The sequence below is a fragment of the Lissotriton helveticus genome, chromosome 2_2 (genome assembly GCF_964261635.1).
Source record: "Lissotriton helveticus chromosome 2_2, aLisHel1.1, whole genome shotgun sequence".
In the NCBI taxonomy this organism is placed as follows: domain Eukaryota; kingdom Metazoa; phylum Chordata; class Amphibia; order Caudata; family Salamandridae; genus Lissotriton; species Lissotriton helveticus.
The window spans coordinates 99965150-100109328 of NC_136060.1; positions in this window are offsets into that span (position 1 = coordinate 99965150).

The window sequence follows — 144179 nt, forward strand, 5'->3', positions numbered from 1 at the left end:
TATGTAGCGCCAACTAATGAACACAAGGGCTCTTTTTAGAGACCCCCCCCTATAACTTACAACTTAGGCCCGCTATTTTAGGGCTAGGTAGGTAACTGCATCTCTCGGACCCTCACCTAAATGTATTGTCCACACAGCTGTGGCGCAGCAGCCAGACCATCTAACTTTGCAACACAGAGCTCTCGCTTTGATCACCGACTCTACTCACCCATAGAGGTGAGTAGTTTGCTCTTTACAAATACCGGATTGATTTACCTTCGCACTCCCTGTACAACACCATCTAAGCACCATATACAAGTTGGCCAGGTGTGGCACAGCACCCAGCGCACATGACTTCACAGCATAGCACTCAAAGTTTGGGCTCACAGTTTCATCCCTGAGTCCAGCAGCAGCTCAATTTAGCAGCATTACACTCTAGGCAATACCTCACTTAATTTCCGTACCCAGCACTTTCAGACCGGTAGGGGTCAGTAGTTCAGTGACTTTACCCTGACTCCGGCAGCAGCTCAGCTTACGCCCCCAGCGCCATCAGACCCATAGGAGTGAGTAGTTTGCACGACACAAATACCGAATTGATTTGATACGCACAAATTTACCTTCGCACTCCCTGTATAACACCCCCTAAGCACCATACACAAGTTACCATGTTCAAAACAAAAGTTTCTCCGAGTAGGTATAACTACATGCTCACACTACTTGGACAGATTTGGCACAGCGGCCAGAGCACATGACTTAACAGCATATGACACACAGTTTGGGCTCACGCTTTCATCCCCGAGTCCGGCAGCAGCTCAGCTTAGCACCATGAGACTCTAGACAATACCTCACATATTTTCCGTACCCCAGGACTTTCAAACCAGAATGGGTCAGTAGTTCATCCTAGTAGGTAAAAACACATGCTGACACTACTTCCACAGGTGTAGTGCAGCGGACACGGCACATGACTTCACAGCATAAGACACACTATTTGGGCTCACACTTTAATCCCCGAGTCCCGCACCAGCTCACCTTAGTCACCTTAGCAGCATCAGACTCTAGGCAATACCTCATTTAATTTCCATAGCCCACCACTTTCACACTGGTAGGGGTGAATACTTCGCTTCGCACCATCTTTATAGCACACCCTAAACACCCCACAAAAGTTATAGTGCTCCTAGCCTTCTCTTTCCCTCTTTTTTGCTCTTTTTTCCTTTCGCTTCAACACAATCACAAAATGGGGGCCAACACTTCCTAGTTGCAACCACTAGCAACCAATAAGCAGCAAGCTCTTGCTTGTAATACGTCAGCCAATCAGATGGCAGAATTCCCAAATATCAATATCTGTAAAAATAGTTTTTTCTCCAAAACTACTGAACGAATTTACATCAAATAAACAAAAGTGTGCTTTCTCGACCAAGACCCTTCTCCCTGCCAAATTTGGGGTAATTCCGTTCACCCGTTCGACCTGTAGCCTTGTCTAAATTTCCTATGAAAATTGCATTAGGAAAACATGTTTTGGGACCTCCGTTTTTCTCGCCCCCCCTTGATGAATCACCCCCAAACTTTCCACATAGGAGCTGATATGAACAAAGAATTAGTTGTAGTTGTAGTATCTTTGCAGCACTCTAATCAACCAGTCACTAACCATGTGTTTATCCAATGACCCAGGCACTAACAGATGTAGTGCTACAATCCCTTGAGGACAACCTATGCAGTCCAGTAATCAGTGTGTCACTACCTATGCACTCCTCCAGTGACCCAGTCAGCACACTGTACTTATCCAATCAGTCAACCAAAACACAAGCACTTATAAATTCACCATGTACTCTCCTTACAGTACCGTAATCATCCAGTCATTACCCATGTACTGATGCAATGCCCAGGCACTAACACATGCACTGCTACAATCCCCTGAGCACCTCTCATGTATATCACTAACCACCTACACACTACTGATTCACTCCTCCATTTACCCAGGTAGTACCGATGCATTCCAGAAATCCCTCTGTCACTACCCATGTTGTCCTCCAATCACCCAGCCAGCACTATTTACTTATCCAATCACTAAGCCAAAGCCCAAGCAGTTATACAATTACCATGCACTGTCCTTGCAGTACTCTAATCATCCAGTCACCACCCATGTAGTCATGCAATGATCCAGGCACTAACACATGCACTGCTACAATCCCTGTATACTACTTATGGAGTCCTCTAACCACCTACACACTTCTCATTTGCTCCTTCAATTCCCCTGGTAGTACCTATGCCATCCAGCAATCACCCTGTCACTCCCCGTGCACTCAGCCACTACCATGTACTAATCCAAACACAATCTGCCAATACCCAAGCACTTATACATTCACTCAGGCACTCTCCTTGCAGTATTCTAATGTTTCAGTCCGTAGCTATGCACTCATGCAATGATCCAGGCACTAACTGATCACTGCTACAATCCCCTATGCACTACATCTCTTTGTGCTGAGTAGTAATATTTAGTTTAGGATCAGGGACTGATTCCATGACAGAGGGTGTGTGGTGGCTGTTCCCTCATACTCATGCACCCACTTTCTCTTAAGTGTTCTCTGGTGATTTAATGACATTTGTCGACAGTGCTAGGTGTGGGTTTTTTTTGCCTTTCCCCTGCCATCTCTTGTAAATCTTTTACTAGCTAAGTAGAACTGGATTTCTGTCCCATGCCAGCTCACTGTTAGCAGACTTGGAGAAGATCAATTTCATCAGCCCCACCTCCTCCCCCCACCGACCTGCAAGCTGCAGCAGGGCTACAGGGCTTTCACCTAGAGAACAACAACGATGCCAACTCTGCCACCCTGATCGACAACCTCACCAACCTCGGCCTCAGACAACTCATCACCGCACCCACCCACGCCACCGGCCCCACCCTGGACCCCGTCTTCTCCACAGGCTCTCACGTTGCCTTTGAACACACCACCGAACTCCACTGGACCGACCACCGCTGCATCCATTTCACCTTCAAGAAACCAACTATGCACCACCGCACCCAACAGCTGCCTCGCCGCTGCTGGAGCAATGTCACCGAAGACCAGCTGATCACTACCCTTGCCCAGAACCCACCCACCAACCCCACCAACCCAGACGCCGCAGCCCGCAACATCAGACAGTGGATCGACGACTGCACCAACACCCTCGCCCCGCTCAAGAAACCCTCCAACAGCCACGCCAGCAAGAGAGCCACCTGGCTCACCGATGAGCTCCAGACCTCCACACGCACATGCCGGAAACTGGAGAAGATATTGTTCCACGAACGCATATCGAACAACCACACAGCCCACAAGGACGCCACCCGCAGACATCACCACCTCATCAGATTAGCCAAGAGATCCTCCTTCAAAGACCGCTTGGATAACAACGCACACAACAGCAAAGACCTCTTCAGCATCGTAAAGGAACTCTCCAACCCCAGCGCCAATGCCAACGACATCCCGCCCTCACATGAACTGTGCGACTCACTTGGCATCTTTTTTCACCGCAAGATCGCTGACATCCACGACAGCTTCAACACCACGACCCCCCCGACTACGCCAGACTCCACCTCCCCTGTGAACACCAACAGCGTCAACCGCCTGACCTCCTGGTTCATCATCAACAATGACGAGACACGCAAGGTCATGAACTTCGTCCAGTCAGGATCTCCATCAGACCCGTGCCCTCAATACGTATTCAACAAAGCAGACGCTGTCATCGCACCCCAACTATGGAAGGTCATCAACATCTCCTTCGAAACAGCGACATTCCCGGAAAGCTGGAAGCACGCCGAAATCAACACCCTCCTCAAGAAGCCCAAAGCAAACCCCAAGGACCTCAAGAATTTCTGGCCCATCTCCCTGCTACGTTTCCCGGCAAAGGTCATCGAGAAAATTATCAACATGCAATTGACCCGCCACCTGGAAGACAGCAACATCTTGGAGCCGTCCCAGTCCGGATTCAGATGAAACCGCAGCACAGAGAAAGCCCTCATCGCTGCCACAGATGACATCAGGCGCCAACTAGACAACGGCGAAACATCAGCTCTCATCCTCCTGGACCTGTCAGCCGCCTTTGACACTGTCTGCCATCACACTCTAAAGACACGCCTCCTAGAAGCCAGAATCCAAGAGAAGGCCCTTGACTGGACCAGGTCTTTCCTCTCCGGCAGAACCCAGAGCGTCCGCCTCTCACCCTTCCGATCCGAAGCCACCGACATCATCTGCGGTGTCCCCCAGGGCTCATCCCTCAGCCCGATGCTGACCAACATAGACGTGGCCCCCCTCGCACAAGTGGCCCGCCATCACGACCTCAACATCATCTCCTACGCTGACGACACCCAGCTCATCCTCACCAAGGCCCCACACACCACCAAAACCAACCTCCACGAGGGAATGAAGGCCGTCGCCAACTGGATGAGGAGCAGCCGTCTGAAGCTGAACTCGGACAAGACGGAGGTCCTCATCCTCGGACCCACCCCCTCAGCCTGGGACGACTCCTAGTGTTGTGAACCATTTTAGGACACTATTGTAAATTTCCCGATTCATGCCCTTATATAGGTATAAATCAATATGTCCTTATATAGGTATGAGAATCATAACCATATTTAGTCATAGCTCATGCAGTCCAAATACAGCAGGGCTACTTCCACTAGTTCCGAAAATCTACAACGATTTCTTGGGAAACTCGACTTCAGCAGCAGCTACGGATTTTCCCTTGCTCGAGAACTGACTTGTCCAAGAACTCATGGAGTTTTCAAAGAACTGAGAGTCTTTATTGGTATAAATATACCCACACTTGCCTTAGCAAACACACGGTGGTTTGCAGCAGTTCGACTATCTACTTGCCTGACGCATCCTGCTACAGCACGTGCCGAAGGAAGCCGACCCTCCAACAGACGCACTGAGAACGACGCTGTCTTTTCTCCTGCTGAGAAATCCAGCTCCAGTGTTTCCAAGCTACCCTTGCGGATTGCTGGGAAATCGATTCCTGAGCCTGACCTTCTTCATTCCAAACTAAGGTATAGAGCTGATTAGACCCTATTAGAAATCTTGGACAGATTCTTGACAAAAGAATACTACATTTATGTTACACCTCACTTACGTCTTCGCACGAACTAAGCTTGGTTAGGTACATCGGGGTAGGCGTATTTTAGAAGCACCAGTTGAGTACTTTTAACCTCTGTTATTTATGTATGTAGTTATCTATGGTTTAGGAACCATACAATGCTCTTACAGTATTATTTTATTCTAGTCTTTATACTGTATGCATTATATTTTACAACCAGTTTTACAATTGTAGCAGTTCATTTCTTATGCTTGAGAAAGAAGACTGCTCAATAAAACCTTTTTATTGAAAACGCCCGTCTATCTATTTCTCTGCACCTCTGGTGAAACGAAGCATGAACGATTGACTGAGTGAAATATCTATCTATTGTTTCCACGACTCTGATGATCAGTTTTATCTTAGGGAAACAAAGTTGTCATGTTTATGCGGTTGTCAGAAATGAATCCCTTCTTGTGAATTCGAGAAAGTTTCTAGTGACCTCTGAGCTATCTGGCTTTCACAATGAAGTCTAATATAATCGATAGAGACCTAGTAAACCTCAGTCCTACGTCTAACCTATAGGATATATTATTCCAATGCGCAGAGCCTATTGGGAATATAGGAACTACACTACACTGGTGGCCGACCACACTGGGAACAGCATCAACACCCGTCGACCATGCACGCAACCTAGGATTCATCCTCGACTCCTCCCTCTCCATGTCTAAACAGGTCAAGACCGTCTCCTCCTCCTGCTACAACACCCTCCGCATGCTCCGCTGGATCTACAAGTGGATCCCGACTGAAACAAAAAGAACGGTGACACAGGCCCTCGTCAGCAGCAGACTGGACTACGGCAACACACTCTTCGCAGGAATCCCAGCCAAAGACCTATGACGACTACAACGCACCCAAAACGCCTCCGCCTGACTGAGCATCAACGTCCCCCGCCGAATCCACATCACCCCCTACCTGAGAGACCTACACTGGATCCCCGTCGATAAGAGGATCACCTTCAAGCTTCTCACCCACGCATACAAAGCACTCCACAATGGCGGACCAGCCTTCCTGAACAGCAGACTCAGCTTCCACACACCCCCGCCAGCTCCGCTCCACCAGCCTCGCCCTCGCCGCTGTCCCCCACATCCAACGAACGATCTCCTGCGGCAGATCCTTCTCCTACCTCGCCGCCAAGACCTGGAACACCCTCCCTACCCCATTACGGAAGACCCAAGACCTACTCCCCTTCAGAAGACTCCTCAAGACCTGCCTCTTAGCAGTAGCAGCGCCCCCCACCCCTCAGCGCCTTGAGACCCTCACGGGTAAGTAGCGCGCTTTACAAGTACTCTGATTGATTGATTGAATGGAGCCATTGAAATTCCCTGCACTTCCCAGCACACTCTGCTTCAGCACATCACCTAAGTGGCTACACTTTTAGGGGCACGTACTGACCCTTAACAATCCCCTTTGTTGTCAGGTGGAGGACCCCCTCCAGGCTGGTGGTGGGGGTGAGTGTCAAGAGCTGTCAAACACAATTAACACTTCAAAACCAATAGTCATCATAGGCAAAATTAACAGCCTGAGCTAGTCTGATTATTGGCTTAGAAAATAAACAGTTCTCAGGCCACGATTATTACACATCACCAAACTTGATCAATATTGTCTTCATATTTACATAACTTGGCAAAAAACATTGTGACATATTCTGTTTTCAACAATGATTTAGTCATGGAAACTTTAACCAACACATCCTTACTGTCATGGTTGACCACCTAGCTGGCCCTTAAAGCATCATTTTGATTGATTTTGGGGGCCTGTGATCCCCCTGCACCCTCAGATATATCATTTTGCAGGACAAACTCACCCACTTCCTCATGCCATAGGATCCCCAGGCCAACTTGTAAACTGAGCCCCTAACCAGCCATGCCAGAGGCAAACCAAAAGAGGGGTAACTCATCTGGCACCTTTTGGTATATGTGCCAGGGCAACCAGGGACAAACATCAACTTCCTGACATCACCAGTTCTATGCTACAGAGTATTCTGAAGTGCTAGGCATAATTGCTGTAGCGAGCACCCCTCCACCCACCCTAAATGCTGCAGTATCACTGCCCTTGCTTGGGATAAGATTTAAAAGCAAATCAACCCAACATTCATATTGCTTATGCCGTTGCCAAGGTGTCCAACTTCAATGAGTTCAACCATGAGTCTAGCTCGCCAGAGGCCTGGATGATTAACTGGCCTTCTATACCCCCTTCACAAGGTGGTTTTCCTAAGTTGCTTAAAAAATGGAACCATAAAAGCCAGCATAAACTCGAAAAGCAGCTAATTGCCCTGTGTGGATATGAGGTTACCAAGTTTGTTGAAATACACTTCGCCCCTGAGGCAGCCATGGGGAATTGTCTTCAGAAGGGTTGTGTTAACCAAGTTTCTATTAATGGACAGCAGGCACACTTTACAGCAGGGAGATGAGGGGCATCATGGCTCACTTGAGGCTTCGCCTATCATGAGCCATGTCCCCTCACTCACTCATCTATATTACCTACTGGTAGTCACCAGCAGGTAGTTATAGTTAGGACTTAGTTTCCATAGAAAAAGCGTTTTTTGTTTTCCCAATACCTTTGGCACCAGATGACGAATCTTCGTGACATTTTTAAAACTAGTGGGGTGCTCTAGTCAGCTCCTGTCTTGAAAGTTTCAGGGCGATTCATGAAGCGGGGGTTGAGAAAAAAGGGGGGTCTCAAACTCATTTTCCCCATGTTATTTCCCAAAGAAAACTTTAGACAAAGATACACACGGGATCAAAACGCGTCATGCGGATGGTGGACTGTGGCTGAAAATAAATCTATTTTCGCACCTACCTGGGTCCTGGCACCTCTGTTTCCTGCAGCAGCGTGTGGACTAACTGAAGGGACGAAGGGAGTACGCGAATATTTACAACTGGTTTGGACTCCTCAGGTTGAACCAGGGACCCCCTCCTAACAGGGCAATGCTTACCAAAGGAGTTACTGGTTGGTAACGAGCTTCTAACAGAATCGGAAAGATTTAGAGTGGCAAGCCCCCCTGCACGCGCAACAACGTCAGTAGCATCCCCACAGACACAGACAAGGTAGGCGTATTCTCGGGTCGGAGGACGCAAAGCGCAACCTGCGTGGTGGAGTGTCAGGGGATAGCTAGTGAAGCAAGTACCGCTGGGTTGGAGGTGTGCGCGGCACAAAGCGAGCGGATAACTCACACCAATTCAGCCTGCCTTGCTAGTGCCTTTACAACAAATCAGAATAAGTCAGCCTGAAAGTTTACACCATGTCAGCGGACATGCTACTAGAAAGAGAAGCAGTGGCTGAAATGTTTATTGACAATCGAGCTCATGGTGTGCACTTGCCTGCCCGGAATGCATCAGTGGCAAAACGAAATCCCGGAGTAAAAGACAAATTAAAAGTCCTGGAGAAACTGAGCAAGGCAGAGCAGAGTAAGTGGTGGGAATCGAAATCGCTACAGAAATACTTAGATGTCATTAGAGTGCTGCATTGTTTAAGGATTCTCCTAGCACCCAGCTATGAGAATTCTGACAAAAACACGATGCGCGAATGGGCAGAGACCAATTTGGAATCCTTACGTAAACTAATTACTATTTTAGTAAAATATGCGGAGTCTGACCGGGAAAAACTACAGAAAGAAATTTAACAAATCAACCAAGAACTCTCAGTTATGGGGTACAATGAGGAACTACTGAAATTAAAAGAAGTAATGACTAAAAGAAAATAAGAGAACGACAAACCTACAAATTCAATCGGGACCGTATGGATTATGAATGTGGCAGAATATTCACATTTGCTAAAAAAAATGACATACTTAAGTTCTCAAAATATGGAGAGGCGCAGGAAACCCACAGGGAAAATCAATTGGCTCCAAACGCATATCCAGATGGAGCCTCCAGTTCTGACTTCAGTACGGCATTGGAGAGTGAGACTGAAATGGAATCTCGCCAACAAAAAATGAAACAAGTTCCAGCTAAAATATCTCTAGAAGATGAAGTGGATTTTTTTATGCAGGGAACGCAGGGATACCCTGCGGCCGAGAAAGCCAACAAACAAAATGTCCGAAACAGAACAGTCAAACGCAGACAAAGGAGGCAGGCAAAACGAAAAAGAACAACCAAAACAGTTCCTGAAAAAACAACAGAAACACAATTGGAGACGCTACCTCAGACAGAATGTGACAACAAACAAACTATTATCAATTTCATGATTGTAGACCTGAACAAAGCTGAACTCCAGTTATTACAACTCGGGCTATCATACTGTCCTGAGAGTTCCTTTGGATACGCTGCAACAAGATGTGACATATTCAAAAGCATTAGGAAATTAAAACTAAAGAAACACTTTCTCCAACAAAAACAAAATTCTGACAAAACTGAAATAGAGGCAATACTTGGCCAAGTAAATAGTCCTATAGAAACAAACTTTGATGTCAATGACTTAACACTGGACACTTAGGGCCAGATGTAGGAGCCCAAATACCGGTCGGTAACGGCCGATTTCGGCCGTTACCGACTGGTATTTAACTAAACATAACATGAGTATTTGTAAAGCGCACGTTCACCACTACGGGCATCTTGGCGCTGAAATAACAGATGTTTGTTGTTACCCAACTCAATGGTACTCATTTTATCGACCCCAAATGGATGAAAGGCTGAGTGGACCCACCGGGATTTGAACCTGTGACCATGAGGTCGAACACAGGCCCCTGCAGTAGTCCACTGAGCCACCAGACCCGGCATTAGGATTTGGCATGTAGGGGGCATCTCATTTACAGAATCTGTAAATTTACAGATTCTGTAAATATACAGAATTGGTAAAATACTGAATCGGTAAATTTACCGATTCTGTAAATGAGATGTAGGTGGCACTTCACAGAGTGCCACAGGCCCTTAAGAGTCGGTATTTTACCACCCAATCCTATTGTGTGGTAAAATACCGAATACAGGTGTGCATGCACATCTGTGCATGCACACCTGTGCAATGTGACACACAGACATGCCCTTAGGGCATGTATGTGTGCCACATGTTACACGTGCCTGTATTTGGGGTGCTAGAGGGTGTCAAAGTGACACCCCCTGCACCCTTGCAGAAATCGGTATTAGGTATTGCCCATTGATTCCTATGGGCTTCAAGGCCCATAGGAATCAATGGGCAATACCGAATCGGTATTTACCAATTCGGTAAATACCGATTTTTACAGATTCGGTAATTCAAAAAAATAATTTTCCTACATCTCCCTCCTTCTAATTTACCGATTCATAAATACCGAATCGGTAAAATTCGGTATTTATGAGTCGGTAAATTGAAGTTACCTACATCTAGCCCTAAGTTGGAACTTGCCCAAGAAAGTAACAGGAGCAACTTCAACAGAGGTAATACAGACATAACGGTGATTTTAAAAAGACCATCTACACCGTTTAAATCTCCCTCAACTTTTAACTCCATCACTATCAGAGACTCTATAGAAGTGTTTAATGAACAAGTTACATCCAGCCTCAAAAAACGAAATTACAAAACCTGTACCTCAACCAAACAGAAAGACAACAAAAGAGACATCCAATATTACAACCTTATGACCAAGCTCAAGAACAAGAAGAATATCATTATCCGCAACTTGGATAAAGGGGACAATTTAGTCCTCTGGAACAGAACTGACTATATTGATGAAGCAATGAATCAGTTGAAAGACAAGGGATGTTATCATCGAAGTGACCAACACACGCTAAGAGTCATGTACAACGATTTCAGAATGAAATTGGTAGCCTGGAAGAATGGGGGGTTACTGTCACTGGATGAATTTAAATTCCTAAAAAATGACAACCCGGTAACCCCCATCATCTACTTCATACCTAAAGTACACAAGAATCCAACAAAACCACCCGGCAGGCCCAATATTTCGGCTCGAAATAGCCTGAAAAACCATCATAATATATGGATTTTTTTTTACAAGACCTTGTGCAGCAGCTACCATGGTACATTAGAGATACGAGGGACTTTTTGGCAAAAATACAAACCAATGATTGGCAAGAGAACTTTTTAATGATAACACTAGATGTTACATCCCTGTATACATTGATTCAACATCAGGAAGGTCTCAGAGCTATCAGGCATTACCTATCAAAGAGATCATATGAATTTGAACTGCACAATTCAATGCTCCTCAATATGATTGATTTCATCTTAAAAAACAACTTTTTTATGTTTCAAAATGTCATCTACCAATAGCAACGAGTGGTTGCTATGGGGGCCAGCTTCTCCCTCAGTTATGCCTGTGTTGGTGGGAGTAGCTGGTCCTTTGCAAGCAATACTAAAAAATGTATGTAAATAGCAACATCATAACATGGCTAAGGTTCATAGATGACCTTTTTATCATTTGGCACGGCACTAAAGATGAGGCATTGAAATTCATAGAGGAATTGAATATCAACAAATTGAACTTAAACTTTACGGCTTCTATTAGTTCAGAAACTGTGAACTTTCTAGATATTCAAGTGTATGTAAAAGAAAGCCAGATTCAAACCAAAATGCATAGAAAAATTACTGCGGGGAACTCAGTACTACATGCCAGCAGCGCTTATACTCAACATCTCATACAAAGCATCCCCTATGGGGAGATGCTGAGACTAAAGCGCATATACAGTGAGGCTGAGGACCTAAGGGAGGCCCAACTAGCTAGTAAAATAGATTTTTAGCTAGGGGATACTCCACCCAGTGTATTGACAAAGCAATTGTGAGAAGCAATAAGGTTAATCAGGACACTTTGTTAAATAGAAGGCCTAATACAGCATTAGCATCAGACAAACAGACGGACACCTTCAGATTTATTCTGAGTTACAACAAACAGAGTAAAGCCATCAAAAAGATAATTGACAGAAATTGGCCTATAATTTTAGGGGATCCTATAATAGGCCATTTACATCCCAGGAAAGCAGCTATTACATATAGCAGGGCTCCCTCTACGAGGGATTTATTAGTTCATAATGATCCCAGAACCAACACCAACAATACTTGGTTGAGTCAACGTAAGGGATTTTTCAAATGTAGGTCCTGCAAGGCCTGTACACATGGAGTCAACACCGCCAAATACAAAACACCATTTAGAGAAAGGAACACCTTATCACCAAGGCGCTTACTTGTAAGACGGACCACGTGGTTTATGTGCTGGAGTGCCCTTGCAATCTCAAATATGTCAGCAGCACTACACTGCAGGGACATAAGAGGGTGCTCCAGCACATAAGGGCCATCAACAAACAAGATCCCCTATACCCAGTATCCCGCCATTTTGGTGAGAAGCACAAATCAGACCCTCAATACTTACGTTACTTTCTAATTGACAGTGTACCGTTGCACAAAAGAGGAACAGCCAGGGTAAAAGCGCTAAGACTACTAGAAATGAAATACATTCTAGTACTTGATTCCAGATTCCCCATGGTTCTCAACATTACTGAAGACCTCTACACTTGCCTTTAAATCAATCAACTTTGAAAAAACACAGTATTAACCCGTTTGTTGCTTCGAACGTTCTGCACCAGTGCTGAACCGAAGAAACGGGTGCGGCCGCGTCGGCCAAAGGACGTGCGCAGCACTGGCAAGGTAGTGCTCGTGACGACCGTTGGCAGACGGCAGCACTAATGCCCTTGGGCTAAGTTGCGCAGTAAAAGACTCCCTTCATTCACTCATTCATTCACTAAAGGGGTTAAACCAATATTAGAAAGATAGTATCAAAAAGTGAGCTGTTTACAAGATTATATCCTAAACATTTGTTTTTTAACCGACCACCACCAATTCACTCTTCCAATATTTTACACATGGTTTTTTAAGGTATTTCTATACATAGAGAGGCACTTGGCACTTTTCAGCAATTTATGCACATATCAATCAATCAATCAATGACATTTATATAGCGCACTACTTACCCGGAGGGTCTCAAGGCGCTAGGGGGGGGGAGTGCTGCTACTGCTCGAACAGCCAGGTCTTGAGCTTCTTCCTGAAGGAGACGTGGTCTTGGGTCAGGCGCAGGTCGGTCGGAAGGGAGTTCCAGGTCTTGGCGGCCAGGTAGGAGAAGGACCTTCCTCCTGCTGTCGTTCTCCGGATGCGGGGGACGGCGGCGAGGGCGTGGCTGGCTGAACGGAGCTGTCGTTTGGGAACGTGGAAGTTGATGCGGTTGTTGAGGTAGCTGGGGCCTTGGTCGTGTAGGGCTTTGTGTGCGTGGGTGAGGAGGCGGAAGGTGATTCTTTTGTTGACGGGGAGCCAATGCAGGTCTCTCAGATGTCCGGAGATGTGGCTGTGTCGTGGGATGTCGAGGATGAGTCTGGCTGAGGCGTTCTGGATCCGCTGGAGTCTCTTCTGGAGCTTGGCGGTGGTTCCGGCGTAGAGTGCGTTGCCGTAGTCCAGTCAGCTGGTGACGAGGGCCTGGGTGACTGTCTTCCTTGTCTCGGTGGGGATCCACCGGAAGATCTTCCGTAGCATGCGCAGGATGTTGAAACATGACGAGGAGACGGCGTTTACTTGTCTGGTCATGGTGAGGGAGGAGTCCAAGATGAAGCCCAGGTTGCGTGCGTGGTCTGTCGGTTTAGGTGCGCTGCCCAGGGCGGGGGGCCACCAGGAGTCGTCCCAGGCGGAGGGCGAGGAACCCAGGATGAGGACTTCCGTCTTGTCTGAGTTCAGTTTCAGGCGGCTGGTCGTCATCCACTCGGCTACGTCTTTCATCCCTTCGTGAAGGCTGGCTCTGGCGGTGGTGGGGTCGCTGGTCAGGGAGAGGATCAGTTGGGTGTCGTCGGCGTAGGAGATGATGTTGAGGTTGTGTTGGCATGCGATGGCTGCGAGGGGGCTCATGTAGACGTTGAAGAGGGTGGGGCTCAGCGAGGATCCTTGAGGGACGCCGCAGATCACTCCGGTGGCCTCTGACTTGTACGGTGGTAGGCGGACTCTCTGTGTTCTTCCATCGAGGAAGGAGATGATCCATTCCAGTGCCTTCTCCTGGATTCCGACGTTGCTGAGGCACTGCACTAGGGTGCGGTGGCAGACAGTGTCGAAAGCCGCGGAGAGGTCTAGGAGGATGAGGGCCGCTGTTTCCCCGTTGTCCATCAGGGCTCGGATGTCATCGGTGGCAGCGATGAGGGCGGTCTCGGTGCTGTGGTTGGCTCGGAAGCCAGACTGTGAGGGGTCGAGGGATCCATTTGTCTCGAGGAAGGCGGCCAGCTGCTTGTTGACGGTCTTCTCGATGACTTTGGCTGGGAACGGGAGGAGCGAGATGGGGCGGTAATTCTTGAGTTCGGTGGGGTCCGCTGTAGGTTTCTTTAGTAGGGCGCTGAGTTCGGCGTGCTTCCAGCTCTCCGGGAAGGTGGCGGTGTCGAAGGAGGTGTTGATGATGTCCCGCAGGTGGGGTGCGATGACTGCGTCGGCCTTGTTGAAGACGTGGTGGGGGCAGGGGTCGGTCGGAGATCCGGAGTGGATGGAGTTCATCATGTGGATGGTGTCTTCGGTGCTGATCGGAGTCCAGGTGCGGAGGGTGGTGGTGGGGGGCGGTGGTTCGGTTGTGGCGTGCGTCGGGTGAGTGCTGAAGCTGTTGTGTATGTCCGCGATCTTGTTGTGGAAGTAGGCGGCGAGGGAGTTGCAGAGGTCTTGCGATGGGGTGATGTAGTTGTTTCCGGCGTTGGGGTTGGAGAGCTCTTTCACGATGTTGAAGAGTTCCTTGCTGTTGTGTGCGTTGTTGTCCAGCCGGTCCTTGAATGCATTTTTCTTAGTGGCGCGGATGAGTTGATGGTGTTTCCGGGTGGCAAGCTTGAGGGCGGTCATGTTGTCCGGTGTTGGTTCCCTTCTCCAGGCTTTCTCGTGGGCTCGGCATTTCTTCTTGGAGCTCTGGAGTTCGTCGGTGAACCAAGGGGCCTTCTTACTGCCGGGTCTGCTGGTCGGGGTCCTCAGTGGGGCGAATTCGTCCGCGCAGTTGATGATCCACTTCGAGAGGTTGTCGGTGGCCTGGCTGGGGTTCGCTGAGCTGGCGGGGGGGTGCTGGCTCAGGGAAGCGGCGAGCTGGACGGCTGTGATCTTGTTCCAGCTTCTTCAAGCAACCGGTTGCTGGTGGTGGTGGATCGTCGTTCTTCTGAAGGTGAAGTGGACGCAGCTGTGGTCCGTCCAGTTGACTCCAGTGGCGTGGCTGAAGGCGATGTGTTTGCTGGATGAGAAGATGGCGTCGAGTGTGTGTCCGGCGAGGTGGGTGGGGGTGGATACCAGTTGCTTGAGTCCGAGGTTGGCGAGGTTGTCGAGCAGGGTGATGGTGTTGCGGTCGTTGTTGTTCTCCAGGTGGAAGTTGAGGTCCCCCAGGAGGATGTAGTCGGCGGAGGGGAGGGCATGCGGGCTGACGAAGTCGGCGATGTCCTCGCTGAATTGTGTGCGTGGTCCCGGGGGTCAGTAGATCAGGGTGCCTCTGAGGGTGGTCCTCGGGTCGGTGCGGATCTGGAAGTGTAGGTGTTCGGCGGTTTTCAGGGTGTCGTCGGTGTTAGTTGTGATGTGGATGGTGTCCCTGTGGATGATGGCGATGCCTCCTCCTGTCTGGTTGACGCGGTCCCTCCGGATGATCTTGTAGCCGTCCGGGATGGCGATGGCGATGTCGGGCGCTGAGGAGTCGTTCATCCAGATTTCCGTGAGGAAGGCGACGTCTGGAGCTGTGGTGTCGAGGAGGTTCCAGAGTTCAATGGCGTGCCTGTGGACGGAGCGGGTGTTGATCAGGATGCACTTGAGGTCAGGATGCACTTGAGGTGGTTGCCGCTGGTGATCGGCTTGGCAGCTGCTGGTGTGGGGCAGGTCCGGATGCATGTGAACTTGCAGGCGTTACAGCTGAAGGGTCCGTGGGTGTGCTTCGGGGTTGCTCGGTAGCATCCAGGGATCCCGCCGGTGTTGAGTGCGATGAGTTCGGTGGCGTTGTAGGACAGTCGGGTCGTCATCCGTCGGTGGGGGCCAGGGGTCCTGGCACTGGGCGCGGTCCAGGCGCGGACGGGCGCAGACGGGCTTACCTTTGGCGCACAATCGGCGCTCCCGCTACGCGTGACCGCTGCGCGTTCGCACGGTCGCCATATATGGCGAAGTGCGAGGGAGGGCGGGGCAGCTGGGAGGCGGGAGCGGGGAGGGTACAGAAGAGAAAGGGGGCGTGGTCAGCGGCGGTGGCGGGAAGCGTGAGGCGGGTAGGGAGGAGACGGGGGCAAAACAGGCAAGAATTACAACAGAGAAATAGTAAATACAAGAAATACAAACAGTGCAAAGGGGCTCCGCACTACGGGGGCAGAACAGGCAAACAGGCAGGATTTACAACAAAAATACAGTAAATACAATAAAAGAAGCTACAGACAGTGTCGAGGGGCAGCGCCGTGGGAGACTACGCCGCTCGGTGGCAGGGGGCGTGGTCGCACCGCGGCGGCCGGGGCAGCGAGGCAGGCGGCGGGAGGCACACGCAGCAGCTGGTGGCCGTGCGGCGCGGGGGGTGTCCTAACTAGGTCACATATTTTTGTTTACAAAACTTTAACCCGCACTGTATTGTCCATAGTACTGTATTCATCTAATTATTATGCAAATTCCAGAAGTTTGGCCATATATACCACTCAGGATTTAAATAAGTTATTTTTGATTTTAATGATCATTAATGACAAGAAAAAACATTTGGCCAACAAGCATGATTTTAAGGAGGTCTTTTAGATATAACTGCATTTTATTGATCAATAAGTTTTAATCTTGTTTTTCCTAAATAATGTGTTCGCCCCCTGTATCTACTCATGTATTTATTCATCATGCCACGTTTGCACACATGTACTATGCTCTGTAAATGTTTGCTATATATAAATCAGAGTACTGAAAGCAAGTAATGCTATGCACTATTTGGGGAGGGGGGGAACCCTACCCCATGGTATTTATACCTGAATTTTAAAAAATGTGTTAAATCAAATTGTGCATGAACCAGATAAAAATCTCAATGACACATAATCAGAGTATGAGATGCGCCATACACATGAAATATGAACTATTTCTGGTGTAAACAATATCATGTACTGTGATGTATGAGTACTCAAGAAGCGGAGAACAAAAACATTTTGGAGACATAATTGTATTTTACACAGTATTTGTACACTTTGATATGGGTGTGTATCACTTTAAAATAACAAGAAAATGGCCTATAAAACAGGAACTAGCACCAGGTAGCGCGTCATGTGATCAAGATCCCACGGGATCGAAACGCGTCATGCTGATGGTGAACTGTGGCATAAAATAAATCTACTTTTGCACCTACCTGGGTCATGCTCCTCTGTTTCCTGCATCAACGTGCGGACTAACTGAAGGGATGAAGGGAGTACGCGTAATGCCCGAAACGCGTAAGGCCACTGATGTTTCCTGGCCTCATCCCTGTAACGCTGCAACCTTCAATAAAGATGTGGTAACCTACCTAATGTGCGGCTCCATTCGAGGGCAACCTTTTCTTTCGATATTTTGCGGAGCGTCTAGTCCCCGAGCCACACTGCCATGAGGAGCGGTTCCAGGACGACACAACGTGTTGTCTGCATTGGACAGTTAGACCTCTTTGTGAAGGGCAGTACACGGCAGCGGTCATGAGGAGGTGGTTTGTGAGGCATAACCCACTTGGGTGTAATTGTGTGGTCGCCAGTAGGTAGTTAGAGTTAGGACCTATTATCTATAGGAAAACCGCAACATTCTATTGGCAATAACTTTGACGTCGATTGATGAATCTTCTTGAAATTTTCCAGCTCAGTTCCGCTCCTTCCCTGAAAGTTTGGGGGTGATTGGTCAAGAAAAAGGGGGGCCCAAAACGTGTTTTCCCCATGCAATTTCCCATAGGACCTTTAGCCACGGCTAGAGCCCGAACGGCCTAACGGAATTGCACCAAATTTGGCAGAGAGGTAGTCCTCAGTTCAGACTTGTGCCTTTTGCTTATATGGTGTCAATCGGTTCAGTAGTTCCTGAGAAAATTACGGTTAAAGTCATTTACATATCTATGGGCGCGGTGGATCCGCGGATTGTGCGAGGACTGGCATCGTAGCATAAGTGCAACGTCTCGATCACACGCTCAAAGCTAATTGGCTGTCAAGTGGTTGTAAACATTCAAAACCAGGAACTGTTGGCAGCCATTTTGTGCCTCGGTAGAAGCGAGGCTGAGGAAGTCAGTGGAAATAATTTTACCCTGTAGACCTGCTGAGGGGGTCTTAGAAGGACCCAAAGGGCCCACAATTTTTTTAAACCGGGATGCGTGTAGGGTGTGTGGACTGTGCCGTAAAATCGAATAAAATAAAAATGAGTTTTTTTTTTAAATAGTTCGTGTCCGGGGGGTTAAATTCCGGGGGCAAAATTATTTAATTTTATGTGGGGTCCAGAGGGGAGCCCCAGCCTCGGGATCGTCAGCGCCCGGGACTACAAAGAAAAAAAATGGTGGGGGAGTTGTCGAAGGTCCTGAAAGCCGCAGGGACAATCACCCATCGGGGGTTTATGTATTGTGGGAGGGGGACTACATGGCTCCCCTACTGGAGCACTCGAGGGCCCTGTTACCCGGCAGGTGCGTGTAGGGTGCGCGGACACTGACGTAAAAGAAATAACATCAAATGGAGCTTTTTTTATAATTATCCCCCAGGAGGTAAATACCGAGGGCAACATTATTACATTTTATTGGGGGCCAGAGGAGTCCCCCAGCTCCGGGGATCGTCACCCTCTGGGGCTAAAAAGAAAAAAATGATGAGGGGAGGGGGGCTGCAAGGTCTCCAAAGCCCCTGGGACCATCACTCCCCGGGGCTTTATGTATTGTGGGAGGGCCAGTTACTGCAGTGTTCCGGGTTGTCCATCCCGCCCTTCCATGGCAAGGAAATCTGTTCTCTCTTTCAAAATCAAAATCAGATTGCTTTTCCACATGGGGAGTTGTATGTTAGTAGCTTGTGATGTGGAAAAGTAATGCAGAGTCCCAAATGTATAGAAGTTGTGCATCGAAGGCGCTGGAGTCTCGCACCCTACAGATTATGAGTCGTGCATCCAGCACGTGCACACCAGGGGGCCGCACTGAGCTTTGCGCTGGGTGCGCGACTTGTAATTTTACTGTAAAAAAAGCCCCTAACAGTAATTTCTAATATCTCCGGGGACCCTATCCCCCGGGTCTTATAAAAAATGTTTGGGACCGTGAGGGGAACTACAATGCCCCCGCGGTCCCACCGGATTCCCGAGTTCTTCAGGAGTCGGCATTGCTTTTCCGCAAGGGGAGATGCTAACTTATATGTGGAAATGCAATCTGCTTTTTATTTTGAAAGTGAGAACAGATTTCTCTGCTCTGTCTTTCAAAATGCAAACTAAGTCTGCTATGGGAGGTCGGGAGCCGTAGGAGACTCCCGCCTTCTCAAAGCAAACAGCAGTGTCCCGGGGGTATGCACCCCAGGACCCTGCATGAGCCAGCCCCCGCTTACCCCCCCAAAAAAAAGAGGTATATACTTTTTTTTAATTAACTTTTATTAAAACAATAAATAACTGGAAATGTAACTTAAAGATAACAATACAATAAATAACTAGAAACATAACTTTAACAAAACAATATAATAAACAAAATGTGATATAGAGTCCAATAGAAGTACAGTAGGTAATCTGCAGACCAAAAATGAAAATTAGTGTTTAAAATTAGATTGATGTGACTAAATGAGGTCAAACATTACAAGTCAAATTAACAGTTGAAGTTATTTCCTTCTTTTAACATGTGCAGTGTGCCTGATACATTTCACTTGTCTTATAGGCTTGCGTTCATGCTGTGTCTGTATGGAAGAGCCTACTGCGTCAGATTTACATTACAGATCAACAGGTCTTTAACATGATTCAGAGAGGAGACAGAAGTAGGTGAGAGATCAAGTCATTATGCAGGACAATATTCTTTAGGGCTTATTTATAAGACTCTTGCACCCGTTTTGTGTTACTTTTCTCATGTTGAAAGTGACGCAAAAGTGGTGCGGGGGATTGTAAATAAGTTCTTTCATTTCTAATGCATTTAATCGGAGGCATTGTATATCTAGGTCACTCTGCTTACCTTGTGTAAACACTGTGGCCAACAGAGTTCACAACTTGAACTCAGCTTTGGTTGGTCACGGCAGAGTGGACAACAGCATCCATAACTTTAAAAGAGAAAGAGAAATGATATGAGAGGGAGACAGAGAAAGAGAGAGAAAACAACATTAAAACTGTAAGAGAGAGTGAAAGTTATAGATGGAGCAGTTAATAGTGGAGAAAATACTCGCAGCTCACATTTTGCCTTGGTTGTGTGTCAAAGTATGTGCTGGTTCATAGTACACCCTCCAGTTTAGTGATCTAAAATATAGTATATAGAGTTAGTCATAGTATAGTACATACAAAAGTGGCGTAAGTGGCTTGTATATTTGCCTCTCAGATTGTTGTAATCTATCTATTGTCCCTGCTCGGAGGTAATTGTACATTCCTACGCAGTAAAGCTGCTGCACACTACCCACTCTCTCCTTTCACAGATGACTTGACGCTGTTTCGGAAAGAAGCTTTTTTTCTCACCTTGGCCATTGGCGTGATTCAAAGAGGGTGCACCACGTGTTGAGGCAGCCTTCTCAAACGTTGATACAATGGCCACGCATCATCGCAGAATCCTCGAACGTTGAATTTTAGAGGTGTTGGGGAGGTGTTGCCGATTTGTGAAACACAACCTGTAAGATAAAAAAGAAGTTAACATTGTGTGTAATTTTTTTATCAAAGGAGAGAGGAAGTGAGAGAGTGACTGCAAAGAATATTCGCAGCTCAACTTTCTGTCACCACTGTGTTTTTCACCACGTGCTGGGACATAATGCACCTTGAAGTTCTACATCTAAAAGATAGTAAGAGAAAGATGTTATGTTTGGTAATTGTTACTATCTTAATGTGGAGTTTAATAACATCGGCCTTTCACACATGTTCCCTCTCACATTTAAAAGAACTATTTGTATAGTTTATATGCCGGACGTTGAGCGATTATAAAAACGTTCCTGCTATTGGAAAAAAATGTACATGTAATTTGATACACTAAATAGGACTGCGTTTGTCTAAATCGCTGTGTTGCTTTTTTGTATCCAGTCTGCTGCAGCCCATCGACTCCCTATGATGCGCACCCAGGCCTCACTACTCACCTTTTCGTGGACAGGACACCTTCTGCATCATGTAGTCCCGATCTGCCACTAAGAAGTCTCATATATGGTGCTGAGTCTTGATCTCGGTATGGGTAACGACATACTCGTGCTCCCATCATCATCACAGGCTCCTCACCCGCTCAGTGCGTCTGATACCACTAACTCAGTGACCAAAGAGACCACACACGTAGTGGTGGGCCCCCCTACTCGATGGTTCGGGCCTACATGAGGCGTTTGAATCACTAGGATGGGCAATCACAGTGCTTGGGATGGGAGCAACTCTAAAATGGCGTAGAGCACGTGTGCCCCGTCTTTTGTATTGGCAGGGTCACGTGTGTTGTGACGCAGGTGCTGGATGGGTGTGGTGTGGGTGTATACCAGCCATGAAGGAGTGTGTGTGTACCGTTCTGACAACTAGACCTGGAAGTAAGCAATCACTACAAATAAATCTGGGCAATGTTTAGTTGTTATGTTTTCCTGGAAGCTTAAGTGGAGTGGGCTGGCCTGTCGTATGCCAGTGCTGTGCGAGGCTCTGAACCATGATTCCGGAACTATGGGAGTGGTTCCGTCGTGAGCTATATGAGAAATCAAGTGATTCGGGTGTCCGTTTTGTGGTGCTGACGTCACTCGGGTCTTTGTGTCATTATATCCCACAACTTGGCCAACATAGAAGGTACGGGGTATCACTGACTCTATATTCGTTCATAGTTGCATACATAAAAGATGGTGGACATGACGCATTTCTGCAATTATGAATCTTTGTTCTACATTCAGTGGAGTGTTGTAGCTGTAGTAATATAAGGCTGTGAAAGGTTTAAGTTGCAGTTTTTGGCACATGAAGGGCAGCTAATATATATATACATATGTGGTTATTCAGGTACACTGTAGAACTTGGTGCTGGAAATCAGTGTTCGAGCCTCGGAGTTGCGTCCACATCCTGTTATTGTAGAGTAATGACGTAATGTACGTGTGTCTGAAAATGTATTGGGTTGATTTTGCGCTACATAAATATGCTAAAAAAGGAGGAATAGCCCACACTTACTGTCACAGGTAAGATGGTTGCATACGCTATTTATAGCACAATATAATTTGGTAGGGCGGAGGAGCAGCATTTTACAAACACAATAAATACACAGACACAGGTAGATAGTTGAAGTGGGTACGGACACGTGTGCTCGACTCCATTTTATTACGTTGTTGGTAAGAAATAGAATAGTAATCATGATATCATATACAGATATTTAATCATAAACGGTTTATGGCTTCTGCTGTACAAAGGTAGGAGCACTGTATGTCAAATAATACACAGAAGATTCTATCATAAAGAATTCATGAGTTGTGGTGGACTGAGGTAGGGATGGTTTGTGTGGAGCCTGCGATGATGCATGGCCCCGGCAGACCGCACTGGTAAAAATGTGTTTTGACTATTGAATTTTGCCTTAACAAGGGCACGTGGTGATTATTTACGGTGTACTGAGTTAGGGGTACGTCTGGTGTTTATCGAGTGCTCACCCTGCGGTGATGCGTGGTCTGAACGGGCTGCACTGAAATCATTCTCTGTTCCATACTGGAGTATATGAACTTTGAGGGGGGAAAAAAAACTAGCATCAATGGTTATCAATTGCTGTGAAAACTAGGTGTACCGATTGCTCCTCATAATAAATTACACAATTCCTCTTCACGCAGTGCATTGTAACTTTCACAAACTGGGGATATATGTCCGGTGGCGATGTTGAAGGTGATACCCCAGATGTATTTGGTATTGCTGGTGGTGGAGGTACATTTTGGTGCAATCTTGTACATTGTTTGTTAACATAGTTCACATGATGCAGCTATTGAAGGTGCTTGCACATACTAGCAGTGCAACAGCACTATTTTTTTCTCTGTTTTAAATAAATCGAGGCTGAATTTAATGCTGTCTGTAGTGTAGATGAAAAAGTAAATTCAAGTTGAGAACCCTACTGTGCACAGTGTACATCGAAGCTAGTAGTCAGTATAGTTATAGAACAATGTTATTTTCACTTATTTGAACAAAATCCGAATACATACAGTATAATTGTCTCTGCATTAAATAAATCAAGGTTAAATTTCCTACTGTCTATAGCGTAGATGCAAAGATGAATTCAAGTTGTATACCCGCCTGTCTGCAGTTTAGATCTTAGGGTGGAGTGCATCATCAGCAATCATAGTGGAAGTGGAAGATCAAACATGTATGCAGCGTGCATTTTATTATTCAACTAAATGTGTAAGTGATATAAAGTAAGTTTTTCAAGGAAGCATAATAAAGAGGTATTGTGTAGGGTTTGATAGGTTTCTACTGAGTTAGTGGTATTTAAAACAAGAAGGTTCTGTGGAGCCTGCGATGATGCGTGGTCCGGGCAGGCTGTACTGATAGTAATGTTTTTTGTGTTGTGAATGGTGCCTTAGTAAGGCCACGTGATAATCATTTTTGGTGCACTGAGTTACTAGTATCTTTGGTGCTTAGCGTGTACATATTCTGCAATGATCCGTGGTCTTGGGGGGAGGGGGGCACAGTAATTGGAGTAATGTTTTTTGTCGATTGGATTCTGAATGAATTCCAATTAAAAGTGATAATATGCCTCATGCTGACATAAAACTGTTCACTCTTCTTTCCGATGATGTATGGTGCACTGAGTTAGTAGTATCTTTGACGCTGAGCGTTTACGTACCCTGCGATAATGCATAATGCAGGGGGGCTGTACTGGGAGCAATGTTTTTTGTCTAGTGAATTCTGCTTTAATAAGGCTACAGGGAAATGACTTGTGGGGCAGTGATTTAGTGGTACAGAAAGAAGTCTGCGTGTGTGTACCCTGTGATGATTCGTGGTTCGGGGGGGTCGCAGTGGTATAATGTCTCTTGTCTACTGGAATGCGTGATGTACATCAGTGATGTCATCAGTGATGTCATCAGTGATGTCACTGACCATGTCATGAATGATGTAATATGTGACATCATCACCAGTGGATTGCGGGCGCGAGAGTTACAGTTAGTACACCTAACTATAACAGAGGAATTTCAATGGTTTTGTATGAGTGAAATGTCCTCTGGTTCGCCCTCCACGAGCCCATATTGTGAAGTGTGCTTGTCCTGTCCCTCTACCGCTCCAGCTGCTAAACTCCACTGGATGTGCAATAAACATCCAGTGATACACTGCTGTGTTATCTCTTACCTAATTTATTTATGAATATGTGGACTTGAGTTACACAGGGTTAGTGCCACCCAAACATGATGTGACCATCAGAGGCCTACTACCACGTGGCACGGACTTGAGTTGCACTGGTTAGTGCCACATGATGTGGCTATCAGGGGCCTACTATCAGGTGGGGCAGATTTGAGGTGCACAGTGTTAGTGTCACCCAAAGCTGATGTGGCTGTCAGGGGCCTACCACCACATGGCATGGACTTGAGTTGCACAGGGTTAGTTGCACCCTAAGTTGTATGGCCATCAGCAGACCATGTGGCACTGACTTCCCTTACACAGGGTTAGCGGCTCCAGAAGCTAATGTGGTCTCCGCCATTGATGACTCAGGACTTAGTGACATATGTGGGTTCTACAGGACCGTGGAGCATGTCCACATAATGTGCACCAACCCTTGGTGGTGGGACTGGGTCCCGGAGCTTTCACAGGCACGTGGAGTGACGACTGCTAGACACTCTGGCGGCAGCAGGTAAATATTTAGTCATGGATGCGCAGGGGCGGCGGTGTCTCTCTCTCTCTCTCTCTCTCTCTCTCTCTCTCACTTGCCTCACTCCACTCTCTCTCTCACTCTCTTCCTTACTTTCCTTCTATCTCACTCACTCTCTCTCCCTTCTCCCTTTCTACCTCCCTTCCTTTCCTTCCCCCTGGATTTTTTTTCTTTCTCTCTTTCTCTTTGTCTCACTCCTTTCATATGCGCATTACTCACGTCCCTATTTTGTGCTTTATTTTCCAGGCTGTGTCGTCGACATTGATGGACCCAACAGGAGTCTTCCACCTTGTTGTTTCGTGTTGAGTTTGTTAAATTTCAAATAAGTGCTGTGTAACTCTTTCTCATTCTTATTACTGTTATTTGGTGGTGTCCACCATGGTGTAACATTTTGGGGCAGTTATCGTGGGAATACTGGTGATGTCTGCAGTTTGCACCAGCTTCTGAATAATGTTTTAGATTTATCTTAACTTTATTTGCATTAAACAGCTGATAATGAGATGGAGAGTAGGCGTTCTGTGCAAAAACACTTTAAATTACTCCAGTGGTTCGCTGTGTCGTCCTCTTTACACTCAGCAAACACCTTACGTCCAGCATTCCAAGCACCATTCCCGTTCATGAGCCTACGCCGCCGGGCATACTCTGGCGCCGCTTTCAGCAGCGGTGCTTCCTCCACGCCTGGGTCAGACATATAAATCCAGAAAAAATGGACTCATCATTGCAAACATTGTCCAAGTCTGATGCATTTCGTGTTGTTCACACTTTATCAAAGGCATTACGTGGACGGAGAAAACCTGACAATAGCGTACCATTTTAAAGCCTGAGATCCCACTGCAGTGGGCGTGGCAGCTTGCGCTGTACTGTGGACTCTGTAGTATCACTTAATTATACTCAAGTAAGGTATCAGGAAGTCCATGCATAAAACACTTTGAATTACACTCAGAAAACACCTTACTGCCAGCATTCCCAGCACCTGTCCCGTTCACAAGCCTACTCCACCTGCCATGCTCCTGAGCCACTGTCCGCAGCGGGGCTTCCTCCACGCCTGGGTCAGACGTATAAATCCAGAAAAAAGAGTGTAAAGAGTGTAAAGAGAGTATCATCTTGTATACGGGGTGTGATGGTGGCTATATTTGGTGTGGAAGCTGGGGTAAGCCAGGTTTTGGTGATGAACATCACTTCGAGGGCGAGGGTGGTTATGGTGTCCCTGATTTCCATTTTGCCTTTGTAAAGGAACCTGATGTTGAGTAGTGTGCAATAGAGCTGTGGTCTGTGGTGGGGTGCATGTTGCAGGTTAGAGGTTCTGAGGGTTTTTACATCACAGAAGAAGCGGCAGTGGTGGCAGTTGAAAAGTCCTTCCATGGAGCATGGCGAGGCACTGCTGCAGTTATCTTATGTCTTGGGCTCGAGGTTTTGGATTTCATCTGAGGAGTTTTGTGGTGGGCTGAAGGACCCGGGGTCCTCGCACTGGGCATGGTCTTGGTGCGAATGGGTGCAGATGGGCTTGCCTTTGTTCCGCTTCTGGTGTGCCAGCAGTGCTGCCGCACAGTGGCCCATATTAAGTAGCCCTGGGAGGTGAGATGTAGTGTTAGAGGCAGACGAGCAGGGGGCTGGGTAAGAAGATGGCACAGGGAAAAACTGGAGTGAGCGGGTATATATCACCAAGGACGCGCAAACAAGAAAGAAAACAACACAGGTGAGAAAACAACAAAAGTGATCCACAGGCAACACTGACACAATGAAAAGTGAAGGACTCACTAATGCTAAAACTTAAACACAAGGAATAATTCCAACTTCGGCTAATCAAAATTGAACACAGGAAAAATGATAAATTAAGGCAGAACACAATTAAAAACTGCCATTAATTGCAATTGAATGGTGGAAGGAACTCGCCATGTGTGAAGGTGGGAGAACACCAGCAGGACCGTGGCTCAAACCGGTGAAAACACAGAGCAGGAGGACTGGGCATTTTTCTCTCTGCTGGGAGGCTGCACAAGGGGAGTAGCGACCAGGCCATATGGTCACGGCTATTCACTGGAGCGACGTATCGGCCTCCATTAATTAGACCTGGTAGGTGTGATGGGCAGGTTAGGAGGCAGGAGGGCAGAAAGCTTTGCATGAGGACGGCATGGGGAAAAACCAGAGCAAACCAGTATGTAACAATAAGGAGGTGGTGACAAGAAACAAAATGCAGGCCATAAAACAACAAAAGTGATCTACAGGCAAAACTGACAAATTAACATTGAAGGACTCGCTAAGGCTAAAACTTAAACACAGGCAATAATTCCAAATTAAGGCTAAGCATAATTAAACACAGGCAATATGACAAATTAAGGCAGAACAAAATATAACACAGGCAATAATTACGATTAAATGGTGAAAAGAACTCACCACCTGAGATGACATGAGAACAGCACTGGGGCAGGAGCTCGAAAAAGTGACAACAGAGAGCAGGAGGACTGGGCACTGCCTCTCTGCTAGGAAGCCGCACAGGGGGAGTGGCAACCAGAGCAGAAGGTTCAGGGCTACTTCCCCTTTGGGTTCTAAGCACAATATTTGTAGGGCAAAAGATAAACAAACGTTTTGCCCAGCCATCAATCTCAACACATTAAAAAATTCTGCAATATATCATCATTCCAAAATGGAGACAATTTTTACTCTCAGAGACTGACTTCTGAAGGGTGGCTGGATGGATTTCTTAGATCATCAAGAAGCTTATTTCACAGTATCAGTTTATTCTTCCTACAGAAAATATGTCCAGTTTCAATAGGAAGGATTGTTGTCCTTTTTGAAAACTCTACCGTTCGGTCTCTATTCTGCACCACTGTACTTCAAAAAAGTCATGGAACCAATGAAGAGCTCAGGGAATAAGGGTGATCATTTATTTACACGATTTTCTCCTCACAGGCAAGGAAAAAGATCAATTGCAATCTCAATTGTCAGTCTGTCTCTAACTGTTGCAAAATATAGGTACCTTGATAAACATGGGAAAATAATTTTTAATACCTTCTAACCAGATGGAATTCTTGGATTTCCTTATCAATGGAAATATATCCACAGAAATTGTATTATTAAAAAAGGAAATTCAACCGATTCTGAAATAGTCCGATTTAACTCTCAGCTCCCTGGCACGATTAGTAGGCCTGCTGGCTTTATGCATACATGCAATTTTCAGCGACTCGAAATTCAACATCTCTCCAAGGGTCTTTCTCATGCAAATAGAATAAATTATGAATCCTGGTCAGAAGTTTAGTTGTGCTTGGACCATCTATATGCATGGAATGGACGAACAACTGCCTCTTCTACCCCAGATTTTGTATTAGAGTCCAATGCTAGTTGGACAGGTTGAGGCGCATGATGTGGCCAATACTTGACTACCTTAAGGTCAGTGCAGGAGTACTGTCTGCACATACATTATTTAGAGAGGCTTGTTTCCAGAGGGTACAGTTTGTGCTGTGGCACAACTTTGAAACTTACCCCTCTTGATTGTTGTTAGCAGAGTTTGGAGCAGAGAGCAGAGCAGCATCAGAGAGGAGAGCTGCCGCGAGCTGGATTTGAACCGCGGGAGCCACGAGAGCCACAATAGCGGAGTGGAGCATGGAGCAGAGCGGCAGTGGTAGCGGAGTGAATGAGAGCTGATGTGAGCTGGGACTGAGCCACAGGAGCGTGTGTCTTTGCCAACAAACACCAGCAACTACACCTGGCACCACTGTCCGTGTTTTTGCACCGTCCGCACCGTTTGACTGAGCCCACAACGAGGAAGATGCGAGGAAGACGCCAAACTGCTACTCCCCTCTTCGAGCCAGCTCCCAGCCCCCGGCTCACGCCTCGCCTCGCAGCTCTTGCCCCACGGACTAATCAGTAAAGCTGTTTGAACCTTCCAAGGTCCTCCAGCACTCTTGCCTCACAGACCTACTCCTCAACTGCTGGAAACGTGGAGCACAGCGGAGTGCAGCTGCAAGAGCAGCATGAGAGAGGCTCCAGAGCAAGGTGATCGAGCTCGCAGCAAGCGGAGAGACGCTGAGCGTGGTGAGGTGACCTACCACTTGTGTACATTTCCCATACCTTGATTCCATTTCTGCATTACGGTACTGCAAGCCATGCCAGCAGAGAGCAGCAGAGAGCAAAGTTCTGAGTTCCAAGCACACAGCAGCCCGGCAGTGAGGTGTGTGAGGTGTGTGCTCCAGCGGACGCCACAAAGAGGAAAAGAACGCCGGGCGCCTGGAAGCTGAACGGTGCCAGTGGCGCGGCAGCGTCTTAAAAGCCAGCGTTCAGCGTTTGGCGGCGACGTTTGGCAGCGAAGTGAAGCGGGAAGCGGGAAGTGAATCGAAGCGAAGCGGGAAGCGGGGGGCCAACAGTGTATCACGGTCGTTTGATGCCCGGCAGCTGTGGTACCCACTGGTCCCCGAGCCCCGTGATCCCGTGATCAGCAGAAAGCGGGACCAGTGACCCCCGCAGTGGTGTGTGCTGAGCTCGTCATGAATAATGGGAAACAAGGGTCTGCAGCACAGCAGGAGAATCTCCCTAGCAGCCAAGGTGTTAAGACCAGAAAAAAAAGAAGAAGGCCACACTACAAATTGAGAGACTAGTGTCTGCACCCGAACTGTCGACAACTAGTCCGAAAAAAATCATTGGGATTCAAAAATTCTTCTTTTTAAAGGACCCAATGGCGGCCATTTATGGCCAAACGCAGGAACAAGCCCACCTGCCAAGTCCAATCACACCTGCATCAAGGGTAAATAACAGTGAACAGCTGCAAGCAAACAAAAAGAAGGAGGAAAAGGACGCACAAAAAATTATTATTGAGAATAATTCCCCAATTAAACCAACAGTACAGTTACAAATTTCCCAAACTTTTACAAAATTAAAATGCAATAATGAAGATTGCAAGTCAGTTGTGGCATTAGCCCAAATACACAATCACAGTTCCCCAGAGCTGGAAAAAGTCATGAAAATAGAGAACAGGAAAAAAGTCAAGGATAAAAGTCCTACAGTAAAGGAAAATAAAACTGGGGTTGAACATATTACCGCACAAGATGACATATGGTCAACCTCCTTTTCCTTACCCAATGAGACAAGTCTGAACAGATTATTGTGTAGTGTAGTTCCTATTATCCCAATAGGCTCTGCGCATTGGAATAATACCTCCAATAGTATAGACCTAGACCAGACGTTAACTAGGTCTTCTACTGTCGATATTAGACTTAAAGTTTTGGGTTTGCCAGCTAGCTCAGAGTTCACTAGAAACTTTCTCGAATAGGCAAGGAGGAGTTGAACCTCCCTGGATAGACAAGAAGGGATTTAGTTTCTGACAACCATAGAACATGACAACTTTGCTCTCCCCTAATCAAGAGTGTATCTCTAGAGTCGTGTGAAAACAAAAGACAACTTATTTTACTCAGTCAGTACGTGCATTCTTAGTTTCACCAGATTGTAGAGAAAAGGAAGAGACGGGCGTGTTCAATAAAAGATGTCATTTATTGATCAGTCTCTTTTCTCGTACAAGAGAAATGAATCGATATTATTGCAATACTTATGGTTAAGTAAAGTGCATACAATAAAAGCAGAAGTATAAAATAATACTGTAAAAACATTGATATGGTTTCTAAGCCATACGTTATTTAAAATGGACAGAATAGATACATACATATAAACATTTGACTAATCGTACTCAACTGGTGCTTCTAACTACGCCTACCCCAGTGTACCTGACCTAAGCCTAATACGTGGGCGGGGATAGAAAGTAGCAGTTTAAGTTAAGTTTGTTTTGCCAAGTGACTGATTCAGGAATTCTCTGCAAGGGGTTATTCAGTTCCGTACCTTGAATCTAGGATGATTGAGGGATGGTATCTCTCATCTTTGGTCTCGATATTCCAGGCTGCCTGCAAGGGCTGCTCGGAAGCGCCGGAGCTGGATTTCTCGGCAGGAGAAAGGCAGCGTCTCGTTCTCAGCACGTCAGGAAGGCGGGGCAGCTAGTGGGCTTCGCTCTCTGCTGGGCTTCGGCAAGTCTCGCTGCTCCGATCTCGTCACCACCGCGTGTGTTTGCTTAAGGCAATATCGGTAATATTTATACCTGTAAGGTGCCGAGATTGACGTAAGGATGGACATAGATACGTCAATAAGGATGTCATACGAGCTGGTCGTTAGCACATTCTTTTACTGAAGTTCTCGGTGAAATCAAAACAATGGCCGCAGGGTTTTTCCCAGGTTGTCATAGGTTTGATTTGTTTTGAGAACTCCGTATGCCTTATCAGGGGCTGGAGGAATATTGCTTGCCTAATTAGATGGCAAGCGTTATGACCTAATCAGATAACGCGCTCCTGTGCCGTGGTCTGGCGTAATCAGATAACGGTTTCTGCATCATGGGATGGCTGCTAGTTAACTCGTTAACCAGAATAGGGTCAGGAATAGGGGGATCGATACAGAACCTATAGGAATACATCACACCCACTCCACGCTAACTATGGCCATATTTACGAATCTAGGCATAGTAAAACATACTGTAGAGTATCGTGTATACCTTACCACCCCAAAATACACATAATGCATTTTGAAATTATGTAACATACGGGAAAAAAATAGTCATATGTACTATATGCACTCAAGCAATAGAATAATGCTAAAATAATCACGCATATGTATACATTATTAGTAATTGAATATTAGAATTACACATGAAATGGCTCTTAATACAGAAGAAAAGTTCGAGACCACTTCATCACAGTTCAAAACAAATATTTATAAACATACCAGCGGGCAGCTAATGTCTATGAAGTTTCTAAAAATAGAAATTAGTTCTCTAAGAATAGTTCTTACTTTAAGCAGAAGAAAAGTGTCCCGTAAAATGTAACAAAAATATTTTGGGGCTGCTAAAAAATTGCTGTCCGTGAACTGGAGGAAAAGTTGATCTTGCTACTTTATTATTAAAGTTGAAGGCCAAATTCAAGGTGTCGGGAACGCCGTGTGCTAGCTTGTTCAAGAGTCATTATTTCTGCTCTGGTGAGAACATCATATCGTTGAGACTGCTGAAAAAGCTGTCAACAGCTTCCTGTGAGAGTTCCACTAACTCGGAAAAGGATGTAACCATGCATTCATGTGCATGATTGTCTCCATTGACGTTTTGAGTAGTATTGCTGACAGAAGGTTGTACCTGATCGATGCTGCTTTCATCTTGGTCTTCACTACCCCTTAATCGTAGTGGTGAAGTTTCCACGAATGCCGTCATCAGGATTGGCAGCTGTTGAGGGCAGCACAATGCATGAGCCTTTACCGGACCCAACAATGTTTCTGCATCCATTGGCGCATCCGATTGTAGCGTCAGACAGGTGTCCAACACGCATTCTTCTCCGCACAGCATGCACCTTAATACAGGTAAAACACATCTTTGCCATATCGGCCGAAATGAAAGAAACCAAGTCATGTTCAGGTCTCTAAGCCGGGTTAGTCCCAGGATTTTTGATATCCGGTCCCGGTATCCAATGGCTCGGATTGTTTCTTCCCTTGTCGCAGGTGTTTTGTCTGTGACATGGTTTGCCATAACGAAATATAAGGACTAAGAATAGGATTCCTGCAATTAGTCCCAGAATGAGGGGAACTCCTCCAAAAATCGAATGGACGAAGTCTGGAAAAATACCCAGTATGGCTTTGAATGGTGTTAATGCCATTGAAAATACTGTCTTAAATACATTTGAGACTCCACTGGTATCAGAAATATTTAAGATTTCATTCAGGATTTCTGCAAAATGTATGGGGGAATTAGTTGATAACAATGAGTGAATCTCTGCAGTCGTCCTTGCGACTAGGAGATCATACGTTTCTTTTGATGACGTGAGCCTGGTCGGCGTCTGAAGAAGCACTGTTTTCATTCTGCTTAAAGTATCAACTCGAATAGAAGTAATTTTCAAGTTAGGCCATGCCCTTGCCTCCCTGTCTGGAAATGAGCTGGGGAACAATAAGCGTCCACAGCACATGACCTTCGCAGTCGTACTAACGAGATAAGGAACCCCGGGCAGTAGAATACAACATCTGCGATCCACAATTAGAATGTAACTCCCGTTATAGAGTCTTTTAAAGAATGGTTCTATCTCTGTTGCAGGTGTGCCTAGCTGGTGACATGAAAGGTTATTTGAGTTTCCTTCACAGGCTCCATGCAAACTAATTCCATTACACAGAAGTGTACCGCTTAGTGACATCGCACAATTATTGCCACTAAGAAACACTTTCTGTCATTTATTACTGACACATGCATGTGAATAGGGCAAGTTCCATGTTGTCTTAATGTACCCTTTTTCCCAATTTTTCGTACATGCCAGCCTGTATATATTTTTGGCAGTATTGAAACCTGAAAGTAGATATCGGAATATTAATTATCCCATGTATTATCCATTCAATGACAGGTCGTTCTGACATTGTCAATGGCAATCTCTCGAGTTTCTCAATGCTCAGGATTGTATAATCAGCACCCTTCTGTGCCATACTGATATGTTTATCAGTAAGGTTAAAGATATTGAATAGTGACGTTGTGTTGATTAAACGCCAAGGCACATAGCCTGATCGCAGATTTTGTAACGTCCAGCCAAGCTGTACAATAGAACGCAATTGAGACTGACCGTGTTGTAACAACAGTAAGTCTTGCGATATTATGTCGATTGTTGATGACACAATGCTGTCCAATGAAAAAATTCTGGAGGACAGAGTCATTAACCCATTGTCCACTACAGAAAGAGATTTTTCCAAATTAATACTGTCAATTTCCCGTATACTTTCTGCTGTCTCAATTTGAGTTATCTTCCAGGCCTCGTTGTAAGCTGCATATATAGAGGCTGCTATGAAGCGTTTTTGACGCTGTTTGCGTGTTCCCATAATGAAATCACGCAAGTCAGCACCATCAGTAAGTAAAGTTAGGTGTTGCTTAATTTCTGTCAGTGTGGAAGTTTTTAGCCATTGAAGGCAGAGTTTGCCCACACTGTAGGTGGTGATTATCCCTGGGTGTTGTCTTTGGGAATATCTAGGGTCTGGCCTGGTCAATTTGAACCCCTGTGTTTTGTTCAGGAATCTGTCTTGACAGTTATTAGTATCTGTGGGCCAGATCAAACATTGTTTCCAATCAGGATTTGTTCTGTTTTGGTTTAATACATAGTTTACGTCTATCTCTTCATCTGCAGAGTTATTGCTGTTTATTGTTGGTTTTGGAATAGACGGTTTATTTAAGTCTTTGATTTTGGCTAATCCAAGACAGGTAGTTTGTTGAATAGTTTCATTCAAGAATATAATTTGTTCTGGGATCATGCAGGCTCTAAACAATGATTCTATACCTTGTACTTGCCATTCTTTTGTACCCCAAACACTTTTCACTTCAACATTTTTGTCCCAATAATCAAAACCAAATGTATTCATTTGTTCAAAAAATTAGTCCGAATATATCAATTTCGTGTTTGTAAGCATGGTTTTTGTTCCTGTCTTATTTGACAATTTGAAATAAAATGTTGCAGCATTACTTGTGTTGAACCCTGAAAAGTATGAATATTTGTCATAAAAGGTTCTTGAGCTTCCTTTTGGAGGGGTTGCACAATGTTCCCATTGATTATAATTTAAAACATTTCTAGGTTGTGCTGATTTATGTAAAAAATGGTTACCATAGTGGTTGTAGCAGTACATACTATCATAATTAGATGAACCCTGCAAATAATCATGTTTGGTAAATTTAGCAGACATCACTAGATCAGACATCATGTTATTAATACTTTCAAAGTCCCAATCATCAGCAAATGAGTTTTACAAAGTCACTCAACGAGATCTTGATTTGGTGTGGATATTTGAGGATTTCGACCGGACCATAAATTTCATAGTCAGTATTGTCCCATGCTACCCCACCCGGTATAGGATTGGCTGTGAAATTGACTGAAGAAAGTTCTCTTTTCTTGACGTGTGAAGATGTGTGTGGCTTGAGGATCAAGTTGATTTTCTGGCTTGCTGTGTCCATTTTAGCATATTTTCCCTCAATGAAGCGTCCCAAACATAGTATCATGATGAGCCAAAGTATCAGGATAAATACACCAAAGGACACCCAAAATTCAATCCATGGAGAAATCAGATAGGTTTCTTTCAGCTGTTTCCATATTTCCTTAGCTTTATCTTTAAAAGTTTTTGTTGATGGCTGTGTCTTTGATTCACTTAGATCTTCAGAAGAATCTTCAAAGTTGATGAAGTAGCTGGATGCCGTTCTGTCTATTGTTCCAATTGCTTCAGGATTACTGTTTCTTGCAGCTTCAGCATATTCATTTGTTACTTCATTGTAGGTTGGTGTGTCTCTACTAAATGTTTTTATTTGGGTTTTCAGAGGTGTGAGTTCCATTGCATTGTTGCATAGTCCTTGTTGTTGTTCTGTAGGCGTTTCGAATGTGATTAGCCTTTTAGTTAGCACCTCTGTACTTGTAGCAAACCTCGGTGTTCTACTACTTATCGGGAGTCCACTTGGCCTACTGTTTGTTATCGGCCACATGATTGTGGTTTTACCAGGTCAATGGATACAACTCGGTTCTCCTTTTTACCAGCAAGCAGCGGTAGTACAACTGATCTTGTCCCGTTGATGGACAAGACAGGAACTGCTTTTCTGTAAGAAGGCCCAAATTCCTTCTTTACCGCGATCTTTTCTCTGACTAGATCCCCGACTTTTGGAATCCAGACAGATCTTGCTGGGACAGGTGGTGGTTCTTCAGTGGTTGTTGGCTGCTGTTTCAACTTTATGTTGCTCAGGTCTTTTCTTGTTTCGTTTAAGTCCTGTAAAATAGCCAAACGATCTTTGATATCAAAGCTTTTTTCTTTTACCTCTGAAGTCTGACTGTCAAGATCTAAGACTAGCATCCTAGTTCCAAACAGTAATTCGTACGGACTGAATCCCCTCAGAGAATTTCTTGGCAAGTTGTTTAGACTACGTTGGACACTTATTAGATGTTTGACCCACCCAGCTACCGAACCTAATACCTTTGCTGTTATAGATTGCTTTATAGGTTAATCAAACAGGGCCACCTCACATTGGGTGGATGTGTATCCAGATGTCAATTGGAATACACCATCTTTGTTAAAATACCCCTCACACACCAAAAGGGCCCTTGGTGTCATGCTTCATCATCGGGGTCTTCCCGTCCCGCTGCGGGGCGGGGCAGTGCTGCGACAAGCGGATACGCTGGAGCACCTTTAGATGGAGGTGCTATGTGTTGGGAGTGAGTGTCAGTGGGGTCAGGAGTGATATAAGTGTGGGTTGTTAAAAAATACCTGGCCTAGTGGCAACATTTTTTTTTATTAAACACTGGCTGGTATTATTAAAAGAAAAGTGAAGCGGAGAGATGGAGCAGGTTAATGGGCTCTCTCTCCTAAGTGGGTCAACATGTTTCGAGGCACAGGGCCTCTTCGTCAGGACCTAGGGGAGATCCCCCTGTCACTCACTAGTGTTTCTCCACAGAGGTAGAAAAAGTGTATATACAAAAAGTGAAAGGCAGAGAAATTGTCCGTACGGAAGGTTCTCACGCAAGTGGCGCGGGTGGAAGCTACTGTACAGGAGCAGACTGTTCTTGGCTGTGGGTTTGAAGTGAGTGCTAGTTGCAAGTTTACCTTCTTTGGGGAAGATGTTTAGATCTAGAAACACCAGATTTTCGTTGGAAGCAGTGTGGGTAAATTTTAGGAACTGATCTTGTTGGTTCAGCCAGTTCATGAAACGGGTAACGGAGTCTAGGTCGCCCCTCCAGATGACAAATATGTCATCTATGTACCTTTTCCATCTAAAGGTGCTCCAGCGTATCCGCTTGTCTCAGCACTGCCCCGCCCCGCAGCGGGACGGGAAGACCCCGATGATGAAGCATGACACCAAGGGCCCTTTTGGTGTGTGAGGGGTATTTTAACAAAGATGGTGTATTCCAATTGACATCTGGATACACATCCACCCAATGTGAGGTGGCCCTGTTTGATTAACCTATATCCCTGATAAGAGGAGGACGTGCCCACCTCGGTGCCCATCGGCACCACCTCTTCACTCCCCCTTTTGATTTCCTTAATAGATTGCTTTATGCCTTGGTTTTTTCTTTACACCGTCCCGTATCCCTCAGGAAGGAAGTGAGAAGAATCCCGCTTCGCTATGCTCATTTGGCCGTGCTTTCCCACAAGCTTGAGGGCTAAAGTGAAAACATTGGTCAAACGTAGCATGCTCCTAGCGTATATGCCATTTAGACTCGCAAATCTTTGTATAACAGTCCCGACGTCAGCCGAGTGCTGGGGTCTACATTTATAAGTGGAAACTAGTCTTTATTTGTTAATGGGAGGCATTATTTACACTTGTTTCACTGATTATTGTTTAGCCCTTATTGAGTGAAACGCCATGGTATTACCCCGTTCCTCTCGCCGCTGCGATCTCTGTTGCAGCCCGGGCATTTTTTTACAAAGATGTGATGATGCAGGCTCATGCCTGGACACCAGTACACTGATTGTAGTTTTTCCAGAGAATCTTTTAGTTTGAGGTGTCTGAGACCCTCGCCCATATGTGCGTCTGCTATTAACAAAGTTCTCCTGTCCTTGTTTGGAATTACTCTATCCCCCACTCCAGGGATTCGAGCAAAAGGAACGGAGTTCGCATCGATTATGTATGTATATTTGAGTGGGTAACTGATCGGTAACGCTGAGCAGTCGCCTTTTGATGACGTTTTCACCGCCAGCATTGTTTCACCGTCAATGTATTTTACTGCACGCTTTTTTCTAGCTACGGAAGCCGATTCAGTTGCTACCGCTGTGGCTTTCTCAGCCAATGAATTCCCTGCAACGTGAACGCCATCACGCTGATGACTCAGTGAGTGTATCACGTGAGTTTTTTGGTAGTTCTTTTTTTAACAGAACTATTTGTTCCCAAAGCAGTTTTTGTTTTATTGTTGCACCTGTGTCATCTTTGTAACCGTTTTGAATCCATTTCTGTAAATCGCTGTTATATGATTTGACGCAGTAATACGAATCGGACACTATGAGTGTCGGGAATTCGCGATCTGCATTATCTAGCGCCATTTTCAATGCTATTATTTCAGTCTGTTGTTCTGAATTAGTTTCTACTGAGTGTGTTTTTGTTAATAGAGGTCTGAGTATACCTCCGCGCCACACTTCTTTTGTAATCTCACATGTGGGGTTGTATGCTTGTTCCCCCCAAACGGATGGTTGAGCATGTCCGTCTGTATAGATTACACAAGCGTACTGTCGTAATGGCAGAATGTCGATTGGCAGAGGGAATATTCTTTCATATTCTAGATATTTTAGTTCCTCTAGTTCTGGATCAAAGTAGTATTTTACTTTGTCCATTGTAATGGAATTCACCCATTGTATCCATTCCGGATTCAATGCTGTTGTTGGTAAATTACACGGGGTTGTTAATGCCTCAAAGGCTGATTCTGCTGTTCTGACTGTGATGTGTCTACCGTCAGCTTTATCTTTTTCTCTAGCTATTGCGGTTTGAACTGCATGAACAATGTTTTCTTTAATGCTGAATTTCTTTTCAGCTTCTGTGTACAAGTGTGATTTGAATGCAATTGGTACCTTTTCTCCCTCATTAGAGGTCAGGTATGTGAATCCACATCTTCCTGGGATGACTCGAATCACAAGGTTGCGTGCGTTATCACGTGTTTCTAATTTTGTTTTAATTAACATATCTGTTTGTAAGGATCTCAGAATTTCTGTGTGTTTTTGAGTCCAATTTGATTTTTTAAAATCTGGTTTTATTAGATCATAAAGGGGTTTGACCCTTTCTGCGTAATTTGCAATGTATGTTCTTCCGAAATTTAGGAAGCCTAGAATTGACTGTAGGTTTTTTAGTGTTCTAGGTGCTTGGTGTACGGCACATTTCTCTAGGAAATTGTCAGCCAGGCTTTTGCCTTCACTTGATAATTCATATCCTAAGAACAGGACTGTTAGATGGGCAATTTTAGATTTTTTAAAGTTGAATTTGTAACCCTCTGCTGCGAACCCAAGTATTATGGTGTTCACTCTCTTCAAGTGAGTATCCAAGTCATCGTCTGTTAGGAATATGTCGTCGACATACGATAATGCTTCGTCATCATATGTTTGTAGTAACTCTGTTACTCTCGCTGAGAATAATCCTGGGCTGTTCTTGTACCCCTGGGGTAACCGACAGAATTCTTTTTGAGCGCCATTTATTGAGAACGCTGATAAGTATCTGCTCTCTGGTGCTATATTTTGACAAAAGAATCCATTAGAGATGTCTAATGTTGTTTTATATTTTTTGCGCACTATGTTATTCATTAGTGCAGCACTATGCGAGTTTTGTACTGCAAAAGTTTTGCAACACGAGTTAAGGTGTCTGTAATCCAAAACTAGACGATATGAATTGTCTGGTTTGGAGACAGGAAACAAAGGGTTGTTCATTTGTGAGGTGCAAGTTTCAATCACCCCCTGGTATTCTAGTTGATCTAGAATTTCTTTTACCTGTTTTTTAGCTTCTTGCTTGATTGGATACTGCCTTTGTGCAGTAGGTTGTGATTTTAACTGGATTTTGTGAGGAGGAGAGTCCTCATCCCATCCTACATGATTTTTATATAAAGCAGGAGCTTGAGCTACTGCCCACTTTCTTGCAAGTGTATATTTTTTATGAATTGGAATATGATTTGAGAAGGCAGGCATAATTATTTCTTCGCCATGTGGGCACTCCCTGACGAACTCTGGTGGCCAATCTTTTTCAGCTAGAAGGATGTCATAGCCCTTGGAGAGATCATCCCAAAAAAGGCCCCTTATTTTTCTAGTCTTATCCCCTTCTATACGTAAAGTTATTTCATATATTTTGTGAGGTTTGCTAACTCTGGTGTCTGCAGTTTCCACCTGAATGTATTCATTCGTGTCCACTATCTCCAGATGATTCATAAGGACTTTGCATGCTATGCTCACTTCTGCTGCGCTGTCTAGCATTGTCTGAGCCCACTCTCCGTTTTTCAGCTGTGTCCTCAGTATTCTCGGCATTGTTGAATAATACTGGCTACCTTCTTTTTTGGAAACTGTAATTTTTTATTTGGATGAGCAGGTTCCTTGTCTTTGGACTTGACGTGCCCTTCCCTGGGTTCCGATCGTCCTCTTCTTTCCGATTTCTGCGAGGAAGTCTGAAAAGATTGAGAGGGACGTGTATCAAAGTCTTGATATCTATCAGGTTTCTTTATGTTATCCCTATTTCTAAGGTTGTATTTTTTCACAGAGGGCTCCCTTTGGGGAGACTTGGGTCCTTGGTCCGGAGATCTTTCTCTCCGCCGAGGAGACCTTCCTCTGGACTGGAATCTCTTTTCTTTTGGATTGGATTGTTTGTTTCCATCCCAGTTCTTCTTTTGACTGTTTAGATTATTTTTAATAAATATTTTTTCAGGACTTTCAATTAGTTGGGGCTTTACTGGTATTCCACCCAAACTATCTCTACCTAGTTCTTCATAGGATTTTTCTATAATTCTGGCAATTTCAGCTGGTTGGTCTGCTATATCTGTCTCTTTTAACCTCTGGCGGATCGCCACATTCGCTGCTTCTCCTTTTATGTTGGCTAGTAATATTGCCGAGACCTGCTTGAAGTCTTTTAGTAATTTCATACCAAGAGTTAAAGCGGGTTCTGGACCGTATTCGTCTTGAATTTGTTTTAGCACATCTGGTATTACTGACATGGATGGAACTCCATGTGTTTTTGTGTAAATGGAAGCAAAGACTGTACCCCAAGTGTCACAGTCCTCCACGTGTGGTGCGATTCCCATTGGAAGACAGATAGTCAGAATCCTGTGTTTATCCACAGGGGTGGTGTCTGGAAACACCGCCTCTATTTGGGTGATTTTTTGTGCTAACCAGAATGGTATTTGTTCCCGTTTAGCTCGTACTTTACCTAGGCAGGACTGTATGTTCTGTGGTGTAATTTTATTTGTGTTCCCCTGATGAGGGGTCAGCTGTGGGATTTTAACTACAGGTTGGATGGTTGAAGTCCGCATTACATATTGGACTAGTTGTCTATATATTTTAATTAATTGTTTTAGTTGTACTAAAACATCTGCTGCAGACATTCTTTCGATGTCTGGATGTGGTGTGTATCCGGCTAGGACCGGCCACGTTGCTCCTGGTCTACCTAGTGGACCGAGCCTGGTGATGTGATTATTATGTTTTAGGGCGCCATTAAACAAGAGCAGATGCTCTTGGAATTTGAGTGGTACTTCCACTTCCTCGAAAGGAGTGTAGGTATCCGGAGGTTTCTCTATTTTATAACAGTGGAACTCCTTTGTTACAGCATTTGCTGCTGGAAAGTTTATCCATGAATAGAATAGCTCTGTCTGCCGATATTCGTGGGCCTCAATTACGAATATGACTGCACCACCTCTTGGTGTCAGTCCATTGTCTATAAGTTGTAACGTTATAGATCTTCTTATGTTGACCGGGATGAGTTTTATATCCGGGTCTGCTTCTTGCATAGTATTATCAGCTTCTATTACTTCAGCTGCTACTCTAGCTATCTCTCTTTCATAATCACTTTCTGGCATTTTACTGTCAGGATGGTTATTCTGTTTGTTTGCAGATCAGGTTTCTTGTGGAAACAAAGATGAGATGCACAATATTTTGGAACAGTGTATCCTTCAACGTTGATTGAACCCAGAACCATACATAGGAGTTCCCTCCTGCGAGGTTTGGCGGATTTTACCTCTCACCCACTCCAGACGTCTTTGGAGTATTATGGGAAAAAAGGGGTCTGAGTGAAAAAGCACGACTGAGTTACTCTAAAGTCTTGCGTTAGTTTTATCGCCTATCCAAACACGTTGGGCGCCATGTAGTGTAGTTCCTATTATCCCAATAGGCTCTGCGCATTGGAATAATACCTCCAATAGTATAGACCTAGACCAGACGTTAACTAGGTCTTCTACTGTCGATATTAGACTTAAAGTTTTGGGTTTGCCAGCTAGCTCAGAGTTCACTAGAAACTTTCTCGAATAGGCAAGGAGGAGTTGAACCTCCCTGGATAGACATGAAGGGATTTAGTTTCTGACAACCATAGAACATGACAACTTTGCTCTCCCCTGATCAAGAGTGTATCTCTAGAGTCGTGTGAAAACAAAAGACAACTTATTTTACTCAGTCAGTACGTGCATTCTTAGTTTCACCAGATTGTAGAGAAAAGGAAGAGACGGGCGTGTTCAATAAAAGTTGTTATTTATTGATCAGTCTCTTTTCTCGTACAAGAGAAATGAATCGATATTATTGCAATACTTATGGTTAAGTAAAGTGCATACAATAAAAGCAGAAGTATAAAATAATACTGTAAAAACATTGATATGGTTTCTAAGCCATACGTTATTTAAAATGGACAGAATAGATACATACATATAAACATTTGACTAATCGTACTCAACTGGTGCTTCTAACTACGCCTACCCCAGTGTACCTGACCTAAGCCTAATACGTGGGCGGGGATAGAAAGTAGCAGTTTAAGTTAAGTTTGTTTTGCCAAGTGACTGATTCAAGAATTCTCTGCAAGGGGTTATTCAGTTCCGTACCTTGAATCTAGGATGATTGAGGGATGGTATCTCTCATCTTTGGTCTCGATATTCCAGGCTGCCTGCAAGGGCTGCTCGGAAGCGCCGGAGCTGGATTTCTCGGCAGGAGAAAGGCAGCGTCTCGTTCTCAGCGCGTCAGGAAGGCGGGGCAGCTAGTGGGCTTCGCTCTCTGCTGGGCTTCGGCAAGTCTCGCTGCTCCGATCTCGTCACCACCGCGTGTGTTTGCTTAAGGCAATATCGGTAATATTTATACCTGTAAGGTGCCGAGATTGACGTAAGGATGGACATAGATATGTCAATAAGGATGTCATACGAGCTGGTCGTTAGCACATTCTTTTACTGAAGTTCTCGGTGAAATCAAAACAATGGCCGCAGGGTTTTTCCCAGGTTGTCATAGGTTTGATTTGTTTTGAGAACTCCGTATGCCTTATCAGGGGCTGGAGGAATATTGCTTGCCTAATTAGATGGCAAGCGTTATGACCTAATCAGATAACGCGCTCCTGTACCGTGGTCTGGCGTAATCAGATAACGGTTTCTGCATCATGGGATGGCTGCTAGTTAACTCGTTAACCAGAATAGGGTCAGGACTAGGGGGATCGATACAGAACCTATAGGAATACATCACAATTGGAATCCAACATTCAAAAAGAAAAGCACACCCAATCTCAAATACAAGAAGATCTCAAGAATAAACAAACTACGCAAGGCAGACACAGACCAGCACAAAAGCAGGAAATGGGACTGGGTGGAGAAGAAAGGTTGGAATCTACACCACTATGTCCAGACAAAAATCTCGACAAATTGGATGAGAAGTACGAAAACAATAAAGGATGGCCATAAAAACTAAACCTGACGTCCCCAATCACGATTTCCTCCGTGAGCGGGCTAGAAGAAGTGTCAGAGGTCCTGGAAATACAGGCTAGAGAGATTCATAAGGCTCCATGGAGTGAAGAATTATTAAACACCTTGGATCAGGCAATTAGGGCCCTGAATTTCCAGTCGGACAAAATGGACGTACAAATCGATCTAATAAACCTCATCGCTGGACACATTTCAGGCATAAATACCAAGCTGGACCACATGGCAGCCCTTATACCCAGGAGGATAGATATGGCACAACATATAGACACCTTCCAGCCAAGCTGTGTATGTGGTAAATTGGTGGATAAATTGTCAAAACTACCCGACATCCTAAAAGATATTCTAGTGGCAGTACAGTCATCAATAGGGAACATTAAAAACATGAGCCCCAGAGGGGCAAAGGAGGCCGAAGAGGAAAATGAGAGTCTAAATGAAGTCAAGGAAAAAATATAAACTATGACCCGGAACAAGAGGAAAAAAAGACAAACGAGGAATACTTAGACCAGAGACTTCGCCAAATTGATGACACACAAAGCGCAACTTAAACATAAAGTTAACAAAAAGACAAAGAAAACGCACAAGAAAGGGTAGGGCTCAGCCCAAGGAGTCACTTCCGATAAATGATCATACTTATCCTATCTTCAACCAAACAACTTCAAAGAAAAAGAAACGATCAATGGAAAAAAATTCATTAAACCTTACAGATAAGGCCCTGGATCACTCAAACCAGTCAAGAGCAGAGAATGGACGCAACTCGCTTAACAAATCATTTACCTCCTCCATGCTCATAAAGTCAAACCACATACAAGGAATAAAAAATCCAAACACACAAAAACACAAAATCTCACAGTTACAAGGCAAAGATCGGACTCAAGTTGAAGGTGAGAAAAAGCCACCTGACCAAGAGGATTTTGTAGATCGGGTAGTAATGACACAGCGGGCAGACGAAAGCCCAATACCCGAAGTCAAAAGAGTAAAACGAGATATGTGGACCCAAAACTCTCCAAAGAATGAGGAAAAACAACCAACTGAAGGCGATAAAATCACCCCAAGACAAACCACAAACCACAAAAAAAGACAGCGAAGATCGAAGTGCAATAACGCCGATAAAAATAAAGATACATGGAAATGGGAGATCATGCAAGTTGCCACAAAAAGAACAGCACTTAAAGTATACACAAGCACCCAAATATACAAAGAATGACAAACTTGAAGTTGAAAAAAACGAAGGGAATAATTTGAATACAGGAAGGCCTATTGCACCCATTTCTCAGCCAAACAGAACAACTAATTCAACTGGACAAATAACAAAAAGCAACCAAGGGCTAAGCAGAACCATCAAAACTGAAAATCCGGGAATGGAAGTCGGAAATAATCAGAAATCATGCACACTGGTTACTACAGAAAAAATGGACTTGTCCAAACTACACCCATCTTTTAAATGTGAGGAAATCACAGACCTTACCCACCTTGTCATACGCATTGGTCACCTGGTGTGGCAAAGAGGCAGGGTTGTTAAATAACCTACAAACAAAGGTATACAAAACGGCTCTAAAGCTTCCAAAATCAGCCTCACCAGCACAGGTTCGTCTAGAATTTGGCCTGCTGAATCAGAAGTTTCGCAGCATGGGCACCTTCGTGAAACTTTGCCACAAAATACGTCTGTCAGAGGAGGGCTCACTGGACAGCCTGTGTTGGAAAGAAATTGAAAACCAGCAGAAACAGCCCACGTCAGGCAGTTGCGGAGATTTCTTGACGCAAACCTTGAGGGATTAAGGAATTCAATCGTCATGGGATTCTAACACAGATAGAACCAGCTTTGATAAAACAACAAATAATGCTGTCAAATGTAAATCCTTTCTGGAAGATAAATCAACATTCTCGAAACGACGACACAGGTGGACAGTGATAAATTCATACTCCGGGATAAAGCCACGGCCTTATTTAGAAAGTCACTTTTCGTGACACTAAAACAGAGATATATAGAACATCGGCTGGGCTTACAGCTTTCGAAGGACTTGTTGCCATCCTGGAAAGGTAGTTATACAGACCTTCATTGTCGCCCATGCGGTTACCGAAATGATACATTACCTCACCTGCTATGCGTTTGTCCAGCACTCTTGGACCTAAGGAGACGACTCTTAAAAAATATTTTAAATAAATTGAACATTCATACATGCAGGCAAGCTGTAATTCGATGGTTGGAGGGATCGTCTCCCATTTTGGCCTGTAGGGGGGTTAAATACATGTGAAAAGTACAATCCCTCCTACGACAAACAGAACTTGGAGAGACAATAGTAGTTGAGAATGGTAAACCCAACGCTTGACAGACAAAGCTCAGCATGGCCGTAACAAAGTGCAGAGAAATGGACTGATTTGAGCTGACCAAAAAAGAAGAACATAACAGAAAATAATAAAAAAATAATAAATAAATAAACAGATAATTTTATGGACCAGTCAAATCCAATGTTGTATTAAACAAGCACATTTTTAATGAATGATTGTTAGAACCGGCTGTCTCTAGTTGGCAGAGGTATACACTTCTGACAAATAGGGGCACACCTTTTCTTGTCAGGGCAAGGGGATCACACACTTAGATAACCCCTGCTCACCCCCGTGGTAGCTTGGCAAAGCAGACAGGCTTATCTCAGAAGCAGTGCGTTAAGCATTTATGACCACATACAGTAATAAAGTGAATACACTACAAATGGACACGACACAGTGGTATTATAAAAATAAGGATGTTTATATAAGGCTTAGCACAAGACCAAACAACGACAAAAATATACCACAATATTACTAAATACTCTTGGAAGGAAAAATAATAGTTCAAGTGCAGTTTCTTCTTAGCACAAAGTCTTTAGTACCAAAAGCAACTCTTCTTCTTTAAATCACAGTTCTTGGCAACAATATAACCCCCACAGGAGTCACACGACGTTGAGGCAAAGTTAATCCAAAGGTTCGGCGTCGACCGCGAGGAGTGCTACGTTGAGCCCGGAGTCGAAACGGACCCCCACAACACAGTACCTTGGAAAAGTGAAGCACACGATGATCAGCGGCGTCGAGATGTCCGGCGTCGCGTATTCGGCGTCGATCGGGCCTCGGAGTCGGGGCGATCTGCAGCGGCGTCGACAGATGTCAGGCAGGAGCAGCGCTCACGAGGTGAAGCAGGATACGGCGGCGTCGTCGATGTCGATGGTGATGTTGCAAGAGTGAGCAGCGCTCACGGCGTCGAGAGGGCTCGGTGTCGAGGCGTCAGTAGCGGCTTCGCTACTAGCATCGATCGGGCCCGGCGGCCGGCGTCGAAGGTGCGGGACACTGGAGCTGCACTCACGATGTCGAGCTGGATTCGGCGGCGTCCGTCGGCGTCGAGATTGCTGGATTCTTCGGAGGTGCTGGACTTTCAGGTTCCAGCAACAGGCACTTTTAGCAATGATGAAGTCCTTTAACCCTGTGACTTCAACAGGAGGCTGGCACTCTTCCAACCCTTGGAGATTTCCTTGGCAAAGCTTGAGAGTACACACTCAGTTCCTCTCTCCTGGTTCCTTGGCAAAAATAAAGAAGTAACTGCAGGATTCCCCCAACAAACAGCACACTGGCAGAAGGGGTAGGCAAGTCCTTGGATCAGCAGGCTTCTTGTCCTTGGTTCAGGTTACCTTGTCAGAAGTGATCTAAATCTTTGGTTCAGGGGTCCTTCTCTTATACCCCTTTTCTGCTTTGATCCCTTTGTCCATGCAGGGGAATTTCCTCCCATCCTGGGTTTGTTGTGGGTGTTGCCAGTCCGAGGCACCTGGCCTATTCACTGTGCAGGGCAAGGTCTTCAGCCGCCCAGCAGGAGGTGGAGCCAGCATTGTCACTGGCAGGGGCAGGGCAATCAGTCGCCCGGCAGGAGGTGGAGCCAGGATTGTCCCTGCCAGGCACAGAGCCATCAGTTGCCTGGCAGGAGGTGGAGCCAGCATTGTGTCAGGCAGGGCAGGCTATCAGGAGCTACTCTTCCCCTACTCTCAATGCAAATGCCTCACTCACCCCACACTGTCTCATTCAGACCTCTGGAGCCACCCAGCTCCTGTCACACGCACACCAAACCAGCAGAGACCAGTAGACAGTCAGACAAGAAAATAGCCACTTTCTAAAAGTGCTATTTTCAAACACAGAGTCTAAAAACCATCCACCCAAACCGATGCGTTATTAAATTCTGAGTATAGGCATACCAAACTCGACATAGCACCATGCTCCCCGAGCCCGCTAGGATTATAGCGTTTAATAATCCTGGCAGCCCACTCTAACTTATGGAGAGCAGGTAACCTTACGATAGTGAAAAACGAAGATGGCTGTAATTCACTATTAGGACATGCCACACACATCAGGGCTTGTCCTACCTTATGCTTACAATGCACCCTGCCCTTGGGCCTACCATAGGGGTGACTAACATGAAGTTAAGGGAAGGTTTAGGGACTGGCAAGTAGGTGTACTTGCGCAGCCTGCGTGACAGTACCAGACTGCACGTAGGTCTAGCAATGGCAGACCTTTAGACGGATGTTTGACATTACAACGCATGCTTTTACATCGCATGCCTTTACAACGCAAGTATTACAACGCAGTCCATTACAACGCATAGTGCTTTGGGGTGCTGGATAGTGAATAGTTTAATTTACTATTCCAACTCCAGTCCCCGTGGACACTAGGGAAGGTTATTGGATAGTAAATTAACCTATTCCCTATCCTAGAGCGCCCCCCAGAGCAATGCGTTGTAATAGTTTGCGTTGTAATGGTTGCGTTGTAAAGGCTCTGCGATGTAAAAGTTGCGTTGTAAAGGTTGTTTACCCTTTAGACATATTTTACCAGGCTGCTTCTGTGGGTGGCACAACACGTGCTGCAAGCCCACTAGCAGCATTTGTATTTACAAGCCCTGGCACTCCTGGTGCACTCTACTAGGGACTGACAGTAAACTAAATAAGCCAAACATGGAATCCAATCAATATCAATTTCACATAGGGAGCACTTGCACTGTGGCATTGATCAGCAGTGGCACAGTGCCCAAAGCAATATTCCAGCAAAAACATCATAAACAGAAGAGGCAAACAGAAAAAATGGAGGAGAGACTCATGCCAATGATGCCAGGTCTAACAATGATTTTCTAATGTATTTTTGTAATAATTTAATAATTGGAAACAATAAATATTTTGACTTTGACTTGACTAGAGAGGCTTGGCTTGCCTTTGCAAAACACAAGACAATATGTTATATCCTCCTGAGAATTGACATCTGCTCAGAAAAATCCAAATTGCTGGAAGTGATAGCCAAATATTTCTGCAAGTTTTGTTAAAAGCTAAAATGATTAGTACAGATTAAATATCTCGCAGACAACTTAAACATGATTGTGGAATGATGCTCCAGACATCTTTAAAACTCCAGCGATTGATGTCCGCAATCTTAAATATTTATAAAAAACATTTTTTCAAAATGTGGACCTTTGGCGATAGATCTATTTGACTCCTGTTCAAATGCTCAACTCTCCTTCTTCATCAGTTAGAGGCTGGATACTAAAGCTTTGGCAACAAGATCCAGCTCTGGCAAAACTGGTCCCAAAACCTCATATATGCCTTTCCCCTATTTATTATGATTTCTAAATTTCTGGCCCAGAAAAATCTTGTCTGGCAAGCTCGACCATGGGTCAGTATGGTTCTGGAAATGTTAATAGGTCATCCACGTCTAATGCCAGTCTTTCTGAGCTTTCCTTAAAGCCCACCAGGATAATACTACATAATGACACTGAATCAATACCAAATATTAGTGATGAGGAAGGTTTTGGTTCAGCATCGACAATCTCAAGGAATTTCAATGGAAGCTACTTAACCCATCCACCAGTCTTGAGAAGTAGGAACAACCACATTTTAAAACTCCACTCAGATGATATGGAATAGCTGGTGTCTGGACAGGGATTCAGACCCCTTTCGGCAGATGTGATTTTGATGGTAGATATCTTGCCTTCTCTATCTTCTCAGGAGTAATACTATTGAAGTGCAGAATCCTAAAGATTAGCAATGTCTGTAGCACATGAAAGAGTGGAAGTTAGACTAGCATGTGAACAGCCATTAACCTGCTGACTTTTGAAGAGAGCAATATTTTCTAATCCTCTATTGCTAAAATATATATTCAGATGTGGGATGTTAATTTCATTGTGAATTTATTGATAAACTGGCCTGAAAAAAACAATCTGTCTTTGAAATTCTGATCAACAAAACTGACCATTTTAATATGCCTAGCTTGTATACAACGTCTATCAGTTGTTAAAACTTTGAATCTTTCTTTAGTTCAGTACTTTCCTTCAGGTGTTTCCATCCAGCTCCAGAGAAGAACGAAAACAAATTTGCTTCCTGCCCATTATCCATATTTTCCTTCTCAACCTAAACTTTGTGTAGGAAATTGCTTAAAAAAGCACATTAAGGGTCTCAATACGATACCAGTCGGAAAGCATTCACAACAACTGAGCCTTGGAAGGGTGTCTGACCAAATCAGATTCGGGGAGTCTGACCGATTACGATGTTTGCGAACACCATTTGGTCCAACTCGCATTTACTTCAATGGAAGCCTGTGTTCCGACCGACTACACAGCCTCCCATTGAAGAAAGGGGTGGTTGCGGAAAACCTTGCATCCTGTGGTGGGCATCCCATGGTGCCTGCCACACTGTGCATGGCTGCAAAGAGGGGACCCATGGGTAGCTCCACAGGCCCCAACCGGAGTCGGAAGGACCGACCGGGTACCTAACATCGTAATCCGTTGTTCGGAAATGTTTCCGAGTCAGTCGGAAATGCGGGTTCCGAATCGGATTCAGACAAACCAAATTCTGTTCAGCCTTTAAGAGTGCTGCAAACCAGAGAAAGTCCTCATAAGCAGGTGTCTTCTCCACCTTAGCTTGCTGGGTTTGATGGGTCATGATTTTAGCAGGGATAGATACCAGTGCTTTTAGATTACTCTCCACTAGATGGGCAATGACTTCAAAAGCCTTTTGGGCAGGAGCAGGCTTAGAGGACATTCTTAGATCAGGGGATTGGTCTAATGTTTAAACTTTTGTTTTTTTATTGTAAATCTATTATTCACTTAGACAACTCTGTTGCATATATGCTTTGAACAAGCATAATAGGAGCTTTCCATCTTGAAATAATATGGAGATTTTCCTAGCTTGAGTGAAGGAAAATCTTGATTTTATTAAAGACTTGGAGGTGAGTAGTATCTCACCATTATTTCTGATTGTTAATCAACCCTTTTTTTCTGTAGTGCTGTTTGGATCCTCAATGCCTTTGACCTAAGTGAGGAGTACAACTCTAACAGGTTGAACAGCAAACCTGTTTAGATCATAATAAATGTTCCCTAGGAATATATCATTGTGACATCATCCTGTAGTTGTTTACCCAATGGTTCATGGGGAGTGTAGTTCTACTTTACCTTGCCATCTACTTACCTAAGGCAAAACGAGTATGCATAATTCTCAATTCACTAAAGGTCGGAAAATCATCATTTTATCAACAATGTTTGGTATTAGTTCCCATCTTAAAAACACTTCAGGCTCACATTATGGTTTGACCATCTACATTTTCGCAGTGTCCAATGAGGGAGAAAATTGTAAGGTACTCCCTGTTATAAAATGAGCACAGCCATGGTGAGGAACATCCTTGTATTGCAATTACCCATTTAACATTGGCATTCTTGTGACATTCGCTTTGACCATCGAATAAGTGCAAAATATGAGCAAATACAACCATTGATTGACACTCCTTTATGGTCACTGGTGATCTATATCATCTGAATTTACAAAGACAAACTGGAAAGTTTGAAATCCATGTATTGTAGAATGCTTTGGGTAATTTGCCCAGACGCTATACTTTCTGGGATGCATAAATATGTTGTACAAATTGTAATTTGCAAAATCTAGGGCTTTTATGTGTATTCCTTCTTGTTTACCTTACTCTTCAAGTTTACCATTAAGGTGGACAATCAGGATCGGACCGGCCAAAGTGGGCATTAGGCATTTCCCCAGGAGGCTGGATGGGACTAGGCGTTTTTGCAGCAGTGGGAGCCGTTTTGCTACTGGTGGCGGTTTTGCAGCGAGGCTCCAATATTGGCCCCCAGTAACAAAAGCAACAGTGATTCACACTTGCACCCCTCCGACCCCCCTGGGAGCTGGTCCAACAAAATTGCCAGGGCTGATTTGGGGTCCCCATGAGAGTAAACGTTGTTCATTAACACATTCAAAATTTCCTTTTTCTCTCCTCATGAAAATATTTTTGCAAGTGGTTAAGAAACACATTCCCCTACCCAGTGACGGCTCCTACGCTAAGTTGGCAGAGCGTTGCCCCACTGCTTTGCCGCAGTGAAAATGTAAAAATAAAATGATAATAACGAGGTTATTATTGTTATATTTTTTCCTTACTGCTGCAGCTTTGCACGTTTTGCGGACTGCTCTGCTGACAGAGCAGGGGAGGAGTGGTTTGGGCTCCCTAAGTTAGATTAAATGTTTGGAGGGCCGGCCAATCAGTCATGTGTACTTTGCATGTTCTCCATCCAGGCTGCATGGAAAACATGCCCAGACTTCCATTCCCTGGCTAATACACCGAACCACGGTGTTCATACTAATCACAGCGCTGCATTGTAGCATTGTGATTGGCTCAGGGGAGCCACGGCCTGGGTGCTTCCTGTTCCTGGAACACGGATCGGGAGAGAAAACAGAAGTACAAAGGGGGAGAGGTGCGGGAGCGAGTATGTTTTTATTCTTTTTTTACACCCCCATACCCTCCGTCCGCGTTCCCTGCCTTACCACCCCAAACATGCCCAGGCTCCCATTCCCTGGCTGAGCGACAAACCACTGCTTTCAGACCAATCAAAAACGCTGCATTGCAATATTGTGATTGGCTCAGGGGAGCCTCTGCCTGGCTGCTTACTGTTCCTGGAACACTGGCGAGGAGAGAAGATGGCGGGACGATGAAGAAGAGGCGCAGTGAGGGGCTACATTTTATTTCTTTTATTTACAGCCCCCACCTCGCGCCCTCCTGTCTCGTCACCCCCAGTCTGTGCCGGCCACTCCTCCCCTACCCTCCTGGACATTTGTGGATGTTTGGTATATTCTTCAAACTCGTTTCAAGATGATGCCAACCTTTTTGTTGTATGTGTGTAAATCTGACAGCTAAACTACTGTAAATAGTTGTTATTAGCCACAGTTACTGCTTTGTATGTGTACATCATGTATTGAAATGGCCACAAATTGCTCGTTCCCTTGGACCATTAATGTCTTTTCGACATGGTTACTTTGATTTTCTATAGTAAGTTTTTCACTCTGGATTGCTGACATTTTTTATAATGGACAGGTTGGATCCGTCAACAGCTCCTAACTGCATGTGGGTTTCCCTAAAAATTAAAACTGTTTTCAAGGTCATAGATATATGAGATCTTTCGATTTTAACCACACGTGCTAAGGGAATCAGCACCATTTTAGTATTTAATTCAAAATCTTAAGCAAAGCAATGCAGTATCTTCGCAAATAATTTTTTTAGGGAAAAAGGAGGGACGCCTTTAGTAAGGGCTGCATGGACCAGCAGATGGAATGTCGGCCCTCGGTAGGCAGCCCTTGCATGTCAACTTCCCCTGCCATTTGCATGACTCCCTGTCTTTCTTACCCACTCCATTCATGCAAAAAATATTTTTCTATGCTTCATGAAGCACTATCCCCCGAATTCAAGAGACCTGCTCATGCCACAGACCCTGCATCTATAAACTGCCACAACCTCATAATTCCATGATGCCAGAGTTATTTGTAAAACACAGGAAGCCCCACCAAAAGTAATTTCCAGTATATCGAATGAAGCACATTTTTAAGCAGGATATCCTGTAGTTGGAAAAAATACTATTTTATTAGGTGCAAGCATCGAGTTTCAAACTTTTCCATTTTCCGGGGTAAAGATTTTACCCCTGCCTGCACCTGAAATTCATGTACAGTAACCTAAATAAAATACTTGAAAGTGTTAATAATGAATTAACAAACTAAATAACAAATCCACATAAACACAAAGGATATTTGCGCATCCCACTGTAAAATGCTTTTTTTTTATTGCTGTCTTGTAATGCTGATGGCTCATAAATGCCACTTTTTAGGCACACTGTAAACAGAAGAACTCGCAGTAATTGGATTGGTAAGATATAAGGAGAAAGTTTGCAGGCAAATTAGTGCCTAATTTGAGCTGGTGGTTGCCGCTGGGGTCCACGAGCACTCATTTTTGGGGACACAGTCACTCGTTTTTCTGCAGCAGACATTTACCGAGCGCAAAAGAGAGAAAAACAAACAAACCAGAAAGACAAGGAAGAGAAAGATGGAAAACCCACCAAAGAGGGAGAAAGCAGGAACCTGCAATAGTGATATAAAGGGGCAGCGAGTGTCTTACAGTGGATTAAAAAGGGATGAGGTGGGGGGCGTGGCTTGGATGCCGCGCAAGATGGCCGGCTAGGTGCTGAGCTCCGCCGCACCGTTTCACCTCAAAGCCTTTTTCCCAATGTGAACGGGACGCTACCTACGCCTCTTTCCCGAATTCTTATATCGGAGCATCGGGGGAACGAGCGGAGTGGCTTTGCGGCTTTTAGAGTGCCGCTCTTCATCTGTTCCGCGATGTTTCTGACGCTCCTCACGGAGCCGCCATCTTAGCTGTTCAGCGAGCTGACGGACCTCTGCTCTCACCACCCGCCAAGACGACCTCTACTGCCATGTCTCATTCGGCATCGACGGCCTTGGGGGTGAGCAAGTGCAATATTCGGTGACTGTTTTCCTACGTTGTTTTTATTTTTGCACTCTCTCTTCTGAGGAGCGTCTGCTCAGGCTCTACGCCATGGTGCTTCCTCTGTGAGACCCGCTTCCCTCAGACGCTTTGCCACTTCAGCGTTCATCACTGACAGTGTACCACGGCTGGTCTTCATAACTGTCTACTGACTTTCTGCCTCACTGTTTATTTCGCTACACTTTTCCTCAATGCCATGTTCAGCGCCCTTTTTATCCAATATTACCAGCGTACGCACCATTCAACTCACTGGCGCTTTCTAATGCAACTTACCAGCGCTTCCTCAGGCAGATAATTTCATGTTATTTACCTAATGTTTTGACACCTTTCGCTCATATACTCCTATTATTTATGTACTAGTTTCTCATGCCAAGTATATGCTTTGGACTCGATAAAGGTGTTTTGGTGCAATCCTGTCATGTTCAGCTAAAGTCTTCAAAGATACTACTTCTCTCTTGTCGGCAATATTCACAGTGATATGTATTTGGAACATCTTGTGTATATATAGTGCCTGGCTTACCTTATACTAAGATGACCTTCTGAATCACTACTGCCGCACTTCTCTCTACTTCTAAGCGCATTGAGTTCAATTGTTGTCTGAAGGAGGAACTCCCTATGGTGACATTACGTAAGCCTAAATTTCTCTTTGATTCCTCTGTGAGTACTCCGGTGAGTTCTTCAACTGCTGCGTCTACATTGATTCACTCTGCTAGAATGTCGACTTCTTCCTCTCAGCGTGCCCCTTCGGGTCACTCAGCTTCCAGTAGAACCTCTCCACCGGCTCCAGCTGGCAAACGTCTTCAACAAAATTCTCCCACGCCGGAAGATCCCTCTTCCTCATCTCCTATTGATCAAATTTTGGAAGAACTTCGTGCAATGCGTCCTTTTATCGAAGAGACGAGCAAGGATATGCAGCTTCTGAAGGACAAATGGGAGTCCATGGATGCTCGCCTTTCTTCTGTTGAACTACATATTCCTGAGGTTCAATCCAACACGCAACGCATTGTAACATTAGAAAAGACTGTCCTCTCTCTACAGAAACATACGGAGGATTTGGAAAATCGCAACAGAAGAAACAACCTTCGTATTTACAATCTGCCAGAAAATCTTGAGGGTGACAATCCAGTGTCATTCTTTACCTCCTTCCTTCTGAAACTTTTGGACATGCCCACCTCTATGTCCATCAGTATTCAAAGAGCGCATAGACTAGGCGCCAGACAATCTTCATCTACTAAACCTCGTGGGGTTATTATCCTATTTTTGAAGTTCACAGATCTTCTTTCGATCCTTTCAGCAGCAAGAAGCAGAAAACAATTGACTTTTCAAGGTCAGCGAATTTACTTATCTCAAGATGTATCTAATGCTACTGCCTCCAAACGTAAGGAATTTCTAGCAATGCGTCCCTCTTTGCGATCTCTTGGAGCACGATATGGCTTGTTTCACCCTTGTACCTTCAGAGTTACTCATCGGAATAAGACTTGGACATTTCAGGATCCTGGTGAACTACGCAACTTTCTCCTTTTGCAGAATGAAGATGGGATGGAAGCTTCTTCCTCTCCTTCGAACAGTGGCTGAAATATTTCTGTTGTATCCATGTTTTGCTCTCTAGCTCTTTTTCTCTGGTTCCATGTACTCTTCTCTGCTCCTTCTCTTGATCTTCTCAATCTTCTCATCTTGACTATCTTCTTTTTCTTGGGTCTCCTTGAGTATGCTCTACATAACTCTTATTTCTAATTTCTGGTTATATATTTTGTGTCACATGTTCCGTATGTTATTAATTATTTCCTTTTTCCCTATGCAGATATGTATCGGATGCTCCCTTCACCATCTTGTTCCGTCCTTTGTTCCCTTTTTGTGAGGTCTCGGTGTGGTTCTGCTCCTGTTCCTGGTCTCCCGTCTTGTAACGCATCACCACCTCCCCACCTCCCCCTTGTGTATTTTCCCCTTTCAGGTATGTTTATTACAGTCATCCTTTTGGATTTGTACTGTCTTCTATGCCTTCTCTCTTTTCCTTCTTATCCATCCTTTGCTGACCTTCTTTCCTTTCCCCTCACCTTCTCCCTTTCCCCTTCTCTTCTTCCTCTTCCTCCTATTCTTCCTTCTACTTTTTTAATGGTTTACATATTTCTCACTCTCTTACAGTTTGAATTATTGCTTGTACAGTATGTTTATCCATTTTTCCATTTCCTAGTTATAATGGCTCTTATCTTCTCTACTTTGCCTTATTGCATGTACAGTATATTTTTGCACCTGTTATCTCTGAATAGTTTTATGCGTTCTCATGTTTAACGTTATTTCATGGAATGTGAAAGGATTTAATCATCCTATTAAGCGACAGAGAGTACTTTCCCACCTCTCCTCTTATAATCCTGATATTGCTCTTATCCAAGAAACCCACCTCTCTGACGCTGAATCTTTGAAACTCAAAAGACTTTGGGTGGGCAATGTTTTCTTATCACCTGCCTCTCATAAAAAGAATGGTGTTGCTATCCTAGTTCACAAACGTCTCAAATGTAAACTACTCCTTGAGGAGAGGGATGAAGAGGGTCGGTGGATTTTGGTTAAATTACTTATCAATGCTATCCCGATCACTTTACTGAATGTTTATGGTCCTACATGCTCTGACTCTTCCTTTTGGCCCTCGATCACAGCAAAATGTATCCAATACAAAGACGATTCCTTTCTATTAGGTGGAGACTGTAACCAGATTGTCGACCCCTTTTTAGACCGTAAATCTTCTGTTCGTTTCATTCCTCATAAACCTCACAAGCAGTTCCTTGACACTATCTCTCAGGTTCATCTCATAGACTCCTGGAGGATCACACACCCTGAAACCATAGATTTTTCCTTTTTCTCTCCCCCACATTCTTCCTTCTCCCGCCTGGATTACATTTTCCTCTCTTCCTCCTTATCTCAAAACCTTCTTTCCTCTTCTATTGAACCTATTGTAATTTCTGATCATGCCCCTATTATTACTGTCTTTGATCTTCTTCCCCCTGCTCCTAAATCCTCTCGCTGGCGTTTTAACTCCTCTCTTCTCACTGATCCCCTTTTCTCTTCCGCCTTTCGCTCTTTCACCTCAGAATTTTTCCAACTCAACTCTACCCCTGCCACCCCTCTGCACATCCTCTGGGATTCTTTTAAAGCCACGGCCCGCGGCTTCATTATCGACTTTGTCTAAAAAAAAAAGAAAGCGTTCCTTCAAAAACGCAAGGTCGCCCTAACACATATCATGTCACTAGAACACCAATTTTATACCTCCTCTCCAAATCAGATGTCTCCTGAACTTCTTCGATCTAAAATTGCCTTTAACAAACTCACCACAGATTCAGCCTCTTCCTATCTTCTACGCAGTAGTGCTCGATACTACGGTGGTCGTAACAAATCGGGTAAACTGCTTGCTAATTATCTAAAATCACGAAAAGAACGGACTATTATTGATTCTATTTATTCCCCTTCCAATACTCTCCTACATACAGATAAAGACATTTTGGAGCAATTTCACTCTTTCTATGAATCTTTATATACACCTGAAAATCCCCCTACTCCAGATCTTCTTCAATCATATTTTGATCGTGTGCCTACACCTGATACCTCCCAGCTCAACTTTTCTACTCTAGATTCTGACATTAGCCTCTCTGAATTGTCCACTGCGTTAACGTCTCTCACCAAAGGCAAGACCCCCGGTCCCGATGGCTTCCCGGTTGAATTTTATCTGCATTTTTCCGACATTCTTTTACCTCATCTTCTTCTCCTTTTTCAGTCCTTTTGTTCCGACGGCCTGGCTCAAGGTTCCTTCCAAGATGCTATTATATGCCTCATCCCTAAAGAAGGTCGGGATCCTAAATTTTGCAAAAACTATCGGCCAATATCTTTAGTCAACGTGGATTATAAACTGTTTGCTAAACTTCTAGCTCTTCGCCTTGATCCCCTTCTGCCACACCTCATAGGGAAAGAGCAATGTGGCTTTGTTAAAGGTCGCCTCACTTCGGACAACTCCAGACTATTCCTCAATGTCCTTAGTAAAGCCCCCTCCTTATCTATCCCTCTTGCGGCCATCTCAGTGGATGCTGAAAAGGCTTTCGACCGAGTTGATTGGTCCTTTCTGATGGCTTCCCTGAAGTGGCATGGTTTTGGCCCGAAATTCATTTCCTATATTTCCTTAATCTATTCTATGCCCAAAGCATCTGTTCTAGTCAATGGTAAACTTTCCTCACCCTTTACACTTAAACGCGGTGTCCGCCAGGGTTGTCCTCTTTCCCCCCTTTTGTTCATCCTAGCTCTTGAACCCTTTTTGACCTCCATTCGTAATAATCCTTCCATCTCTGGCTTTCCGTACGGACCCAACCACCTTAAATTATCCGCATATGCTGATGACATACTTCTATTTATTTCTGACCCTACTACCTCGGTCCCTTCCTTATTGGTTGAATTTGAGAATTTTTCTTTGGTCTCCGGTTATAAAATAAACTCGGATAAGACGGAGATTCTTCCCCTCACTAAATTCTGCCTTCCACACTTCTTTTCTTCCACTGGCTTTGCTTGGAATAGTAAGAAAATTAAATATCTTGCTGTCCTTTTTTCCAACTCTATTTCATCTTCTATTCAGCTCAACATGAACGCAGTTATTTCTAGGATAGATGTCCTACTCTCCTCCTGGAATCCCCTTTTCCTCTCTTGGTGGGGGCGTCTCGATTCCATTAAAATGATGATTGCCCCAATCTTAATTTATTTATTTTCCATGCTCCCGATCCATATTCCGGCTCTTTACTTTCGTCGAATTGACTCTGTCTTGTCCAAATTCCTCTGGAAACAGAAAAAAGCACGAATATCACTCTCATCCCTTCGTAAACCCAAAGTTAATGGTGGCACTAATTTTCCGGATTTCCGTCTTTACCACAAATCCTTTTCCCTACGTCAAGCTTCTCGCTGGTTGTCACAGGATATTTCCCTTTTGTCGCCACTTTGGCTTTCTGTTGAACGTGACCTGTTACTCCCATATTCATTTAAGGAAGTTCTCCATTTTACCGCTAAAGCTCCGTGTCTTATCCCCCCTTTATTTCGACATACTTCATCTCTTTTGCGTCCCTTGACTTCATCTGCCCCTCCCCTCCGATTCCTGCCGTTACAAGCCGCCCGCTGATTGGACCATCCCCAGAGGGAGAAAGAGCGCGAGTAAGGTACTCTACTAAAAGAATAGAGCCCGTCTACAAGTGAACGCGCATTATCATTATCTATTGGTCCCCGCAGTGAAAAGGGAACAAACGAGGAGACCCGCTTTTCAGGCAGCGCTGTCTTTAACAGCGGGAACCCCTAACGGTCCGTTCGTTGGAAACAAGATTCTTTTAAGTTGCCGCTCTACGCAGGGAGCTTGACTTTCTTAAAGGCACTACGGATTTGGGCTGAAAATTATCAAGTCACTGCCCGATGGGTTTTTAAACTGCACATTTGATGTTTCCATTTCTCTAATAAGTTGGTTTTATCCATAGCTTAGAAGAAACTCGTTTTATTGAAGAAAACCACAGTATAGTGGAAATACAGCCTGATTGAGATGGGAGCAGTGAACCCTTAAGATTAAGGTTTCACATGCCGGTTTTTAGGGAACGAAAATAACGGTGCCTCAATCACTCTGGTTTTAATTGAAGGTTTTGACTGACAAATCTTGAAGAAAGATCGTAGTCAGACATATTGGCTGAACGTATAACTGTCCTGAGGAAGACACCACGACGTGTCGAAACGCGTTGACTCAAACCCAACAGCCACAGTAACTGTAGAAAGGACATGTATCACTGTCCGTCTAACATGTTTTAAATTTATGTTTTCTTTAATTAGGAAATTCATCACTTTTGTATCAACAATCCATTATAACTGTATATTCACATTGTATAGATTTATCTTTGTTTTTATTAAAAAATACTATTTTTGATATCATCATGTTTGTCTGTGTTATGGTTTAAGTTTCTAATATTGGGAATTATGCAGTTGAGTACATAGCTGGTTTTTGTTTAACTGATAGCCTGGGTGTTTACCTTCATATTGCCTATTTCTCGTGAATCCTTTCTGTTATTACCCATCTGGTATAATTCACTTATTCTCATACGAAACAGACCCATTGCCTGGCCTACCTGGAGATCTAGGGGTATTATCTGGGTCCATCATCTTTTCGATGGTTTATCTCCTCGCTCCTTTCCTCAATTTCAGTCCTCCTTCCACTGTCCTTCCTCCTTTGCAAAGAAATACTTCATTCTTATGGAAACTGTTCTTGACCGGTACTACACTCTTGAATCGGACGTCTCACCCCCATCATCCTCTTCTTTACTTACACTTCTCTCCACTGTTCCTAAGGCCTCTCTTATCTACAGGTTTTTCTCTGCTTCTGACCCTGATCGCCCCAAATCTAAACTGGAACTCTCTTGGGAAAAAGATCTCGATTCCATATGGCCGATTTGTCTTTGGGATAAAGTCTGGGCTAAATCTCTGAAAACTTCCCGCAATGCCTCTCTTACTCAATCCCTATTTTTCTTCTATCATAGACTCTACTTTTCTCCACTTTCCCTGTCTCGCTTTCTCTCCTCTTCTAGTGCTAATTGCTGGACCTGCAATGCTACCAATGCGGACTCCTTTCATCTTTTCTTTCTCTGTCCTTCAGTTCGTCTTTTCTGGACACAGGTGTGGACTCGTATTTCTCATATCTTTCACTTCTCTCTCCCTTTCTCAGCCTCTTTGGTATTTCTAGGTAGTCTGTCAGATTCCCTTGACCTCCCTCCACACTTAAGAGGTCTCCTTGACCTCATGCTTGCCCTTGCCCTCCAACACATTTCTTCTAATTGGAAGTCTCTGCACAAACTTTCCATAGTCTGTTGGTGGAACTTACTTTGTCATTCCCATAGGCTCGACGTTGCCTTTGCAGCCTTGTGCAAACCTTCTCGTAATGTTGATTTATACTGGTTACCCCTAACTCTCCATTTGGACCAATCTACCAAGAAGAAACCCTCTACATTTTCCTCTGCCAATTTTAAACCTCCCTGAATATTTGTACTCCTGCTTATAACTACATTCCTTAATCTTTCACTTATGCTGTTTTATTGCTTCATGCTATTTTCTGTACTGCCTTTTAGGCCATATATTTATCGTTATTGGTGCTTTTACTGTACTTTCTTGTGATTGTTGTTTATAATTATTGCAATTTTCCATTTATGCCTTATTACTAGGTTTTCTTATTCCCCCTCCCCCCTTCCCCCCTCTTCCCCCCCCTCTTAAAACACTCAAAATGCTTTGTTCCTCATTTGTACCATCGGCTTTATTGTAATTATCTCCCCATATTTCCTCTTCCTCATTTATTTATGCTGATGTTACCTTGTTGTATTGATTATTTACTTTAATAAAGCTTTCAAACATAAAAAAAAGGGATGAGGTGGTTTTGAGCTCATAGACATTTTATTGCACCATCTACAGGCTTCCAAGCAAAACAACGGACACTGAACACATTCTGGAGCTGTGTCGCAACCACGATGCAACTTCAACAATGCATGGGGAGGCCTATTTCTAATACACTGCGTCACTCCTTACACCTGCTCCATGCAGGCATATGGTTACGACGCAGAGGCGTCCTAGAAGAGGCGCAGTGAAATCCTGTAGATTTCACTGCATCACTTCTACTAGGGTTTCCTGCATGGGAACACCCACCCTGCATACATTATACCTGACGCATACATAATGTGATGCAGCACTTTACAATGTGACGCATCACCCTAGATGCATCACATTGTAAATGAGCCTCAATGTGGCGCATTGGTTATGCTTGTATATATGCCCCTTAGGACTCTTCTCAGCATCATGAGTTGGGAGTAAGTGTACATTTTCACTGTAGGGTTTTATTAAATGATTGAGAGCTCATAGTTGATCCAAATTCTCTTTATACTGGTGCTAGTGAACTCCCAATTATTTGAGCCAAACAAATGATTTGCAAGAGAAAGTTGTGGTAATCCAAACTTTGGAAACTTTCAGAAATGGGACGTTTTCTCTCATTCACAAATCAATAGCAAAAAAGCAATAACGTAGATTGTAAAGTACTAGAATATATATAGTATATTCGAGTTAGTCAAATGAGTTGTAACAACTTAAATAGTGAGGTTCTTAGGTACTCTCCCCCATATTAGGAAAATAGTTTTTTACATGGTGATAGTTTGATAATTTCCAAAACATGAATCTGTTTTGTCATGATTGATTGCCCTTTTATGCAAAAATAGTTTGTTAAAGTCTTCTCTGCTCAGCATTTCTAAAGTACTTTTTTTCATGACAGGTTGCTTTTGTTTTGTTTGTGCCTAACCCACAACATTTAAACCCAGTATTGTTACTGCAGATGTATTCAAACTTTCCAATTCGCCTCCCTAGGAGGCTGGAGGTTCACAGTATAAAAACTATGCTGCATACTGTGCAGAACTTGGGGGCATATTAGCAAAAACTTGTGTTAAATATCGCAAACCGCGCTTAGCACAATTTTCTTATTGCCTCCTATCGCTTGATTTTATTGCGGAGATAATGCAGTATTACCAACGTTTATCTCCACGGCGATAAAAAATCCAGCCATAGCGGCAAATCCAATCTGTAACGTGAGATTTCCAGTGACAAAAATCCTATCGCTAAGGAAAATCTCGCTAATAGGCAGGTGGGGACTTAGCCGTTGAATCCACCTCCACATTGACTATTATGGCTAAGTCAGGTTTTTATCAGGTGTAAAATCCTGGCGCTAGTCACACCTTTTTTTATCGCGTCGCGGGTATTGCTAATAGGCGATAGCTGTGTTAGCGACTACTTTCAGTCACTACCAGTTTGGGTATGCCCACTTTGCATGTCATTAGCGATAAATATCCTTGACATGCAAAGTGAGCCCCAAACCGGTCGCTATCGCCTGGAAGCTGTCGCTAACTGCTGTTAGCGACAGCTTGGTAATTGGTCAAAAAAAAATGTGCGCTTTATCGGCAAAAAGTGCCATAACGCCCTTGCTGATATGCCACTTGTTTCCTTAGCAAAGTTCACCTTAGAACCGTAAATTAGTAAAACATAACACAGAACCCCCAACCACATCTTTCATAACAGTCTGTGACTGCTTTTTGAAAGAGTTTGTCTCATACACACATGTCAAAAGCTGCCCAGCTGTGTGCTTTACAGCGGGGCATCACGTTTGGCACCCCATCCTGGATACCCTACATGTCTTTTTTAACTGACCAAGAGATTTAGCTTTTAATCAGTTAAATTAGACATGCAGGACATCCAGATATGAACATGGCCTATTTTAGGCTTCTTAAACAGAAAAGTTACTCGAAAGATAATGAAGAACTGTGTTGTGTTAATAGTAGAAGAAAGCGCCTAAAAGGGAGATATGTTTCATCCTGCCGTCCGTATAGATTTGAGAACTCACATGTCCATTCAGCAGAGGTGGCTCCCTCGCTATGGCGGAGGAGCGTTGCCCCACTGCTTTTAAGCAGTGCCAAGTAGAAACATAAAATGATAATAACTTAGAGTTGTTATCATTTTATGCTTTGTGTCCATCTGCTTTGCGGGCAGGCGGGTGGGCAGGGCTGCTCTGCTCTCTGAGGTTTGCCCCCCTACGTGCACAATGAATGTTTGGGCCGCCCTCTCGGGCCGCCCAAAGCTGTCATGTGCACTTCCCTGTTGTCCTTGCAGGCTGCATTACAGAGAACATTGCCCTGGCTAAGTGCTTTGTCACTGCGCTCTAACCAATCACAACGCTGCATTGTAGCATTGTGATTGGCTTAAGGGAGAAAGCCTGGCTTCCTGTTTCCTGTTCCTGGAGTTGGACCCAGGAGAGCAGGAGCAGAGACGCAGGACCCGGCCTCAAAGTAAGTTTATACATTTTTTTGTATTCCGCATGCGTGACCCCCCGAAACCCCTGCCCCCGCAACACCCCTCCCCCGCATCCACCCCCGCCACTGCCATTCAGTAGAATATAATGTATCACATATGCAGGGGCATGTGTATTCCTAAACTAAAAACGATTTTTACACCACAGAAAATAATCTGAATTGTTTTATGCCCAATTTAAATGCAATGTTATCAAAGTTCAAAAGTTTAGATTTGAAGCCAAAGTTTTAATTTTAAGCTAGGTGTCCAATGTTTCAAACTTATTCCAAGCATGTTATATGATTGCAACAGGCACAGAGCCCACTGAACTATCTGTCAAGCAAGCATCTCCAGAACAACCCCAAGAATCCTATGAGCTATCTTGCTAAACAGAGATCAGCAGGTTTACACAGTGTACTGTTTAAAAGACACATTCTCCCGTTTTTGTTTTGTTTTAAAATTAGTCTTTAGCATTTGGAAAGCTCTCTGACTTCTGAAATTGCTTGGTTCATGCAATATGAAACTGATAAATAAATAACATCACACTGGATGCAGAAGTGTGGGACACTTTTGGCTGAAGAGTCACAGGCTGGTAGGCTAGGAGGGAGTCCTGTGGGTTGTGAAGGCCAGAAACGGAACTTACAGAGCTGATGGAGAGCCCACAACCTCCAACGCCCCAGCGGCATCAGATGAGGGGCTGAGTGTAGCTCAGGAAATATTTGCGAATCTGTATGCTTAAACATGTGCTTTGAAGATATGTGAGGGTAAGCAGATAGGGTCTGGCGGCAAGCCAATATGATCTTCAGGGCTTTGTGAGGACTTTAAGAGCTATTGCATGTCTACCTTTCGACACACTGACAGGGGGAGGGGGAGGAGGGGTCGAGGGGGAGGGAAAGTGAGAAGGTTTTTTTTGTCCTTTTCATCATGTTTGTCCTGTTTTGTCAAGTTTCCCCGGTATGTCACGTCCTTGTCATGAACATACACTCAGATAGAATATACGGTACGGCGCACAGTCCATTACCTACAAACACCACACACTTAGGAAGCACAAAGGTAACCCAAAAACTCAGTAAAGACTTGCTAGAAAGACCGCGATCGGAATGCAAACACAATGAATAACAACAATGCTCTGCTGTCTGATCTAAAGGTTATCTCGCTCAATGTAAAAGGCGTAAACCACCCAATTAGGAGAAAACAAATACTAGACTACCTGGCAAAGACTAAGGGAGATATTATTCTCCTACAAGAAACCAAACTCTCCTCGGAGGATGCAAGTAGACATAGCGCAAGATGGATTGGCCAGCTAGCCTGCTTGCTAGCAGTTGGCAAAAAACGAGGTGTAATCACCATAGTTAACACTAAATCAAAGCTAACCATTGTGAAAGAGCAGCACGACAACAAAGGTTGACTTTTGATCACCCAACTTAAAAGAGGAGAAGATACCATACTAGTAACGAAAATATACGCACCAAACACGACATTCTGGGAGGGGGTGACAAGGGAGATAGAAGCAAACCAGACAAGCAACATGAACATCGTGGCTGGAGACTTCAACTTAGTCCTAGATCACACCCTAGACAGACAATCTAGCTCCCAAACACGGCCCACAGCATCCCACAATATCCTGAAAAACATATGCAACAGATTCGACCTGCATAACCCATGGCGACTACCACACACAGACACTAGAGACTACACCTTCTATTCCAACTCACACAACTCCTACAGCAGAATAGACTACATCCTCATCTCAAGCACACACACACATCTGATAGAACACACAGATATTGCTGCAAGGACGATCTCAGATCACTCGTGCATTAGTCTACAGCTAACAGGCCGACATAACGAGCACATAACTCGCAGATGGCGGTTCAACAACATAATACTAGCTAAACAGGAGGACAAAAACAAAATTGAGAATGCCATTAAGGACTACATAAAAGAAAATGACACACCTGACATACATCCTAAGATTCGATGGGACGCCCTTAAGGCGACCATCAGGGGAACGCTGATAGAAATTAAGGCCAGAAGAGACAGGGAAGCAAAAAGGCAGATTGACCAGCTAGAAATAGACATTAATCACCTGGAAACATATCAGGGACACCTCAAACACAGATGTCCTTTTTGAACTCACAGTAAAAAAAATACGAATTTAACAGGATTCTAAGCGAAAGAGCAGATCTGTGGATAAGAAAATACAAACAAATCAACCTATGCGAAGCTAATAAGGCAGGGAAAATACTAGCATCATATCTCAAACGCAAACAAAGGCAACACTGTATCTCCACAATCACAGACTCGAACAATAGGACACACACCCGACACAAAGAAATCCTACACACGTTTAAGGAATTCTACAAAGACCTCTACACAAAAGATGATAACATTGACCAAGAGGGCAGCGCAGCCTACCTAGTCAGACTAAACCTGCCCAAGATAACGGAGAGGAAGCCAAAACCCTAGGCAAAGACATACAACTGAGTGAGATCGCTACAGCGATAAAGTCACTAAAGGACAATAAAGCTCCAGGCCCGGACGGTTACACAGCACCCTTCTACAAAATGTTCCAAGATCACCTTCTCCCAGTCCTGACTAAAACCTTCAACCACTGCACTAAGGAAGGGACAGTATCGGAAACCATGTCACAGGCCAACATACCCATCATACTCAAAGAAGGCAAAGACCCACAATGGCCCAAAAACTACCGTCCCAGCTCGTTAATCAATATAGACTGCAAACTATACGCCAAAGTGCTAGCCACAAGACTAAGCAAAATACTACCACATCTGATTGGAAACACACAGGTAGGCTACATGAAAACACGCATGTCTCACGATAATACTAGACTACTCTGTCAAGTCATAGAACACTCCTCAAAGTCACTCAACCCTGTAGTAGTAATCACGCTAGATGCAGAAAAGGCCTTCGACAGAGTATCCTGGCACTTCCTAGAGAAGTGCATGCAGACATACAACCTAGGAGACGGATACACGAATAAAGTCATGGCACTGTACAAAAATCCTAAAGCAAAGAAAACTATTAACGGTAGCTCTTCTGCCCAATTTACTCTTGAGAGAGGGACAAGACAGGGCTGTCCGCTATCCCCGCTTCTATTCCTATTAGCGCTTGAACCCCTGATTAGAGACTCCCTGGAGAACAGTGACACAGCTGGCGTAACAATCAACAATATCACAGCCAAACTCGCTGTCTATGCGGATGACTTACTCATAATAACGGAGGAACCGGACCAGTCCATACCAGCACTCATGCAAACAATCGAAACATACGCTAACCACTCAGAATACAAACTCAACAGAGACAAATCAGAATGCATGCCCCTCAACATACACACAACTAGAGATGTAATGGGGACCTCGGGACTGACATGGCAACCGGGATTTGTCAAATACCTAGGTATTCAATTTGGGAAAAGCCTAAGAAGCACCTTAGAGCAGAATGAGAAAACAACCCTAGCAAAAGTTAAGGGACTACTGGAAACCTGGTCACCCAGATTCATCACCTGGTGGGGCAGAATTGACACAGTCAAGATGGTGATCACTCCCATAGTTAACTATCTGGCATGTATGCTACCGTTGGCTCTTACAGACGATTTCCAAAGAAAATAAGACCAAATGCTAAACACATTTATATGGAGGGATAAGAAACCCAGAATAAGCCTCCTAAAACTGAGACTCAACAAAAAACTAGGAGGGCTGAACGTGACTGACCTGACAACGTTCCAACTAGCCTACATAGCCAAAGAGGGGATGCACTGGGTGCTCCCGAAACAGCAATACACCCCAACATGGCTCTCCATAGAGGAGGCCATTCTAAATAACACAAACCCACTAACACTCCTCACTTCCAACAAACAAGCACTTGAGAACAACCCGATCTTCAGGATTACAAGGCAGGTGCTACTGAAAGTAGATCAGAAGCTAGAAAACAGCATAAAGAACTCGCACTGGGAAACACTCTGGGCAAACCCCAAGATCAAATATAGAGGTAAACCACTCGACATAGAATCATGGAGGAAAATAGGAATCTCATTCCCAGCTCAACTAGAAGCAGTAGGAAAACCGTTCACTAGTATCAACCTGAAAACAAGACAAGACCTCCCTGAAATAGAGCTATACAATTTCCTGGCAATAAAAACAGCCTTAACAAAGTCAAAACTAGCCAAACATAAACCATCAATCTTTCAATATATGGAAACCATAAACATGACAGGGCACCAGATCTCACTCCTTTATAAACTCCTCCGTCCTGACTCCACCAAGCTCAACGCTAAAAACACCAAGTACTGGGAAACCCAAATAGGCACCAATTTCACGGAGCAGGACCAACAATCCTTTTGGGCTTCCCCATCAAAAAATATGATATCCCCAGTGCTGGGACAAACTAAATTCTGGTTACTCCACCAGGCACACTGGATACCAGCCCGCCTCCCCTCGTTAGGCCTAAGAGACAATGACTCCTGCTGGAACTGCGGCACAGAAAGGGGAGACCGAGCGCACCTGATCTATCACTGCACTAAGGTAAAACATTTCTGGAAGAAGGTGCTCGACTTCATAAACCCCTAGAATGCAACCTAAAACAAACATTTGCCACAACAATCACAGCACGCACTACACCAGACATCGCCACAAAAGAGGACAGAAACTTACTGGACTTCCTCCTCACCACAGCAGTCAAAATAGTATTAACCAAATGGAAGGACACATCCAAAGCCACTTTCAAAGTGTGGCTGAACTGGGTGACATTCCTCAGAGGAGCCGATAACACTACTCTCAGGCACACACCTTGGAGACACCCTAATAGAGGGATGTGGTTGAAGCTGGACGAATTCCTAAACACCTAAAACCCCCATAGATAACGCTTGCAGGCCTAACAAACCAATCCAGGCCTAACAAACCAATCCAGGCCAAGGTTATCCTGCGCACTGTAACCAAATAGCCACCATTACCTTCTATGTTTTATGTACCAACTAGGCACGCGCCCTATCGCAACATACTAAGTGTTTAATGTAATATGTGAGCCAGACCACGTGGGGCGGACAAGCAGAGAGTAAAAAACCTAACAACCACCGCTACCTTTTAGGTTTTAGATAACGACCAGGAAAGCGCCCCATCGCAACGAACTGAGGGGCATATTATCAAGGGATTTATCTCTGCTTTTTTGGCTTTAAAAGCCAAGAAAGCGGAGATAAAATTATCCCCCTATCAGCAACAGCGTGCTAACACGCAAATTCGCATGTTAGCACCCTTTTTCTCTATGCTTCCCCTTGCATCTCTAATGAGATGCAAAGGGGGCGTTCCAGAAAAAAATAATACGAGAAATGTTGTTAAGCGACATTTCTCCTCTTATCAAGGATTTCGCTAACCCTGTTAGTGATAAAAAAAAAGCAGCGCTAACCGCGGTTAGCACTGCTTTTTTTACACCTGGTATTTTCCTGACTTAGCCATGATATCCTATGGAAGGTGGATATCATGGCTAAGTTTGTGAGCCCCTATCATCAAGCTAACGCCAAACTTCGAGAGATTATCGTTGGTTTTCCAGAGATAATATCTCATTTGGCAGTTAGCGCAAGGATTTTTATCACTTCTGAGATAAACCTTGCTAATATCAAGCTATCTCTACGATAATTTCTTGCGATGCTTAGCGTTAAACAATTTGTTGCTAAGCATCGCTAGGGATAAATATCGCTCATCGTTGGTAATATGCCCCTAAGAGTTTTATGTTTCATGTGTAGCTAGACCAAATGGGGCGGACAAGCAAAAGACTGATAAATCATCCACTGCAGCCCTATATCGACAGATATCGACAGATATTACTCGCTGTTGTGCCTCTACAGTATATAATGTGTAAATACCAATAAAAAATGTATATAAAAAAAAGAGAGCCAGCCGTGATGTCTCAGGGGTTCTGGGGACTGTCAAGCTGGCAGGGAAGGCATGTGAGGGCCAGCCTAGAGCGTAAAAGAGCTAGCTGAGGGAGGTAGGCGGGAAGGGAAATATCCATTGTAATGCAGGCATTAAAACGCAATGCCTTTACAACGCAGCCAATACAACGCAAGTTCCATTACAACACATACTATTGCAACACATGCCATAACAACCCTGACCAGCACATTCTCAGAGTTTAGCACTCGATCGTGTTAGAATAGTAAATTACATTGTAATGGTGCATGCTTTGTAATGGCTTATATTACAATAGCATGTGTTATAATGGAGCTTTCATTGTAAAAACCGCATTGTAAAAGCATGCATTGTGAAAGCTTGCATTGTAACGTCATACATCCAAGCGGGAACTACATGTTAGAAATGGGCAAAAGTATTTTTAAACAAGCACTCCACAAACAATCACCAAGATTAAAAAGTTCCTTTTGAAAACAATTGCAAAAAGCAAACTGTGCTGTGCATAAGGACATTTGACAAGAGGATATTTTAAGTTAAAACACATCAAACACATCAAAAAAAGCTTGTTTGGCAAAAATGGATTATCAGATTCCCAAACATGTCATCATCACCCTTCTTAGGGGCATATCATCAAGGGACATATCGCCACTTTCCTGGCTTTAAAAGCCAGAAAAGCGGCGATATTCACAGCGCACTATCAGCAAGCTCTCGCGAAGCCTTGTTAGCGCTAGTTTCCATGAGTTTGCTCCCAGTTTTTTATTGCCCTGCATGTCATCGCTAATGACATGCAAAGTGGGCGTTCTGAAGCTAAACTACATGGAAATAGTCGCTAACAAGGCTTCACTTGATTAACAAGCCTGCAGCAGACCTGCTTAGAGACCAGATTGATCGCGCTAAGCCCCCTTATCGCAGGATCTTAACACCTGCTTAAAAGTCGACTACCCCATCTCCTTAATGGGAGGTGGATTGTATGGTTAAGGTCACTGGGGTGTATCAGCAAGGATCTCCTTATCTCCTGCATTTTATCTCTTCTTTCTGGCGATACTGGCGCTTTTCGCCGCTATTGCTGGGTTTCATATCGCCTCGGAGAAAAGCCTTGATAATTATGCGCTATCTCGGCGTTGAAACCCAGCGATAGCTGGCGATATGTGAAATAGCGCTAAGCGCTCTTTGTGATGTTTATAACAACTTGTTGTTAATGTGCCCCCAAGTGAGGACATCATTTCTCTCCTTGTCCTAAACTACTCTAGACTTCAACGAAGTATCACAGTAACTGAGCGTTCGATCATGTCAAGTGTAAGTTTACAGTTAAATAATAGTGAAAATACCCTGAAAAGCAACAAAATAAATTACGAATTAAGAAAATACAAATATTTATTACCTACCATTATTAATTCGCAAAGCATTTAACATTCTTTCTTTCCAATGGACCTCTGCCATTAGTATCCCAGCGTTTTCATTAATGTATGCTATTGTGCTGCATTTTACTTGGCATATCTCATTCTATTTAAACCTCATTAATGCATTTGCACGTGTGCCACTGCCTGATCAGTATCAAGGACAGACAAAGGTCAGACATTCTTAAGCATCAATGCATAATTATATGCTTTTCCCAAGTTTTAAATTGCATCACACATATGCTTTCTCATATTACAAAAACAATAGAAAAAGATGCTAAGGGTGAGATAGGAATTGGAACGAGAAACGCTTAAAGATACCATTTCCCTCGTAAACAAGCAATATTTTTGTTTTTGACAATAGCATGCAGTAGTTACCACGGTTATTTATAATCTGTCCAAGATGCTTACATATATCCGATCTGCCTTGTCAGGTCAGTGCGTTCTGACCTGCAATTTGGTGAGTGTTAGAGGATGGAAAGGGAAAGGTAATGTCTTTAAAACTCATTAGTTCAATTATGCTGGCAACCTGAAAATATAAAAGTAGCAGAAAGTTTGCTTATCTTGCCTGCATCCTTTCAGATCCTGCCTGTTAGACCTGTCATCCTTAGAGTGGTCTTCCCCCAAATGTTTGGCCGGTTTGCTTCTTCTTTTTGCTTTACTTTTTGTTGGCCTTAGGACTCTGAGCACTTTACCACTGCTGACTAGTGCTAAAGCGCATGTGCTTCGCCCCTAAACATGGTTATATCGGTGTATACCTGATTGGCATATGTAATTGTTTTTTTTATTGTGTCTGCAGTCTACAGCCACTTTCATTTGACATTTAAAACTCCCCTTTCATTATGCATGTCACCTCTGAGGTAGGTCCTAGATAGGCCAAAAGGTAGGACATTTACTTTAAAATTTTACATGGCCTGGTAGTGAAAAGCAGCTACATTTGTTTTTCATTACTGTGAGACCTACACCTCCCATAGGCTAACATTGAGAATTCCTTAATGCATTTTAAGCTGCAATTCCTGTTTAGAAAGGAGAGTGACCCTTGACCCTGCACCCAGGAAGGTCGCTCCCCACGCCGCGTAGTTCCACCGGTCTGCGCCCATGCTTCCACCTAGCTGCTGCCGAGTTTGAGGCCCGCCTGGTAGGTCCCGATCTGCTCTCTCCCTCTCTACTTCAATCAATCAATCAATCAATCAATCAATCAGAGTACTTGTAGAGGGCGCTACTTACCCGTGAGGGTCTCAAGGCGCTGAGGGGAGGGGGGTACTGCAACTGCTCGAAGAGCCAGGTCTTGAGGAGTCTTCTGAAGGTGAGTAGGTCTTGGCTCTGCCGTATGTGGGTAGCTAGGGTGTTCCAGGTCTTGCCGGCAAGGTAGGAGAAGGATCTGCCATCGGAGGTTGTTTGTTGGATGCGGGGGACAGCGGCGAGGGCGAGGCTGGCGGAGCGGAGCTGGCGCGTGGGGGTGTAGAAGCTGAGTCTGCGTTAAGGTAGGCTGGTCCAGCATTGTGGAGTGCTTTGTTTGCGTGGGTGAGGAGCTTGAAGGTGATCCTCTTGTCGATGGGGAGCCAGTGTAGGTCTCTCAGGTGGGGGGTGATGTGGCTGCGGCGGGGGACATTGACGATTAGTCGGGCGGAGGTGTTTTGGATGCGTTGTAGTCGTTGTAGGTGTTTGGCTGGGATTCCTGAGTAGAGTGCGTTGCCGTAGTCCAGTCTTCTGCTGACGAGGGACAGTGTCACTGTTCTTCTTGTTTTGGTCGAGATCCACTTGTAGATCCAGCAGAGCATGCGGAGGGTGTTGTAGCAGGAGGAGGAGACGGCGTTGACCTGCGTAGCCATGGAGAGGGAGGAGTCGAGGATGAATCCTAGGTTGTGTGCATGGTTGGTGGGTGTTGGTGCTGTTCCCAGTGTGGTTGGCCACCAGGAGTTGTCCCAGGCTGAGGGGGTGGAGCCGAGGATGAGTACCTCCGTCTTGTCCGAGTTCAGCTTCAGACGGTTGTTCCTCACCCAGTCGGCGACGGCCTTCATTCCCTCGTGGAGGTTGGTTTTGGCAGTGTGTGGGTCCTTGGGGAGGGAGAGGATGAGCTGGGTGTCGTCGGCGTAGGAGATGATGTTGAGGTCGTGCTGGCGGGCCACTTGTGCGAGGGGGGCCATGTAGATGTTGAACAGCATCGGGCTGAGGGATGAGTCCTGGGGGATGCCGCAGATGATGTTGGTGGCTTCGGATTGGAAAGGTGGGAGGCGGACGCTCTGGGTTTTGCCGGAGAGGAAGGACGTGGTCCAGTCGCCGTTGTCTAGTTGGCGCCTGATGTTGTCTGTGGCGGCGATGAAGTACTGTCTCGGTGCTGTGGTTTCATCTGAATCTAGACTGGGACGGGTCCAAGATGTTGTTGTCTTCCAGGTGGTGGGCCAATTGCCTGTTGACGATTTTCTCGATGACCTTTGCCGGGAACGGAAGCAGGGAGATGGGCCGGAAGTTCTTGAGGTCCTTGGGGTCCGCCTTGGGCTTCTTGAGGAGAACGTTGATTTTGGCGTGCTTCCAGCTTTCCGGGAATGTTGCTGTTTCGAAGGAGATGTTGATGACCTTCCGTAGTTGGGGTTCAATGGCTGCTTCTGCTTTGTTGAATACGTGGTGTGAGCATGGGTCTGACGGAGATCCTGAGTGGATGGAGTTCATAACCTTGCGTGTCTTGTCGTCGTTGACATTGGACCAGGAGGTCAGGCGGATGGCGCTGGTGGTGTTCGCAGGGGAGGTGGAATCTGGCATAGTCGGGCGGTTGTGGTGTTCAAGCTGCCGTGGATGTCAGTGAACTTGCGGTGGAAGAAGATGGCTAGAGAGTCGCACAGTTCTTGTGAGGGCGGGATGTCGTTGGCGTTGGCGCTGGGGTTGAAGAGTTCCTTTACGATGCTGAAGAGCTCTTTGCTGTCGTGTGCATTGTTATCCAAGCGGTCTTTGAAGGAGGATCTCTTGGCTAATCTGATGAGGAGGTGATGTCTGCGGGTGGTGTCCTTGTGGGCTACGTGGTTGTCCGGTGTGCGTTCGTGGAGCCATATTTACTCCAGTTTACGGCATGCGCGTTGGGACGTCTAGAGCTCGTTGGTGAACCAGGTGGCTCTATTTCTGACTTGGCTGTTTGAGGGTTTCTTGAGCGGGGCAAGGGTGTTGGCGCAGTCGTTGATCCACTGTCTGAGGTTGCGGGCTGCGGCGTCTGGGTTGGTGGAGTCGATGGGTGGGTTATGGTCGAGGGTGGTGATCAGCTGGTCTTCGGTGACTTTACTCCAGCAGCGGCGACACAGCTGTTGGATGCGGTGGTGCATGGTTGGTTTCTTGAAGGTGAAATGAATGCAGCGGTGGTCGGTCCAGTGGAGTTCGGTGGGTGCCTGTGGAGAAGACGGGGTCCAACGTGTGGCCGGCGGCATGGGTGGGTGCGGTGACGAGTTGTTTGAGGACGAGGTTGTCGAGGTTGTCGATCAGGGTGGCGTTGTTGTTGTTCTCGAGGTGGAAGTTCAGGTCCCCGACGAGGATGTAGTCCGTGGAGGCGAGTGTGTGGGTGTTGGCGAGGTCGGCGATGGAGTCGCTGAACTGAGCCCAGGGTCCGGGGGGTCTATAGATGAGTGTTCCTATGAGGGTGGTGTTGGGGTCGGTGTGGATCCGGAAGTGCTGGTGTTCGGCAGTGTGGAGGGTGTCATCTGCGTGGGTGGCGAACTTGAGGGTGGACTTGTGGATGATGGCTATTCCTCCTCCGGTTCCGTTGGCGCGATCCCTGCGGGTGATCTTGTAGCCAACGGGATGGCTATGGTGATGTCGGGTGCCGAGGAGTCGTTCCACCAGGTCTCGGTCAGGAAGGCCACGTTTGGGGCCGAGGTGTCGAGCAGATCCCAGAGCTCGACGGCGTGTTTGCGTGCGGAGCGAGTGTTGAGGAGGATGCATCTCAGGTAGTTGGGTTCATTGGTAGGTGGTTTTGCGGGTCGAATGCTGGTGAAGCTGCAGTTCCGGCAGGTGAAGGGCCCTTGGGTGCGCTTCGGGGTGGCCTGGTAGCAGGTGTGTTCTCGTCCGGGGTTGACACTTGACCCCATCTTCTCTGCAAGCCCACACGTCTCCTTTAACCACACCACCGAACCCCACTTGACCGATCACCGATGCGTCCATTTCACCTTCAGGAAGCCCACCACACACCACCGCACCCACCAGATGCCTCGTCGCTACTGGGGCAAAGCCACCGAAGAGCAGCCAGTCATCACCCTCTCCCAGAGCCCACCAGCTGACCCCACTGAACCCAACACCGCCACCCTCAACCTCCGACAGTGGATCGATGACTGCGCCAAAACTCTCGCTCCGCTCAAGACATCCTCCAACAGCCTCACGGGCAAGAAATCCACCTGGTTCATTGAAGACCTCCAGGCCTCCAAGCGTACATGCCGGACATTGCAGGAGAACTGGCTCCGCGAACGATCACCAGACAAATACACAGCCCTCAAGAACGCCACCCGCAGACACCATCAACTCATCAAAACCACCAAGAGGACCGCTTTCAAGGACCGCCTGGATAACAATGCACACAACAGCAAAGAGCTCTTCAGCATCGTGAAGGAACTCTCCAACCCCAGCTCCAACATCAACGACATCCCCCCTTTGCAGCACCTGTGTGACTCATTTGCCACCTTCTTCCACCGCAAGATCGCCGACATCCACGACAGCTTCAATGCCACGACTCCCCCACCAACCACCGAGACCTCCACCTCCGCGACCACCAGTCGCCTGATCGCCAGGTCCAATATCAACGACGATGACACCATAAAGATCATAAACTCCGTCCATTCCGGATCCCCGTCTGCCCCATGCCCACACCATATCTTCAACAAAGCCAGCACAATCATTGCTCCCAATCTCCGGAAAGCTATCAACATTTCTTTCAAGACATCACCTTCCCAGAGAGCTGGAATCACGCCGAGATCAACGCCTTACTCAAGAAGCCCGAGGCGGACCCCAAGGACTTGTGGAAAAGTAAATTTTGCCATGTTCTGTGTCCCTACGCCTCATCCATCATATGTTATGTGTGCATGACCAATATGCATATGTTATTCCCCGTGTCTGATTAATGACGCAATTACAGTTGTGTCCACCTCTAGTATGCTAGTTTCCAGTCCTCGTGAATACTACGAATATCAGGCCTAGGTAAAGTTATGTTGCCACGTTTCTCAGTGTGCACGTTATTCCATTATAAAGTCCCCGTTTCCAGGCCTCAAAAGGGCCCGGACATCAGATTCAGCTCCTGTCTCCTGAAAGCCTCGCTGAGGAGCGATACAGCCCCCACCTGTATCCTCGACCCTTCACTTACTTCCTGCCTCGCAGTGCCCGGTGCAGCTTGGCTCTGCCTCTGAGCCTGCCAAAAGTATGTTATAGTTCCAGTTATCAGTTCAGTCCTCCTTTTCTGCATTCCTAAGCTACTGAACTGCATCAATAGTTTCCGTCACTGTCTAGCCTTCTCGGCTCCACGTTAGAGAAATACTGTATTAATGGTCATTTAATATTCTTCATCACGCACTACATGTAGAATAATGCATGGTCCAGTCTTAGAATCAAGTTAGCTTTTCCCCTCATGACTTCTAGTTTATATCAACATGTTCCCTAAACATCAGATACCAGATAGGGTTTAGGTACATGTCGCTCCGACCCTCCAGACTCTAGTCTCTGCTCCTAGCACAGAGTCCGTAGCCCCCAGCTTCTCCTAGTAACACGTCATTGCCAGTTTTCGCGCACCATTAGGTTAGAGGTCCCGGCTCCTTAGGTAGCCCCCTCCAATGTTTCCGCCCATTCATGACATATTCTGTTACGTTTGCATCACATGTCTAAATATACTCCCAGTTACACCTCTTTCTACTGTTATCTTTCGCGACTGCTATGCGTCACGCCTTCTGCTCCACCCACTGCTACGCCTACTGCAATGTAATGCTATGTGTTTGCGCTATGTATATAAGTCGATGTATTGTTATTAAAAGTTAGCGCGCTCATCCCAGATCAAGCCCCGGCAGCTGCTGGGCCCCAGTTGTCCTGCTGGGCCCTGTTACCCCCGTTCTATGCAGGTTGTCCTGATCCTGTCCTTATGCTGTAATAAACCTGCAGAAACTCCTACTACCTCGAATCTTGACTCTTATTTTATTGAGCTATCTGTTATTCATTTATTCATCCAAAAATAGATCCGGTATTATTTATTTATATACCACATAATGGCGCCCGAATAGGGACTTGCCCTTTCCCCACGCGTCGGTGAAGCCACGCCGACCCCCTGACCCTCTGCAGCCGTGACGGAACCATACCGGCCACGTGCAGATATTTCTGCTTCAAGTATCCCTCAGGCCCACGGAGGAGACGGAGGAGGCGGTCCAGCATCCGAACGAGATGGTGGAGGAACGCGGCGAGTCCCGACCAGAGCCCAAGCCGAGAGTCCAAGGTCCGAGGTATCCGGAGGCCCACCCGTAACTGAAGTCCGAAGTCCGAAGTTCGTCGTCGTAGCAGTCCAGTCCCGTCCGAGGCCTTCCGTTCCGTGCTGCCCGGTGAGTACCATTGCTGGGGTAGTATCTAGACAGGACCAATCTAAATTGACTCCTGGTCCGTGGGTTGGTGGTGCCCAGACTCACAAACGAAGTGTTCACCTAGGTGGATACGGGTCTTGATGCGTCCCTTTATGGGACCGGTATGTTCCGTACTGTTACAGCAGTGCATCCAGTAATTCTAGTCTGTTCCGTTCTCGAGAAATTCTGTTCTGTTTCTGTTCTCAGTATTCCAGGTAATATTCTGTTCGAACTGTCATTTATAATGTTGTTTAATGTCTTTCCAATGTCGTGGTATGCCTGAATTGTTTTCCTAATTGTTATTGTTTTTCGTGTATTGTATTGTGTTCCGATTCAAGTTTACAATGCCGCTCTTTTCCAAGTTACGTCAGTTAAAAACTAGAAAGGGTTTATTAGGGGAAGCAGTTCCTGTCCCGCCCAGGGACAGTCCAGGTCATTTTATGTATCAGAAACATGGCATAAGCGCCATAATGTATCTAGATTTATGGGTAGAGTATACCAAACAGTTAGAAGAAAAGTATAGATGGCCCGTATCGGGTACATGGGATGCCGAATGTATCATGCGAGTAGAAGAAGCATTATGGAAAAAGAAAGCCAGACAGTCACAGAAAGATGCCATCGAGTTATGGCGTAAAGAAGCTCATAGAAGAACGGAAAAGGAAGTCAGAAAGTCAGAGTTAAGTAGAGAATCCCAGGAACGAGCCCAAGAAAGAGAATTAATCGAGATAGGTGAACAAGTCAAAGCCGAACAGTCAGACAGACAGAGGCATGCCCTCATTAAGGGTATGTATCCTCTTCTTGCCGAAGGTTTGCCAAAAGCGACCCCAGAGGCATCCAGTAATTTCCCGCCACCATTAGTTCCGACCAAGCTACGTCACAAACAGACCGCAGCTGATATTTTTATTTCGTCCTACTTGGACGACACAGTCCCAGAATATGCAAATCCTGTTCGCGCTCCGCCAGTCCCTGTAAATCAGGCACTTCCCGCTCCTCCAGACACCGGGGTGCCCTTAACAGCTCCCCCGGGTCAGCCTGCCATACAAGTCCAGCCCACGTTACAATTACCGACCCTGCCAGGACGAAGAATGTCAATCGACGATTCTAGTCTAGGGGCCGTAGGAGGAGGTCCTCCTCAAACCCCGCCGCCACACAAGCGTTTAACATTACTCGAATTACATGCTCAAGCGTTACAGCGCACGCCTAAACATCAGTCTGTTACAGAAATCAGGCAAACCCTTACCGAATGTGTCTATGATCCAGTTCCAGGCGAATATAATATGGTTTTATATTCCTTACGTGTAAGGAGAGTGACCGAGTATCTAGTCACCTTGCCGAATATGAAAGAAGATCTAAACAGAATATATCGTTTCATCCGTACAGGGGATGATCCAGAAAGTATTGGCGAGATTATATCTCAAAGGAAAGCCGAGATCCAGCTCATGATATTAAAGTTCCTGATCAATTGTCTAATAAGAGAACAAGATTACCCGTCTAAAGATTCTGCCGAAATGAGAATCCTGACAAGGTGGAGTGATAATATAGCCGAGGGTAAGCACAAGACCGTCGGTGCTATGGAGAGTATGTACAAGAAAATTCGTAAAGAAATAATAAAGATACACGAACAGCGTAAAGCAGCACAAGTAAGCGAGAAAGAAAGTATCTCTGATCCTGAAGAGGAAGACGAGAATCCCGCCAGAATAGCGTATGTAGGAAAATCTAGATTTCCAGATCGCCATTTACGCCTAGAACGCAAGTCTATTTTCCATCATCAAGCACCAGAACAAGGTTCTCTAGAACAAGTATTTCAAGCTACCGATCACATTCTGAAATCACGAGTCGGTTACAGTGAATTAAGTACTATGCATGAACAAGAACTAGCCCGATCAGCAGTCCGATGGATTACTGATTCTACCACTTTTCCAGACGAAATAGTGGCACAAATGTTTCTGAAACTGCCCCCAGCCGAGCAGCGACTGGTGGGTATGTATATGATCCAGTACCTCATTACTCTGTATGAGGGTCAACATTCTGATCCAGGCCCGTTACACGATATCCTGAACGAGTTACTCCAGTATAGATGGAGAGGTCTAGGTACCGATTTAATTAGTGTCATTCTAGAACAGCGCCACAAATATAGAACGTTCCTGAACCCGCATTTTGTTCATGTCTCACCCCCAGAAAGTAAACCATTCTACATAGACAGACAGAATCCGTTACGAGAGGTCCACCCAGTCCAAGGGGCGGGTGGCGTAATGCAACGAGTGTTTGTATACACTCCGATTTCAAAGATGGAACTTCTTGAAATGAAGAAATTAATTCCCTGTCATGACAAAGATCCAGCAGGGTTCCATAGAGAATTAAAAGACATGCTCCGTATGGGAGAATACACTTACCCAGATATCATTAAAATGTTAAAGGTCCTGCTGCCCGCAGGGGTATATGAAAAGCTAAAGGAAAAAGAATGGGAGGTGGGAGAGAAAAAGATCGATTGGACAGCTCTAGAAGCTGAAGACAAGGCACGAGTACCAGGTACCGGTCTTGGAGATAAATGTAAAGAATTACCAGAATTATTGATTCAAGTTTTACCCAGATTATTGACAACGAGAAAAGAAGACTGGGATGCAATCTCAGCCTGTAAACAGAAACAAGATGAAGATATTAGTGATTTTTATTCTAGATTTGAAAAATGTTTCAGTATCAACAGTGGTCTCAAGACAAGTAGTGAGTCATACCCTCACCTTTTCGTTACCAAATTAGTCGAAAATTCAAGCCCACAAATTAAAAACCGAGTTTTGAAAGTTGAAAGCACCTGGCAAGCAAATACTCCGTCCCAGATGCTCCAGATGCTCCAGTATCACCAGAATAGAATCAGGGAAGAGCAAGAACACGAAAGAAAACGTATGAAAGACACGAAAATGAAAGTACTAGTTGCACAATCCGTTCCTCAAGACAGTCAGAAGAGGGGTCCGAATCAAGCCAGTCATCCTGCAGCTCCCGTTAGAGGGAACTGCAATTATTGTAAACAGCCAGGTCATTTTATAAACGAGTGTGCAGTTCTGAAACATAATATAGCTACTGGTAAGACTAAAGAAAGACCACGTCCGCCTAGACAAGAACAAGTTTCACAGACTTCTCAGCCACAGAATGCACAACAGACAGTTACCGCACCGCAGCCTATCGCTGCAACACAGCATGTCACATCACAGATGTACCAGTATGCACAGTCTGAGTATCCAGAGTACCAGCCATATTCATGAAACAGCCTAGAGAGGGAGGTAGGCTTGCCTCTCATCGAGATACCTGTAGATCAAGAAGGTCCCTATGTTCACAGTCAAGTATTAGGGAAAGACAGAAAGTTTTTGATCGATACAGGGGCAAGTAGGACCACAATTAGTCATGCCGAAGTTCCAGGGGCTCCGCTCTCAGGCTCAAGAAATGTTTCCCTTGGATTTTCAGGAAAGCCAATAGTTAATGAGATATCTAAGCCAGTTACTCTAGAAGTAGGTCCATTGTCCCGTACTACTGATCTGTTACTTACTAAGTCATGTCCAGAAAACCTATTAGGCATTAAAACACTGAAAGAGTTAGGTGCAGTCATATGCTGTTCCCCAGAGGGAATACGTCTGTTCCTACGTGACTTTAAGGGTCACTATGTATTACGAGATTTTGATTCAAGATTGTCTAATGTTCCACAGCATTTATGGGCGCAAGGTCCAACTGATGTAGGTTACATGCAAATCACACCCCATCGTGTGACTCTCAAACCAGGTGTAGTGTTACCCCGAATCAGACAGTACAGATTGCCACCTGAGGCTGTAGCAGCCTTATCCAAAATTATTGACGAGCTCATGGCTCAAGGAGTAGTTGTAGAAACTGACTCCAATGTATGCAATTCTCCGATCATTCCAGTCATGAAACGTACTGATCCGAATGCACCCCCAGTATATCGATTAGTGATTGATTTACGAGAGCTTAATAAATGTATTATTCCTCAGTACCCAGTTGTCCCAGACATTTCTTCCCTGTTAACTGCTATTGATTCCGAAGCCATGTTTTTCACTGTCATTGACCTCAAGAATGCATTTTTCAGTGTTCCCATTCATCCAGACAGCCAGTTTCTTTTCGGATTTTGTTTAAATGGAAGGAGCTATATGTTTACACGCGCTCCTCAAGGTTTCACAGAAAGTCCTAGTATTTACAGTCAAGCACTCAAGAGACAACTAGACAATATTCACATGCCAACTGACACTGCCCTGCTCCAGTATGTCGATGATCTACTGATCACAGCCCGTTCTGAACGTGACTGCGAGCGAGTGTCACTGACAGTTTTGTATTTTCTAGCCGAGATGGGGCACAAGGTGTCACCTTCGAAGCTTCAATTCTGTGTCCAGCAAGTGGTATACTTAGGACACTTGCTGTCCAAGAGGGGTAGGCAGTTGACACCAGACCGTATCCAGTTAATAGCGAGTCTTCCCCAGCCCAGAACCCAGAAGGAGGTACGTGCCTTTATCGGCCTTACTTCTTATTGTAGACAATGGATTCCCCAGTATGCATTTCTAGCCAAGTCACTGATACAGTTAACGACACAGGAGGCAGCCGTATCGACTGTCCTCCCTTGGACATCTGACCATACACTTAGTTTCAATGAGTTAAAGAAAGCCCTATGTCAAGCTCCAGTTCTAGCTACACCGAACTACAGTAAGCCTTTTACACTTTTCGTTACTGAACGCGAAGGTACAGCATTATCTGTTCTCACACAAGATCAAGCAGGACAATACAAGCCCTGTGCTTATTTTTCGAGCACATTAGATCCAGTCGCCCAGGCGTTGCCTGCGTGCCTCAAGTCAGTTGCAGCCACAGCACTAGCTATCAGACAAAGTGATTCCATAGTTTTAGGGCATTCCCTGACAGTACAAGTCCCACATTCAGTAGAAGTTCTTTTAAACCGAACACAAACTCAGCACTTGACAATTGCACGTTTAACAGGTTATGAATTGACACTGTTCCAGCCACACATAGAAATTAGACGCTGCAACGTTCTGAATCCTGCTACACTGTTACCATCAGTTAATTCAAATCCAGACACACATGACTGTGTGGAAGTAGTTAACATTACGACAAAGCCAAGACAAGACCTGACAGACATTCCGTTACCAGATCCTGACCTGACACTTTATGTGGATGGTTCATGTATGAGAACTAGTACAGGAGAACTAGTCGCCGCGTATGCAGTAACTACTGACACCGAAGTTATTGAAACACACCGTATTGATACCCTGTCCGCTCAAGCAGCAGAGCTAGTCGCTCTGACACAAGCTTGTATACATGCCAAGAACCTGAAAGTTAATGTTTACACAGACTCACGTTACGCATTCGGAGTTGTACACGACTTCGGAGTGCTCTGGCAGGAGAGAGGTTTCATGACTTCTCATGGAACCAAGATTCAGCATGGTCTCCTTATTCAAGCCCTGTTAGAAGCCATACATTTACCGACATCCATTGCTATCATGAAATGCAAAGCACATACGAAAGTCACTGACATTATTTCCCAAGGTAATGATCTAGCAGACCGCACAGCCAAGCTTACAGCACAGACTCCAGACATTCCAGTTAACATGACACATACTCCAGATCCGATTACATGCATGACAGTTAAGGACCCTACACAAGATGTCATAGATATCCAGTTACATGCTACTCCCGATGAAATCAAGAAATGGTCTGAACAAGGAGGGGTCCAGACGGATCAAGGATGGTTAACGAAGGGTAGAGCCACATGGTTTCTCCCCGACTCTATGGTTCAAGTCATTATCAATACCGCACATAGTCCAGCACATTTAGGAGAAAAAGCTATGTTAGACAGTATCCGGAACATTTGGTTCAACAAGCATTTACGAGCTGCAGCCAAGCAGAAAGTCCGTACCTGTATGATATGTTGTCAGTTTAATCCAGGTAAAAGTGTCCCGGTGGAACAAGGTGGTTTCCAGCCCCCTGACCACCCTTTTGAGGTCCTCCAGATGGATTATATTCAGATGGAGCGATGTCGAGGTTTCAAGTATGTCCTTGTAGTAGTATGCGCTTTGTCCAGGTGGACAGAAGCATATCCAGTCCCAGATTACACAGCCGCGACCACTGCCAAGCAGTTGGTTCGTGAATTCTTCCCTAGATACGGACTCCCTAGAGTCGTATATTCTGATAACGGTCAGCCATTCTCATCCGAACTCATGAAGCATGTTTCCCTGTTGTTAGGGTACCAGTGGAAGTTTCATTGTGTACGCCATCCTGAAGCAGCCGGTCTGGTCGAGAGACATAATCAGACCCTGAAAATCCGTATTGCCAAAGTCTGTAAAGAAAAAGGTGTGGACTGGCTAGTAGCTCTGCCAGTTGCTCTGTTTTATATGCGCATGGTCGCACATTCCAGATCAGGTCTGTCCCCGTATGAGGTCGTATTCGGCCGCCCCCCTAACATGTGGGGTACTCCTAGACCCCGAAGTATTACCGATGTTTCATGTAATATGCTGACAGATTACCTAGCTTCCTTGATGTCTGCCCTCAACTCATGTCGTTCACAGGTTGCCGCCGCATTTCCAGACAATACCGAGGTGGCACCGCACGAGATCGTTCCAGGCTCCTTGGTGATGATCAGAAATTTTGACAGATCAAGTCCGCTGGAACCACGTTGGAAGGAGCCACGTCAGGTCCTCTTGACCACCCGTACTGCCGTCAAGTTGGAAGGCAGAAAAGGATGGATCCACCTTTCTCATGTAAAACTTTTTAAAGGATTGAAATCCGTTTCTAAAAACATTTCCCAGGATTCGAAAGATTGCCAGAACATTGCTCTTAAGGACTGTCCCGCACAAGACATTATTACAACCCCTCCCTTGTTAGAGAAAACTCCGCAACAGGAGTATAAGTTAAAGCTCAGGTCTAGTAAAATAAGTCAGTCAGTTTGATTGTATAAGTCCTCCCCTAGGTGAAACGGTTAGACTGTTTCTGACATGTATAAAATAGACCCCCATAGTGAGAGAGTCAGTAATAACTCAATTCAATGTATCGTTTTTCTGAGTTTCGTATTATTCATCAGCATAATGATTTCCTGCACCAGCTATGCATTCTATCTGTATTTTCCAGTTCCTCATGTAAATATGTCTGCTAATGCTACAGTAGAGCACACGTTTAGTGATCTGCCTCCTCACGAATATTCATACCGCCTCGCTATGCGCAACAACACATTTATCCGTATGTTACATTATTCACACCAGACCAGCAATGCCACTAATTGTTGGGTGTGTGGTCGACTCCCCCCTTTTCAGACATCAAAGGGAGTTCTGCCACTTTTTCCTTATCCATTCTCACATAATGGTTCGTGTGGAGCATGGTCCACGTTAACGTCATCCTCAACAGATATGTCTTTTCTTAACAGTACATGTTTTCCAGACAAGCAAGGTCTCCCCCACAGAACAGGTTTAGATCTAGAAAATGAAGTATATAATTTAGGTAATTATTCGTCGAATTTTATGGTCCTGAATGTTCAGTCTGATACTACTCCAGACTTACCTGCTATTTCAGTATTACCAGTCAAAGGCGAATTATGTGTCCGTAGTTATGGTTCTGTACATGTAGGTCATAGTGAATGTACTACTGTTATCCAGTATAGTGACGGTGGGAAATCTGTTTTCAAAGCTTCACGTCATTCTTATTTTATTTGTGGTCAAACCGCATATGTCCGTCTGCCCCTCGATTGGGAAGGAACCTGTTACATTGCCTTCCTACTGCCACCTGTTTTCCTAGCCCCATCTGATTATCACAGAAACACACATTTAGTACACATTAGACATAGAAGGGAGTCCCCAATTGTCGATTATACTGAAACTACTCTAGAACAGTATACAGATTTCAATAAAGGTTTCTTCTTCTTTGTAGGACCTGTCCAGAATAGTAAACTGATCCGTAGGTTAACAAGAACCCTTGAAGCTGTAGTAAATGAGACTGCCTCTGCTCTAGGTAACCTAACCGAAGAACAATCTGCTATGAGATTTGTCGTTTTGCAAAATCGTCTCGTCCTTGACGTCATACTGGCCGATAGGGGCGGGGCCTGTAGAGTCATCGGATCTAGTTGCTGCATTTTCATTCCAAATAACGCGCCGTCTGTTTATTCAGCTATAACCAGACTCCATAAAATTGCCCATCTGTTACACCAAGATCCAGGCACCTGGACATGGTCCGGTTGGTTCTGGAATATAATTTCCGCATGGGGATGGAAAGTCCTGTCCTTTTTAGGTATTGCAGTAACGATCATATTTAGCTGCTGCCTCTGTATACAATGTGGCCCTGCGATTTGCAGCATGTGTGCTACCTCTTGTATTCCTAGTCCCAAGCCCCGTTCTAAATCCCGTTCCAAGACAATTCGAGACGAGCAAATGGTACTGTATGAAATGATAGATGGTATCATGAATATTGATGTTTCCTGATGGAAACGTAGTGACAAGGAGGGAATGTGGAAAAGTAAATTTTGCCATGTTCTGTGTCCCTACGCCTCATCCATCATATGTTATGTGTGCATGACCAATATGCATATGTTATTCCCCGTGTCTGATTAATGACGCAATTACAGTTGTGTCCACCTCTAGTATGCTAGTTTCCAGTCCTCGTGAATACTACGAATATCAGGCCTAGGTAAAGTTATGTTGCCACGTTTCTCAGTGTGCACGTTATTCCATTATAAAGTCCCCGTTTCCAGGCCTCAAAAGGGCCCGGACATCAGATTCAGCTCCTGTCTCCTGAAAGCCTCGCTGAGGAGCGATACAGCCCCCACCTGTATCCTCGACCCTTCACTTACTTCCTGCCTCGCAGTGCCCGGTGCAGCTTGGCTCTGCCTCTGAGCCTGCCAAAAGTATGTTATAGTTCCAGTTATCAGTTCAGTCCTCCTTTTCTGCATTCCTAAGCTACTGAACTGCATCAATAGTTTCCGTCACTGTCTAGCCTTCTCGGCTCCACGTTAGAGAAATACTGTATTAATGGTCATTTAATATTCTTCATCACGCACTACATGTAGAATAATGCATGGTCCAGTCTTAGAATCAAGTTAGCTTTTCCCCTCATGACTTCTAGTTTATATCAACATGTTCCCTAAACATCAGATACCAGATAGGGTTTAGGTACATGTCGCTCCGACCCTCCAGACTCTAGTCTCTGCTCCTAGCACAGAGTCCGTAGCCCCCAGCTTCTCCTAGTAACACGTCATTGCCAGTTTTCGCGCACCATTAGGTTAGAGGTCCCGGCTCCTTAGGTAGCCCCCTCCAATGTTTCCGCCCATTCATGACATATTCTGTTACGTTTGCATCACATGTCTAAATATACTCCCAGTTACACCTCTTTCTACTGTTATCTTTCGCGACTGCTATGCGTCACGCCTTCTGCTCCACCCACTGCTACGCCTACTGCAATGTAATGCTATGTGTTTGCGCTATGTATATAAGTCGATGTATTGTTATTAAAAGTTAGCGCGCTCATCCCAGATCAAGCCCCGGCAGCTGCTGGGCCCCAGTTGTCCTGCTGGGCCCTGTTACCCCCGTTCTATGCAGGTTGTCCTGATCCTGTCCTTATGCTGTAATAAACCTGCAGAAACTCCTACTACCTCGAATCTTGACTCTTATTTTATTGAGCTATCTGTTATTCATTTATTCATCCAAAAATAGATCCGGTATTATTTATTTATATACCACAGACTTCAAGAACTTCCGTCTCATCTCCCTGCTCCCGTTCTCGGCGAAGGTCACCGAGAAAATCATCAACAAACAACTGACCTGCTACCTCGAGGACAACAACATCCTGGACCCATCCCAGTCCGGTTTCCGCAGCAACCACAGCACCGACACCGCCCTCATCGCCCCCACGGACGACATCAGGACCCTGCTCGACAACGGGGAAACAGCAGCCCTCATCCTCCTGGACCTGTCAGCTGCCTTCAACACGGTCTGCCACCGCACACTACGAACACGCCTACACAGCACCGGGATCCAAAAGAAGGCCCTGGACTGGACCACATCCTTCCTCTTTGGCAGAACTCAGTGCGTCCTCCTCCCACCCTTCCGCTCCATCGCCACAGAGATCACCTGCGGCGTACCCCAGGGCTCTTCCCTAAGCCCAATGCTGTTCATTATCTATATGGCACCCCTCGCCCACGTCGCCAGATAGCACGACCTCAACATCATCTCCTACGCGTATGACACCCAGCTGATCATCTCCCTCAGCAAAGACCCTCACACCACCAAAACCAACCTCCACGAAGAAATGAAGGCCGTCGCCGAATGGATGAAGATCAGCCGACTGTAGCTGAACTCGGGAAAGACAGAGGTCCTCATGCTTGGCTCCACCCCTTCAGCCTGGGACGACTCCTGGTGGCCAACATCACTGGGAACAGCCCCGACACCCACCGACCACGCACGCAACCTAGAGGTCATCCTCGACTCTACCCTCTCCATGTCTAAACAGGTCAACGCTGTCTCGTATTCCTGCTTCAACACCCTCCGAATGCTCAGCTGGATCTTCAAGTGGATCCCCACCGAAACGAGAAGCACAGTCACCCAGGCCCTCGTCATCAGCAGGCTGGACTACGGAAACGTCCTCTACGCAGGAACGTCAATGAAGCTCCTGAGACGACTGCAACGCACCCAGAATGCCTCCGCGCAAATGATCCTCGACATCCCCCTGCAGCCACACCACACCCCACCTGAGAGACCTACACTGGCTCCCTATCAACAAGAGGATAACCTTCAAGCTCCTCATCCACGCACACAAGGCCATCCACAATGCCAGCCCAGCGTACCTCAACAGACGACTGAGCTTCTACACCGCCACCCGCAAGCTCCGATCCGCCGGCATCGCCCTCGCCACAGTATCCCGCATCCAAAAACAACCGCCGGCGGCAGATCCTCTTCCCACCTCGCAGCCAAGACCTGAAACACCCTCCCCACCAACCTATGGCAGACCCAAGATCTACTGGCCTTCAGAAGACTTCTCACCAGACCTGGCTCTTCGATCAGTAGCAGCATGCCCCCCCCGCTCCCCCTGCCCCAGCGCCTTGAGACCCTCACGGGTATGTTGCGCGCTTAACAAATGTCCTGATTGATTGATTGATTGATCATGTTTCATATCTTTGGAAATGTAGTTATAAATCCTCTTTTCTGGTAAAGTTGGATTTAGCATTGCTGTTTTAGACATGCCACTTTTAGAAAGTGGACATTTTTTGCTCTTACTACTGTGCATTGCATCCTGGCTCAAATAAACATCTGGGGTGAGTGACAGCTACATTTTGTGCATTCCCTCTAGACAGCCACAAACACAGGAAGGGTGGGTGTGACATAAAACTCATCTGCATTCATCTGAATTCTCATAGCTCTCCCTGGGCAAGATGAGAGGGGGGGAGATGACTCTTACACCTAAATAGGCAGTGCCCTGACTCCCACACAAAAGGCTGATTACCCCCTACTTATAGTCTGGAGCCAGGGCTGGGAAGGAAGGGGGACCTGAGCACGTCAAGAGCCTGTTTTGAAGTCACTCCCACTTCAAACACACAACCAGGTATAAGTACTGGGCCTTTGAACATACTAAGACTTTACACTAGTGAACCTGTGAAGATCTCTGCCAGGAGTAGAGACTATTGCTGTGGTTTGAGTCAATCAATCAAACAATCAGGGGGTTTATATAGCACGCTACTCACCCGTGAGGGTCTCAAGGTGCTGGTGTGAGATGGGGGATGGCGGCTCCGGGTCAGTTGAAGAGCCAGGTCTTGAGGTCCTTCCTGAATGCGTACAGGGTGAGGGAGTGTTTGATGTTCACAGGGAGCTCATTCCAGGTTTTTGCTGCAATGTAGGAGAAAGCTCTCCCGCCGATTCTCTTTCTGCGAATGGGGGGGACATCTGCCAGGGTGAGGTCGGCGGAGCAGAGGTCCCTCTTGAGTACGTGGAAGGATAGTCTTTCGTTGAGGAAATTGGGTCTGATGTTGTTGTGGGATTTGTAGGCGTGGGTGAGGAGTTTGAAGGTGACCCTCTTTTAGACGGGGAGCCAGTGGAGGCCTCGTATGTGTTGGGTTATGTGCTCCTGGTGCGGTGTCCCTAGGACGAGTCTGGCTGCGGCGTTCTGGATGGTTTGAAGTGTGTGTAGGAGAGTTTTGTTGATTCCGGCATAGAGGGCATTGCCTTAGTCCAATCTATTGGTTATGAGTGCATGGGTGACGGTCCTTCTGCAGTCAGGGGGGGTCCATTTGAATATCTCAGGAGGATGTGAAGACAGTTGAAGCTGGTGGAGACCACGGCGTTGATCTGGCGGTTCATGGAGAGGGAGGTGTCAAGGATGATGCTGACGTTCAGAGCGTGGTCTGTAGGGTTGGGTGGGCGCCCGAAGGTGGAGGGCCACCAGGTGTTGTCCCAGGCGGTGCCGAAGGGTCTGAGGATGAGGACCTTGGTTTTCTCTGACTTTAGCTTCAGGCCGCTGTCCTCATCCAAGCTGCTATGTTCTTCATTCCTTCCCGGAAGCAGAGTCTGGTGTTTTCGGGATTCTTCGTGAGTGAATGGATGAGGGTATTGCCACTACTGCTCTGGAAGACCTACTTTTCTGCTTTGATAAACTGCTCTACTGCTTTCTGATCTCTGCCGTGCTGAGGACAAGGACTGGACCTATTTCACTTGAATCTTGAGTGGCTAAAATGGCTAGCTGGCTTGCTCCCTGATCTGTAGTCTCATGGCCAACAAAGACTTCCTTGAACCCTGCAGCATCACCTGGACTCTACAATCTCTGAGTTTTGGCCAGCCAAGTGGTGCCAAATCTCTCATCATGGATGTCTTAAATTAGTTATAATGTAAACTCCTCATTTAGCTCTATATGTTAGTGCGAAATGCTTCCTTGTGGTCAGCTAGTTTGCATTGTTCCAGCGCTATAATTTAGCTGCAAACGGTTGACTAGTTTCACGATGTAGCATCATGTCAAAATTTCAGAACATTTGCGTAAAAAAAGTTAAGTGGAAATTAAAAAATGATGTGAATTAGGCCAGCATAATTATAATTTTGCCTAAGGCTACTATATATTGCAGCAGAATATCTGAGCTAATGGCAAATTCTAACCTTAATTCCAAAGGAAAATACACACTTTTACTTTTAGTAAAAGATCTAAACTCACTCAAAGTAAAACACCATGTGTACAGGACCACTTCTAAAAATCAGTTTTGTCAGAGTCTGAAAATCTCCTGTTGCTATTAATTTAATTTTAGAAAGCTGAATGATACATTTGCATTTTCTTCAGATTTCACATCATACCGCAGAGGTCATACAAAGTCTAAATTCTAATAACCTTAAAGAATGTATCCGCTCCTTTGCAGTGTATTGGAATGAACTACTGCAATAGATTGGAAGTGCCCCCAAAACCCACAGTTCTCCTGCTTTGCTTAGAGGTGGGAGAAATTTTGGATTTCCATCAGGCGAGCTTCAACTGGCTCTGCCAGAAGAAACTCTTGAACAGGAGGCCACTGGGATGCCAGTTTACAATGATGGCAATGCTATCGTATTTAGAGCAGAAGGACCATAAATATAGTTTCCTCTATCAAACTGGGCACAGTGTCCTGTATTTACAGATAAAAAATGGGTAAATGATGATTTGATCAATGAGGCCAAACAAACTGTTCTGCCTTTAGTGCATCTGAAGTGCCTGCACAGGGCCAACTTTAGCACTGGTGGCGACTATGTTTGTTGGTGCTTCCAATAAATCCCTCTCTACCACCCTTTAACAGTGACGCCCAAGTCTTCATAACCACTGTCTCTCACATGCTTTTCTTTTGTTTTATAGTGCTACTCTTAGTGTAGGTTGTCGGAGAACTTTACATCACACACAAGTTACACAGAGACAATCAATCATACCGGTATAAAGCTGTGTATAGGAAATGTTACATAAGACAGAGGATGACAAGGTGTTTCAGTCACATGTCATCCATATTGGTAGGCAGTGTACATTTAGAGTGTTTGATCTGGAGAAGCACAAACGTACCACCATGGTTAGGGGTTGTCTTTACTAATAAGAGTTGATTTCTACCCAAATAAACCTTTTTTACAACATTAAGATAATGCAGACTAGGGAAAAAATCATAATGCTCTAATCTATACCTTGCAGTTTCCATGCAGCTCTTTTATGCCAGATATTAGCTCACTGTTCTATATTAGGTTTTAACTTATAAATTGCTAGTAACAAAAGGATCTCTCCAACGAAAGCGGTGAATTGGGTACAATATACACACTTTTGTGATCAGCATGGTGCACATGCTTTGCTTTGCAGCAGGCATATTGACCCTCTGGGCTACTTTATGATGAGTCAAAACTTCCACTCGACAAAACTCGATCTCTCTCCAGCAGGTCCATTAATCACCATTGTTTTCTTGACATTTTTATTGTTGCCTGATAACTGCTGGAGGCAAGGAACGCTGCAGCATTAGCTTTTAAATTCACAATATATCTGACAACACAGTGCCCCCTGAAGTCAACACCCAGTACAAAGGCACCATCGCACCCCCTAGAGGTGGCCCTGTCCGGCAGAAACACTGAAAGCATATAGAGGTAAGAAATATTGATTTCCATAATATTGGATTTAGAAATATAGTTTTCCATATTATCGAATTAAAAAATATTGTTTTCCATAATATCGAAACAGTTTTAGTGTTATGTATGCTAGTATATCTGTTAAAATTATATATTATTTTTGTAATGTATGTTTAATTTTTCTAAAGTAATGAATTTTATGTTATTTGTTTTTTGTGTAATTTAATTCCATAGCGGGTTGTGGGTTTATAGGGGAATAGGGTGGGAAGTAATTTAATTATAGTATATTAAATATTAATTTTTAGGAATTATTAATCATTTTTAATTTAATTTTGCATTTTAGTTCTGTAGCGGGTTGTGGGTTTATAGGGGAATAGGGTGGGAAGTAATTTAATTGTAATTAAGTAAACATTTATTTTTATCTATATGTGTTGATAATTAATTGATTGTTAATTAATTATTAATTGGTAATTATTTTGGATTGGTTATTAATTTTAAATAATTGTTTAATGGATAATTATGTCTACTGTATTCATTTATTATTTGGAGTGGGTTGTGGGTTATAGGGGAATTGGGTGGGAAGAAATGTAATTGTAATTAAATATTTATTGACAATATTTTTATGTATTGATAAATAATTTTTTGTTAATTAATTATTAATTGGTAATTCTTTTATTACGTATTACATTTTTGGTATTGAAAATTAGTGTGTTAAATAATTATTAATGGGTAATTAATTTTTAATAAATTGTATGTATTGGTATTGGTATTTATAATTAATTAATTATTAAATGTGTTGTGATTGGTAATTAATTTTGTTTTGGTGTTGATAATTAATTTATTCTTATTTAATAGAAATGTCATCCCCTACGCTATACAACGCTTTCCCTACTGTTGCACTCTCTGGAGTGCGAATAGTAAATTTTACCCCTACGCTATCCAACGTTTTCCCTACTGTTGCACTCACTGGAGTGGGAATACTAATTTTTACCCCTACACAAACCAACGCTTTCCCTACTGTGGCACTCTCTGGAGTGGGAATAGTAATTTTTACCCTCCCGCTATCCAATGCTTTCCCTACTGTTGCACTCTCCGGAGTGGGAATAGTACATTTTACCCCTACTCTATCCAACGCTTTCCCTACTATTGCACTCACTGGAGTGGGAATAGTCATTTTTACGCCAACGCTATCTAACACTTTCTCTACTGTTGCACTCTCTGGAGTGGGAATAGTAATTTTTACCCTCCCACTATCCAACGCTTTCCCTACTGTTGCACTCTCTGGAGTGGGAATAGTCATTTTTATCCCTACGCTAACCAACGCTTTCCCTACAGTTGCACTCACTGGAGTGGGAATAGTCATTTTTACCCCTATGCTATCCAACGCTTTCCCTACGGTTGACTCAATGGAGTGGGAATAGTGATTTTTACCCTCCCGCTATCCAACGCTTTCCCTACTGTTGCACTCACTGGAGTGGGAATAGTAATTTTTACCCCTACGCTATCCATCGCTTTCCCTACTGTTAGCTCACTGGTGTGGGAATAGTCATTTTTACCCTCCCACTATCCAACAAATTCTCTACTTTTGCACTTGTTGAAGTGTGAATACTAATTTTTTTCCCTTAGCTATGTAATGTTTTTAAGTTTTTTTATATTTATTGTAGTGTAAATGATTAATTAACATAGAAAGTATTAGTTTAATTATTTAAATTATTATATATTATTTATTTTTATATTTAGATAATAGGTTTATTTATATATATGTAAATATATTTAAATAATGTTTTACATATTTTATAATCAAGATGAATAATTATTTTATATTATTAAGTAAATATATATGTTAAAAAAAATTATTTTTTTACATTACATTTAGGGGTCGATTCCGATTCGGGAAACAAATCCGGATGACGATTCGGATTCGTAGCCGTTTCAGTACGATTCGTACAAATCTGTGCGAATCGCGTAGTAAGATCAGTTGGTAAAAAATACGCCCGAACTTTTGCGAACCGTACGAAAAACAAGGGAAAATCCATATGATACTGACTCGGAAAGTGAACCGTAAACATGCTGTACGACCTGACAAGTACGATCCAGACCGGAGACCGAGAACAAGATTCGTAAGGGAAAACGTTGTCGCGTATGAACTGCGATTTGTACGGAAAACATCACGTATGAGTGAGCCACAAAATCAAATACAAAACGAACCCCCCTTAACGAAGCGCACGTGAACCCCGTAAAAACGTGGCATATGAGCGAGCCAGAAAATCAAATACGAAACGAACCCCCTCTTAACGAAGCACACGCGAACCCCGTAAAAACGTTGCGTATGAGCGAGCCACAAAATCAAATACGAGACAAACCCCCTGAACGAAGCGCATGCGAACCCCTTAAAAACGTCGCGTATGAGTGAGCCACAAAAGTAAATACGACACGAACCCACCCTAAACGAAGCCCGCGCGAACCCCTAAAAACAGCACAAGGAGGGTGCAAACGACTCGCACAACACCACAAAACATGTCGCTTGTGTACAAGCTATTGGAAATGAATGTCCTGGCCAGATCCAAACAGGCAAACAGAGGGCCTAACCCAGACGCACCCCTTATAACACACCCACCAAAAATTCAAAATAAGCCCCACCCACAAATGGACCAATAAAAAGGGCCCACACACACAAACCATGATCCTTTGCAACATACCCATTGAGCTACAGAGACTGACTACACACCAACAACTGCACACATCCACCTTCACACATACCCCCAATCACATTCAGACCCGCACACCCCCATTCACATTCAGACCCACACACCCACATCCATACACACCGTCACCCCCAATCACATTCACCCAACACCATGTCCGCACAAAAGAATCCAAAGTTCACAAAGGAGGAGATGGAGATCCTTGTAGATGAAGTCATCAGATTCGAGCCACAGCTGTTTGGCGCATTGGTCAGACGGACCAGCATAGCTGACAAAACACGCCTGTGGGAGAGGATCGTCAATAGGGTTAATGCTGTTGCACCCATCAGACGCACCAGGAAGGATTGCCAGGCCAGGTGGTACGATCTGCGGAGGATGGTCAAGCGGAAGATGGACGAGGACTACGCCCAGAGCCACCACACTGGAGGTGGTGGTCCCCGCAGACCAGTACAGTACCATCCCTGGGAGGAGAAGGACATGGCCCTGCTACCACCGGTGGGAGTACATGGCATTGAAGGAGTCGTAGAGACTGGTGAGTATACAAACAACTCAAGTTACATGGGGGTAATGGCATCTACACTCCAAGTACACAAAATGCCCGCAACCAGCTCCAAGCGCCCGCTGCCCATAACTCCAGGCAAAAACAACGCTAATGCCACTAACATGTGTATGCCCCATTGACAAACCAAGGCCATGCTATGTCCCATGCTACAGGAAGCACAGACCCAAGAATTGACGTCCAGTATTCTGGGAGGGTGGCTGTCACAAAATGCATAGTGGGACTCCAAATAAAACCCAATTGCATGGGCGTCCGCAGGGGGGGGCAAGAGTGGCTCTTGGCCCCTCATGAATTGCCAGTGTGTCTGGTGTCGGCCAAGTCAGGGCCGGCCCTAGTCCATCAAGCTTGTGAAATGATGCCATTGTCCCAGGTGGCAGCACCCTCCATTGGGTGGGAAGGGAACAAGGGGTTTTCCGAGAATTGTGCAAGTCAGAGGGGAGGAGGGTGCAAGGCAGAGGGTGAGAAGGGTGCAAGGCAGAGGGCCAGAAGGGTGCAAGGCAGAGGGGATGAGGGTGCAAGGCAGAGGGGAGGAAGGTGCAAGGCAGAGATTGAGAAGGGTGCAAGGCAGAGTGCCAGAAGGGTGCAAGGCAGAGGGGATGAGGGTGCAAGGCAGAGGGGAGGAGGGTGCAAGGGGGAGGGCGAGAAGGGTGCAAGGGGGAGGGGGAGAAGGGTGCAAGGCAGAGTGCGAGAAGTGTGCAAGGCAGAGGGGATGAGGGTGCAAGGCGGAGGGGATGAGGTTGCAAGGCAGAGGGGAGGAGGGTGCATGGGGAAGGGCGAGAAGGGTGCAAGGGGGAGGGTGAGAAGGGTGCAAGGGGGAGGGCGAGAAGGGTGCAAGGGGGAGGTCGAGAAGAGTGCAAGGCAGAGGGTGAGAAGGGTGCAAGGCAGAGTGCAAGAAGTGTGCAAGGCAGAGGGGAGGAGGGTGCAAGAGGGAGGGCGAGAAGGGTGCAAGGGGGAGGGTGAGAAGGGTGCAAGGGGGAGGTTGAGAAGGATGCAAGGCAGAGGATGAGAAGGGTGAGAAGTGTGCAAGGCAGAGGAGATGAGGGTGTAAGAGGGAGGGTAAGAAGGGTGCAAGGGGAGGCCAAGAAGGGTGCAAGGGGGAGAGCAGGAAGGGTGCAAGGGGGATCTCCAAAAGGGTGCAAGGCAGAGGGTGAGAAGGGTGCAAGGCAGAGTGTGAGAAGTGTGCAAGGCAGAGGGGATGAGGGTGCAAGTCCGAGGGGATGAGGGTGCAAGGGGGAGGGCAAGAAGGGTGCAAGGGGGAGGGTGAGAAGGGTGCAAGGGGAGGTCAAGAAGGGTGCAAGGGGGAGGGGGAGAAGGGTGCAAGAGGGAGGGCAAGAAGGGTACCAGGGGGAGGTCAAGAAGGGTACAAGGCAGAGGGTGAGAAGGGTGCAAGGGGGAGTGCGAGAAGTGTGCAAGGAAGAGGGGAGGAGGGGGCAAGGGGGATGGTGATGAAGCTAAAACATGGCCACCCCTATTAACATTTTTGTGGACGCCCAGGCCAAATTGCACTCATCCCATATGGCCAGGTACGCACCCATGCACCATGCTCAATGCACATGGAGTGGGAATGTACTGACAAGATAGCTGACACTGGGCCCTGGTGTAGACAGCACAAGGCCCTCCTGTGACCAGTGCAAACACAAACACCACGACAACAAGGTCAGATATCTTGGACAGGAACTCACAACCACTGTCATGGCAGCATGCTCCATGGGGGGACAGCCACACCACGAGGGAGGCCCAGTACCAAATCAGACTCCAACTACCAGCACGGCCTGTCACACACACCCCTTACATAAACATAGCCTCCTGGGACAGGCAATGGAGTGCCCCACTGTCACAATTGTTATGTAACACAACAAAACAAATACAGATCTGATGAAGCTATCAAGCAAAAAATGCACGGTGCAGATTCACAAGTCCCTTGCGATTCTTTCACAACGCCGTTGGTTCACCGTTGTGACACAGCGGACGCACAAAAGTTATGCCATGGTGCTGGGTATTTACAATGTGATGCATCTGGGAGATGTGCCACGTTCTAAAGCCCACGCCAGAAGTAGGTGTTCTGGTCAGGGGGGAGGGTGGTGGGTGGCCATCACGGCGCAGCAACACCTCCCAAAAGTGGCTGAGTGAAATCTTAAAGATTTCACTCAGTCACTTTCATGCACATGCTGCCTCAAAACCCTGTGCATGCTTGAAGCAGGCGTAAGGATTGACACTGCATTGTGCAGATATTGTCACACAGAGCATTCATGGTGCTGCGTTGCACCGGCGTCTCAACTCCAGCAATGTGCCACTCCTACGGCACAGATGTGTGATGCAGCTGTGCCATTTTTCCACCATGCTGATCCACATTGTAAATGTGTTGCATCCATCCTGGCATAGCTGTGGCGCACAATGACTGACAAATCCCTGCTGATATGCATGGCTGTGAAAGTCATTATAATTATTCCCTCACATGTCAATGACTCCTGAGCGCAGATCAATCTGACCCCACAACATACCCATCGACAAGTGAACATTGAGAACAATGCAAAGCATAGACAACTACAAGGTGGAACAGTGCCAACAACAATGTATATGTAAAATGGATGTTGCATTAGATGGCATTAACATTGTCTGTCTCTCATACCCACAGGGCAACATGCGGAATCTCCCCCCAGCAATGGGGGAGAGGAATCACAGTCCCAGGCTACGCAGGACCCTCATCCCACTGACAGCGACACCTCTCACCCCTCCATGGATGACCCCGACCAACTTGGCACCTCTGGTGCCCAAACCTGTGCAGCAGCTGGATCAGGAACATCTGCGCCAACCACCACACCCATTCCTGACACATCCCAGCAGACTGCTCGGAGACCTGCCCACACTCAACAACTGAGCCAGACTGACAATGAGGGACAAGGTTCGCCGGGCAGCAAGGAGGTGGCAGACAACACCACCACTGCCATCCCTCAGGGGTCCCGTCGACCTGATGTGCCCACAACGGCAGGCCAGGCTTGTGTGGGCAGAGGTGGTGGGAGTGCCATAAGGCAGAGGCGAGAATCTGACCAGCCAGCTGCAGGTCCCGGTATGTCTCAACTGCGCAACATCATGGAGGCATACCGGCGGGACACCAGGGAGTTCAGCCAGGTTGTGGGGGCTCTCACCGAAATCAAAAACCTGCAGGCCGAGCAACATGCCAGTCAACATTAACACCAAGGACAGATGGAGGCAGGACTGGCTGAGCTCCTGGCGGTGCAAAAGGACATAAGCCATTCACTCTGTCGGATTGCTGACAACATGGAGCACCCTCCCTGTGTCACCAGGCAAGAAACATCTAGGCGAAGACCGCCAACATGCACAAGGAGGGAGGAGGAGGAGGAATCGTCTGACGGAGCGTCCCATGCATCGTCAAGGCCTGCATATGAGGATCCCCCAAGGAAGGTGGGTCTTCCATGGAAAAGGCAGTAAGAGGCAGTGGGCCATGCCCATCTCCCAGGTCACCTGGTCTGGCATCTTGCCTTTTTGTGCAACAGCATCACCTTATTGACTGTCCTACTCTCCCACATGGACTTGCTGGTTGCAGTCTGAACAATGATGCCAAGCACTGTAGTCTGGACTCTGTTGGCTCAAGCTGCAAGGCATCACATCTCCCTTTGTGAACTTTGGATTCCCAACATTTTTGTACAGAACCTAGCACTTATTTATGTTTCCCGCACAAGATAGATAAATAAACAAAACAAACACAAGTGAAATTGATGTTGCAGTCTTTTTCCCTGAGTCAACAACATACATGTGGGGATATGTCAAAGTATGCCAGAGTGTGGAACAAACTCAAGCCATCCATACACTGGGATCTGAGTCCGGTCGAGGACACACATAGGTCACAATTTATCATCAAATACATACATGGAGCACAATACTCACCCGTGATAGTTTCAATCTGCTGAGGGGGGAGGCTTGCCATACTGCTCGGACAGACAGTTTGGGAAGAGTTTAATGAAGGTGTAGAGGTCATGGGTCATGTGGAGGTGCCCAGGGAGGGAGTACCAGGTCTGTTTGGTGAGGTGGGAGAACCATCTCCCGCATGCAGTTGTACTGTGGATGTGATGAATGGTGCCCAGGGCAAGGTTGGCTGGACGGAGTTGGGGCAATGGGGTATTGGATGGGAGACGTCCATATATGACTTTGGGGCTGGGGTTGTGGAGTGCTTCCTGAGTGTGGCTGAGGAGTATGAAGGTGATCCTGCAGTTGACAGTGAGACTATTGTAGGTATCTCAGGTGGACTGTCATGTGGCTGTGGCAGGAGATGTTGAGGATGAGATGTGCGGATGCACCCTGGATGTGCACAAGTCCTCCTGGAGTCTGGCTGTTGTTCCTGCATAGAGGGCGTTGCTGTAGTTGAGACGGCTGGTGTTGTGGACCAGGGTGACTGTCTGTCTTAACTAGGAGTGGATCTATCTGAAGATCATTTGCAGCATGCAGAGGGACTTGCAGCATGAGGTAGAGATGGTGTTGAGTTGCATGGTTATTGTGAGCGAGGAGTGTACGATGAGCACCTGCTTGCGTGTGTGGCCACTGTGTGCTTGTGTGCTGCTCAGGCCAGTGTGACACAAGGAGTTGTCCCAGCCGTAAGGGGATATTCCTCAGATGATGAGCTCAGTCTTGTCCAAGTCCAGCCTCATGTGGCTGTTGTTCATCCATTTGTCAATGCACCTCATGCCTTCTTGAAGGTTGGATCTCGGAGTGGCTTGGTCTTTGGTGAGGGTGAGGAGCAGCTAGGTGTCAATGGCAGAGGAGATGATGATGAGGTCGTGTGCGCATGTGATGTTGGAGCGGGGGTCATGGAGACATTGTAAATTGTCACACTGAGAGATGAGGCCTGGGGCATGGGCCCGATGACCCCAGTGTAGTACATGCCAAAGGGGGGATGCAGACTCCCTGGCCCTTGCTGGGGAGGTACTTGGCAATTTCACCCTGGGCCTTCCCCTGGATCCCAGTGTTGGAGGTGTGTGATCTGACAGTGTGGTGGCACATGGTGTAGAATGCCGTTGAGAGGTCGATGGGGTGAGGGTGGTGCTCTCACCATTGTTGAGCAGGGTCCAAGATGTCGTTGGTGGTGGCAATGAGGGCTGTTGCAGTGGGGTGATTACTGTGGAAGATGGTCTGGTGCGGTTTGCCTGGAGATGTTTGCTTGGAGGGAGATGGTCAGTTGCTCGTTGACTGTCTTCTTGATGACAATTGCCAGGTAGGCAAGTAGGGTGATGTTCCAGGACATCCTGCGGTACTGCCGTCCGTTGTCAAAGAAGGGCCTGGGTTTCTGCATGCCTCCAGCTCCCATGGAAAGTGGCTTACTCAAAGGAGACATTCATGCCGTGCCGGAGGTGAGCTTCAAGGATGGTGTATGCTGTGATTCAGATGTTGTGTGGGAAGGGTCCTGATGCAGAGCCGGAGTGGATGGTGTACATGAGCCGGGTGGTGTCTTTGCTGCTGACGGGAGTCCAGGACCTGAGGTGGGGTATGTCCTGTGCAAAATAGCGCTGTCTGCCTCTGTGTGGTGTGGCTGTCGTGTACGTCCACGAGCTTGGAGTGGTAGTAAGTTGCAAGGGATCCCCTTGGCCTTGCAAGAGTGGGATGTCTTTTGGATGGAGAGCTGGGGTTAGATAGTTCACTCACAATGCCGATGAGGTCATTCATGTTGTGTGTGTTGGTGCCTAGGCCATACCGGAAGGTTGTCCTCTTGTCCTTGCTGATGATATGGTGATGTCTGTGTGTTATGGATTTCAAGGCTGAAAGGTAACTGATGGTTGTTTATTTTACAAGGTTTGTACATGAGTCAGGCTAGACCTGTATGAGTCCAGTAGGTCTGCCTTCTCCCTGGTGGCTTAACTGTTGTTGTCCGCCAATGTGGCAAGAGTGTTGGATCAGTCGCTGATCCGGTGTGTGCGGTTGCAGGGTGTGGCGGTGTCATTGGTTGGAGTGTCCTGTGTGAGGGTGCCACATAGCTTGTTTGTGTTGACTCAGGTCAAGCTTTTTTGTTGGATCTGTAGCGGAGTGTGGTGCAGTGTGTTGATTTTTGGACAACTGGATGCAAATGTTGATGTACTAATGCAGGATGGTGGTGTGGTTGTCCTCCAGTCAGGAGTTGCTGTCCCCCTGACCCATGTAGTCTGTGTAGGTGAGAGCCTGTGTGCTGATGTAGTTGTCCAATGTCTGAGGACCAATCAGTAAAGCCGTTTCCCAGCTCTGTGGTCTCAGATTTAGCCACAATTTCATAGGAAGCCTCTCTGCTCGAATTCCAGATGTGTAAATCCGGTTCCCCTATTGACCCCTTGCCCCCCAAGCAATACAACATCCTTGCTAAGATTCACAATCATCATTTAAACGCCATCTGGAACCTTTCCCTCAGATTGGGCTCTAATCCGGATGCGTGGAAACACACGTTCCTCCTGCCCATCTTAAGGAAAGCCAACGCAGATCCTGAATCTCCTTGCAATCATAGACCTAACTCTCTTTTACCAGCTCCGGCCAAGATTTCAGTGAAAATTTCTACCAGCAACTGATGGCCTTTGTTGAAGATAATAGCCTCCTTCACAACTCTCAATCCAGCTTCCATCCCGGCTATAGTATGGAGTCGGACCTCATTGAAATGGCAGACTCTATACGCTGGGCGGTCTTTGGAGGTTGCAAGATGGTGTTGGTGCTGTCAGACTTGTCTACAGCATTTGACACCGTCGACCATCCCATTCTTCTGAACCGCCTTAAGACCATAGGCATGGGTGGCTCAGAGCTGAACTGGATATTGTCCTCACTATCTGACCGCACACAGCAGGTCCGGACCTATCCATTCATCTCCCCAGTCAAACCACTGAAGTGGGGCGTGCCGCAGGGCTCTGCTCTGAGCCCTCTGACTTTAAATATTTACTTAACTCCGCTGGCTGAATCTATTGCCATGTCTGAAGTCAGAATCATATCATACGCTGATGATCTTCAGCTTCTATTCACCTTAAATGCTGTGTGTGTGGCAAATTTTAACCCACTCGAAAATTGTCTCAAGATTATTGCGGCCTGGATGGACCTCAATTTCTAAAAACTTAATTCAGATAACACCTAGATCCTATATTTTTAACCAACCTTCTCCCCTCTCTTCCAATCTGTGATGATCAGAGGAACTGGCCATTGCTCCGGCACACAAGGACTCGGTCAGGAATCTTGTAGTTAGATGGGACAATCAGCTATTCCTTGCCACACAGGTTCAAGAGGCATGTGCCGCTTGTTTTGGCAATAGAAAAATCATCAAGAGATTTATTAACTATGTGCACAATGTAACCCGGAAAACGGTGGTACACGCAATGATCACCTCCCATTTAGACTACTCAAGGTGGAGAAGTGTGGCTCAATGGTTAGAGCGGCAGACCCTGATGCAGAGTTCTAGCCCGGGACCAGGGTTCAATTCCCCGCCTCGGCGGGTCTTGGGCTCAAAAATTCCACGGACCTGATAATTCTCACCTCGGTGCCTATTCCAATCATGGAGTCCCACTCTGCAAATCTGGGCAATAGCTTGCTTAATCTCCACATCTGCCCCCACAACGCTAAGGATGCCTGGCCTCCACCTTGGGGTGCCCAGGAATTGACACCTCACAGGGAAAACCAGGATGGGTTCCACAGCTGTATTCGTACAAGCGCCTTGAGACCCTTGCGGGTGAGTAGTGCGCTATACAAGTATTAATTTACAATTTTAAAAGGCTCATTCGTGGGTGTCACATTAGGCTTTCTCCGTATACTGCAGACGGTCCAAAACGCTGCTGCCCGCCTGGTATGTGGAGTGTCACTTTGCCAACATATCTCCCCATATCTTAGACTACTCCATTGGCTGCCCATGGCTACACAAATAGATTTCAATGCGCTGACACTCGCCTTCAGGGCAGGACAAAGCCGTGGTCCGGTCTACCTTAGCAGGCGACTCCGTCCCTATTGTCAATCACGAACTGTACGTTTCAATGACAAGCACCTGCTCATTAGTCCTTAGTTTGCAAAACCTAGATCAGGAGGTGAAACCTTTTAGGTAGGAACCACCCAATGTTGGACTAAGCTACCTCTTCCGCTGCATATGATTCTGTTTGAATGTGAGTCTCGCAAAGCCCTTAACACCTGGCTATTTAGCCTGCTTCATTAGTTGCTCCTCCATATGCTGCTTCATTTTCTGCACACTACAGCGCTGGGACACCCCGTTGGGTTAGATGTGCGCACAATAAATGACTATGAATATAATTGTAGATGGCTTAGCAGAATTGTGGGTGTAGGCCTGGGGATCTGTAGATGATAGTTAGACTGAGGGTCGTCAGGGGGTTGGTGTGAAACCTGAAGTGCTGATGTTTGACAATGCTGAGTGTGTCCTTGGTGTTGTATGTGACTCTGAGGGTGTACTTCAGAAAGAATTGCAATTCATCCTCCAGGATTGTTGGTGCGTTCCCTGCGAGTGATCTCGTATCCGTCTGTGATGGCAATGTTGAAGTAGTGTTCTGAGTATGCGTTCAACCAGGTTACTGTAATGAAGACGATGTGTGGGGCTGTTGTGTTGAGGAGGTAACTGAGTCCAATGTAGTGCAGGTGGATGGAGCGGGTGTGCAGTAGGAGACACATGACCTGGCTGTACGGACATGGTCTGTTAGGCGGGGTAGCACGGTGTTGGCAGTAGGAGTTGCACACACAGCCTGCGAAGCTGTCATGGGTGCGCTTAGGGGATGCCTGATAGCAGGTGGATGATTGTCTGGTGTTCACTGTTTGGAGGGTGGCTGGAGCATGAGTCTGTTGTGTTACCTGCGTCATGGAAGGACCAGAGGGTCTTGCACTGTGCACGTTGCAGGCGCTGATGGTCCTGCCTTTGGCACGGAGGTGGCGCAACAGTGGCACTGACAAGCTGCTGCCTGCATTAGGAATGGGTGGAGGGAGGGAGGAGCATCTGGGAGGCGTGTGTATTTCAGAATCAGGGCACTCGGTGGTGCGGTGCCGCAGGGGAGGCAGCAGCAGGACTGAGTGAACACATGACGGCGGAAGTGGTGAGACACCATGCAAAAACTAGCACACAAAGAGAAGGAGGTTTGAAAGGCACAATGTAACAGGTGTATGGAAAGGAAGGAGTGTCTGGTTACTCATGGCTCACTGAAAGAAAAAGATGAACAATCACCAAATATGAGGGCCACAGGATCAGGCACCAAAAGGCCAAGCTGCGCACAAGACATACAGCGTCAGCAGGTGTTGCCTGCCCGTTGTGGGTAGCAAGGTGCAACAATACATACACAACCATGTACTTCATGCACAATATGGATCATTAGCCATGATAAACTGCATGCATGTTGCCACAGTATGTGCACAAACTTTGTAAATTATGCCATTTTTTTTGTCAAATCTGTTTTTATTGGCATTTTATAGTTTTCAAAAGTACAGTGCAAGGATCAACCAGTGTAATTCTGCAGTCCGGCCACACCGGTGCAACAGTCAAATATCTCAAAAACAGTACAGAGTATAATCATAAATCCGCGCTAACAATGTCACATAAACAAAGAATATACGCTCCGACCAGACCAATACGTGAAGGGCCTATTCCGGTGCCTTCTAAAGTAGTCCAGGTCTGTCAATATGTACAGTCTTGCACAATAACATGCCTGTGGGGTGGATCCCTTTACTATAGTCTTGCATATAGAAATGACATTTATCGAACAGTTATACAGAAACGTAATTATTAACCATAGCGGCAAAACACATACGCTTGTGCGTGTTAATCCTCCTTCCCCCCCTCTCTCCCCACCCCGGGCTCCCCCCCCACGCGCGCGCGCCTACATCTGCGAGTGGGTATACATTGCAGGCCTGCGCCCCCAGAAATTGGAATATTGTATGACACATCATCCGAACAGGAAAAACAGCCCACGGTGTGTCCCAGCCCCCAGGCCATCCACCTAGGTCACAACGGCACCCGGGTCACCTGTCCCCCCCGGCAGCTGTAGGGCATTAAGCATGTGTTCCCACTGCTCCGCCATAGGTTCTTTAAGGAGCCCCTTTGTTTCCTCCCTCCGTATGGCTATCCATTCTGCCCGGGCCCATGCCTGAAGGGAAAGGACCCATGCCTGCGCAGCAGCTGGTTCGCGCGCCTTCCACCGCCTCGTGAGGAGACGCTTCGCCACCACCAACCCCAGATCTAGGAAGCGGGAAGATGCCTTATCTTTGGGCGACCTCTTGAGGTGATGTAGAATATACTCAGGACAGTTAAAGGGAATGGCGCGACCCGTGCATGTCCCAAGCATTACGCATATCGCATTCCAGTAAGCGCCCAGTTTAGGGCAGCTCCACAAGAGGTGAAGAAGACCAGCGTCCAGATCATCGCACCTGGGGCATGACGCATCTGAGCGTTGGAAGTACCGATTGATCAGCTCAGGTGTAAGGTAGTCCCTATGAACGACGTAGAGCTGTATCTGGGGGATGCCTGATAGCAGGTGGATGATTGTCTGGTGTTCACTGTTTGGAGGGTGGCTGGAGCATGAGTCTGTTGTGTTACCTGCGTCATGGAAGGACCAGAGGGTCTTGCACTGTGCACGTTGCAGGCGCTGATGGTCCTGCCTTTGGCACGGAGGTGGCGCAACAGTGGCACTGACAAGCTGCTGCCTGCATTAGGAATGGGTGGAGGGAGGGAGGAGCATCTGGGAGGCGTGTGTATTTCAGAATCAGGGCACTCGGTGGTGCGGTGCCGCAGGGGAGGCAGCAGCAGGACTGAGTGAACACATGACGGCGGAAGTGGTGAGACACCATGCAAAAACTAGCACACAAAGAGAAGGAGGTTTGAAAGGCACAATGTAACAGGTGTATGGAAAGGAAGGAGTGTCTGGTTACTCATGGCTCACTGAAAGAAAAAGATGAACAATCACCAAATATGAGGGCCACAGGATCAGGCACCAAAAGGCCAAGCTGCGCACAAGACATACAGCGTCAGCAGGTGTTGCCTGCCCGTTGTGGGTAGCAAGGTGCAACAATACATACACAACCATGTACTTCATGCACAATATGGATCATTAGCCATGATAAACTGCATGCATGTTGCCACAGTATGTGCACAAACTTTGTAAATTATGCCATTTTTTTGTCAAATCTGTTTTTATTGGCATTTTATAGTTTTCAAAAGTACAGTGCAAGGATCAACCAGTGTAATTCTGCAGTCCGGCCACACCGGTGCAACAGTCAAATATCTCAAAAACAGTACAGAGTATAATCATAAATCCGCGCTAACAATGTCACATAAACAAAGAATATACGCTCCGACCAGACCAATACGTGAAGGGCCTATTCCGGTGCCTTCTAAAGTAGTCCAGGTCTGTCAATATGTACAGTCTTGCACAATAACATGCCTGTGGGGTGGATCCCTTTACTATAGTCTTGCATATAGAAATGACATTTATCGAACAGTTATACAGAAACGTAATTATTAACCATAGCGGCAAAACACATACGCTTGTGCATGTTAATCCTCCTTCCCCCCCTCTCTCCCCACCCCGGGCTCCCCCCCCACGCGCGCGCGCCTACATCTGCGAGTGGGTATACATTGCAGGCCTGCGCCCCCAGAAATTGGAATATTGTATGACACATCATCCGAACAGGAAAAACAGCCCACGGTGTGTCCCAGCCCCCAGGCCATCCACCTAGGTCACAACGGCACCCGGGTCACCTGTCCCCCCCGGCAGCTGTAGGGCATTAAGCATGTGTTCCCACCGCTCCGCCATAGGTTCTTTAAGGAGCCCCTTTGTTTCCTCCCTCCGTATGGCTATCCATTCTGCCCGGGCCCATGCCTGAAGGGAAAGGACCCATGCCTGCGCAGCAGCTGGTTCGCGCGCCTTCCACCGCCTCGTGAGGAGACGCTTCGCCACCACCAACCCCAGATCTAGGAAGCGGGAAGATGCCTTATCTTTGGGCGACCTCTTGAGGTGATGTAGAATATACTCAGGACAGTTAAAGGGAATGGCGCGACCCGTGCATGTCCCAAGCATTACGCATATCGCATTCCAGTAAGCGCCCAGTTTAGGGCAGCTCCACAAGAGGTGAAGAAGACCAGCGTCCAGATCATCGCACCTGGGGCATGACGCATCTGAGCGTTGGAAGTACCGATTGATCAGCTCAGGTGTAAGGTAGTCCCTATGAACGACGTAGAGCTGTATCTGGCGGAAGTGCATGTTTCAGGGAATGCGTACCAGGCTTTTAATGATTCTCTCCCACTCCTTGTCAGTCAGTGCCCTGTCCATGTCTCGTTCCCAATTGCCTCTGAGCGGAGGTACTGCATGGTTAAATGTTGTTCGGGTTCTATCCCCATGTCCCCCCATTTAGCTGCCAACTTCATTATGAGTGAGCGATGCAGCAGGAACCCCCCAGGAGGTAGTCCGTCCTCGGATACCAGTGCCTCGTAAGCCACTAGTGCTCCATCTCTGAAAAGATCTCCTAGTGTCTGGACATCGGCCTCCCTCCACTGCTCCAGCATGCGGAGCGTAATAGCCCCCTCACCTCCTGGGGAGCCCTCCAAGGGTATAGCAGGTGCGTACGGGGGCACCTTACGTGTGAGGAAAAGGGCTCTACGAAAGCATTTGTATGCTATCACCAGTAGCAGCGGTTTGGGCTTCTCAGGCGCTGTCAACGGGTGGAAGAGCTTGCTGACACGGCACAGGGAGTACGGTGGCTGGATCGTAGCACTGTCTTCCCTACCCTTATCTGCCAGCCAGCGGGCTACCCATTGTAGTTGTGTGGCCAGGTAATAGTGCTCAAAACAGGGGGCGGCTAGTCCTCCCTTGTCCGTTGGCAGAAACAGTTTCGCCAACGCTAGCCGGTGCCGGGACGTGCCCCAGATGAAGTCTCTCAGGACTGTGTTGAGTTTTGAGAAGAAGGGGGCCGGAATGACTACTGGCAGATTGACAAAGTAGTACAGGAGCCTGGGGAGCATGACCATTTTTGCCAGGGCTACCAAAAGCCTATCTGAGATCTGAGCGCCGTCACCGCCCGCCCTAGGTTGCCTTCAAACAGGTCAGCTGGCTGGCGATATATCTGTATCCCCAGATACTTAAAGGTACCAGCTCTCCATTGAACTCTCGTGCCCCCCAGGCAGTACTCCAGGTCCTCCACCCCATTATCGAACGCATATAAACAGGACTTGGCTACGTTTACCCGAAGTCCCGAGACTTCTGCGAACTCACTCAGCAGTTGGGCTATCTGTTCCGGTATACAATTCACGTCTCGCACAAATACTAGCAGGTCGTCGGCATTAAGCGAAACCTGGTGTGTTCCGTCTCCTAAAGTGATTCCCGCATCTAAGGTCTGCCGCATTGTCGACGCCAGAGGCTCTATCGCCAGTGCAAATAGCAGGGGCGATAGGGGGCAAACTTGCCTGGTGCCTGTGCCCACCGCCACCGCTTTGGAGATGTAAGGGCACAGTCGCACGTGTACAATAGGGTTTTTGTAGAGGAGGCCAACCATTTGCAGGAAGTCCGCTTCAAACCCGAAACGTAGCAGCACCTCGGCCAGATACCCCCCATTCCAGGCAGTCAAAAGCCTTTTCAAGGTCGAGCACTACGCAGCCCGCTCTGGGCCATTCCTTTGGTGCCTCAGCCGCTATTCTAAAGAACCTCCTTAGGTTCAAGGATGTGGACAGTGTCGGCACGAACCCGTTTTGATCAGCATGTATAAGATGCGGAACCACCAGTGCTAGCCTTTCAGCAAGCATCTTTGCCAAAATTTTGTAATCGACATTTAGCATTGCCAGTGGTCTGTATGAACCCAGCGCCGTTGGTTCTCTATCCGGCTTAGGCAGCGAGAGCAGGAAAGCCTCCCTCATGGACAGGGGAAGTGATCCCTCATCAATTGCTACGTTATACATGCAAAGGAGGAAGGGCGCCAGGGTGGTTCTGTAGGCCTTGTAGTACTCGGCAGGCAGGCCCTCCGACCCCGATGTCTTCCCAGTCGCGAGAGCCTGGACCGCATCTCCCACCTCCTCCAGCTTGAGGGGCGCATTGAGATCACCCTGCTGCTCGTCCGAGACCGTAGGCAAGATGACCGCATCTAGAAAGTTTCCTAACGCATGCCTGGGGCCAGTGCCACGCGCTCTATACAGCTGCGTGTAGTGTCCAATCAAGGCACAATGAATCTCGCGCTGTGTGTATACCATCTCCCTCTCCGCAGTGCGCAGGGCTCCTATCGGGGCACCCGACTCTCTCTTTGTATCAACCAGGCCAGGAGCCGGCAGGCCCTATCCGCTTTGCCGTGCGTTCTAGCTGTGTGCGCCGCATAGTTATGGCACCGTAATTGTTCCATAAGGGTTGCATGTTTAGCGCGTAGGTCGCTCAGCATGTGTGCGTGCTCCCCGGTCCCTTCGCCCTCCCTTTCGTATTGTAGGAGCGTGGTTTTCAGGCGTGTGAGGGAAGTGGACAGTTCTTTGCGTATGTTCCATGAGGATCCCATGCAGTGTCCCCGGATGGCTATTTTGTGTGCGTCCTATTCCACCGCAGCGCTACTTGCAGACCCCTCGTTAACCTCAAAGTAATCAAGGACAGCCGTGCCCAACGAGGAGCGAAACTCTGGATCCTCAATGGCAGCAGGTTGCAGCCTCCACGTAGGCACAGGTGAGCGGTCTGCCTCCCAATTAAGTCTAAACCATAGGGGGTTATGATCAGAGTGTGTTCTCCCCAGGTAGTCTGAGTCGGCAAGCAGAGGAAGCAACGAGTGGGTGGCAACTATCCGGTCTAACCGGACATGTAGGTCATGCACTGAGGAGTAGAAGGAATACACTCTGTCCGTGGGGTGTTGCATCCGCCACAGATCTTGTACCTCCCAGCGCTCGAGCCAGTCCTGGAACGCTTGCGCATTGGACATCGCTGGCGCAGCTCAGAGTGGGGGAAAGGAACGATCCAGCCTTACGTCTAGCACCATGTTGAAGGCTCCTCCTAATAGCCAGGGGAGGGCAACATACAGATGGAGGACCTGGTTCAGAGCCGCTAGGAAGGAGGGCTGGTCCGTGTTTGGGGCATAAAGGGATCCCAGCAGGACTTCCTGACCATTCAACTTTCCCCGCAGTAAGCAATACCTTCCCTCTGGATCCACTTTCACGTCCTTGCAAATGAAGGGGACACCTGCTCTCACCCATACCAGCGTGCCGCGCGCGTGCACAGAGAAGGTGGTGCCATGGACTTGTCCCCGCCAGCGCCTGCGGAACTTGTCAAGTTCAACCTGTGTCATGTGTGTCTCTTGAAGAAGGGCGATCCCCACACCGTGACGTTGTAGATAGGAGAAGACTGAGTAGTGCCGTGACGGTGTGTGCATACCGCGGATATTCCAAGTCAATATATTAATGTGTGTCATGTTTTTGCATATGTTGCGCCCTCTTGTTGCCAGGGGAGCGCTTCCAGGGGGGGTAGAGGACAGCATCTAGGGGAGGGGAGGTGCACGTGCCGCAAGTTAAACAGGAAACAATGAAAAAGAACATTACAACTAAAAGGGCGAGGCCCCGGTGGGGCATACGTCCAAACGTCAACAAGATCCACCCTCAAGGAAGGTGGGAGGTCAGCGCAGTGACTGTCTGAGTGAGTGTGTCGAAAACAGCCCAAGTAGCTCCCGCCCCAGTCACAACCCCCTGGGTGATCTAAAAGCGCAAGAGGGGTCTAGCGCAGGTAAGCGCATAGGGCAGGTACGGGCCAGCGGTAGCAGAGCCCTGGAGCGGAGCCAGCGCCTAACTCCATCCATTGCAGGCCGGCTGCCGTTCTCGCATGTGACAGACTAGGTTCCAACTCTTAACAGCATGTGCATACATGGCAGGACCCCCCCCCCTTTTACCCGCTGCCGACGCAACACCAGGCACTTTGCCAGTCAATAAAGGATACAACCAGCAGTGTGCTCAGGGGCAGGGCCCCTATTGGGCCTTTGTGAGGCACCAGATAGTCACATGAGTTGGTCAGCCGTTTGGGGCGTCACTACAGGCATGTTCATGTACTCAGATAGCACTGTGGACGGGGATGAGGAGCCGCTAGTTTCCGGATTTCTGCGTAGCTGGGAGTCCATGCGGCCGGCATCATTCATCTCTCCAAGTGTGACAACCGCGTCGAGTGCACTCTGTCATTCCAGTCTCAGTTTATCCGGGCTAGGTGCAGCGCGACCCGGGCCGCGGTGGCCCCCTCTCCTCCTGCGCCTCCTCGAGCGCTGCTCCTGCCTCCCGCCGTCTTCTGAGCCCATAGGCCGCTCCCCCGTCCATTGACCAGCCTCTTCCAGCCAGTTCCAGACATCCGATGGGGCATCAAAGAATCGGGCGCCATCTGTAGAGATCACCCGGAGACGAGAGGGGAATAGTAAGGAGTAAGGCAGCCCGAGTTCCCTCAGTGTCTTTTTCACCACCATGTGCGTGTTCCCGCGCCTCTGTACTGCTGCCGTGTAATCCGGAAAGAGCATCACGCGACTTTTTTGCACTGTGAGTTCTTCTAGCTTCCTAGTCTCACGCAGCACCACATCTCGGTCGCGATAATTTAGGAGCTTAAAGAGGAACGGGCGTGGCCGGGCACCGGATTTGGGTGCCTGCGCTGGCACCCTGTGTGCTCTCTCGACCACAAAGTGTAGGGCAGCACCCCAGGGGGTAAGATCCCCTGCAACCAACTCTCGGTGAACCTCTCCGGGTCTTTCCCTTCTTTGCCCTCCGGCAGGCCAACCACCCGCACATTTTTGCGCCGGGAGTGCCCTTCCGCATCCTCGATGCGGTCCTCCAGCACATGCATCCTGTCCATGATATCCTGAAGTGCTGAGGTGTGAGTTTGCACCACCGGTTGCAGATCTTGGAGTGACTGGCGCTGCGTGGCAACCGACTCCGATAGTTTGCGGGGGTCGGCGTGCAAGAGGGTAAAGTCTGAGGTGACCTTATCGATCCGGGCCTCCAGCGACGCTTTAGTTTGCTCCAGAGTGCTTCCGATTCGTTCCACTGCCGCCAGCACAGTATCCATCTTAGCAGCTAGGGTAGCAGCCGGCCCCATCATGTCGCTCTGGTGCCCGTGGCGCGAGCCGGAATCCTCCGCCGCTTGTTGTCGTTGTCTAGATTTGTCTCTGAGCCTGCCCATTACCAGTTGTTGCGCGGTAGGCATCCAAACTTTTTGCCAACAGTCTACTCCCTTGTGACAGGTCACTACTCGAGGGTTAGGAAGGAGGCCTCCTCACTCGGCCCGTAATAGCTCCGACCGCAACGGGATGGCACTTATCTCCGCAGACAGGCCCAGTTGTCTCTCTTGTGCCCTCTGCCGTGCCGAGTCGCGCTTCTCCGGCGCGGGCCCAGATCTCCGCGTCAGTCCAGTCCCCTCACCAGCCTATGCTCTCAGTGTCAGTGCGGCCTCCAATACCCACTCATGAGCGAGTGGCCAGACGTGTTGCCTTAAAAGTGCCTCAGGGGGTGATGATGGTCGTGCCTAGTCGCTTGCGGGCCTACTCTCCCATTACAGATGCCCCATGGTGCAGTGTTCCTGTCTGTGTGTTCTCCAGGTAGACGGGCCTACCTGCGGTTGCACAGTAGCAGGCAGAGCTCCGAGGGCGCCCCCTCGCCCGGCAGCAAGATCCTGGCAGGCCTCCACTTTCCACCAACCGTCTCGTCTCATCAAGCCTCGCAACTCCGCTGCAGCCGCTCCTGGTGTCACTAAGCTGCTCTCATGCCCTCACGCGCCAGCACCGCCACGGGGCTCCCTGATCCGCCCGGGTCCTGCTCCTCACCGCCCAGCAGTCGAGTCTGATGCTGCAGCCCTCCGTTGCACTCAGGTCCGTCGCAGTGTCCTCAGAGCACCACAGGTCGCATATGTTGGGGGGCAGCGCTCCGAGGGCCGCCCCACCTCCGGTCCACCCTCTCACCGGTACCGTCTCTGGTCCACCGCCGCTCCGGTTACAGTCGCTCTATCCCGGGCCCAGCTGCAGTCCTCTTTCTGGGTTCCTTGCTCCGTCGGCATCCGCCAGCAGCGCTGAGTCTCGGAGCCCAGTAACCTGCCAATCGACATTCCTTGCCCAGCACAGCAAGGCTTTTTACCGGAGCTGAGAGCGATGCCCAACACCGCAATGCACAGCGGCGTCCGCTCTCAGCCGCCCAACGGTTGCCGGGCCCCAGGGCAGTTTCGCGCCTCTCCGTGGGGGAAGCCGCTCCTCTGCTGCACTCCGCCGAGCGTTGCCTCTGCAGCTTCGGAATTCAAATTTCGGGTCTTCCCAGGCTCCGCATCGCCTCCCGCACCCGCTCGGTGTTTTACAGGCACATTGACGCTTTTTAGGATAAAATTCAGGATAACGAAGGGGTTTAGTGTCGGAGCTCTAGCAGGGCACATCTGCCATGGTGGCTAGTTGAACTTGTATGTGATGGGACTACATCTAGCCCCAAAAAACCAGTCGCACAGCTTCATGCCGCCCCTGGCGTGCATGTTTTCACCAAATTTTTTACCATTTCTTATGATGTTCCAACTTTTCTACATTATTTTTTAACTTCTCGTAAAACGTTATATTCACTCTTTAATCCAAATCCACTAAACCGGATAAAATGCCCATTTTCAATTTTCTACTATTCAGACTGTGCCCATCCAGGCCTCTTGTAAGAATATGAGAGATGCAAAGTTCATCGCAAGCAGTCTTTATTTCATGTGTAAACCCAATGCATTTCGGGCAGCTTGGTGCCCTTCTTCGGGGGTCACTACAATTAATAATAACAGAATAATTATTAGCACTATTGTTATGCAGATGTACATTACAACAAAATTCCCTTAACATTATGCATTTTCTAACGTTGCCTGTCTGCACTTTACATCTTATCTTTCCCCTCTCACTTATATACTGTGTGTATTGCACGCAAATCCCTCCTTCTCCTTTTCTAACCTTACCCCTCCGTCCTAATCCACCTCTAAACACTTGATCCCAGACTTCCACCCTTCCTTCACCATAAACCTCCTCAAACCCTCTATTTAACTGTTCAAATATCCCAAGTAGAAAAACGTCTTAATATCCCAAAATGAAAAGCGTCTTGACTCGAAGTTTAAAGCTGCTGTCAACAGATGTCAAAGTTTATATAAACATGTGTTTTTTACGGCCTCTTTTCACTGCTTTCTTATCACTTAAACCTCGGCATCCCATTCCGTCTCCCACATTTCATCCTAATATCACCGAATGAAAAAGCGTCTTGACTCGAAGTTTTAAGCTGCTATCAACGGATGTTAAAGTTTATACAAACGTATTTTACGGCCTGTTCTCACTGCTCTCGTAACATTTAGAACTTGACATTCCACTCCGTCTCCCCCATGCTTCTACATTATGAGTCAAAGCGTATCTTCCAACCCCCTTCCCTGCATACCTGCTGTGCTTGTAGTTAAAAAGCTATCGTCCTCGCCATCTTTCTCGAACAGAAATCCATTTACCTGTTCCCACCTCCTTATTTGTAGCTCTCTATCCCTATGCTCTCTCTCCCAATTGGCTAAGGCTCCATGAGCTTCCCGCCCTTGCGTGCCTTCTTCCTATTACAAAACTACATATCCCAATTGTTAGACCTGGCATCATTGGCATGAGTCTCTCCTCCATTTTTTCTGTTTGCCTCCTCTGTTTACGGTGTTTTTGCTGGTAAATGCTTTGGGCACTGTGCCACTGCTGATCAGTGCCACAGTGCAAGTGCTCCCTATGTGAAATTGCTGTATTGATTGAATTCCATGTTTGGCTTATTTGGTTTACTGTCAGTCCCTAGTAAAGTGCACCAGGAGTGCCAGGGCTTGTAAATACAAATGCTGCTAGTGGGCCTGCAGCACGTGTTGTGCCACCCACAAGAGCGGCCTAGTAAAAGTATGTCTGAAGGTCTACCATTGCTAGACCACGTGCAGTCTGGTACTGTCACGCAGACTGTGCAAGTACACCTACTTGCCAGTCCCTAAACCTTCCCTTAACTTCATGTTAGTCACCCCTATGGTAGGCCCAAGGGCAGGGTGCATTGTAAGCATAAGGTAGGACAAGCCTGACAAGGTTGGCATGTCCTAATAGTGAATTACAGCCATAGTCGTTTTTCACTATTGTAAGGTAACCTGCTCTCCATCAGTTAGAATGGGCTGCCAGGAATATTAATGCTATAATCCTAGCGGGCTCGGGGAGCATGGTGCAATGTCGAGTTTGGTATCCCTGAACTCAGGGTTTAATAACGCATCCATTTGTGTGGATGGTTTTTGGACTCTGTGTTTGAAAATAGCACTTTTAGAAAGTAGCTATTTTCTTGTCTAACTGTCTACCGGTCTCTGCTGGTTCTGGTGTGCGTGTGACAGGAGCTGGGTGGCTCCAGAGGTCTGAATGAGTCAGTGTGGGGTGAGTGGGACATTTGCATTGAGAGTAGGGGAAGAGTAGCTCCTGATAGCCTGCCCTGCCTGATACAATGCTGGCTCCGCCCCCCTGCCAGGCGGCTGATGACTCTGTGCCTGCCTGGGACTTTCCTGGCCCACCTCCTGCCGGGCACTTGATGGCCCTGCCCCTGCCAGTGACAATGCTAGCTCCGCTCCTGCTCGGCGGCTGAAGACTCTGCCCTGCACAGTGAATAGGCCAGGTGCTTCGGCCTGGCAACACCCACAACAAACCCAAGATGGGGGAAATTCCCCTGCATGGACAAAGGGATCAAAGCCAAAAAGGGGTATAAGAGAAGGACCCCTGAACCAAGAATTTAGATCACTTCTGACAAGGACACCTGAACCAAGGACAAGAAGCCTGCTGATCTAAGGACTGCCTACCCCTTCTGCCAGAGTGCTGTTTGTTGGGGGAATCCTGCATTGCTTCTTTATTTTTGCCAAGGAATCAGGAGAGAGGAACTGTGTGTGTACTCTCACTCTTTGCTAAGAAAATCTCCAAGGGCTGGAAGAGTGCCAGTCTCCTGTTGAAGTCACAGGGCTAAAGGACTTCATCTGCTTAAAGTGCTATTTGCTGGAATTTGTGAATCCAGCACCTCTGAAAGAATCCAGCCATCTCGACGCCGACGGACGCCGCCGAATCCAGCTCGACATCGTGAGTAACGGCTCCAGTGTCCCGCTTCCTCGACGCCGGCCGCCGGGCCCGATCGACGCCAGCAGCAACGCCAGTGAGTAGTGAGTTCGGCTCCAGCTCCAAGTGACCTCGTGTCTGCACCGCCGCTGATCGCATCGACTTCGAGCCCTCTCGACGCCGTGAGCGCTGCTCACTCTTGCAACATCGACATCGACGACGTCGTATCCTGCTTCATCCCGTGAGCGCTGCTCCCGCCTGACTTCGGTCGACGCCGCTGCAGATCGCCCCGACTCCGCGGCCCGATCGACGCCGAAGACGCAACGCCGGACATCTCGACGCCGCTGATCATCGAGTGCTTCACTTTTCCAAGGTACTGTGTTGTTGGGGTCTGTGCGACTCCGGGCTCGACGTAGCGCTCCTCGCGGTCGACGCCGAACCTTTGGATTAACTTTGCCTCGACGTCGTGTGACTCCCGTGTGGGTTACATTGTTGCCAAGAACTGTGTTTTAGAGAAGAAGAGTTGCTTTTGATACTAAAGACTTTTGTGCTAAGAAGAAACTGTGCTTGAACTATTATTTTTCCTTCCAAGAGTATTTATTAAGATTGTAGTATATTTTTGTCGTTATTTGGTCTTGTGCTAAACCTTATATAAAAATCCTTATTTTTATAATACTACTGTGTCGTGTCCATTTGTAGTGTATTCACTTTATTACTGTATGTGGTCATAAATGCTTAACGCACTGCCTCTGAGATAAGCCTGTCTGCTTTGCCAAGCTACCAAGGGGGTGAGCAGGGGTTATCTAAGTGTGTGATCCCCTTGCCCTGACTAGAAAAGGTGTGTCCCTATTTGTCAGAAGTGTATACCTCTGCCAACTAGAGACAGCCGCTTCTAACATTGGTGGGTCAGCGGTGGGATTTGAACTTTGCATTTATGACCCATGTGCAGTGATTAGTGTGCGCTACATAGTGAAAGCAGACCATAGCGCAGCCACAGTCTAATTTGGAAGGATTCTATTTTTGTTCTCCAATTTCCTGAAGCTTGATTTTTGAAACTGCCAGTTTTGACCATAAGTGGTGCCGGAGTCACTACCCTTGTTGTTGTGGAGGAGTTTGATAGGAGTAAGATAAAGAAATACAACAGAAAGCAACTGGAGCACTTTTGCGAGCAGTTGAAAGTCCCTACTCCAGGCCTCTCCAGAAAAGCAGAATATCTCAAAGCATTGGAGGCCTGGTTAGAGGCCAGAGATCCCTCTGATCCGGTGGTGGTACCGACAGGGGAAGGGGAGAAGGAAGTGCCCGTGAATGGGTCTGTATCCCCTCCTGGCAGCAGTGTTTCCTCCAAAGGTCTTTCTCCTGAAGAAAGAGAAGAAAGGGCGAAGGAGCGAGCATACAACATGGAAATGGCAAAACTTAAGATAAATGGGCAGTTGGAGTTAGAGAATGCAAGAGGCAGGGGAGAAGCTGATTTGGAGATCAAAAGGTTAGAGTTTGAAAGAGAGAAGTTAGCTGTTGAGCGTGATACCAGGATGAGGGAGTTGGAGCTCAAAGCTAAAGAGTTAGAATTGAATCCCTCTGGTGGCAGCATCCCATCTGTGCCTGCAGAAAGTAGGTTTTATTTTCCTAAAGATGTGATCAAAGATTTTCAGAAGAATGAAGATATTGGTCAATGGTTTAAAGCATATGAGTTAGCATTGTTGGCCCACCGGGTCCCTGAGAAGGATTGGGGAGCGGGGTTGTGGGGTCGCTTTGTGAATGAGGGAAGAGATACCCTGTTAGACATGCCTGTTGAGGATAGGATGTCTTATACTCATATGAAAGATGCTTTAATGTTAAGGTATGGCCTAACCCCAGAAAAGTACAGACAGGCCTTTAGAGAATGTAAGAAATTGCCTGGTACGACGTGGGTGGAATATGTGTCATATTTTTGCAGAGCCATGGATGGTTGGGTAAAGGGCAGCAAAGTGGAAAGTTATGATGCTCTTTACGATTTGTTTGCTTGGGAGCACTTGTCTAATAACTGTTTTCCAGAGCTGCGCCAGCACCTTATTGATAGCAAGATATCTAACCCTAGAAAACTTGCTGAAGAGGCGGACCGCTGGGTCAGTACCAGGGTCCACAAGGGTCCAGTTGGAGACTCAGCCAAAGGTGGGCAGGGTCCCCAGCAGAAGAGTGGGGGGGACAAGGGTAAACAGAGGGAGTTCCAGAAAGGGCCCCAAAGTAATCCCCAAGGGAACCAAGGGAAGGGTTCCCAGCCTCCCCCAGAGAAGAAATCAGAGGCCCCGACAGGTAGACCTGTTCGTAGGGGCCCAATGACCTGCTTCGCTTGGAAGCAGGTGGGACACCGGTTTTATGATCCCCAGTGTCCCTTGAAGAACTCTAGTGCACCACCACGTGCCGCCCCCTGTCAGTTGGCGAGTGTAGCCCTGGGAGGGGAGGAGATGGTTGCCCCTGGTGGGGAGGGTCCCGCAGAGATGTCCCTGGTCTCTCTAGGAGATATGGAATTGGTCCCTCCACCCCCTCTGCCTAGTAACACTAAGAAATATAGGCAGTGGGTGACCATTAATGGCCATAGAGTGGAAGCTCTCAGAGACACCGGAGCGAGTGTGACAGCTGTCAAGTGTCACTTGGTGTCCAGAGAGCAGGTTGTTCCCCACGCATTCTACCCTGTGATAGCTGCTGACAACTCCCAGAGAGAGTGTGAGGTAGCTCAAGTTTCCTTTGAATGGGGGGGAGTTTCAGGTACTCTTCAAGTTGCTGTAAGGCCCGCCATGCCTGTTGATTGTCTCCTGGGCAATGATTTGGAAGACTCCCCTTGGGCTAAGGTGGAGAGGGAGACACATTTGAAAATGTTGGGTGTGCCAGAGTGGGTGTGTGCAACCACTCGATCCATGACAGCAAGTAAGGGTGTTGATGGGGTTCTGGAGCCTGAAAGTATGGCCCAGGACCCAGCTGTGAAGAGAAGAGGCAGGGGGCGCGGGAAACCGTCCCCCGTAGTTCCCGTGGTCCAGGAGGAGGCAGGCCTTGAGGGGCATGCCCTGGAACCCACAGGTGAACAAGTTGCTGAACTGGGAGACCTGCCCGAGCTGACCCACTGGCAGCAGGATGGTGGTCCCTCCAGGGAGGAATTCTGTGCAGAACAGAAAGTGTGCCCTTCTCTTGTGGGTATGAGGCAGCAGGCCTCAGCCCAAACCTCAGGTGATCAGTCAGGGTCACATTTTGTTTACTGGGAGAACGACCTCCTGTATAGCGAGCCTAAGGCTGCTGAGCCTGGGTCAGCCCGTGTGCTGGTGGTACCCCAGCGCTTCAGAGCCTTCCTACTGGGTTTGGCTCATGACGTTCCGTTAGCTGGACATCTGGGGCAGGACAAGACCTATGACAGGCTTGTCAACCATTTTTATTGGCCTCAGATGAGAAGGGATACAGATATCCATTGCAATACCTGTCAAACTTGCCAGGCAAGTGGGAAAAGTGGGCGGAAGCAGAAGGCTCCCCTCCAACCTTTTCCCGTGGTCAGTACCTCCTTTGACCGGGTGGGTATTGACATTGTTGGGCCCCTGGACCCCAAGACAGCCCTGGGCAACAGGTTCATCCTGGTCTTGGTGGACCATGCCACACGGTACCCGGAAGCCATCCCTCTCAGAACAGTGACGGCCCCCGTGGTGGGACGGGCACTGATGGGTGTTTTCTCCCGAATGGGGTTCCCCAGAGAGGTGGTGTCAGACCGGGGCACCAACTTCATTTCCAACTATATGAAGTCTCTGTGGAAGGAGTGTGGGGTAACTTATAAGTTCACCACTCCTTACCACCCTCAAGGTAATGGGTTGGTTGAAAGATTCAACCGTACCCTTAAAGGCATGATTATGGGTCTTGAAGAACCAATGAGGCGTAAATGGGACGTCCTCTTGCCATGCCTGTTGTTTGCTTACCGTGAGGTGCCACAGAAGTCTCTAGGGTTCAGCCCCTTTGAGCTTTTGTATGGTCACCCGGTAAGAGGACCTTTGAGTCTGGTCAAAGAAGGCTGGGAGCAATCTCCCAGGAAACCTCCCCAGGATGTATACAGTTACATGCTGGCCTTTAGGAACCAGACTAGGCGCTTCATAGATCTTGCTCAGGCAAATCTGGAGGCCAGCCAGGAGGAGATGAAGCGGTGGTATGACCAGAAGGCCACTCTGGTAGAGCTTCAGCCTGGACAGAAAGTTTGGGTTATGTCCCCTGTGGAACCTTGTGCGCTCAAGGACAGGTGGACTGGACCATTTGAGGTTGTGGAGAAAAAGAGCGATGTCACCTACATGGTGGACTTGAAGTCTCCCAGGAACCCCTTGCGGGTCCTGCATGTCAACCGTTTGAAGCCCCACTTAGAAAGGTCCGAAGTGGGCATGCTCCTAGCTACAGATGCTGGAATGGAGGAGGAGAGTGAGCCTCTTCCTGACCTCCTGTCTGCAAAAGAGCAAGATGGGTCAGTGGATGGTGTTGTCCTCTCTGACACACTGACCCCTGAACAGCAGCAGGATTGTCTCCAATTGTTGGGACAATTCCCTGATCTGTTTTCCTTGATTCCTGGTGTCACTCAGTGGTGTGTCCATGATGTGGACACCGGGGACAGCACTCCTGTGAAGCACAAGGCTTACAGAGTGACTGACAAGGTCAGAGCATACATCAAGGAGGAGGTCTCCAAAATGTTTGCCTTAGGGGTGGTTGAGTCCTCTAGCAGTCCTTGGGCCAGCCCAGTGGTCTTGGTCCCAAAGGCTGCAGCGCCTGGTGCTTCACCGGAACTTCGGTTCTGTGTGGATTACCGAGGACTCAATTCAGTCACCAAGACTGACGCGCACCCCATCCCCAGAGCTGATGAGCTCATAGATCGGTTAGGGGCTGCCCGGTACCTTAGTACGTTTGACCTAACGTCTGGGTACTGGCAGATCGCCTTGACTGATGGGGCAAAAGAGAGGTCAGCATTCTCCACACCAGATGGGCACTACCAGTTCCGGGTGATGCCCTTTGGGATGAAGAATGCCCCTGCCACCTTCCAGAGGTTGGTCAACCAGGTCTTGGCTGGACTGGAAGATTTCAGTGCCGCCTACCTGGACGACATCGCAGTGTTCAGCACCAGCTGGGAGGAACACTTGCACCACCTCCAGGAAGTGTTGTTGGCCCTGCGCAGAGCAGGCCTCACAATCAAAGCCAGTAAGTGCCAGATTGGGCAGGGTTCAGTGGTGTACTTGGGGCACCAAGTAGGGAGCGGCAAGGTGGCCCCCCTGCAACCCAAGATTGATACCATCCTGGCATGGGCACCGCCCAAAACCCAGACTCAGGTGAGAGCCTTCTTGGGTCTCACGGGTTATTACAGGAGGTTCGTCAAGGATTATGGTAACATTGTGCACCCCTTGACTTCGCTGACTTCCAGGAAGCAGCCACGACTTGTGATCTGGACTGACGCCTGTCAGACGGCCTTTGACACCCTGAAAACTGCAATGTGCACAGCACCCATACTCCAGGCACCCGACTTTTCTAAAGAATTTGTTGTTCAGACGGACGCTTCAGAGCATGGCGTGGGGGCTGTTCTAGCTCAGGTGAATGAAGAGGGCCGAGACTTACCTGTAGCCTTCATCAGTAGGAGGTTACTTCCCAGGGAACAGAGGTGGAGCGCGATAGAGAGAGAAGCCTTTGCTGTGGTCTGGGCGCTGAAGAAGCTAAGACCCTACCTGTTTGGGACTCACTTCCGGGTTCAGACAGACCACAGGCCCCTCTGATGGTTGATGCAGATGAGGGGTGAGAATCCAAAGCTGTTGAGGTGGTCCATTTCCCTACAGGGGATGGACTTCACGGTGGAACACCGCCCTGGCACAGATTACGCCAATGCTGATGGTCTGTCCAGATTTTTCCGCCTTAGTGATGAGGACTCCCTAGGGTAAGGGTAGTTCTCCCCACATTTCAGCTGGAGGGGACACGTGTTAGACCTGGCATCATTGGCATGAGTCTCTCCTCCATTTTTTCTGTTTGCCTCCTCTGTTTACGATGTTTTTGCTGGTAAATGCTTTGGGCACTGTGCCACTGCTGATCAGTGCCACAGTGCAAGTGCTCCCTATGTGAAATTGCTGTATTGATTGAATTCCATGTTTGGCTTATTTGGTTTACTGTCAGTCCCTAGTAAAGTGCACCAGGAGTGCCAGGGCTTGTAAATACAAATGCTGCTAGTGGGCCTGCAGCACGTGTTGTGCCACCCACAAGAGCGGCCTAGTAAAAGTATGTCTGAAGGTCTACCATTGCTAGACCACGTGCAGTCTGGTACTGTCACGCAGACTGTGCAAGTACACCTACTTGCCAGTCCCTAAACCTTCCCTTAACTTCATGTTAGTCACCCCTATGGTAGGCCCAAGGGCAGGGTGCATTGTAAGCATAAGGTAGGACAAGCCTGACAAGGTTGGCATGTCCTAATAGTGAATTACAGCCATAGTCGTTTTTCACTATTGTAAGGTAACCTGCTCTCCATCAGTTAGAATGGGCTGCCAGGATTATTAATGCTATAATCCTAGCGGGCTCGGGGAGCATGGTGCAATGTCGAGTTTGGTATCCCTGAACTCAGGGTTTAATAACGCATCCGTTTGTGTGGATGGTTTTTGGACTCTGTGTTTGAAAATAGCACTTTTAGAAAGTAGCTATTTTCTTGTCTAACTGTCTACCGGTCTCTGCTGGTTCTGGTGTGCGTGTGACAGGAGCTGGGTGGCTCCAGAGGTCTGAATGAGTCAGTGTGGGGTGAGTGGGACATTTGCATTGAGAGTAGGGGAAGAGTAGCTCCTGATAGCCTGCCCTGCCTGATACAATGCTGGCTCCGCCCCCCTGCCAGGGGGCTGATGACTCTGTGCCTGCCTGGGACTTTCCTGGCCCACCTCCTGCCGGGCACTTGATGGCCCTGCCCCTGCCAGTGACAATGCTAGCTCTGCTCCTGCTCGGCGGCTGAAGACTCTGCCCTGCACAGTGAATAGGCCAGGTGCTTCGGCCTGGCAACACCCACAACAAACCCAAGATGGGGGAAATTCCCCTGCATGGACAAAGGGATCAAAGCCAAAAAGGGGTATAAGAGAAGGACCCCTGAACCAAGAATTTAGATCACTTCTGACAAGGAAACCTGAACCAAGGACAAGAAGCCTGCTGATCTAAGGACTGCCTACCCCTTCTGCCAGAGTGCTGTTTGTTGGGGGAATCCTGCATTGCTTCTTTATTTTTGCCAAGGAACCAGGAGAGAGGAACTGTGTGTGTACTCTCACTCTTTGCTAAGAAAATCTCCAAGGGCTGGAAGAGTGCCAGTCTCCTGTTGAAGTCACAGGGCTAAAGGACTTCATCTGCTTAAAGTGCTATTTGCTGGAATTTGTGAATCCAGCACCTCTGAAAGAATCCAGCCATCTCGACGCCGACGGACGCCGCCGAATCCAGCTCGACATCGTGAGTAACGGCTCCAGTGTCCCGCTTCCTCGACGCCGGCCGCCGGGCCCGATCGACGCCAGCAGCAACGCCAGTGAGTAGTGAGTTCGGCTCCAGCTCCAAGTGACCTCGTGTCTGCACCGCCGCTGATCGCATCGACTTCGAGCCCTCTCGACGCCGTGAGCGCTGCTCACTCTTGCAACATCGACATCGACGACGTCGTATCCTGCTTCATCCCGTGAGCGCTGCTCCCGCCTGACTTCGGTCGACGCCGCTGCAGATCGCCCCGACTCCGCGGCCCGATCGACGCCGAAGACGCGACGCCGGACATCTCGACGCCGCTGATCATCGAGTGCTTCACTTTTCCAAGGTACTGTGTTGTTGGGGTCTGTGCGACTCCGGGCTCGACGTAGCGCTCCTCGCGGTCGACGCCGAACCTTTGGATTAACTTTGCCTCAACGTCGTGTGACTCCCGTGTGGGTTACATTGTTGCCAAGAACTGTGTTTTAGAGAAGAAGAGTTGCTTTTGATACTAAAGACTTTTGTGCTAAGAAGAAACCGTGCTTGAACTATTATTTTTCCTTCCAAGAGTATTTATTAAGATTGTAGTATATTTTTGTCGTTATTTGGTCTTGTGCTAAACCTTATATAAAAATCCTTATTTTTATAATACTACTGTGTCGTGTCCATTTGTAGTGTATTCACTTTATTACTGTATGTGGTCATAAATGCTTAACGCACTGCCTCTGAGATAAGCCTGTCTGCTTTGCCAAGCTACCAAGGGGGTGAGCAGGGGTTATCTAAGTGTGATCCCCTTGCCCTGACTAGAAAAGGTGTGTCCCTATTTGTCAGAAGTGTATACCTCTGCCAACTAGAGACAGCCGCTTCTAACACCAATATGCATGTCTGCAGTCAAGCATTCCGTCTTTCAATTGCCATATCTATTCATTTAAAAAGTGCCGCAATCTTCAATATGTCCATCTGTAAATCACTCCGTGTGATTGCTCTGCCACTTGCGGTGAACTCCGGTCCTTTGATGACTCGTGTGGATTCAAAAGGTCTCTTTTTATTTTCTTATCCATATACTTGCTAATCCTGCGGGTGCACTCCCTGGGTAGGGCTTTAGTTATGAAGTTACTTGTGATAAAGGGATGCACACCTATTTTAACACATTTCTTTTCTTCTCCAATTTTGTCTGTCCTCCTTTATCAATTGCGTGCAGATCGGTTATTAGGCGTGCCCCACTGCCATCAGTCAAAATGAACTTGTATGTGATGGGACTACATCTAGCCCCAAAAAACCAGTCGCACAGCTTCATGCCGCCCCTGGCGTGCATGTTTTCACCAAATTTTTTACCATTTCTTATGATGTTCCAACTTTTCTACATTATTTTTTAACTTCTCGTAAAACGTTATATTCACTCTTTAATCCAAATCCACTAAACCGGATAAAATGCCCATTTTCAATTTTCTACTATTCAGACTGTGCCCATCCAGGCCTCTTGTAAGAATATGAGAGATGCAAAGTTCATCGCAAGCAGTCTTTATTTCATGTGTAAACCCAATGCATTTCGGGCAGCTTGGTGCCCTTCTTCGGGGGTCACTACATTTTGGGATATTAAGACGTGTTTCTACTTGGGATATTTGAACAGTTAAATAGAGGGTTTGAGGAGGTTTATGGTGAAGGAAGGGTGGAAGTCTGGGATCAAGTGTTTAGAGGTGGATTAGGACGGAGGGGTAAGGTTAGAAAAGGAGAAGGAGGGATTTGCGTGCAATACACACAGTATATAAGTGAGAGGGGAAAGATAAGATGTAAAGTGCAGACAGGCAACGTTAGAAAATGCATAATGTTAAGGGAATTTTGTTGTAATGTACATCTGCATAACAATAGTGCTAATAATTATTCTGTTATTATTAATTGTAGTGACCCCCGAAGAAGGGCACCAAGCTGCCCGAAATGCATTGGGTTTACACATGAAATAAAGACTGCTTGCGATGAACTTTGCATCTCTCATATTCTTACAAGAGGCCTGGATGGGCACAGTCTGAATAGTAGAAAATTGAAAATGGGCATTTTATCCGGTTTAGTGGATTTGGATTAAAGAGTGAATATAACGTTTTACGAGAAGTTAAAAAATAATGTAGAAAAGTTGGAACATCATAAGAAATGGTAAAAAATTTGGTGAAAACATGCACGCCAGGGGCGGCATGAAGCTGTGCGACTGGTTTTTTGGGGCTAGATGTAGTCCCATCACATACAAGTTCATTTTGACTGATGGCAGTGGGGCACGCCTAATAACCGATCTGCACGCAATTGATAAAGGAGGACAGACAAAATTGGAGAAGAAAAGAAATGTGTTAAAATAGGTGTGCATCCCTTTATCACAAGTATGGTGGCTAGTTGGCCACGCCCCCCTTTGTAAATTATGCCATAGATGACGCATGCAAACTGGCAAGAGATCTGCGGTGACATTAATGAGGCACATTGTTCTGTGGGGAACACATTTTCTACACAAATGGATCAAGTTTGTGTTGAGGCCATGCTGCTTTAGCCAATGTCCATGGCCAGTGCCATTGTTCTGAAGAAAATAAGTCATGCAATGAGTTTACCTATAATGCTGGTGAAACAATGTGCACACAACTTCCTGGGACTGTCGGTTCCTTGAATCCTCAGAAACGTGCGATGCTCAAAGTGGTCCATCTCCCGATAGCCCCTTGGTCTGAGTAGAAATGACAGACTCAAAAGGGTGATCAGGCAAGGGAAGGAAAGGAAGGGAACAGCAGGGAGGGAGATCTGAAACAAAGGTAAATAAGCATAAGGATTCAACACTTCTTGTCACTGAATCACAGAATACCTCAGGACCAATACTGTAACAGTTACACCTCTAAAGGAAAACAACAGCCACTTTATCCTATTTGGGATCACAGTAATGAAAATGATACTAGATCTGAGGATTGAACACGGACACATAAAAGGTAGCAGAGTTTTGCAGCTAAATGAAGGGGGTACAACGCTCTGCAGGCTGCTTCAATGCAATTAGAGCCATGTGGTAATCAAGGAAATCACAGTGTATGAATAGGGCTCCAATAAACGGAAATTCTAATCCGCTGTAGTGGTACTCACACAAAGGCAACAATCCATAGTTACCCCTGGGAATCAGGGAGGGTCACGAAGGGAAATTACACATCACCTGCAAGAGCCTTAAGAAGCTCATCCAACGAGGGAGGGAATTAGGTAAACACAAGGAAGCCCCGCAAGAGCCAGTCATTGGCTCGTCCAATTGGGCTTTGAAATGCCTAACATAACAAGCTGCTGGACCGGAACTCAACAGAGAGTAATGAGGAGCAATGGCACAAAACTACCCCTACCGTGACCAGGATATGCAGCACGCCACAAGAGAATCCTGGGATTAACGTCACCCGACTGGTGCCACGGAAGCGTTTACATTTGCTACAGCACAACGTTGTGACGTCATCAGTGCAACATTCCCGGCATCATGGGAATAGAAATTTAACATCAACTTACTGAGAAGGCTTGCAAAGCTGTGTTCTCCACCGACCCTGAGGAAGTGATGTGACAGTGACATGACATACTGGCACAAGGGGCAATGCATCCAAAAGAACAGACTCACAGGACATTTGACAGAACATGTGGGACATACGCTGGCCCACACCTTCACAACATGGTTGATTGGAAATCAAACTGTACTGGCACACAAGATTAAGTGGATGAGCCAAACACATCCTGCTACACACAGTGAGGCTGCAATTCCCCATAGAGCCTGTGGTTGTGATGTCCCACACAATGTCAACCCGTGGTATCCGCAATGTGTCAGGGGCAAGGTTTACACACATTAATGCCTTCACCAGCGTCAAAACTCCATAACAGATGACTGTCAAGAAGGGTGACTGTCCTGTCATGGGAGTGGTGCAACATGTAATTTGATCCATTTATGGATGGTTCTACCACATGCACAGAAACAGTTCCCACACATTCTCAAACCATACCAACCCCAAACAGCCTGTTTGGATTTCTTACCCGAACTGACATTTACACATGTCCATGCATGGAACGCTGAATCGGGCCACGTTGCAATCATCATGAGGAATAGCAGGAAGACTAAGATGACACGAACAGACAACAGGCACAGCAACCTGGGAATGACAGACACACAAGGGCTCACCGTTAAAAATCTTTGCTAAAGACATGGGCATGTACAAAACAGGAACATCAGCACTTGCGTGACACATCAGAACACACATCAAAGTTACTTTGCATACAGTCAGCTAGACACACACATTGCAGCACATGCCACTCAATGCTACAAGCTTGCACACTCATTCCCAGTGACTCACAATTATGAGAAGAAGTTGCGTATGAGCTGACTCCGGATATCATCCTCCTCCTCATCACTTGCATCGTGACCAAGCCCTTCATCCTCAACGGGTGGATGTTCCTGCTCCTCAGGATCCAGGATGAGTGGCACTGCCTTCTCAACTGCCATGTTGTGTAGCATGCAGCACATGATGAAGATATTACAGACCTTGGCCGGGGCATATGGGAGGGATCCGCCGGTTTTATCAAGGCACCGGAATCGGCTCATCAGGAGGCGAAGCGTCCGCTCAATCACTCGCCTGGTCTGCCAGTGTGCATTATTGTACCGCTGATCTGCAGCTGTTCTTGGGTTGCGGAGAGGTGTCATTAGCCATGGCATGTTGGGATATCCGGAGTCACCTACAAAGATACATCATGTAAATAAGTGGGTCAGGAGATGCCGTCAGAGCAAAAGATACTGAACCACACAGGACAAATAGAGTTTACCCACCAACAAGACATGCCCGATCGTTGCGCAGATGCAGCATCATTTGTGGCACCCTGCTATGCCTCATGATGAATGCATTGTGTGCCGATCCTGGAAAACGTGCACAAACATGGGAAATCAGCATGTTAGCAAGACACACCACCAGGGCATTTATTGAATGATAATGTTTCCTGTTGCGGTAAGCCTGCTCCTGAGCCTGTGGTGGCACCAAAGCCACATGTGTCACATCAATGGACCCAATGACATGTGGCATCCCTCCCAGGGCATAGAATTCACCCTCGACATCTCTCAACTCTTCAGGAGTAGGAAATTTGATGAATTCATCAATGTGCTCTTACATGGCTGCTAAAACATCACGCAGGACACGGCTGAACATTGTTTGTGACATTCCACTGACATCAGCTTTGGTTAATTGAAACGTACCTGTAGCAAAAAATGGAGGGCTGCCATCACCTTTAGCTTGGGGGTCAGTGCAGTAGGATACCTGTGTTGCGGTTGGAGATGTGGTTCCAGCCTGTTCGTCAAGTCCTGAATCAACTGTTGAGTGAATCTGTAACGTCGGATGCAGGCACGTTCCCTCATGGTAGCCAAGTCTGGAAACCCAATGGTGAAGTCGGTGCCCTGCAGGACATATTTGGGAAGAATGCAGAATAACTGTCAGCCAACATCGATTTCAACGTACATAGCACGTGCAAAAATGCTACTACACATCAGGTCACTATGGAGTCAGGCATGTGCAATACATCCAGGACACATATGCCAGCTTGTTAGCACTCCTACGAAAACACAGATACACCTGTTGTATGACAAATAAACATGACATGCCCTCAAATGAGCTGCTGGACTGGTCTGAGTGAACAGCCCGATATATCACTGGAGTGACACATGTAACCAAACCTGCAGTGGAAGGTTGTCATCCCATCCAGACAGCTGACTGCAAGGCACACGCACAGGTCACATGGAATGTCAAATGTACATATCAAACACATTGCAAATAAGGTGTGCATGTGACAACAAAACAACACAGCCATTGTCACGATGTAGACATGTATGCCTTGGGAAAAATTATGTATGATGCCGTGGGAATGCACATGTGGCATGGTGTGCGTACATGTGAAACCATTCCCATCTCAACACAGACCCATGTTAGAAGCACCAACAGCAGATGCATATATTTAAAGAATTGGGAGCGGTGTAAGCCAAATTCTCTCTGTAGTGACGGAAAGGATTGCAGCGCACCTTTTTTAATTATGTCTCCCAATGTGGAGATGCCTATGGCATCCCATCCCTGAAACCCTTTCAGCTTACTAAGTTCCTTCAGCCAAGTGCAGTTCCATAAGGAATTTGCTTTGTTGGTTTGTGTTCCCACTGAATTGCCTTTGTTGCCCGTTTCCATGATCCCAGCGTGATCTTAGTAGCCAGCAGTAATCTGGCCTGCCCCTTTCCTCTGTAGATGTAGTATATGCATGTGCGAGTACCCATATTGTGTCTTTCTTATGCATAGGTGGGGTGTGTGGCAGGTGCATGTATCCATTCATTAATGGGTGCCAAGTGTTCCGCCCAGTAGTAGGCCTCCAGGTCGGGCAATGAGATGCCCCCATCATATTGGTGCCGCTGTAAGGTCGATAACGCTATTCTAGGTTGTTTACCCAGCCATAGGTAGGACCTCAATTCCGCATGAATATCCCGGAAGACCTTACATTTCAGTGGGAAGTATTCATTCTGAAATGCATATAAGAATCTTGGAAGTGAGATCATTTTAAACATGGCTGCCCGCCCAAGGATCATCAAAGGAAGCGATTGCCATCTGCATGCGTCTTCAGTAAAACTGCGTATGACGCGATGAATGTTGCGTTCATAGGAGAGATTGCCGTCTGTTGTGACAAATATCCCCAGATACATGAATGCCTGTCGAGTTGTCTGGAGTCTCTCAGGCAGATTGGGCCACTCGTCCCCTCCTTGGGGGTCATAGAGCGTTGATTTGTGCCAATTGATCTGGTACCCAGACTTGGCTCCGTACCTACCTAGTGCGGCAAACAGGGCCGGTATAGTACTGTTCGGCTGTGTAATATAAAGCAGGACATCATCCGCGTATAGGGACAGTTTTTCGTCACTTTCATCCGCTTGCCCTATCCGAAATCCCGTAATCCCTAAATTCTGTCTAACCGCACAAGCCATCACTTCAATAGAGAGGGCAAACAAGAGGGGAGACAGGGGGCATCCCTGCCTGGTGCCCCGTTGTATAGGGAAGGCCTCCGGTAGTGTTCCGTTAACCCTGACTCTAGCACTAGGGCCGGTGTATAGTAGACCAATTTTACGCCTGTATTTGGGCCCAAATCCCATGCGTTCTAGCACTCCTTCCAGAAAAGGCCAGTGGACAGCGTCAAACGCCTTTTCTGCGTCCAAAGATAAAAACCAATGCGGCTCCGTCCTGTTCTCCACCTCTTTGAGCCAGTTATGAGTCCGCCTCAAGTTATACCTAGTTGTCCTTTCCGGGATGAACCACGTTTGGTCCAAGTGGACCAGCCCTGGTATGACCCGTCTCATGCGAAGAGCCAGAATTGTTGCGTATAATTTTGCCTCCACATTTAGTAGGGAAATGGGGCGGTAAGACGAGCAGTCATCAGCCGGTTTCCCCTGCTCGTGGATTGGGACAATTGTGGCCTGTCTAAGGTCTAGTGGGAACTGTCCCTCCACCTCAGCGTCTAGGAAGAGCCCCAGTAAGTGACGGGTCAGGAGATCTGCCGATTTCTTGAAAAATTCCACAGGGAAGCCATTGGGACCCGGGGGCTTTTCCGTGTTGAGCCTGGCCAGGGCCACCCTAATTTCCTCCTCAGTTATATCGGTTTCTAAATCTCTTTGGTCAGCCTCCTCCAGCCCTGGGAGGTTGATATCCGCCATGTATTGCAGTGCATCGTCCTTTGACCCTAGTTCTCGTGCGGCATAGAAGGCCTTATAAAACTCAGCGAAAGTATCTGCTATTCTGTCATCTGTACGGGCCCATCCATCCTGACCATCTTTCACCTTTTCCACCCACCGTTCGTCTCTCTCCTTCCTGCTTAGCCATGCCAGGAGCCTCCCGAATTTGTCTCCTACATCGTATAGCCGGTGCAGAGTCGCTAGCGCCTGCGATTTCGCCTCACCTGTCACTAGTTGCCTATACTGAACTTGCAGATCGGAAAGGCACCGAAGTTGCCCCGGGTCCCGGGTAAGCAAGTGTTCGTTTTCAATCATCAGTATCCGTGTTTCCAGTTCCCTAATCTCTGCCTGGACTTTTTTCTTTTCCTCTGCCAGTCTACATTGTGCCCTATCTCGGAGTACCACTTTAAGTGCCTCCCAGAGGACTACCCAGGAGTCCACCGAGCCTATATTTTCAGCGAGGTACACCTTCACGTCCGTTCTCAGGCCCCTCAGGAGTTCCACATTCTGTAGGTCCCATGCCGACAGTCTAAGTGTCTTGGGCCCCTCCCTCTACTTCCTTCCCACCTCTAACAACAGTGGAGAGTGGTCAGACATTTCGCGAGCACAGTATTCAGCTGTGTCCGATACCTGTAGTGTCTGTCACGCCATAAAAATGTAATCTTGGCAGGAATATACTTTATGCGCTCCGGAGAAGAAGGAATATGCCTTGGCGTCTGGGTGGAGCCATCTCCAGACATCAAGGAGACCGAGCGCAGCCATGGATTTGGCTAGTGGTGTCACACTTCGCGGCCTATCACGGTCCCCTGTCCTATCTAGTAAGCATGGGCGGAAAATCCGTTCCGCTCACGGATTTTGCGGATTTTCGGTAAGTTCGCAATCCGCGAGATTCGCGAATTCACCGCAAAATCCGCGAGCGGAACGGATTGGATCAAAAGTTCAAGCTGACTTTTTGTAACTATTTTAGAATGGCGCCGGCAAGCTGCCAGAGCCTCTAAAATAGTTACAAAAGTCAGCTTCAACAGGAAGCACTAATAGATAAAGTAAAGCAGGTGCTAGAGTTGAAGCTCAAATTCAGTTACACAATCATTAATCACCCCAAACTTGGGGTGATTAATGACTGTGTAACCTAATTTGACCTTCAACTGGAGCACCTGCTTTACTTTATCTATTAGTGCTTCCTGTTGAAGCTGACTTATGGCTGAGGGTTGAAGGGCACAAAGTGGGACAGAGGGCATGAGTTAGGCACAGGGCAGCAGGGCACAGAAACCAGTGGGGCAGAGGGCAAAACGGCACAAACAAGAGTGGGGCAGAGGGCAGAAAAGGACAAAAACAAGTGGTACAGAGGGCAGAAGGGCATAAAAAACAAGAGGGTGTCAGTGATGAACCAGGCAAAAAAAAAATGCGAACACGCAAAGCGCCCCACGAACACGCAAAGCGCCCCGCGAACACGCAAAAATAAAAAATCCGCAAAATTCGCGAGAGTTTGCGGATTTTGCGGATTGCGAATCCGTAAATACGCAATTTCGCGGATTGCGAATCCGTAAAATTCGCCCATGCTTACTATCTAGTACGGGGTTAATTACGTCATTGAAGTCTCCCCCAAGGATTTGAATTGTATCTGCTGTGTTAAGGATAATGTCAGAGACTCCCCTTAGTGTACCTGCCTGGAGTGTAGGTGGGGCATAGGCGGAAATAAACGTGTATTCCTTCCTTCCCCATTTCCCGCGCACTCCTACATATGTTCCCTGTGGGTCTGCCCATACCTGTGCTACAGTCATAGGTGGGTGTTTTCTAATGTCAGAGCTGTATGTTTAAAGGGTTTGGAGGAAACGTACGATGCAAACGAATCTGACCTATCACTCTGTACTCCTCTAGCCGAAAGCCCCTCATCAGCACTGATTTAAGGCAGCAAGAACCCCTGAGAGGGCACTTGCCTGCACAACATTGGAGTGGACCACACTGCTGCTGTCTCTGCATCCTCTGGCATTTCATGGCTCGTACTATGGAGAGGGCCCCAGCTTTCACTGAAGAGGAAAACCAGGCCCTGCTGGATGCCCTTCCACCACAGTACAGCAAGCTGTATGGGAGACCAGAGAAGCAGGTGAGTGCTGACTGCACTACCTTTGAGTGTGCACCTGTTGTGTGAGTGTCATAACAGGCATTGTGTATTGGTGGGACAGACATGCAATGTGGTTGTGAGTGAGTGCCGGGGTTGTACATGGTGGTGTCTCTCATGCAGAGCATGATGTAGTTCATGTGTGTTCACTCCTCACGTGCATTGTGCTTACTGTGACATTCACTGCATAGTGAATGACACATTCAGCCATGCCAGACCTTGGTGGCTGTATTCCCAAATGTCCTGAGGTGGAACAGTGTTCCCCCAGGAGTGACAGGTGACTGTACTCACAGATGTTTATGACTTCAGGGGACCTGTGGTGAGATTGTCCAAATGATGTGTCTAACCTCAAGGACATTGAAGTGTGTGAATGTTCCTTGTCATCTGGGTGAGTGTGTATGTGATGTGTTGCACCACTGATGCATGGCGTATGCAGCAGCTCCAGTCATCTAATGTGACAAGTAAGCAGTGCTGTGTGCCTGACTTGCAAAGTTTCGCACAAAAAGAGATAGGTCCTTGACGGGGCTGAGAGAGGGCTGGACCCTATTATAATAACACACAAGAGATTGCTCCCTTCCCAATTTACTTTTAGTAAGGGACCAAATGAAAATGTATTAGATCTAGTCCGGTATATTTATTTTGACCTATTACTCATATTTTTTCATACAAAAATTATTTCAAATAGCAGAAAGAAAATACACAATACAAACAATTACTAACAATCTTACAAAATTACAACCTACCACAAAATATATTATAAAAATTCTCCAAAACAAATAACATCAATATTACATCCAATGAATCATACAGATTGCAATGCAGCAATTTCACATTACATTAAACCATTTCATTGATCCAAATTCAATAACATGGAAAGAGTTACTTCGTCACAAGAGCAAAAAAATGCGTGTGTTACTATTATCTTAAACCACACTAAATGTTACAGTTAGCTCTTGCTGGATTTGCCGACGCGTTTCAAGTTCGGGCCATGAATGTCCAAACCATCATCAGGGCTCTGTTATTTTTCTGTATGTTGTTATGTAGTTGGCCAGGAATGATTTAAATGGAGACAATCCTTCCGGTCTCAACTTGGGCAACTTTATCCACGAACAAATCTTAATCTGAGCAAGCTTGCGATGCAAGGAGGGGCGGAGGAATATCTTTTTCTTTTTCTTTTACTTTCAATCCTGTAGTGTACACCGTTTTGGTCGTGGTCAACCGCTTCGTCTTTCCATTAAATGTTGCCACGTATACCTGTACTGTTGCGGAACGAGGCACTGCCTCTCGCCCCCCGTCTAATCGCCACGTCCGGGGCTGTGAGTCTCTCGGAATCGCCTTCTTTTTACTACTTGCATGTTCCGATATTAACAATGAATTCAATCGTTCTCTGCTTCTGCAGTCTGTTTGTATACGCCGCGTCTACGCGTTGCTTCTCAGTCGATCGCTTGCCTGTTTGTCACAGTAAAAAGAAGGCGATTCCGAGAGACTCACAGCCCCCGACGGGGCGATTAGACGGGGGGCGAGAGGCGGTGCCTCGTTCTGCAACAGTACAGGTATACGTGGCAACATTTAATGGAAAGACGAAGCGGTTGACCACGACCAAAACGGTGTACACTACAGGATTGAAAGTAAAAGAAAAAGAAAAAGATATTCCTCCGCCCCTCCTTGCATCGCAAGCTTGCTCAGATTAAGATTTGTTCGTGGATAAAGTTGCCCCATTTGAGACCGGAAGGATTGTCTCCATTTAAATCATTACTGGCCAACTACATAACAACATACAGAAAAATAACAGAGCCCTGATGATGGTTTGGACATTAATGGCCCGAACTTGAAACACGTCGGCAAATCCAGCAAGAGCTAACTGTAACATTTAGTGTGGTTTAAGATAATAGTGACACACGCATTTTTTTGCTCTTGTGACGAAGTAACTCTTTCCATGTTATTGAATTTGGATCAATGAAATGGTTTAATGTAATGTGAAATTGCTGCATTGCAATCTGTATGATTCATTGGATGTAATATTGATGTTATTTGTTTTGGAGAATTTTTATAATATGTTTTGTGGTAGGTTGTAATTTTGTAAGATTTTTAGTAATTGTTTGTATTGTGTATTTTCTTTCTGCTATTTGAAATAATTTTTGTATGAAAAAATATGAGTAATAGGTAAAAATTAATATACCGGACTAGATCTAATACATTTTCATTTGGTCCCTTACTAAAAGTAAATTGGGAAGGGGGCAATCTCTTGTGTGTTATGACTTGCAAAGTTAGCACAACAGCTGTGACACCCCATTGTCAAGTGGCACATGTGCAAAGTGAGGGTTGTATCTGCTGTTGTCAGTGACAGGCGAGTGATCTGTGCCAGGGTGTGTCTGTCTGGTCTGCTGAGGGTTCCTAAGTGGAGTGGGATATGTGACTGCTTGGCACGTACTGTCCCAAACCCTGCAGTTGCATGTGTTGCCCAGTGTGTGCCATGATCAGTGACTTTGTTGCACCTGTAACGCCATCTGTTGCCTTTCAATGCCATGTAGTGTATTGGGGCTTGCCCACAGGCCTAATTCACATGGACAATGATGCAAGTCCTGTCACGATCCTATGCCCTGTTCACATTATCAATGGTGTGCAAGTGTGTGTCTCTGGGACATGGAGCAGGTGTAGTGATGTTGTTTCACTTTGTCTTCCTGACAGGTAACTGCCTATGAGAAGGGGTAAATATGGATGGACATTGTTTGGGCCGTCAGGTCTGCGGGGGGCCATCACCGGCGGCTGCGCAACGTCCAAAAGAGGTGGCAAGACATTCGGTGCTGGACCCGGTGCATCGCCCGGGTCCAGCTGCTGAAAGAGCCTCCACGCCGGCATGGCAGAAGCCGACACCTCACCCCCCACATGCTCAGGGTCCTGGCAGTGGTGTTTCCATACCTCGATACGCAGTTGCAGGAGAGACAGCAGCAAGGAGGGGGTAGGTACATGGCTGTTTGTTGTGTTGTGTGTTACCTGCTTTTTGAAGTGCTCTGAAGCCTGGCTACACTCCCACAGTTGGGGTGTCTGGTCAGACAGGTTATATGTGCAGTGTCTTTTCGATTCCCCATAGTCACCTGGCGCTCATTTTCATCCCTTCCCCTCCTTAACATGTGTCCCCTGGTCTGTGTGTAATCACATTGGCACATGCTCATCTAGGGTGCAAAAAAATAAGAATGCACATTGATTTTCGCATCATGTGTGAGGGTAGTCTGTGACATGGGTCGGGACATTGCCTGTGCCATGACCTGTGCACTGTGTTTGGGCTTCATATTTGTTTGCACTGATGATGAGTCTCAACATAGGAGTGTGAGGTTTCAACTGCACACCCTTGCAGCATGCATGACCCATGTTGTGTTCTCAGACATGAGGTACATCAGTGTGAGATATGCATAGTGCCATGACGGTTACTCATGGTACAGTCAGCCCATTCCTGACCCACGGATCAGTGTGCCCACTACAGTCCCCTGAGACACCCTGGCCTCCTAATCATGTGTGTCATCCAACACAGTGCCCATTCTATGTGGGTTCAGCATGGGTCTGCCTCTGTGGTATTGGTCCCTGGCATAGTTTGTATTTTTCCTGTGTCTGCTACATGTGTCAACTGGACATGGATACAAGATGTGGCTTGTGCATACTCACACTGGGCAGTGCCTGTGTGCCTATTCACAACAATCTGTTGTTGGTTGTTTGTGAATAATATGTATTCCCAGCCCCACGAGGTGAGCTTGGGTTACTTTTGGAATTGTTGCGCAGTTTTTGTTACCCTGATTCTGAGGCCTCACTTCTTGAGCTATATCAATCACATTGACTGAGGTATGGGGGTGTTGTGCAGGAGAGGTCTACATGGGCCTGTCTCATTTAGCCTTGCCAGGTCCGACCTGTGGTTGGGAATTGGCTGATCAATGTTTCACCATGCACTGCCCCTGTGATGGTGGCCAGTGATTTCATTTGGTGCTTGGCTGCCGATGTCATTTGGTTCCAGACATGATTCTGCCTCATACATTTTTGCCACATGTATGTTGTTCAGATGCAACGCTGTTTTGTCTTAGTGTGCACACTTCTGTGTTGACATTTTGCCTGATGATAACGGTGTGTCCACAATGCAGCAATGATTTTGTTCATCACAATTGCAGGCCCATTAGGTTAAGCATTGTCCTCATTTGGGACATGTGTGCCACTTCACATGACAGCCAGTAGGTCTTATGTGCAAGCAACTGTGTCATCAGGGAATGGATGCCCATGTGAGGACTGACATATTTCAAGTAGTGTCACATAAATGATTGTACCTTGGCACTCACAAGACTTGTTAAAAGTTGTTCATGTTTTGAATGTGTTAATATGATGAATTGTGTAAAGGACACTTATGTGCCTGCATGATAGTTGGCTCACAAGGTAGTGCACACAAAACAACATTTCCAATGTTTTGAAAGAAGCAGGCAGCTTTTCAAAGAGGCCAGTGTTAGTGATTATTGGTGTGCCTTGATCTCCATATACATGTCCCCACAGTGGTCTTGAGGTCTTGAAACTCCTTTGTTGTCAATTGTACAAACTAATGAATGTCAAGTCATCAAGACCTCCGTTGGTCCATGTGTATGGCAAATCTGCAACGCCATTTGTTTCTAACAGTGTTTTATCTTAAATGTTGCCAGCTGTTTCGACGAATGTGTAAATCTCTTTTGTGTGCATTTCATTGTGAGACATCTGTCATGCATGCACATACGTGTTGTTTTCACAAGATGGCGAATTACCACATTCAATACATGTCGATTGTGTAAAGTGTGCCAACATTTATTTACATTGATTTTTTTCACCAATTTACTTACAGGGCTCTGAGTGTGGTATCACGTTGGGGAGTGAGGTGGGTTAGTTTTCCCTGAGGGGCACCACTGCTGCTTTTTTTGTGTACTTGAGGTGGCATCACTTCATTGTATTGATCTGCTCTCCTGTAAACAAACAGTAGCTTCTCTGTGTAATTCTCATTCAAGTTGTGGCCTGGTGTGTTCTTTGGATCCTTGTGTCCAAGTAGCATTGTGTCTAGACCAACTGGGCAGTACAAGTCTCAAATATGTGCAGGGCTATCTGGCTGCTACTCATGATGCATGCCATGATTTGCAGTGTGACCTACTAATTTTGTGCTCATGTGTCAGATGTGTACAGGTGACTGATGCATTTCTGTTTCTTCTCCTTGCCCACAGCATCATCAACAGAGACAGGAGGAGACAGCTGCACGGACCAAGAGGAGGGACCCAGCCACAGTGCCACCATCGCTGAGGATTCGGAGGGAGCCAGTGGCACAGAGGGTGAGGGGAGTCAGCCTGCAGACCTCTTGGAAGGCGATACTTCCTACCACGCAGATGGGTCCACTTCTGACTGCCAGGAGGAGGGGGAATACGCCGCAACACCTGGCAGCATAACTGTGTCTGTCCCCGCCTCCTCCAGAACCATCTCCACCCTCCCAGTTGCTCCGGTCCCTTCTGTCCGTGCAGCCCCCCATGTCTCCTTCGGCCCAGGCACCGCAGCCCCTGCCCCTGTCTCCCCTGCTGCCCTCAGTGCGGAGTCTGTGGACCTACTCCGCCAGATTCAGGTTGGTCAGACATCAATGCTGAATGTCCTCCATGGCCAGACTCAAATACTGACCCAGTTGTTGTCGTTCATGGAGGGCATGTCAGCAACGATGTCTGACCAACGGCGGATTCTCACGTCCATGAACTCCTCACTGATGGCAGCAGTTTCCCTCCTGCAGCGGGTCCGTTCCCCCCCTCCTTCGGACCCATCCCCACTTCCTTCTCCCATACCTGTCCAAAGCACACGCAGGAAGGCACGATCACACACACCAACAGACACAAGCAGCACACCCCCACAAAAGTCAAAGTGCACACCTCCTGGCACGCAAACTCAGAGGGCTGCAGGCACACCCACGGAGACTGGGGTCAGGCCGCAGACACGCAGGCAAAGTCACAGTCCGCAACACTCACAGCCCTCTACCTCCACTCCCATAGTGTCCTCGGGTGCAGGGGTTGGTCTGGACGAACTGGCAGCAGTGTGCAGCGCTGAGTATCTTTCCACCTTTGGCGCTGCAGACGCCACTGAGGACGATACGTCCCACCCTGCACCCACCACACCTACCCTTCCCACTACTGTCCCAGCGGTGCCTAGTCCTGACCCTGATGATGCCCCCCTAAGGGTCAACAGCCCATTAGTTCATTTCTGTGCAGGCAAGTTGGGGATAGTTGACCTCCCCAACGTCCCCCTACAAGACATTGTTGTGGACTGGCAATTGGCCTTATTTGAACTGGGACTCATTTTTGCACTTGTTTTCATTTAAAGCTGAATAAAGCCTTTTATTTTGCTTCATGCACTAATGCATTTCAGGTATTTGATGTTGGTGATGAGGGCCCTGGAGTTGGTGCCATGGTAATGTTTTGGGGTTCTGAAAGATGTTTTTTGTTGATGGTCATGAGGTGGACCATGGTATTTGTGTGCCATCAAAATGTCTCTGCAATTAATCATTGGTTGTGTGGGTTCAGTTTGGCTACAGACATTGTCCCAAGGAGTGTTCCTTCCTCTGTGACACCTGAGATCTTCACTGCAGACAGTTGCACAATTGTTGTGCTGCAATGCGTGTACATTTCCTTTTTTGGTGACGGTTCCCTTCAGCAATGGCCATGCCTGCTCACAGATGTCTACTGCTCATTTGTCTGTGCCATCCATGCTACTCACTGTACTTGTGTTTTGAGTATGTACAAATGCCTTCATGGACACATTCAACCTTTTTGCCACTATGCATGTGTGTTATTACAGCCTACCCCTATGCTGGGAAAGGTTCTGCAGGGTATTTGGGCACATGACTCACAATTTTGAGCATTGTACCTAAGGGTTTTCAACCCTATTCCTTCGATTAGAAACAACATCTTGGGGGCCTGACCATGACCTGGACATTCATATCAGCCCTGGGATGTATGTGACAGTGTGTGCTCTCTTTGTTTGGTGGCCTGTTACATCACTATACACTATTGTGTCATGATGGTAGGGTGTGTATTTTGCCAGCAACCTCCATGGGTGGGTATGCATGTGGAATTTGACATCACACCCACATGTGGTGTGTCACGCAGTGTGTGACAGAAATCCATCCTCCATGGAGTGGGACACTGCTATAAGTGACGTCTTGCTATGGCACTATCATTATAGTCACACGTTAGGGATGTGCACATACCCCCATGTAGTTGTGGTATGCTGATGATGATGTACCCACATATATATGAGCACTGCTGGGAGTCCTCTGCACCCACCCCTCATATGACTGGACACTGCTGGGAGTCCTCTGCACCAACCCCTCATAAGTCTGGACACTGCTGGGAGTCATATTCACCCATATCTCATATGTCTGGACACTGCTGAGAGTCATATCCATCCACCCCCATACTGTTGGCCTTTGCTGGGAGTCCTCTGCACCCATCCCTCATATGTCTGGCCACTGCTGGGAGTCCTCTGCACCCACCCCCATACTGTTGGCCTATGCTGGGAGTCCTCTGTACCCACCCCTCATATGTCTGGACACTGCTGGGAGTCCTCTGCACCCACCCCCATACTGTTGGACTATGCTGGGAGTCCTCTGCACCCATCCCTCATATGTCTGGCCACTGCTGGGAGTCCTCTGGACCCACCCCCATACTGTTGGCCTATGCTGGGAGTCCTCTGCACCCACCCCTCATATGTCCGGACACTGCTGGGAGTCCTCTGCACCCACCCCCATACTGTTGGCCTATGCTGGGAGTCCTGTACACCCACCCCTCATATGTCTGGACACTGCAGGGAGTCCTGTGCATCCACCCCTCATATGGCTGGCAACTGCTAGGAGTCCTCTGCACCCACCCCATACTGTTGGCCTATGCTGGGAGTCCTCTGCACCCACCCCTCATATGTCTGGCCACTGCTGGGAGTCCTCTGTACCCACCCCCATACTGTTGGCCTATGCTGGGAGACCTCTGCACCCACCCCTCATATGTCTGGACACTGCCGGGAGTCCTCTGCACCCACCCCCAAAATGTTAGCCTATTCTGGGAGTCCTCTGCACCCACCCCTCATATATCTGACCACTGCTGGGATTCCTCTGCACCCACCCCCATACTGTTGGCCTATGCTGGGAGTCCTGTGCACCAACCCCTCTTATGTCTGGACACTGCTGGGAGTCCTCTGAACCCACCCCTCATATGTCTGGCCACTGCTGGGAGACCTCTGCACCCACCCCTCATATGTCTGGACACTGCTGGGAGTCATATCCACCCACCCCCATACTGTTGGCCTATGCTGGGAGTCTTATCCACCCACCCCATACTGTTGGCCTATGCTGGGAGTCATATCCCCCCACCCCCATACTGTTGGCCTATGTTGGGAGTCCTCTGCACCCACCCCTCATATGGCCCCTCATATGGCTGGCCACTGCTGGGAGTCCCCTGCACCCACCCCTCATATGTCTGGACACTGCTGGGAATCTTCTGCACCCACCCCCATACTGTTGGCCTTTGCTGGGAGTCCTCTGCACCCACCCCTCATATGTCTGGCCACTGCTGGGAGTCCTCTGCACCCACCCCCATACTGTTGGCCTATGCTGGGAGTCCTCTGCACCCATCCCTCATATGTCTGGCCACTGCTGGGAGTCCTCTGCACCCACCCCCATACTGTTGGCCTATGCTGGGAGTCCTCTGCACCCACCCCTCATATGTCTGGACACTGCTGGGAGTCCTCTGCACCCACCCCCATACTGTTGGCCTATGCTGGTAGTCCTGTACACCCACCCCTCATATGTCTGGACACTGCAGGGAGTCCTGTGCACCCACCCCTCATATGGCTGGCAACTGCTAGGAGTCCTCTGCACCCACCCCATACTGTTGGCCTATGCTGGGAGTCCTCTGCACCCACCCCTCATATGTCTGGCCACTGCTGGGAGTCCTCTGTACCCACCCCCATACTGTTGGCCTATGCTGGGAGACCTCTGCACCCACCCCTCATATGTCTGGACACTGCCGGGAGTCCTCTGCACCCACCCCCAAACTGTTAGCCTATGCTGGGAGTCCTCTGCACCAACCCCTCATATATCTGACCACTGCTGGGATTCCTCTGCACCCACCCCCATACTGTTGGCCTATGCTGGGAGTCCTGTGCACCCACCCCTCTTATGTCTGGCCACTGCTGGGAGACCTCTGCACCCACCCCTCATATGTCTGGACACTGCTGGGAGTCATATCCACCCACCCCCATACTATTGGCCTATGCTGGGAGTCTTATCCACCCACCCCATACTGTTGGCCTATGCTGGGAGTCATATCCACCCACCCCCATACTGTTGACCTATGTTGGGAGTCCTCTGCACCCACCCCTCATATGGCCCCTCATATGGCTGGCCACTGCTGGGAGTCCTCTGCACCCACCCCTCATATGTCTGGACACTGCTGGGAATCTTCTGCACCCACCCCCATACTGTTGGCCTATGCTGGGAGTCCTCTGCACCCACCCCTCATATGTCTGGACACTTTGGGGAGTCCTCTGCACCCACCCCTCATATGTCTGGCCACTGCTGGGAGTCCTCTGCACCCACCCCGATACTGTTGGCCTATGCTGGGAGTCCTCTGCACCCACCCCTCATATGTCTGGCCACTTCTGGGAGTCCTCTGCACCCACCCCTCATATGTCTGGACACTGCTGGGAGTCATATCCACCCACCCCATACTGTTGGCCTATGCTGGGAGTCATATCCACCCACCCCCATACTGTTGGCCTATGCTGGGAGTCATATCCACCCATCCCTCATATGTCTGGCCACTGCTGGGAGTCCTCTGCACCCACCCCTCATATGTTGGACACTGCTGTAAGTCATATCCACCCACCCCTCATATGTCTGGACACTGCTGGGAGTCATATACACCCACCCCATACTGTTGGCCTATGCTGGGAGTCAGATCCACCCACCCCCATACTGTTGGCCTATGCTGGGAGCCATATCCACCCACCCCTCACATGTCTGGCCACTGCTGGGAGTCCTCTGCACCCAACCCGTCATATGTCTGGCCACTGCTGGGAGTCCTCTGCACCCACCCCTATACTGTTGGCCTATGCTGGGTGTCCTCTGCACCCATCC